The 118,342-nt window shown below is 34.9% G+C and overlaps 11 protein-coding genes, 2 long non-coding RNA genes and 1 pseudogene across 18 annotated transcripts; 6 read left to right on the top strand and 8 right to left on the bottom strand.

Moving 5' to 3' along the window:
* Window positions 1-4,986: 4,986 nt before the first annotated feature.
* Window positions 4,987-7,372, top strand: LOC130993089 (uncharacterized). The gene is made up of 5 exons (XM_057917813.1): window positions 4,987-5,131; window positions 5,229-5,500; window positions 5,611-6,153; window positions 6,221-6,478; window positions 6,656-7,372. Exons 1-5 carry the CDS (start codon window positions 4,987-4,989, stop codon window positions 7,370-7,372), a joined length of 1,935 nt encoding a protein of 644 aa, XP_057773796.1.
* A 1,924-nt stretch (window positions 7,373-9,296) lies between these two features.
* Window positions 9,297-14,092, top strand: LOC130991815 ((-)-5-epieremophilene synthase STPS1). Of its 2 annotated transcripts, XM_057916220.1 has the most exons (8): window positions 9,297-9,441; window positions 11,764-11,844; window positions 11,959-12,229; window positions 12,318-12,690; window positions 12,795-13,013; window positions 13,115-13,253; window positions 13,352-13,597; window positions 13,680-14,092. In XM_057916220.1, exons 3-8 carry the CDS (start codon window positions 12,007-12,009, stop codon window positions 13,974-13,976), a joined length of 1,497 nt encoding a protein of 498 aa, XP_057772203.1. In that variant the 5' UTR covers window positions 9,297-9,441; window positions 11,764-11,844; window positions 11,959-12,006; the 3' UTR covers window positions 13,977-14,092. The 2 variants fall into 2 exon arrangements, with proteins under 2 accessions (XP_057772203.1, XP_057772202.1); XM_057916219.1 differs by lacking the exon at window positions 9,297-9,441 and having other exon boundaries at window positions 11,665-11,844.
* A 2,805-nt stretch (window positions 14,093-16,897) lies between these two features.
* LOC130991811 ((-)-5-epieremophilene synthase STPS2-like) lies at window positions 16,898-19,275 on the bottom strand (annotated as a pseudogene).
* A 5,370-nt stretch (window positions 19,276-24,645) lies between these two features.
* LOC130991817 ((-)-5-epieremophilene synthase STPS3-like) lies at window positions 24,646-27,074 on the bottom strand. The gene is made up of 7 exons (XM_057916222.1): window positions 26,911-27,074; window positions 26,541-26,811; window positions 26,082-26,454; window positions 25,767-25,985; window positions 25,543-25,681; window positions 25,162-25,407; window positions 24,646-25,069 (listed from the first exon to the last, which is right to left on the bottom strand). Exons 1-7 carry the CDS (start codon window positions 27,004-27,006, stop codon window positions 24,776-24,778), a joined length of 1,638 nt encoding a protein of 545 aa, XP_057772205.1. The 5' UTR covers window positions 27,007-27,074; the 3' UTR covers window positions 24,646-24,775.
* A 3,834-nt stretch (window positions 27,075-30,908) lies between these two features.
* On the top strand, window positions 30,909-33,331 carry LOC130991942 (uncharacterized). The gene is made up of 3 exons (XR_009091195.1): window positions 30,909-31,177; window positions 32,508-32,565; window positions 33,044-33,331. It is a non-coding gene; the product is annotated as an uncharacterized LOC130991942 (long non-coding RNA).
* Window positions 33,332-34,464: 1,133 nt separating this feature from the next.
* LOC130991795 ((-)-5-epieremophilene synthase STPS2) lies at window positions 34,465-48,418 on the bottom strand. 3 transcript variants are annotated; one of them, XM_057916197.1, is made up of 7 exons: window positions 48,120-48,308; window positions 36,375-36,645; window positions 35,914-36,286; window positions 35,565-35,783; window positions 35,313-35,451; window positions 34,969-35,214; window positions 34,465-34,884 (listed from the first exon to the last, which is right to left on the bottom strand). In XM_057916197.1, the coding sequence occupies exons 1-7, from the start codon at window positions 48,213-48,215 to the stop codon at window positions 34,588-34,590; spliced, it is 1,641 nt and encodes a 546-aa protein (XP_057772180.1). In that variant the 5' UTR covers window positions 48,216-48,308; the 3' UTR covers window positions 34,465-34,587. The 3 variants fall into 3 exon arrangements, with proteins under 3 accessions (XP_057772180.1, XP_057772179.1, XP_057772181.1); XM_057916196.1 differs by lacking the exon at window positions 48,120-48,308 and adding an exon at window positions 36,749-36,931; XM_057916198.1 differs by lacking the exons at window positions 34,465-34,884; window positions 34,969-35,214; window positions 35,313-35,451; ... (1 more) ...; window positions 35,914-36,286; window positions 36,375-36,645 and adding exons at window positions 45,832-46,250; window positions 46,335-46,580; window positions 46,679-46,817; ... (1 more) ...; window positions 47,284-47,656; window positions 47,744-48,014 and having other exon boundaries at window positions 48,120-48,418.
* A 3,378-nt stretch (window positions 48,419-51,796) lies between these two features.
* LOC130991818 ((-)-5-epieremophilene synthase STPS3-like) lies at window positions 51,797-54,297 on the bottom strand. The gene is made up of 7 exons (XM_057916223.1): window positions 54,122-54,297; window positions 53,752-54,022; window positions 53,287-53,659; window positions 52,967-53,185; window positions 52,732-52,870; window positions 52,329-52,574; window positions 51,797-52,244 (listed from the first exon to the last, which is right to left on the bottom strand). Exons 1-7 carry the CDS (start codon window positions 54,215-54,217, stop codon window positions 51,951-51,953), a joined length of 1,638 nt encoding a protein of 545 aa, XP_057772206.1. The 5' UTR covers window positions 54,218-54,297; the 3' UTR covers window positions 51,797-51,950.
* An 8,485-nt stretch (window positions 54,298-62,782) lies between these two features.
* On the bottom strand, window positions 62,783-68,419 carry LOC130991831 (uncharacterized). Of its 2 annotated transcripts, none has more exons than XM_057916239.1 (10): window positions 68,080-68,419; window positions 66,801-66,909; window positions 65,998-66,097; window positions 65,508-65,651; window positions 65,059-65,117; window positions 64,556-64,623; window positions 64,420-64,471; window positions 64,112-64,249; window positions 63,361-63,960; window positions 62,783-63,099 (listed from the first exon to the last, which is right to left on the bottom strand). In XM_057916239.1, exons 1-10 carry the CDS (start codon window positions 68,085-68,087, stop codon window positions 62,884-62,886), a joined length of 1,494 nt encoding a protein of 497 aa, XP_057772222.1. In that variant the 5' UTR covers window positions 68,088-68,419; the 3' UTR covers window positions 62,783-62,883. The 2 variants fall into 2 exon arrangements, with proteins under 2 accessions (XP_057772222.1, XP_057772223.1); XM_057916240.1 differs by having other exon boundaries at window positions 66,801-66,906.
* A 9,511-nt stretch (window positions 68,420-77,930) lies between these two features.
* LOC130991945 (uncharacterized) lies at window positions 77,931-79,864 on the top strand. The gene is made up of 3 exons (XR_009091200.1): window positions 77,931-78,504; window positions 79,168-79,227; window positions 79,622-79,864. It is a non-coding gene; the product is annotated as an uncharacterized LOC130991945 (long non-coding RNA).
* Window positions 79,865-79,931: 67 nt separating this feature from the next.
* Window positions 79,932-85,519, bottom strand: LOC130991790 (uncharacterized). 2 transcript variants are annotated; one of them, XM_057916191.1, is made up of 3 exons: window positions 84,989-85,519; window positions 81,700-83,386; window positions 79,932-80,700 (listed from the first exon to the last, which is right to left on the bottom strand). In XM_057916191.1, exons 2-3 carry the CDS (start codon window positions 83,311-83,313, stop codon window positions 80,362-80,364), a joined length of 1,953 nt encoding a protein of 650 aa, XP_057772174.1. In that variant the 5' UTR covers window positions 83,314-83,386; window positions 84,989-85,519; the 3' UTR covers window positions 79,932-80,361. The 2 variants fall into 2 exon arrangements, with proteins under 2 accessions (XP_057772174.1, XP_057772173.1); XM_057916190.1 differs by having other exon boundaries at window positions 81,700-83,402; window positions 84,989-85,295.
* Window positions 85,520-94,638: 9,119 nt separating this feature from the next.
* LOC130991850 (pentatricopeptide repeat-containing protein At3g26630, chloroplastic) lies at window positions 94,639-96,360 on the top strand. Its single transcript, XM_057916265.1, has one exon. It carries the CDS (start codon window positions 94,756-94,758, stop codon window positions 96,016-96,018), a length of 1,263 nt encoding a protein of 420 aa, XP_057772248.1. The 5' UTR covers window positions 94,639-94,755; the 3' UTR covers window positions 96,019-96,360.
* LOC130991783 (uncharacterized) lies at window positions 96,257-102,137 on the bottom strand. Its single transcript, XM_057916177.1, has 13 exons — window positions 101,739-102,137; window positions 100,986-101,135; window positions 100,286-100,456; window positions 99,982-100,125; window positions 99,482-99,587; window positions 99,171-99,319; window positions 98,977-99,102; window positions 98,730-98,873; window positions 98,277-98,364; window positions 97,661-98,034; window positions 97,188-97,508; window positions 96,852-97,076; window positions 96,257-96,609 (listed from the first exon to the last, which is right to left on the bottom strand). Exons 1-13 carry the CDS (start codon window positions 101,979-101,981, stop codon window positions 96,475-96,477), a joined length of 2,376 nt encoding a protein of 791 aa, XP_057772160.1. The 5' UTR covers window positions 101,982-102,137; the 3' UTR covers window positions 96,257-96,474.
* A 3,108-nt stretch (window positions 102,138-105,245) lies between these two features.
* LOC130991844 (beta-D-glucosyl crocetin beta-1,6-glucosyltransferase-like) lies at window positions 105,246-107,017 on the top strand. The gene has a single exon (XM_057916257.1). It carries the CDS (start codon window positions 105,384-105,386, stop codon window positions 106,743-106,745), a length of 1,362 nt encoding a protein of 453 aa, XP_057772240.1. The 5' UTR covers window positions 105,246-105,383; the 3' UTR covers window positions 106,746-107,017.
* A 7,765-nt stretch (window positions 107,018-114,782) lies between these two features.
* On the bottom strand, window positions 114,783-118,083 carry LOC130991775 (probable disease resistance protein At1g58602). The gene is made up of 2 exons (XM_057916166.1): window positions 117,024-118,083; window positions 114,783-116,489 (listed from the first exon to the last, which is right to left on the bottom strand). The coding sequence occupies exons 1-2, from the start codon at window positions 117,979-117,981 to the stop codon at window positions 114,859-114,861; spliced, it is 2,589 nt and encodes an 862-aa protein (XP_057772149.1). The 5' UTR covers window positions 117,982-118,083; the 3' UTR covers window positions 114,783-114,858.
* Window positions 118,084-118,342: the final 259 nt, after the last annotated feature.

Here is a 118,342-nt window from a genome sequence, read left to right as displayed (position 1 = left end):
TCCTTATCATGTATAGCAAACGAATCTTAATAGACATCTTAGTCAAAAATATCACACATTATCTTATATCAGTGGGCTTCAAATATTTTAACATTCAAATATTTTAAAATTCATAATTGGCAAATCCTTAGTTATGAAACCAATATTTTTTTTCTTCTTCAAATTAAGTTTTCATATTTAATAAATTGTCCGATGAACTAGCTAGGTGTCATATCACAAGTTAATGAAGATTTATACCTTTATACTTTTCTTTTCTTTTCATTTTTTTTTTTGTTTATAACAGAAAATGAACTTCTCTATTGAAAAAAAAAAAAAAAAAAACAGAAGGAATTTCTGAAAGTAGAGAATTATACCTTTTGTAATAAGTGATTTTATCCACTTTAGCACCAAATTTATCAAAGTTTAAAACTAACAGCTTTTTGCCTGCTATACTGTTTCTCGAGAGCTCCGGTTGGCTCCAACTTAATTTTAAATCTGTTTTGAATTATTTAAAAGCCGATAATTAATTTAAAGTTAAATTCATAAAACTGTATCAAATTTATGTTTGAATCTTTTTGGATAACATTCAATATGATCTTTGCTAGGTAGGGGAGAGTATTCGAATTTCGGATTGAATTTTTGTCTAATCCGATTTGATCCGAAAATTAAAAAATTTGGATAAAAATCGATATCAACTAAAAAATTCAAAATGTGAAAAAATATCCGAAATGTAAAACAAAATTCGAAAACCAAAAAAATTCGAAATAGATATCAACCTAATCAATTAGATAATTACGATCGAATTAAGGTCCTAATTAACAAGCCATTAATTATAATAAATCAACATGAGAGTATAGGGTTATAATTAAAAATATTTAACTATTTAAAAACTAATAATTAGATATATTTATATATAATATTATAAATATAATTCAAATTTTAAAAGTGACTCGAAAAATATGTAACAGACACAAACATATAGAGAGATGTTGGTTGGGTTCGAATTTGAAATCTTTAATATGAAGAAATTTATTATATAACTGAGCCATTTTCGAGGGGACAATTAAACTATCTTTGCTAAATAAATATGATCGTTATTTATAATTGGCTAATGTAACATATTATACTTATCTATAATACTCCATTCGTCCCATAAATGTGTGCACCTTTTGTCATTTTTGTACGTTTCATAAAAGTGCATAATTTCCTTTTTTGGACATTTTTTCCATTAAAAATGGGGTCCTTCTTCTACTAATAACACACTCATCTAACATTTATATCACCAACAATCATGAACACTCTTATGAAGCGAAAGGAGTATTATTTTATTCCTCTTTTATTTTTAAATTTTTTTAAATTTTATATAGTACTCCCTCCGTTTCATTATAAGTGGTCCGCATTTCATTTTGGGACGCCCGATTATAAGTGGCTTGTTTTTACAAATGAAAAAATTTAACCCTTAAAAAAATATAGGTTCTATCATTTTTAACGAATTTACACCTTCTCTTCAATTCCTGTTTAGAAAAGTTTTGAGTTATTTATAATGGGATGAAGGGAGTAATAAATAGGGGGAAAAGTATTATTAGGTGCAATGAACCAATTGAGTAGTTTTGATCCTTGACGAGTACTCTTTTTCCTCAACTGTTTTGAGGTTTTAACGAGGCTCGGCCCTTAGTCTGCAGCTTTGTGCTTTCAAGGGTTTTTGGTTTTCCGTTGTTTCTTTTTAATAAAATCTTATTTCAGCAGAGCCAATTGAGTAGTTTTCATAATCTTTACTAAGAATGTCTTTAAAACAACAATATAACTTATTATTCGTATAAATCTTAAGTTACTTCATTAATATTTATGTACATTCTCTTACAAAGTTGTAAGTTTTAAGTTTCACTAATTTAATAGAGAATTCAATAAAATTGTGTTAACTAAGTTTATTTTGAGATTTGAAGCATAATTCTCAATGAAAATGAAAATGTTAACATCCATATCGATGTCAAATCATTTAAAAGTATGTTATTTGATTTCGTGTCTAGTGCAACCGATTGCACATGAGTATTTGTGATAATTTTATAAGTTATTGTCTCTTAATATCGATAATATATAATTGAATTCAAATCTAAACCTAGACCCAATCGCACACAAATTTATATGATTAACATATAAAAACAAACAGAAATGGGTATCCGTAACTAAAAAAACTCAAACTTTTAGTAGTCGAATCCGAATTTGATCTATTATCGGATTAAGCAATTAATTGCCATCGAGAGAATTTAAGTGCCATCGAGAGAATTTTTCAACAGTAAATTTGAGTTTTTTTTTTTTGCCTATTTAAATGCTAGAAAATTGTTCTAATATTTAAATTTGATTAAACGTGGTTAAAATGAACTATGATTGTTTAATTTGAATGTGTAGTTTTCTAACCTTATCTTAAAATGTACATGTTTAAGTTTTTTAATAAATTAAAGCTTAAAATGAAGTATATACATCCAATTAAGCGTAGTTCAAATGACAAAGTTGAGGCACCCAAAAACTCTTTTCAGTTCAATTTTCTCACTTTTGTGTGGATAGCATGTGGTTATTTTTCCATATTTATGTTGTAATTTTTTTTAAATGAAGTATAAACGAACCTAACAAATTAAAATTAACATTTTCATCATTCCATGTATCTCTCTCTGATTTTAATTTGTTTGCGGTCAAACCTAATGTTGGACTTTTTTTTTTTCAATTAATGTTATATTATCCTGATGATTTTTCTCATATTTATTTATTAGAAGATTGGAATCATGCGTGAAAGTCCTCATCGTGGAACCAAATTGTCCATAAATTAAAAATGAAAACGATCGAACTCAACATGATGGATAATATAATAAGACCATATTGGAAGCCCATCTTATGAAATTAACCATTCATCTCTAGTGGCTTCTTCTGTGTGTTTTGTGTGTGCGTGTTTTGTCACTTCGTGTGTGTTCTGCGTGTATGTGTTGTTTATTTAATAAGTTTTGTTTATATTTTTTGTGAGAATGTGTTTTGTGCGTTTTGATTATTTAAGTTTTTTGTATTTTGTTTGATTTCCATAATAATATAGTAGTATAATTTTTTTCCACATCGTTATCAATTTATTTAATTTCTATTATTCAAGATGTCGTGTTAGTTTCAATTTAATGAGAACTTAAATTGTGGTAAAATTAGCCAATTAGGCATTGCTCTAGTGGCAAAGCTGAAGCCCCCAAAAACTCTCATTTGTGAGAGGTCTTGAGTTCAATCTCGCCTGCGTGTGGTGAAGTTTTCCCACTTCTTAGGTTCAATCATGACTGCGTGCGGTGAAGTTTTCCCACTTTAGGTGGTGTTGTTATTCCCGCCTACGTGCGGTGTAGTTTTCCCACAATTGCGTGGTGTTGAGGTCCGCATGCATATTTGATTATATTTATATACCTCTTATAATTCTAAATTAAAAAAAAAATTGTGGTAAAATTACTGTAGCAATAAAGTTTGTGTACTTTTTATATCTCAAAAAGAAAGTTTGTTTACTTTCTAATAAGTTTATATTAATTGCATTCTCTTAAATAATATTGGTATTTTAAAATTAATATATTCATTGTACAATTAATGATAGCGTGCAAATAGAATTCTATGATTATTAGTTTAGCAAAAAACCAAAGAAATGCACATCCTTCCAACTTCCAAGTTCCAAGCATAGTTACGTGATTTGAATAAACAAAGAAATAATGAAAAAATATGAAAAACGTTCAAATTATGCCATTATTCAGTTTGAGGCTGTATTTTAGTTGGAATTTTGTCTTTAACACTTAAAGGGAGGATATAAAGCATATCCTCAAATTTGTGATCAAAGAGAAGAAAGGGAAATTCGTGTTCAAATCGTAAATTACAGAAAAGAAGCGTCCAAATGAATTCAATGTCTCGACGGCGACGGTGATAATTAAGTTTGGATTTTAAATAGTTTTAATATAAATACACTACAATATTTAGGTTCGAATCATATTAATTGCGATTTTAGTTTGTCACTAAAAAAATTAGAATTTTAATTTGATCATATATTATTCTAACTTTAGTTTTTCTCCAGCAAGCTCATGCTCGTGCTAGAGTGAAATCGTGAAGTCACGATACCCATTTATAACATCGTAAAAAACCAATAAATTAAATTTAGAAATTTCATTTTTTTATCCCTTAAAACAAAAAATAAAGGTAAATAATCTCTAGGCGTGGACAAAAAGGATATGGTGTCTTGACATTTTTCTTACAAAATTCCAATATCAAGAAAATGAGAAATTCATTTACTGAGTGTTAGGCTTATAAATGCTAAATTTATGAAGCCAACGTTGGAACGAAGTTCAGATATAAATGAAGCAATCAAGTAAAATATCAATTCCACTTTCAACTATTTTTCAAAAATCGAATTCGAAGTTCTAACGTCCTACCTAGAGTTTGAGGGTTTTTTAGGACAGTAACTTCGATTGATTTGGAAATTAGGACAATAACTTTTGGGCTTGTAAAAATAGAACACTAATTATTTTTTAGAGTAAAATATGACACTAATTAATAAGTGTTGCATCTGCAGGACATTTTTTGGCCAATTATCGGCCGAGAAATGTCCTATTTTTACGACGCTTATTAATTAATGTCCTATTTTACTCTAAAAAATAATTAGTGTCTTATTTTCACAAGTCCGAAAGTTATTGTCGTAATTTCCAAATCAACATAAGTTATTGTCCTAAAAATCCTCTGACTCGTCCTACCTATTTACTTGAACGTATACCAATTTCATAGGATACATAAAAAACATCATTTAATATCAAATTGATTCACTCATCAATACATTCAAATATATTTGAATTAATCATAACAAATAACACAATCTTTACAGGTCTTACAATTTCATTACATCTTTTAGAATCATGCTATCACCTTTCAATTTTTTTCAAATTATAATATCCTTATTTTTTGCTGAAACTAACACAACATCATTTAATCAGTAAAAATGATGTTGTAATTACAATGTTTAACAAACTATGTGATGATATTAGCAAGGCTTATGATAGAGTAAACTGGGCTTATCTGGATGCGGTATTGAGGCGGTGGGTTTTTGTGATAAATGGCGTGGATGGATGCGTTTGTGTGTCCAAACTGTTTCCTATGACGTGTTGGTGAACAATATTGCGGTGGGGCCTATTATGCCGGGAAGGGGTCTCCGTCAAGGAGATCCTCTTTCTCCCTATTTTTTATCTTGTGTGCTGAAGGTCTCTCTGCTATGGTTAAGCACGAAACTGCTCGAGGGTCGATGCATGGCGTGAAAATGGGGCACGATGGCCCTTTCATTTCTCATCTTATGTTTGCCGATGATTGTCTGTTCTTTTGTCGCGCCACGGCTCAAGAATGTGAGGTTCTTAAGAGGGTGTTGAGGGATTATGAAGAGGCTTCTGGTCAGGCCATTAATCTCCAGAAATCGAGCATCTTCTTTAGCTCTAATGTGGATGAGGCTTTGCGGGCTGACATCTCTTCTATTATGGGGGTTTCTCTTCCTCTAAATACTGGTCGGTATCTCGGTCTCCTTTCTCTTGTGGGGCGAAAAAGCGAGAGATCTTTAATTACCTTTGGGAGCGTATGTGGACTCGTATTCAGGGATGGCATAACAAGAAACTCTCAAAGGCCGGAAATGAGATCCTCATTAAAGGCGTTGCGCAAGCTCTTCCTTCCTTCTGCATGGGTATTTTTTCTCTTCCTATCGGTTTGACTGATGAGTTAGAAAGAATGCTTAATTCCTTCTGGTGGGGCAACAATGCCGAGGTTGGAAAAGGTATTAAGTGGCTTAAATGGGAAAGGATGTGCATTGATAAGAAATTGGGTGGGCTAGGGTTTCGGAGCCTTCAGTTATTGAATGTGGCGATGCTTGGCAAAACCTGTTGGCGGCTTATTGAAGAACCGAAAACTCTCATGTGTCAAGTTCTGCATGCCAAGTATTACCCAAATGGGGATTTTCTCTCGGCAAGTTTGGGTCATAATCCGAGTTACACCTGGAGGAGTATCATTTCGGCCCAAGATCTGGTTAGGCGTGGTACCCGTTGGCGGATTGGTGATGGCTCTGGGGTTCGCTTTTTTCATGATCCTTGGCTGTGTACGAAGGCGAACTTCTGGCCCTCTCGTGAGCTTTGCCCCCCTCATCTGGTTAATATCAGAGTTAATGAGGCGTTGCTCCCGGCTTCAAATCGGTGGAATTTTGATTTTTTTACAGGAGTTGGTTCTGGAGGCTGATATTCACAAGATTATGAGCACTGCGGTGTTCCCCAGCTCTGGTGTGGATAAACTTATCTGGCACTACACGCCTAATGGTCGGTATTCTGTTAAGTCGGCTTATCAACTTGCGAGTTCTCTTACTTTGGATGTCACGCATAATGTGGAAGGGCATTGGAGTAGTCTTTGGAAGCTTGCTGTTCCGCCTAAAGTTAAGAGTTTCCTTTGGCGTGCGGCTAGGGATAATCTTCCCTCAAAGGTGAGACTCTTGTCGAAGGGGGTGGCGGTTGATAGTAATTGTCCTATGTGTTCGTCTGGGTATGAAAATATGTGGCACCTCTTTCTGTTCTGCCCGTTTGTGGAGGACTGCTAGAGAATCAGTCGGCTCAGCAGTGATTTAATGCCCCTAAGCTCTGCTAGTGAATCCTTTGAGCAGTTTTTGTTTTATGTTGTTGAGCATACAGATTCCTCTTTCAAAATTAGAGTTTGCATGTTACTCTGGCAAATCTGGAAGGATAGAAATGGTACAGTCTGGAACAATAAGTCTCCTGTCCCGGCGGCTTCGGTTATGGCAGCAGCCTCGGCGTGGGCCGAGTGGAGTTCCGTGCGAGCTTCTGCTGCTCGTTCGAGTCCTCAGCAGATCGCTCTGGCTGTCTGCCTTGGTTGGCATTCCCTTCCTCCTGGCGTTATTCAGTGCAATGTTGATGCCGCCTTTTTTGCTGAGGAAAAGATGATGGGTTTAGGAATGGTTGTCAGGAATCATCATGGGGAGTTTGTCGTGGGACGGTCCATCATCTTATCAGGATGCCGGAGTGTGGAGGAGGGGGAGCTTATCGGCATTAAGGAAGCTTTGTCGTGGATCAAGGAGTTGGGTTTTCTTAAGGGTGTGTTGGAGTCGGATTGCAAACGGGCATGTGATGCGATTGGTTCGGCGGGGAGGAATATTTCTGAAATGGGCGTCTTGGCCTCTTTGTGTCGAGCTGAGCTCGCTTTGCTTCCGGATTTTAGTCTTCGTTTTGTTAAGCGTGAGTATAACGCGATCGCTCATTGTCTAGCGAAAGCTGCGAGAGATTTTATTTCACATCATGTTTGGACTGAACCCCCGGACTTTGTGGCGGGTCTTTTCCATATCCCATGTTCTTGTGAGCAATAAAGGATCTCTCTTTTCCCTAAAAAAAAGTTTATATTAATATTATTGTCCCCTTTCGTTTTTTCAGTTAATTTTTATTATTGAGTTTGAGCTAATCCTTCAGTTAAAAGTTATAATATTATGAGTTATTAATAATAATAATAAAAAAAGCTATTTTTATAGAAAATTGAAAAATTTAAAATAAAAAAAAAAAACTCATAAAAATAGTTCTTTTTTACTATCAATAAAGTGTATACAAGTATGAATTTTCAAAAAATGGCTAAATTTAACATGAACTTGTTTCAAATACGATTTTCTCAAGTAAATATAACACAATTACATCTTAAAATACGTAAAAAAATCTATGTTTATCTGACATTACTCGTAGAAAATCTATGTTTATTGATTAGGCGTATTTATACGCATTTATTTGGGGGATTTTAGTGTGATTTCTATGCTTAATTTGTGTTAAATATCATCTTTTGGATATGAATTATGGTCTTATATGAATTTTGATGGTATTCAATAGGTTTTGAAGAAAATACTTGGTTTTGAGAAGAATTTTGAAGCATGAAGTAATGAAGAATGGATGTTGTCACGCCTGTGCTGGACGGTATGCCCATCCCGCTTGACGTGATCTGAACTGCATGGATTGATGGATTGCCGTGAAGTTTAGGACTGAAGTCTTGATTTATTTTGAGGGCGTTGACTTTTGTTGGGCCATTTTTTATTATTTTGCCATCTTATTAGTTTAAAGCCTTTATTTTGCAATTATGGCCCATGCGCCACTTTAGTGGCCTAATTAGACTAGGTCTTGATTATTCTTTATTAGTATTCCCTCCGTCCACCAATTCAAGGCCTACTTACCTTTTTGGTCCGTCCATAAAAACAAGGCCTACCTATTTTTGGTAAGTTTTTATTCATTATTTAATCAAAAAAGTCAAAGATTCTTTACAAAAAAGTGGGACCCTTTCTCCACTCAACTAATAAAAATACACTTTTTCTTAAAAAGTGGGACCCTATCTCCACTCAACTAATAAAAATACACTTTTTCTTAAAACCCGTGTTTTTTCATATAGATCTTTAATTGGTGGACGGAGGGTGTATATATTAGGAGTTAAAAACACTTTACAAATAACACATATCAGACGCCAACTTTGGGAGTAGAAGTCTGGACGTGAATTTTTGGAGCTTTTCAATTTCAAGTTTTATTCCTTCATCTTTCCTTTGCAATTAATTATTTATTTTGTTTGATTTATTTTATTTATGTGTTCTAGCTAATTTCTTTTATTCCAGCAACGATTAGGGAAGCACTAGCAAAATTATTCTGTGAGATCTAATTTGTTCTTATACTTTATTTTATGCTTGTATATGTGATTCTCTGTGTTTATTGTCATTAATTATTTTAATCCATTAGGTAGTGCGCAATATTTAGTGGGTTAGAATTAATTATACAACCAATTGAATCGGCCATCCGTAATCGTGGTTTAGGTTTGATTAGTGGTAAATTGACACATCAGGGTCAAGGGAAAAGCAGTCTAAATTCAATAATCATGCGTCAGAATTTATTGGTTTTGAATCGGGTTTCTCTAGAAATTAATGTTGTCGACTCATTAAATCTATAGAGCGTCTCTTACGGTTGTCAGTCGATTAGGGTAGTAATTAGTGAAGCGTCTTCCTGGTTACCGAATAATTAAGGAGAAATAAGATCACGTCAGAAGCGTCTTCGGTGATTATAACTGGTTTGCTTGTATGAATTAAAGTTATATTTGCATCAATGATCAGAATAATTAAGCTAGGGTGGACTTAATTGATTGCTGGAATCTTTTATTAATTGTTGGAATTTTCTATTTATTTATTTAGGATTAGAACCTTTGCAATTCTTTTGGGTTTTATTTATTTATTTCTATTTCAGTATTTTCATTTTTTTCCCATTAAATTCGTTTCTGGAGTTTCTATGCAGGTTGGATTTTAGGAGAATTCTCACCGATCCCTTGGGAGACGATTTTGCTTACTGCTGTCTGCGCAGTGTGGGCATACCGGCTGACTGCCAGATATTTTTGGTGTAAAACGACGCACCATTTATATTATCGGTGATTAACCATTTCATTTTTACTCCATCCATTTCTATTGATCACTCGATTCTCAAATTCATTCAATTTTTTATTTAAACTCATTTGTGCATATCAACCATTAATCGATTCCAGAATCAATTATATTCTCAAACTCTAGCTCTCCATATATTGTTTCAAAATTTCTCTCTCTAAAATATAATTTTTTGAATTTTCAAATTACTAATGGAGATGTATGGATTTTGATTATAGTTAATAAGTTTGTACTTACTAATGGCTTATCAACCAAAGTTAACGTAGCAGTACATTTTAAGGAATAAAGAATTTATTGCTATAAATAATTAAAGAAAAAAATCAATAAAAATAGAATAAACTTGCAAAATTTTCAAAAAAAAAAAAAAAAAACAATTAAATGCATGCATAGCCAAAATTCAGGTAGGTGGACATGTGTTTAAGGGTTGTAGTCATTATTTTTTTTAATAACACATTACTTTGTGTCACTATGAATGGGCAAAATAGTATTTTCATTGCAAAATGGCTAGTTTTGATATGTTTTTATACTTGTGACTTTTTTGAAATGTATTTTTATATTTTAGGCTACTCATATATTAACACTAATTAATAAATATACATTCATAGTAAATGATAGATTACACGTAAGCATCACTGGTAGGGGTGAGCATCGGTCGGTTCGGCCCACCGACCGACCGTTTTTTAGCCGGCCGACCGACCGATCGGTGCACAAAAATTCAGGCCGACCGACCGAAACTCCACATTCAAACCGGCCGAAAACCGAACCGGCCAATTGTCGGTTTTCGGCCGATCGAACCGAACCGGCCGCCCCTGTGCAGAAACTCACATGTGTTCTTCGCGGCGAGGGCTGCGGGCTGGGCGCGGCGACGACGGCTGCGGGCTGGGCGCGGCGACGACGGTTGTGGGCTTCTTCGCGGCGAGGGCTGCGGGCTGGGCGCGGCGACGACGGCTGTGGGCTTCTTCGCGGCGAGGGCTGCGAGTTCCAGGCTGCTGTTCGGCGCGGCCTCGGACTGGGCTGGGCGCGGCGACGACGGTTGTGGGCTTCTTCGCGGCGAGGGCTGCGGGCTGGGCGCGGCGACGACGGCTGTGGGCTTCTTCGCGGCGAGGGCTGCGAGTTCCAGGCTGCTGTTCGGCGCGGCCTCGGACTGGGCTGGGCTTCGGGTTCGCCGGCCGGTGGTTGTCCGTAGGGGTGAGCCGGGTAGGGTTAGGAATGGGGGGAGGGCGTGCGGGGTCTGGGGCTGAGGGCGTGCGGCGCTGTGAGAGGAAAGTGGAGAAGAATTAGGTTAGGTCCGTTAGGGAGAGAAGGAGAATTAGTGGGAAAAAAAAAAACCCTAGTACTTTATATTATGGTCGGTCGGTTCGGTTTTCGACCGGCTAAAATCGAGAAAACCGAACCGGCCGACCAAACCGAAATTTCTGCATATTTTGGGCCGAACCGACCGCCCAGTACAAAAAAACTGACCGAAAACCGATCGATTCGGTCATTTTTCGGTCGGTTTTTTCGGTCGGCTCGGTTTTTGCTCACCCCTAATCACTGGTGCCCTTCACAGAAAAGTATATTTTGGTGGGTAGGTCTGGCCGTCGAGGTCCCTCTTTATATGATCATAGTACTACTAGTACTATACTTGACTTGCCTCACCTAACTCACCACGTAAGTACGAGAAGAAAACTGGAGTAGTTAATTGGGTGGGTCTAGTCGATATAATAATTAATTTAATTAAAAATATATTAAAATATATTTTAAATTTTTTAAAAATCCCTTAATTAATTTGGACTTCAGCAACAAAAAGTTGGACTATCTATTAGCTAGGTATCATCACATAGTTTTTTTTTTTTTTTGAGTAACTATGCAGTCAAAGCACGTCTGCGTGCAAATATAAAATTAATTATACCGCTATCAACACTTATGTTTACTCTTTCGATTTTATATTAGCATTTTATCTCGTAAGAATATACAAATGCACGACCCCACCAGCTAGCTCTTTCCTAGAAATGAAACAATAGAAGTAAAATGTAGAATTCTAATTGAGAAGTCTTACTCATCTGTAACTTACATTACATGCATGTATTCAATGTGTGCGGCATATATATTAAAATATAGAAATTTAGAATCAACAGAAAATATTAAATTCCAAATAAAACAATGGCCAAAGTTGGCTGCCACCTTTTAGCCACCTTTCAGAACTCTATAAATAGAATACTAAAACCCTTTATTTTGCACAGCACCATCAACTTCTGCTTTCAGCTCTTTGCAATACACACTTAGCATACAAAATTCAAATTCTCATACAAAGAATGGCTACAACACAGGCACAAATTCAGCGGCCCATCGCGAATTTCTCCCCAAGTTTGTGGGGCGACCAGTTCATCAAAAATGATCCTGGTGCTAAGGTACTTGCACAATTTTTCACTATATTCTAAATTTCTTATAATATATATTTGTTTAGGTCATTCATATTCACTATGCTAAGTATTAAAAAAACAAGTTTATTGTTTACTGTTTAGGCTGCGGAGAAACATTGCAAGGCAGTTGAAGAGTTGAAGAAGGAAGTTATGAATATGATAACTGCTGCTGGAAGCAATCTTGTTGAAGCGATGAATCTTATTGACACGCTCGAACGTCTTGGCATTTCTTATCACTTTGAAAAGGAGATTGACCAAAAACTGAAACATTTTTTCAATCTAAATACAGATTATAGTGATGAGTCCTTTGATTTGTACACTGTTTCTCTTCATTTTCGATTATTCAGGCAACATGGCCACCGTATTTCTTCTGGTATGTATATGCATCCTTTTTTTTAATGATCATTTTTTAATATTGAATTTAATCAAAATACTAATTGATATAGTATTGTTTGAAACAGATATTTTTGGTAGATGGATCGATGAGAGCGGCAAATTCAAGGAAGGCCTTAAGAATGATGGCAAGGGTTTGCTAAGTCTGTATGAAGCGTCGTATCTGAGAACACGTGGAGAAACCATATTGGACGACGCTCTTGAATTTGCAACTGCCACTCTCAACTCCATAGCGCCACACCTTGAATCTCCTCTTAGCAAACAAGTGGTGCATGCCCTAATTCAACCCATGCACTATGGAAACCCAAGAATCGAAGCCCATAACTTTATCTCCATATATGAAGAATATCAAGACAAGAATGAATTTCTGTTGAGGTTTGCCAAGTTGGATTATAACCTATTGCAAATGCTTCACAAGGAGGAGCTCCATGAAGTTTCAAGGTAACAATATACTAATACAAAACGTTCATGTTCACATGAGTACTGCTTCGCCTTAGTTACATGTATAAAGAATTAATGTGATCTTGTATATATATATGATGTAGGTGGTGGAAAGAATTGGACCTAGTCTCCAAACTGCCTTATGCAAGAGATAGAGTGGTGGAGTGTTTCTTTTGGGCAATGGGAGTATACCACGAGCCACAATATTCTCGTGCTCGTATCATGCTCACTAAAACCATCACTATGACCTCTATCATTGATGACACTTATGATGCCTATGGTGTCATTGAAGAACTTGACATTTTTACTGAGGCAATTGAGAGGTAAACCTAAATTAACTTGCACTTTCTTTAATTTGCTACAATATAAGTATTCACTTCACCATTGGATGGAGCACAACTTAATGAATTTCATTTATCTTCAGGTGGAATATGGAAGAGATGAAAAAGCTACCCGAGTATATCAAGCCATTCTACAAAGCTCTTTTGGAACTGTATGGGCAATTTGAAGAAGAATTGGCTAAGGAAGGAAGATCCTACGCAGCACACTATGCCATAGAATCTGTACGACTAATTCAAGCATTAATGATCTTCAACATCTTTCATATATATGTATGCATGAATTCTTGTAATTGACAATATTATTTATTTTTCAAATATAGCTTAAAGAACTGGTGAGGAGCTACCACGTTGAGGCAAAGTGGTTTATACAAGGATATTTACCACCATTTGAGGAGTACCTAAAGAATGCACTCATCACCTGCACTTACTGTTACCACACAACCACGTCGTTGTTGGGAGTCGAATCCGCCGTCGAGGAAGACTTTGAATGGCTAGCCAACAAACCCAAAATGCTTGTAGCAGGTCTCCTCATTTGCCGAGTCATTGATGACATTGCTACTTATGAGGTATGGAATAATATTGAGCAAATTAGATCATATACTCTTCCCAATAGAGAATTCTTGAAATAATTTTACCAACAATTTTCAGGTGGAGAAAGAAAGAGGTCAGAGTGCTACTGGCATTGAATCTTACATGAGGGATAATAACGCAACAATAGAAGAAGCGGTGGCAAAATTCTTCGAAATAGCAACAGATGCGTGGAAGGATATAAATGAGGAGTGTCTGATGCCCTCTCCATATTCGAGAGATGTATTGATGAGAATCTTGAATCTTGAACGCATCATAGATGTTACTTACAAAGGCAATGAAGATGGCTATACTCAACCAGAGAAAGTTTTGAAGCCTCACATCATTGCTTTGTTCGTGGATCCTATCAAGATGTAGACCTTTTTAGTTTCATCTAGCCTAAATAATTAAGGCTATTTTGTTTCTGGTGTTTAATTTGTTCCCACGGTGTTAACTGAATATCGAATAATACCAATATTGTTTCGTTGAAATAACCTTGAGTGTGCACTTCCAGTCCTAGTAGAACTTACCAATTATAAATGGACTATCAAATGCTTCAAATCTAGCTCCAGAGCTCTTTATATAGGTGGTATATTTAAAAAACTTATACTCTTACGAACGGGTGTAAAAAACTTCTGTCTTTGTTCGTAAAAAACTTCTGTCTTTTATTATGTGGACTCCCAAGTCATTTTTTTTTAATTTTTTATTTTTTATTACATAACTTTGATATATAAGAAAAATGCATATGTATAAAGGCAAAAATGCATAACATTGCACACAAAGTTGAGGTACCCAAAGACTCTTTTTTGAGAGGTCTTGGGTTCAATCCCGCATGGACCTAATGGTAAAAATAGGACCGTAACTTTCAGGATTTTTAGAAAAATGACTATAAGTTACGGATTTTGAAAATAAGGACTATAATTTTTTTTTAACATTTACACTCCTTTTTCGGGCCCAAAATTAATTGTTCGGGCTTTTGATGCCACGTAGAGCCCGTTGCTGACGTGGACTGCCATATTGTCAACTTTTTTGCAAAAAAAAATTTTGTTTCTTTTTTGTATTCTCGTTTTAACAATTAACATTTATATATTTTTTTAGGAAAATTAACAATTATATTTGTTTTATCTTAATTAATTTAATATCCTAAAAGAAAGCTACATACATACGTTCATTATAATGTTAAAAGACATGTATTATTTCTTTTTTACATTTAATTAGAAGAATAAATTATAAAAAAATATGCCATCAATTTTGAATAGAGATAAGAGATTTTGCAGTATGGCAGATTTGCAAGCAAGGAAGAATTGAATAAGCAGGAATATCTAAAGATATTTAAAGACATTTTTTTTGTGAAGAAAACCTGATGGCATATTTTTTTACAAATGTAAAAAAGAAATAATACATGTCTTTTGACATTATAATGAACGTATATATGTAGCTTTCTTTTAGGATATTAAATTAATTAAGATAAAACAAATATAATTGTTAATTTTCATAAAAAAATATAACTGTTAATTGTTAAAACGAGAATACAAAAAAGAAACAAAAAATTTTTTTGCAAAAAAGTTGACAATATGGCAGTCCACGTCAGCAACGGGCTCTACGTGGCATCAAAAGCCCGAACAATTAATTTTGGGCCCGAAACAAGAGTGTAAATGTTAAAAAAAAATTATAGTCCTTATTTTCAAAATCCGTAACTTATAGTCCTTTTTCTAAAAATCCTGGAAGTTACGGTCCTATTTTTACCATTAGGTCATCCCGCATGCATGTGTGGGTAATTTTTTCATCTTTATGTGGATAGTTTTTCCACTTTTGTGTGGGTAATAGTTTCGCCCGCATGCAGTTATTTTTTTCACTTTTGTGTAATGTAGAGGTCCCGCCTACGTGCGTATTGCTTATTTAATTATATACTCCCTCCGTACTTGAAATAAGTTCATCTTTTTCCTTTTTGGGATGTCCCCCAAATAAGTTCCTCTTTCTTTCTTTCTATTTTTGGACAACTACCTCACCACTAATAATACTTTATTTATTCTTACTTTTCACTTTTTCACCACTCCCAATACTAATTATAATACTTTTTCACCTTTTCACCACTCTCAATACTACTGCTGAAATAAGATTTTATTAAAAAGAAAAGAAACAACAACGGAGAACCAAAAACCCTTGAAAGCACAAAGCTGCAGACTAAGGGCCGAGCCTCGTTAAAACTCGTGTTGTCCCCACTCTCAATACTAATTATAACATATTTTCTTCACTATCAATACACTTTACCATTTTTTCTTAAAACTCGTGTTGTCCCCAAAGAGGAACTCATTTTGGGGACGGAGGGAGTATTAATTAAAAATTTTGAACATGTGTTGCTCAATAAAATAAATTTGAACATGTGGAGCTTTTGGTCACAAGGTGCAAAGGTTATTCCGATTAATTTTAAGTTATTTCTCCATCGAGTGTGTTTGCTTTGTAGAATATGTGCTGCCAAATGCATGTAATAAAAAATTTAATTGATATTTTCTTGATTACTTTTATATATATATATATATATATATATATATATATATATATATATATATATATATATATATTCAACAGAGAGTGTAAGTATTGCACACAATCAATGAACTTCACATAATAAATTGTTACTTAAGAGTTGAATAATTAAATTTCACAATATATAGTTAACTAATATCAAAAAAGTAAAAAAATTATTATTTTCATAGTTAATATAAAATCGAATATAGATTTTTAATTAATGTAGCGACGAAATATAAACTTATATAATCTTTTAATGTATATTTAATAATTAATATATTGTAATAGTATTTTTGGGGTCTAATTTTTTCTTTTTTAGTAGAAAAGTGTGGCGAAACCATAAATATATATTTTAATGTAGCTATAGTGAAACCGCATAAATTCTATCTGATCATCTTCCATCACTGTAGCGGTGATGAAATTAGATAGGATTTTTAAGTAAATCTAATAATTGATACTCATGTTGATTTTTTTTAAAAAAAATTTACAAATTAATATATTCTTTTAAATATGTAGCAGTGTAGAATCGAATAGAATTTTAATGTATATCTAATGAATTAATATATATTCTTAAAAATATATAATATTTCATTGACAAAATTGCTCTTAAAATAAAATATGCAATAAAGATATAATAGATAATCTATATATTTAGTGCTGGCCCAAAACACTTTTTATGTTAGTATATAGTATAGATATAAATTTAAAATTGTAAAACAGAAACCGAGTAGTACTAAGAATAAGTTTGACAAGCCAAACAATGCAAAACGTAACTTTAATATTGGTATCATTGGATATTCTGGAACAAACACGAAGAGAAAAAAGAAAAGAAGGCCTTATTTAATTAGTTCAAGATGAATTAAACGCCTACATCTGAATAGGATCGACGAATAAAGCAATGATGTGTGGCTTCAAAACCTTCTCAGGTTGAGTGTATCCATCTTCGTTGCCTTTGTAAGTAACATCTATGATGCGTTCAAGATTCAAGATTCTCATCAATACATCTCTCGAATATGGAGATGGCATCAGACACTCCTCATTTATATCCTTCCACGCATCTGTTGCTATTTCGAAGAATTTAGCCACCGCTTCTTCTATTGTTGCGTTATTATCTCTCATGTAAGATTCAATGCCAGTAGCACTCTGACCTCTCTCCTTTTCCACCTGAAAATTGTTGGTAAAATTATTTCAAGAATTCTCTATTGAGAAATATATGATCTAATTAATTTGATCAATATTGTTTCATACCTCATAAGTAGCAATGTCATCAATGACTCGGCAAATGAGGAGACCTGCTACAAGCATTTTGGGTTTCTTGGCTAGCCATTGAAAGTCTTCCTCGACGGCGGATTCGACTCCCAACAACGACGTCGTTGTGTGGTAACAGTAAGTGCAGGTGATGAGTGCATTCTTTAGGTACTCCTCAAATGGTGGTAAATATCCTTGTATAAACCACTTTGCCTCAACGTGGTAGCTCCTCACCAGTTCTTTAAGCTATATTTGAAAATAAATAATATTGTCAATTGTAAGAATTCATGCATACATATGTATGAAAGATGTTGAAGATCATTAATGCTTGAATTAGTCGTACAGATTCGATGGCATAGTGTGCTGCGTAGGATCTTCCTTCCTTAGCCAATTCTTCTTCAAATTGCTCATACAGTTCCAAAAGAGCTTTGTAGAATGGCTTGATATACTCGGGTAGCTTTTTCATCTCTTCCAAATTCCACCTGAAGATAAAAGAAATTCATCAAGTTTTGCTCGAACCAATGGAGAAGTGAAATACTTAATTGTAGCAAAGAAAGTGTAAGTTTAGGTTTACCTCTCAATTGCCTCAGTAAAAATGTCGAGTTCTTCAATGACACCGTAAGCATCATAAGTGTCATCAATGATAGAGGTCATAGTAATGGTTTTAGTGAGCATGATACGAGCACGAGAATATTGTGGCTCGTGGTACACTCCCATCGCCCAAAAGAAGCATTCCACCACTCTATCTCTTGCATATGGAAGTTTCGACACCAGGTCCAATTCTTTCCACCACCTACATCAAATTAATTCTTTATACATGTAACTAAGGCGAAGCAGTACTCATGTGAACATGAACGTTTTGTGTCAATATGTTACCTTGAGACTTCATGGAGCTCCTCCTTGTGAAGCATTTGCAAAAGATTATAGTCCAATTTGGCAAACTTCAAGAAAAACACATTCTTGTCTTGATACTCTTCATAGATGGAGATGAAGTTATGCGCTTCGATTCTTGGATTTCCATAGTGCAAGGGTTGAATTAGGGCATGCACCACTTGTTTGCTAAGAGGAGATTCAAGGTGTGGCGCTATGGAGTTGAGAGTGGCGGTAGCAAATTCAAGAGCGTCGTCCAATATGGTTTCTCCACGTGTTCTCAGATACGACGCTTCGTATAGACTTAGCAAACCCTTGCCATCATTCTTGAGGCCTTCCTTGAATTTGCCGCGCGCTCTCATCGATCCATCTACCAAAAATGTCTGCTCCAACAATACTATAATAATTAGTATTATGATTAAATTCAATATTTAAAAATAATAAAATACAAAGATGCATATACATACCAGAAGATATACGGTGGCCATGTTGCCTGAATAATCGGAAATGAAGAGAAACAGTGTACAAATCATAGGACTCATCACTATAATCTGTATTTAGATTGAAAAAATGGTGCAAGGTCAATCTCGCTTTCAAAGTGGTAGGAAATGCCAAGGCGTTCGAGTGTGTCAATAAGGCTCATCGTTTCAACAAGATTGCTTCCAGCAGCAATTATCAAATCCATAACTTCATTTTTCAACACTTCAACTGCCTTCGAATGTTCCTCTGCAGCCTATATACAGTATACAATGGATGCGTTTTTTAATACTTTATCACAGTGAAGGTGAATAACCTAAACGAATTTATATAAGAAATTTAGAATATAGTGAAAAACTTGTGCAAATACCTTAGCACCTGCAGAATCATTTTTGATGAACTGATCGCCCCACAAACTTGGGGAGAAATTAGCGATGGGCCGCTGAATTTCTGCTTGTGTTGTAGACATTTTGTATGAGAATTTGGTTTTTGTATGGCAAGTATATTTTGCAAAGATCCTAAAGTAGAAGTTGATTGTGCTGTGAAAAATGAAGGGTTTCAGTAATCTATTTATATAGTGCAAAGATGGCTAAGAAATGCCAGCCAACTTTGGCCATTGCTTAATTTATTTGGAATTTAATTAATACTTTTATTAATGATTCTATTTAAATATCTATATCTCAATATGCATGCCGCATACGTTGAATGCATGTAAGGATGATCAGCAAGACTTCTCAATAATTGTGTATTTTTCTTTTAGAGGGTAGTTTCTAGGAAAGAGGGTGGTGGCATTTATATATTTCTCAGATAAAATACTAAACCAAAAGAGTACATCTAAGTCATAAAATATTCAAGTGCTAAATTTGAAAGACTAAAACACCCTTTGTATGTTGTAAAATTGGAGGGGGCTGAGCGGGCAGCACGTCTTTGGTTTGTCGTTTCTACTATATAATACTCCCTCCATCCATGAAAGAACTTCCTAGGAAGGAGTGACACGCGTTTTAAGAAATATATTATTGAGTGTATTAAAAGTAGAGAAAAAATTGTTGAGTGTATTGGGAGTGGTGAAAATATAGTATAATTAATATTGTGAGTTGTGAAAAAGTGAAAGTAAGAGTAATTATAAGTGGTGGGGTATAGTCCAAAAATAGGTAGGAAGATTTTTTGTGGACGTCCAAAAAGGAAAGATAGGAAATTATTTCGTAGACGGAGGGAGTAAGATTTAAAAATATATATAGTGATGAAAAAATAGTCGCAACAGTTCTTCATTTTCAACTGGAATTTTAAGCACGCACACGTGCTTTGACTGCTTAACATTACACCAAGGGCATGTTTGTTTGTCACGGATTCTGGCCTGGGAAAGTAATCTGATTCCAAAATATTAAATTCCTGTGTTTGGTTAAATTTTTATGAGTCAAGGAAAGTAATAAGAATCCTGAAAATAAGGAAAGTAGTGCAACTTTCCAGGATTCTTATTCCCCAGCTTTTCTTAGGTATTCTTTTTCCTCATTCTCAGGATTCTTATTTATTTGTATTATTTTATAATAAAATGTAAATTATAATTTTTATTTAGTTGGAATTTACTGTTTCTATTATTATTATTATTATTATTATTATTATTATTATTATTATTATTATTATTATTATTATTATTATTATTATTATTATTATTATTATTATTATTATTATTATTATTATCATTATTATTATTATTATTATTATTATTATTATTATTATTTAATTAGTTCATAATTTATTTTAAGCAAATTATAATGTAATTATCGTAACTATGTATCAACTTTATATTATTATTATTATTATTATTATTATTATTATTATTATTATTATTATTATCATCATCATCATTTAATTGATTAATTAATTCATAATATATTTTAAGCAAATAATAATTTAATTCTCATAACTATGAATCAAATTAATAATAATAATAATAATAATAATAATAATAATAATAATAATAATAATATTTTAAGCAAATTATAATTTAATTCTTAGAACTATGATCATACTTTATTAAGAAAATCTTAATTTAATTTTTTAAAACTACAAAAATCATACTTTATGTACATTATTATTATTATTATTATTATTATTATAAACAAATCTTGATTAAATTTTAGAGCTATGAATCACACTTTATTATTATTATTATTATTATTATTATTATTATTATTATTATTATTATTATTATTATTATTATTATTATTATTATTATTATTATTATTATTATTATTATTATTATTATGTAAGAAAATTTGAATTTAGTTTTAGAATTATAAATCATATAATTAACCTTAATAATGTACTTTGTTGTCACTAAAAAAATTATAGAGAAATTTATTATAAAGATTAAATTACAATTTAATTCTTATATATATTGATTAATTATATTTATTTAATGATACAAATCCAGAATACTAATAATTATTTTTGGTATTTCCAAACACTGGAAAATGAATCTATTAGGATTCATTTTCCAAAAAGGAAAGATAGGAAATTATTTCGTAGACGGAGGGAGTAAGATTTAAAAATATATATAGTGATGAAAAAATAGTCGCAACAGTTCTTCATTTTCAACTGGAATTTTAAGCACGCACACGTGCTTTGACTGCTTAACATTACACCAAATGATTTTAAAGTTAGTTTTCCAAACTTGTCGTTGCAAAAGACAACGAAGAAACTTCTTTGTTAAGATGTTTTCCTTTCAATTAATAGATCGAGAGATGACTCAGTGAAAAATGAAAAACTATTATTGATTAAAAAATAAAAAAGTTGTTGTTGCTGAGGCTAAATTAATTACAAATTTAAATAGATTTAAATTTTAAATTAATTTTTAGTACTTTCTTTTATATGAATTAATAATAATATGACTACACCCAATTCAATTTCCCTACATTGCGACCGACGTCCTAACTATTGATCTTCAAAGGAGGAAAATATGTAAGTATACTGTGACCGGCCGGGTCCTAAATTCCTAATTATTGAATTTTAATACTTTTCATGCTAGTATCTTTCAACTTCCATTAAAGAATAGTTTCAACAATGGTTTATCGTATGTTTACTGGAATTAAGCAGAAAATGCGTACCTTTGTATGTTATACGTGTAATTAATGTTGTTGAATTTAATAAAAATAAAAAGTATAGATATAATATTTATTATATTTAATTTTTTAATTAATCTATTTGATTCTACGACTATAATAAAATCTCTTTAAAATAATAGTACTCAATAAATTAATACACTTTATTATAACTAATAAACTTCTCATGTCGCAACTTGGGAGGGTAAGCTACATAACAGATATATTGATCTTTTTCTCCAGGAACGGGCTCAATGTGGTAGCATCGCCCTTTGTAACGATCAAGACTGGTAAGTCCATCGGTCCACACAGTTGTCCATGTACCAGTAGAAGATTCGGCAGCTACCGCGGCCCCTGCTTCTTCAGGCGGAACTCCAGGTTGAGGAGTTACTCGGAATGCTGCCAAGATATCAGCTTTCTGGGTTTCGTGATCCTCGATAAAGAAGGAAAAGATCCGGTTTGGCGTAATTCCATAAATGGGTAAACTCAGATATTGGAACAAGTAGGAAAACACCCGGATTGTCTACCTCAATTGAATTTGATTTTGAGCACGGATTTTGTCGGTAAAAAAAAAAAGAAAAATGGATTCAAGTAGAGTTTTATGGAATGTATCAATAAGAATGTCAATTCAAAAAATCATCAATTTAAATAAAATAATATAGGTCTGGTTAAAAATATATAGGCCCCGTTAATATTATAAATTAATAATTATTAGAATCTTACAATTATGAATATTATGGTAAGTTGTTAAAATATAAACATATTGTTGAATCATTTCATCTTGATCATTAATATCAACCATAATGAATTGATAGATACATGCATTTATTTAATTTAAATATTATCTCTCATTTATTTTTACGCATTGTAAAATGATTTAAAATTATAATTTTTGAAATTAAGAAAATATTCTATAAATTAAAAAGTTATTAATTTTATTGATAAATTAATAAATTATTAATTTTTTGATAAATTCTTAGGTCCAAAAGTTATTAATTTATAATGGTATATATTTTTTAAAAATTCTAGTTTTAATTGTACTATATATTTTCTCATAGTCTTGGTTTGTTTGTTTTTCTGTTACCCGTGATTTCTTGCGGGTGTTTTCGCCTGATTTTGTTTTGCCTCTAGACAGATCTTTTTTTTTTTTCCTTTTTTAATAAAATTTCTATTTCAACAATTTTAAAAAAACTAGTGGTCATACTGAATTTTCACACACATACATCTCAATGTATGATTTATATAACTTAGTGAATATATGTAATATGTACCCTATTTATTTATATAATTGTGAGTTATTGTTATTCTCATTTATCTAGTTAGATTCTATAGGATATTTATCTTTTTGAGGATTCTAAAAAGAGTTCTAAATATATATCACATGGATTTTGGATAAGATAATGTAATTAATTAATATATTTTTGTAGTATTTTAATATTTAATAAATTAATATATTGTTTAAATATATACTCCCTCCGTCCACGAGATGAGTACCCATAAATTAATTTGTGGGGTACTCATTTCGTGGACGGAGGGAGTAATATATAATTTACATAACTATCCTTAAATTAAATATATATTTCGTGTCCAAAATATTTTTTGTATTTGTATAAATTAATTATACTATTATTCAAGCAGACATGCTTGAGTGATTGACAATGATGGACCAAATGAATATTTTGTTTTAGGTGTTAATTAATCATAGTTAATAGAGACTAGAGAGTCCGCTAAAATTTTGGCGGCTCAAGTCGTCAAAAGTCTTTCAAACTTTAAAATATTTATGAATAGTTTATTTTTATTTTTAAATGGTAACACTGTTGACTAAACTCACTTTTCTTGTACCGTAATATAAATATGAAAGTGGAAGTGGATATATATACACCTTTGCGTTTTGTTTATAAGCATTATTTGAGCATCCAATTCTTGACTCTTGTTATTTTACTATCACTTTGAATCACCAAATTTGAATCCGAATCTATCGCAAAACATCAAGACTGACGACACGCACATGTATATATAATTCGTCCTTTTAATATTAGCAAAATTAAGTAATGCATGTGTGTCCAATCCTGTCTATTTGAATCTACAATTATAATAAAACCTCTTTAAACTTAATAAACTTCACCAACTACTACTCCATAAATTTCCCTGGTACTAACTTTGAATTATTTAACCCAAATAATCTATTATTAATTCAAATAAATATAAAAAATAATTATAAACACTAATTGGATGAGTGAACCCTTGTTAATTATCTTTATATTATATTTAAATCATAACAAATTAAAATTATAAAAATAATTATAAATCATAACAAATTAAGAATACACTAATAATGCGACAGAGGATCCCATTCGATAAGCTAAACACCCTCTAGTAAAGGATGCATGCAGCATGGTGTAATTTGACTTGTTGCCAAAAGATAATGCATGAAATTCTTATTTTCAGTATTATATCCTTAATTATTACTCCCTTCGTCCCATGAAGAATGACCCAATTCTTTTCGGCATGGAAATTAAGAAATTGATATTTTGTGTATTAAGTGTGGTAGGTGAAAAAGTGAATAAAGGGTAATTTTTTTGCAATTTTTAGAAACAGATCAAAATTCGTGGAACAAACCAAAAAGGAAATTGGGTCATACTTCGTAGGACGGATGGAGTATTTTTATTAGATCAACAAAAATTGTAAAGATTGTGTCACGATAGATTCTTAATTAATTAATTTAGTACTCTTTATTAGCAATCCGGTATTAATTATTATATCGCTAACATTATAAATTCAATATACAGTTGTAAAATTAAAATAAAATCGAAAGGAGCGAGTTAAAAGGAAAGAATGTTGGTATTATTCCATCTTCATATCATGTCACACGATACACCTTAGACCATCGGATCAAAGGAGACGAAAAAGAAGAAACGGAGGATGGCCTTAATTATTTAATACAACATGAAATTAATTAATAGGATCAACGAATAAAGCAATGATGTGTGGCTTCAAAACTTTCTCAGGTTGAGTGTATCCATCTTCATTGCCTTTGTAAGTAACATCTATGATGCGTTCAAGATTCAAGATTCTCATCAAAACATCTCCCGAATAAGGAGATGGCATCAAACACTCCTCATTTATATCCTTCCACGCATCTGTTGCTATCTCGAAGAATTTAGCCACCGCTTCTTCTATTGTTGCATTATTATCCCTCATGTAAGATTCAATGCCAGTAGCACTCTGACCTCTTTCTTTTTCCACCTGAAAATTGTTTGTAAAATTATTTCAACAATTCTCTATTGAGAAATTAAAGTATGATCTAATTTGCTCAATATTAATTATTCCATATATACCTCATAAGTAGCAATGTCATCAATGACTCGGCAAATGAGGAGACCTGCTACAAGCATTTTGGGTTTCTTGGCTAGCCATTGAAAGTCTTCCTCGATGGCGGATTCGACTCCCAACAAAGACGTGGTTGTGTGGTAACAGTAAGTGCAGGTGATGAGTGCATTCTTTAGGTACTCCTCAAATGGTGGTAAATATCCTTGTATAAACCACTTTGCCTCAACGTGGTAGCTCCTCACCAGTTCTTTAAGCTATATTTGAAAAATAAATAATATTGTCAATTACAACAATTCATGCATACATATATATGAAAGATGTTGAAGATCATGAAATTTTTGAAAATCTTTTAAGTATTAAGTAACAGTTAAAGCTTGAATTAGTCGTACAGATTCTATGGCATAGTGTGCTGCGTAGGATCTTCCTTCCTCAGCCAATTCTTCTTCAAATTGCTCATACAGTTCCAAAAGAGCTTTGTAGAATGGCTTGATATACTCGGGTAGCTTTTTCATCTCTTCCATATTCCACCTGAAGATAAATGAAATTCATCAAGTTGTGCTCGAAGTGAATACTTAATTGTAGCAAATTAAAGAAAGTGTAAGTTTGGGTTTACCTCTCAATTGCCTCAGTAAAAATGTCGAGTTCTTGAATTACACCATAAGCATCATAAGTGTCATCAATGATAGAGGTCATAGTGATGGTTTTAGTGAGCATGATACGAGCACGAGAATATTGTGGCTCGTGGTACACTCCCATTGCCCAAAAGAAACACTCCACCACTCTATCTCTTGCGTAAGGAAGTTTGGAGACTAGGTCCAACTCTTTCCACCACCTACATATATATATATACAACATCAAATTAATTCTTTATACATGTAATTATTAAGGAAGCACGTGTACAAAGACCTCATGTATTCAAATATGTTACCTTGAAACTTCATTGAGCTCCTCCTTGTGAAGCATTTGCAAAAGATTATAATCCAATTTGGCGAACCTCAAGAGAAACTCATTCTTGTCTTGATTCTCTTCATAGATGGAGATGAAGTTATGCGCTTCGATTCTTGGATTTCCATAGTGCAAGGGTTGAATTAGGGCATGCACCACTTGTTTGCTAAGAGGAGATTCAAGGTGTGGCGCTATGGAGTTGAGAGTGGCGGTAGAAAATTCAAGAGCGTCGTCCAATATGGTCTCTCCACGTGTTCTCAGATACGAGGCTTCATACAGACTTAGCAAACCCTTGCCATCATTCTTAAGGCCTTCCTTGAATTTGCCGCTCTCATCAATCCATCTACCAAAAATATCTGCTTCAACAATACTATGTCAATTAGTATTTTCATTAAATTCAATATTAAATAATGATCATTAAAAAACAGATGTATATACATACCAGAAGAAATACGGTGGCCATGTTGCCTGAATAATCGAAAATGGAGAGACACAGTGTACAAATCATAGGACTCATCACTATAATCTGTATTTAGACTGAAAAAATGGTTCAATTTTTGGTCAATCTCCTTTTCAAAATGATAAGAAATGCCAAGGCGTTCGAGTGTGTCAATAAGGTTCATCGCTTCAACAAGATTGCTTTCAGCAGCAGTTATCATATTCATAACTTCCTTCTTCAACTCTTCAACTGCCTTGCAATGTTTCTCCGCAGCCTAATTAAACAGTAAACAACAAACTTGTTTTTTAATACTTAATTATCATAGTGAATACGAATGGCCCAAAACGAATATAGTAAAAAATTGTGTAAGTACCTTAGCACCAGAATCATTCTTGATGAACTGATCGCCCCACAAACTTGGGGAGAAATTGGCGATGGGCCTCTGAATTTCTGCTTGTGTTGCAGCCATTTTTGAATGAGAATTTAGTGTGGTAAGAAGATATTGCAGAGAGGTGAAAGCAGAAGAAGAGGAGTGTGCAGTGAGAGATGAAGTGGCTGAAGAGTTGTATTTATAATGGAATGATGGGCCAGACTTTTCAATTTGTGCGCGGCAGCCAACTTTGGCCATTGCTTGATTTGTAAGATAGATGAGTGAGAAACTCATGCAGTATACTAACTATGACTAACGATCGAATTATTTTCTATTCTTAACTTGTGTGTTTTCTAGGAAAGAGGCTTGCGGCCTCCCAAAAAAATTACGGTCGGCCGAGTTGATTAGTTTGATTAATAAAAAATGATTAAGTTTTCATTTGAATTTAATAATAATATCATATGCGTGTACAAACAATAAATTAACATCAAAGTTAAAAAATGATAGTAATTCTTTAGGAGAAATATGTAAGATAGTAGCTAGAATGACACACCCTTTTTATATTTAATTAATACAAGATCAAGTCATGTCTTCATCGAGAAAAAAACACGGTCAATTTTTTGTTTACAAGAATTTCTTATCAAAGAATTTTGTATATGTTATTTTTTTTGTCGTAAACTACATGGTCAGGTGAACTAGTTTGAAAATTGAAAAATAATTGCTAAAAAAAATCGGTTAAATCTAATCGAAAATAATTTGAAATCGATTGGTTGATCTAAAATAATAGACTAGCTAATTTCCTTTCAAAGGAGCTTCCTTTTTCTGATTGGTGTTCCAATGATTTGGTCACCACCCTCTTCTAATTCCTTTTTTGGTACCTCTGGTACCTTGTTATAAAAAATCATCTTTCTTTTTTTTATAAAAAAAAAATAGACTAGCTAATTTACATCAAACCGACGACTGACCTTAAAATAAGTTTTTTAGATATAAGATATAGTATATATATCATATCGTGGATATGCATGTATATATATATAAATTAATCAATTTACTCACAAATCAACAACTAATTAAGCTAGTTTAAACTAAACTAAATAACCAGATAAATAGTGTTATAGAACTTGAATAGATAAATTTATCCCTCATTTTGTAGAAAATTGGGAAAAAGAATGAAGGGATTTAAAGAAAAAATCTTTTTATAGTACTTTTTATAATAAATTTATTAACATAAAAAAAAACTACTCCCTCCGTCCCGCGAATCATGAGTCAAATTTTTTCGGCACGGAAATTAAAAAAAATACTCCCTCCGTTCCATTGATCTTGTCCCGTATTCCTTTTTTGTTTGTCCCACCATCTTGTCCCATTTCCATAAATAACCCTCCTACTTTATCACTTTATCACATTCTCTCTCCTACTTTATCTACACACTTAACACTACTAATACTCTCTTTAATAACCGTGCTGAAATCAAATGGGACAAGCCCAATGGGACGGAGGAAATAGTAATTAGCGTGTTAAGTGTGGTAGGTGAAAAGATGAATAAAAGAGATTTTTTTGCTATATAAGAAAATGACTCAAGATTCATGAAACGATTGAAAAAGAAAAATGGCTCAAGATTTATGGGACGGTGGAAGTACTGCATTCTTAAGAAAAAAGACTTTAATGTCTCATTTTTGTAACTTGAGCTAATTCTTCGAGTCTAGAAAGAAATTTGGAAATGAAGGGAAAGTGGGACCGGAACAGCAAATCTATTTGAATTTGTCTGCTCATGTGCCTTTGTATACAACTCTCAAGAGTCAAGAGCCACATTACAAGAAGACCTTTCTCTTTTTTTTTTCAAAGAATTTAGGTTGGGCCCAGACTCCCTTTGACCCCATTTGCCGTCGTCTCAGGTTTTCTTATCCACGAGAATGTGAGAAAATCACATGCTCCCTCCGTCCCGCGAGTCTTGACATGTTTGGGTTCGACATAAGAATTAAGGAGTTGTAGATTAGTGTTTTAACTGTGTAATTAATAAAGTATAAAATTGATAAAGTAGGAGATAGAAGGTAATAAAAGTGATAAAGTATGAGAGAGAATATAATAAAGGTGATAAAGTAGAAGAGAGAAGGTAATAATTATTGCCCAAAAAGGAAACGTGTCAAGATTCGTGGGACGACCCAAAAAGGAAAACGTGTCAAGATTCACGGGACGGAGGGAATACTTTATAATTATGATTAATAAATTATAATTAACATTAATAAATTTAATTTACATGTAGTTCTCATGACCCCATTTGCCGCCGTCTCAGGTTTTCTTATCCACGAGAATGTGAGAAAATCACATACTTTATAATTATGATTAATAAATTATAGTCCCTCCGTCCCCAAAATAAGTTCCTCTTTGGGGACGGCACGGGTTTTAAGAAAAAATGGTAAAGTGTATTGATAGTGAAGAAAAAAAATATCTTATAATTAGTATTGGGAGTGGTAAAATGGTGAAAAAATGTTATAATTAGTATTGGAAGTGGTGAAAAGTGAAAAGTAAGAATAAAAATAAAGTATTATTAGTGGTGGGGTAGTTGTCCAAAAATGGAAAGAAAAAATGAGGAACTTATTTGGGGAACTTTCCAAAAATGAAAAAGATGAACTTAATTATTTCAGGGACGGAGGGAGTAATTAAGATTAATAAATTTAATTTACATGTAGTTCTCATGATACATTTTCGCCTGGGGATGTTCTCACCAAATTAAAACTTTGTCAGCAATTTATATTGGAACGTTAATAAGAAAAAATAATTAAAAATAGTACTTCTTTCGTTCACAAATATCACATTATGGGCTATACAAGTTTTACTAAGATGTGAGTTGAATTATTAGTGGAGTAAGGGATGTACTTTAATTGTGAGTGAAGTTGTATGGGTTCTACTATTATAAATAAAAGTGGCAAATTTTTTTGTGGACGGATCAGAAAAAATTGTGGTAATTTTTGTATGGATGGACAGATTATGTTATAATTTCTTCATATATTACGTAAAAATACTTTTAATAAATCTTTATCATCATTTCCAGATGATTCAAACCCCTACTTATTAATTAGAGGAGAATCGTCTTCCTCCTTGTTTTCCACTTGTGGACAATATTAACAATATTATAGAATCTAGAGAGAGAAAAAATAAATCCTAACTTCACGTCTTTCTATCGAACTCTTCTTTTAAAGTTTTAAGTTCAACCTATGATGCACGGATTCTTCAAAAATCAGCACGTACGGTGAATCAGATTCTTTTAGGGTGCGATTCTCTCGGATTCTCGTCGGGTTCACACCCGATTCGCCACGTGGCGTATCTTTTAAAATAATTTATAAAAATAAACTGGATTCGCAAATTCCATAGGCGAAATTCACGTATCTCATGCACGAAAGGCCTACACAAGGTTATTTTGATAATTTTAGTTTCAGTTATGACTTATATATTGGACTAATAATATTTGAATCGTTATATTTGTAACACCCGGCATTTTCACTAGTATGTATCATTAATTTATTTTCTATTTTTTTTTATCTAAAAGAAGAAAGAGAAGTAGAATCACTGAGATGAGATGAGATATTATTATAATACCTTGAGCTTTTAATTCAGTGATTGCATAATTTGAATAATTAAGTATTCTTGCATTCTTTATTATTTTCATTCTTGGAAGCAAGTTTATAATTCCTAGTTAAAGGGATTATTTTATTATTTTCAGAGATGAGATTGGTGATAAATACGAAATATTAATAGTCGACTTATTGTTCGATTAATTGTAGTGACAGATGTTATTTAATTATTGAGTATTTCTTACTAATGAGTCTATTGATTTAGTAATCAAGATCAACTACTAAATTAATAGTGGGAATAGTATGTGAATATTTGTTTATTTTTAGAGTATGAGATTTATTATTATTTCATTATAGATTTTTCCACTATTAAATTTTTAATTTAGAATTCCATTATATTATATATATATATATATACTAATATCTCTCTTTTTCCCAAATGGGCCGAGTAACAGTGGCCACCAAATTGGGTTCCTAATTACATGATAACAAATGGGTTTTATAAGATTTTTAATGCACAATTCCCAAAAACAAAAGAAGGATAACTACGCATGTTATTAGAACTGAGGAAGAAATCATTTTTCCTTCTTCTAGCTGATACTGTCGAGTTTTTCCCCCAAAAGCAGAATCACCATTTTCTTCCTTCAAGTTCAATTCGGAGAGAAATTTCATATAGTAGCTGCAATACTTTGATAATAAAGGTGAATTTCTTTGATCCTCTGTTATCTCTGCGATTTTAGCTTGAAGAAAATTTGTTCTTTTAATTCTAGGGTTTTCGAAAATTTGGGAGTTTTATGCTAGAGTTGAAGTATGATCTTAATATTGAGATATATTAAGTTTTTGATGATCCTAAGCATGGTTATGGTGGCTAATTGTGTTAATTCTTACTTGATTTTAATTTTGCTGAAGTTAGTATGAACCCTAGGTTTGAGGTTGAGAGTTCTGATTATGTTCTTGAATAATTGGACTCATATATGTGTTCTTGAGTTGGAATTATGTCATATATGAGTAAATTACGAGTTTACACCATATAGGATGTGAGATTGAGTTTGTTAGTTTAATGAAAATTGGGGCTTTTGAGATAAGAAGGTTTATATGCTATTTATTGATGGATGTAGATATATTATGATGTGATTTTATCAAATATATGGAAATTAGAACAGCCCTAATGTGTGGAAAATTGTTATAAGAATTGTTATGTTGTAACTTGTTGGCTTTGTTGTGTTAAACATGAGTTAAGTTTGAAGTTAAAGCATTCTAGTATGTATTATGATCGTGTATTTGAGTCTACACATTTTATTTGGCCAAAGTATGAGTTATATGTTGAATTGAAACAAAGAATACATTGATGTCAGTTTTTAACTTGGCAGAGCAGTGTCTTGGGGGATGATTTTAATGATGTTCCCATAGTCCAAATGAGTTGAAATTTTTACAGTAATAACTTCAGCATGAGTAGTACGTTTCTGCAAAATTTCAGCTAAATCCGAGACCATTAGATGTGTCAAACTATTTTCTGAAATGTACTGCACGGAGCAGCAGAGTTCAGTGGCAAATTCTGTTTTTGGTCATATAACTTCGTATACACTTGAGAAATTGTGTTTTTGTAAATTTCTGAGAAATATAGACGTTAATAGCTTTCTAAAGAAGTGAGGTTTATATTTTTCTTTGAAGTGGTTGATTTTATATGATTTTCCAAAGTTGAGATTCATATATGATTACATATTTGAAGTTACTTACTTGGGATAGTTGAGTAAAACTATGCTTAAGTCATTGGTCAATTCTTGAATTAATGTTTTAGATATTAATTGTAAGCTAATCTATATAGAATGGGTTAGTTTACTCTTACTTTTTCAACTTGAGATATCCCAAGAGATATGATGTTATTTTTTGCTTTTAGTTAGTTAAGTCCATATAAGTAGAATACTCAGATTAGAGGATGTAACTTTCAAGTGATAGAAGTTTCATTCAGGATTTACTTTCTATTTACTTACTTATTATCCAATCTTACCTGGGAACCTTATTATAATGAAGGTTCGAGTGGCAGTGTAGAATGAACAAGCAAGGATTTCTATTTCATTAAGCGTATCAGGTGGGCTTACTAACTCAAGAAGTAAAGATGCATACTTTATTATATGAAGTTTGAGTGTATGCATTTATTTTCAAATTATTGACTTGCCAATGTTTGAGATTTGTATGATACCATCTACATAGAAGAACGAATTCGGGTCCTGAGCGAGTCAGGATTTGTGTACACAGAGTTGACAGTTAACCTTTGAGTTAGCTTGTCATCGTGTTTGAGAAGGAGGCCTACTTCTCAACACTCAGAGTTATATGATGCGTAGATATGGTACATACATGTTAATTGTCAGCAGACGTATATGATGTTATGATGATTATAGAGAAGTTTTATAGTTTTGCATGCACAGGTTATTTAAATAAAACCCATGTGTGATGCTTGAGATGGCAAGTTCAATATATAGCTCTAAGAGCAAGTTTAAAGTTATTTAGGCATGTAACCACTGAGTGCTTTTTGGTACTCAGCCCTGCGTATGTTTCTAAATATGCAGGTTAAGCTGTGATGTAGATGGAAGCAAGCAGAGCAAAGCCTTCAGAGTATATTAAATTAGGCTCAGGATTCCATGTCTTCATACATGTAATCCACATGAATTATTCCGCTGCAACACTCAGTCTATTCTACTTTGTTGATGTGTTGTACATATTTTAAATCAATAGCTTTGAGAATTATATCACTTGAAAGTTAGACAACTTGTCGTTGTGTATTGTAAGTTGTCTACTCATGAGTTTTAAAAGTGATTGCTTATGGTTATCCAATATTAAAGTAATTCATCGTTAAAGAGGGTTCATTATTATTATTTAAAGCTCTTTTCTTTTGCATTTTCTTACTTCCTTTCCCAGTCACACCTTTCCCCGGCTTAATTCTACACTAGCTTAGGCCGGGCTGTGACAATATTGTTGCTCAATTAACTTATATAATTGAAAATGCTTAACTTTTGGGTAAAATAAAATGTAAATTTCATATAATAAATTTAAGAAAATTTAAATTGTATATATTTTATAAGCATTATATATCATAAAATTTTAATAATTAGATGTATATATCCTTGCCGAATCGCACCCTATAATTTTTAAAAATTCGTATCCCCGTATTCATATCGTATCGCCCCCGCATCCGTACCTCCGTACCTATGCAACATAGAGTTCAACTAATCATACTAATTGAAAGGACCTAGAAATAATGATAGTAGAAAAGAAACATCCAAGTTCTATATGCGTATAATTAATATTCCTAACATTGAATTAAACCCAAATGTTAAAACATTTTTTTTGAATTACATGAGTTATATTATTATTATTATTATTATTATTATTATTATTATTATTATTATTATTATTATTATTATTATTATTATTATTATTATTATTATTATTATATATATATATATATATTACTATTAATTAATCCACTACAGTACCGCACACATGCGGCACCTCTACACTGCATGCAAGCGGAATTAAACGTAAGACCTTTACACTACACGAAATACTACATCGCACGCGTAGCCGATATTAAACTCAAGATTCCTCGCAAATGAGAGTCTTGAGCAATATTAATTTTTTTTTTATTACACCCGAATTCTAGCTACATATGCTTGACCGATGTGATGTTGTATATAAGGTTGAATACTTTACTTGAACATTAATTTCCAATGAGCTAGATCATCTATCTCACAATTTTGGTATCATATATGCCATTGATTTCACTATTTTATATAAAAAAAAATTATGAAAATACACAATTATATATTCTCAAAAAAGAAAAAGAAAATACACAATTATTATATAATGAATCCAAAAAGTATTTATTATTAAAAATTGAAATCTTAAAAAATTATATACCCTAATTATGGATTATATAACTCAAAGTCATGCCTCTAGTCAAGAGCGAAAGAAGACCAGCCAAAGTAAATAAAATGAAACGATATAGGTGTTATTAAATTTTCTGATAAACCCCATCGGAACAAACAAGAATAGGAATTAAGAGGGAAAAAAAATGGGCTTATTAACTTTTAATACAAGATGAATTAAACGCCTACATCTTGATAGGATCCACGAACAAAGCAATGATGTGTGGCTTCAAAACCTTCTCAGGTTGAGTGTATCCATCTTCGTTGCCTTTGTAAGTAACATCTATGATGCGTTCAAGATTCAAGATTCTCATCAAAACATCCCTCGAATAAGGAGATGGCATCAGACACTCCTCATTTATATCCTTCCACGCATCTGTTGCTATTTCGAAGAATTTTGCCACCGCTTCTTCTATTGTTGCATTATTATCCCTCATGTAAGATTCAATGCCAGTAGCACTCTGACCTCTCTCCTTTTCCACCTGAAAATTGTTGGTAAAATTATTTCAACAATTCTCTATTGAGAAATATATGATCTAATTAATTTGCTCAATATTATTCCATACCTCATAAGTAGCTATGTCATCAATGACTCGGCAAATGAGGAGACCTGCTACAAGCATTTTGGGTTTCTTGGCTAGCCATTGAAAGTCTTCCTCGACGGCGGATTCGACTCCCAACAACGACGTCGTTGTGTGGTAGCAGTAAGTGCAGGTGATGAGTGCATTCTTTAGGTACTCCTCAAATGGTGGTAAATATCCTTGTATAAACCACTTTGCCTCAACGTGGTAGCTTCTCACCAATTCTTTAAGCTATATTTGAAAGATAAATAATACTAGTATCAATATAATTGAATGTCGAGATATTTTATAAATATAATAGAAGAATTAGTATATGCTTGAACTCATACCGATTCTATGGCATAGTGTGCTGCATAGGATCTTCCTTCCTCAGCCAATTCTTCTTCGAATTGCTCATAGAGTTCTAAAAGAGCTTTGTAGAATGGCTTAACATACTCAGGGAGTCTATCCATCTCTTCAATATTCCACCTGAAGCAAAAATTAGTTGATCAAATTGTGCTTGCATATCCAAGACATGGTGAAGTGAAATATCATACGTAACACGAAAATATGTTGCAAAGAAAGTCTAATTTTAAGTTTACCTCTCAATTGCCTCTGTGAAAATGTCGAGTTCTTCAATGACACCATAAGCATCATAAGTGTCATCAATGATAGAGGTCATAGTGATGGTTTTAGTGAGCATGATACGAGCACGAGAATATTGTGGCTCGTGGTACACTCCCATTGCCCAAAAGAAACACTCCACCACTCTATCCCTTGCATAAGGAAGTTTCGACACTAGGTCCAACTCTTTCCACCACCTACACATATACAGCATCAAATATTAATTAATCAATGAATAAAATTCTCTATATTTATATGTAATATATAAGCGATGCACTCATGTCAACAGGAACCTTAATTGTATAAATATATATCATAATATGTTACCTCGAGACTTCATGGAGTTCCTCCTTGTGAAGCATTTGCAAAAGATTGTAGTCCAATTTGGCAAACTTCAAGAGAAACTCATTCTTGTCTTGATTCTCTTCATAGATGGAGATGAAGTTATGCGCTTCGATTCTTGGATTTCCATAGTGCAAGGGTTGAATTAGGGCATGCACCACTTGTTTGCTAAGAGGAGATTCAAGGTGTGGCGCTATGGAGTTGAGAGTGGCAGTAGCAAATTCAAGAGCGTCGTCCAATATGGTTTCTCCACGTGTTCTCAGATACGAGGCTTCATACAGACTTAGCAAACCCTTGCCATCAGTCTTAAGGCCTTCCTTGAATTTGCCGCTCTCATCGATCCATCTACCAAAAATATCTGTTTCAAAACAATACTATATCAATTAGTATTTTCATTAAATTCAATATTAAATAATGATCATTAAAAAACAGATGTATATACATACCAGAAGAAATACGGTGGCCATGTTGCCTGAATAATCGGAAATGAAGAGAAACAGTGTACAAATCATAGGACTCATCACTATAATCTGTATTTAGATTGAAAAAATGGTTCAATTTTTGGTCAATCTCCTTTTCAAAGTGATAAGAAATGCCAAGGCGTTCGAGTGTGTCAATAAGGTTCATCGCTTCAACAAGATTGCTTCCACCAGCAGTTATCATATTCATAACTTCCTTCTTCAACTCTTCAACTGCCTTGCAATGTTTCTCCGCAGCCTAATTAAACAGTAAACAACAAACTTGTTTTTTAATACTTAATTATCATAGTGAATATATACGAATGGCCCAAAACAAATATAGTAAAAAATTGTGCAAGTACCTTAGCACCAGAATCATTCTTGATGAACTGATCGCCCCACAAACTTGGGGAGAAATTGGCGATGGGCCGCTGAATTTCTGCTTGTGTTGTAGCCATTGTTGAATGAGAATTTAGTGTGGTAAGAAGATATTGCAGAGAGGTGAAAGCAGAAGAAGATGAGTGTGCAGTGAGAAATGAAGTGGCTGAAGAGTTGTATTTATAATGGAATGATGGGCCAGACTTTTCAATTTGTGCGCGGCAGCCAACTTTGGCCATTGCTTGATTTGTAAGATAGATGAGTGAGAAACTCATGCAGTATACTAACTATGACTAACGATCGAATTATTTTCTATTCTATGTTCTTTTCTTAACTTGTGTGTTTTCTAGGAAAGAGGCTTGCGGCCTCCAAAAAAAATTACGGTAGGCCGAGTTGATTAGTTTGATTAATAAAAAATGATTAAGTTTTCATTTGAATTTAATAATAATATCATATGCGTGTACAAACAATAAATTAACATAAAGGTTAAAAAATGATAGTAGTAATTCTTTAGGAGAAATATGTAAGATAGTAGCTAGAATGACACACCCTTTTTATATTTAATTAATACAAGATCAAGTCATGTCTTCATCGAGAAAAAAACACGGTCAATTTTTTGTTTACAAGAATTTCTTATCAAAGAATTTTGTATATGTTATTTTTTTTTTGTCGTAAACTACATGGTCAGGTGAACTAGTTTGAAAATTGAAAAATAATTGCTAAAAAAAATCGGTTAAATCTAATCGAAAATAATTTGAAATCGATTGGTTGATCTAAAATAATAGCTAGCTAATTTCCTTTCAAAGGAGCTTCATTTTTCTGATTGGTGTTCCAATGATTTGGTCACCACCCTCTTCTAATTCCTTTTTTGGTACCTCTGGTACCTTGTTATAAAAAATCATCTTCTTTTTTTTTTATCAAAAAATAATAGACTAGCTAATTTACATCAAACTGACGACTGACCTTAAAATAAGTTTTTTAGATATAAGATATACTATATATATCATATCGTGGATATGCATGTAGGGGTGGGCTACCATGAGAGCACATCTTAAAATAAGAAATAAGAGCAATTTTTAATGTATGAATTTTATGTAGAACACGTATGAATTCGCTGTATAAAGGTATGAATTGTGAAAAATAAATTTTTGCTACCTTTGGGATTCGAACTCAGGACCATAAACAGGATTACGAATCAACCGTAGATCTTGATGATCTAAGGGCTGGAAATGATTCTTATTTTAGCCCTTCCCTATGTATGTATATATATAAATTAATCAATTTACTCACAAATCAACAACTAATTAAGGTCTCAAAAAAAAAAAACTAATTAAGCTAGTTTAAACTAAACTAAATAACCAGATAAATAGTGTTATAGAACTTGAATAGATAAATTTATCCCTCATTTTGTAGAAAATTGGAAAAATCTTTTTATCTCTTACTTTTTATAATAAATTTATTAACATAAAAAAAATACTACTCTCTCAGTCCCGCCAATCATGAGTCAAATTTTTTCGGCACGAAAATTAAAAAAAATACTTCCTCCGTCCCATTGATCTTGTCCCGTATTCCTTTTTTGTTTGTCCCACCATCTTATCTCATTTCTATAAATAACCCTCCTACTTTATCACTTTATCACATTCTTTCTCCTTCTCTCTCCTACTTTATCTACACACTTAACACTACTAATATTCTCCTTAATAACCGTGCCGAAACCAAATGGGACAAGCCCAATGGGACGGAGGAAGTAGTAATTAGCGTGTTAAGTGTGGTAGGCGAAAAGATGAATAAAAGAGACTTTTTTTGCTATATAAGAAAATGACTTAAGATTCATGAAACGATCGAAAAAGAAAAATGACTCAAGATTTGTGGGACGGTGGGAGACAGTGGGAGTACTGCATTCTTAAGAAAAAAAGACTTTAATGTCTCATTTTTGTTACTTGAGCTAATTCTTCGAGTCTAGAAAGAAATTTGGAAATGAAGGGAAAGTGGGACCGGAACAGCAAATCTATTTGAATTTGTCTGCTCATGTGCCTTTGTATACAACTCTCAAGAGTCAAGAGCCACATTACAAGAAGACCTTTCTCTTTTTTTTTTTCAAAGAATTTAGGTTGGGCCCAGACTCCCTTTGACCCCATTTGCCGTCGTCTCAGGTTTTCTTATCCACGAGAATGTGAGAAAATCACATGCTCCCTCCGTCCCGCGAGTCTTGACATGTTTGGGTTCGACACAAGAATTAAAGAGTTGTAGATTAGTGTTTTAACTGTGTAATTAATAAAGTATAAAATTGATAAAGTAGGAGATAGAAGGTAATAAAAGTGATAAAGTATGAGAGAGAATATAATAAAGGTGATAAAGTAGAAGAGAGAAGGTAATAATTATTGCCCAAAAAGGAAACGTGTCAAGATTCGTGGGACGACCCAAAAAGGAAAACGTGTCAAGATTCACGGGACGGAGGGAATACTTTATAATTATGATTAATAAATTATAATTAACATTAATAAATTTAATTTACATGTAGTTCTCATGATACATTTTCGCCTGGGGATGTTCTCACCAAATTAAAACTTTGTCAGCAATTTATATTGGAACGTTAGTAAGAAAAAATAATTAAAAATAGTACTTCTTTTGTTCACAAATATAACATTATGGACTATATATACAAGTTTTACTAAAATGTGAGTTGAATTATTAGAGCATCCGCAATGGTTACACGATAGCCCTTACACGATAGCCCTATCGTGTAAATGTGCTATCGTGTAACCATTGCGGGAGCACCTTACACGAGGGCTACACGTTCTATCGTGTAGCCCATTTTCTCAATAGTGTAAGGCGCGTGCAATGCACGCGCCTTTTTAAAAAAAAATAAATATTCGATTTTGACTGTTTCAAATTTTTTTATTTATTTATTTATTTTTTCTTCTTTTTCTTCTATTTATTCTTCTTCTTCCTCATTTTAATTATTAGTCAAATGTGTTATTTAAATTTGAGCAATTAAATTTAAGTAAAAAGCATAAAAATCAAAACTAATTCTATCATGTAAGCTATCATGTAACCCCACTGCAGCATCTTTACACCATGTGGTCCCCCATAATAAAGTAGGCTATCATGTAAGCTATCATGTAACCCCATTAGTGGAGTAAGGACTGTACTTTAATTGTGAGTGAAGTTGTATAGATTCTACTATTATAAATAAAAGTGACAATTTTTTTTGTGAATGGATCGAAAAAAATTGTGGTAATTTTTTTATGGATGGACAGATTATGTTATAATTTCTTCATATATTACGTAAAAATACTTTTAATGAATCTTTATCATCATTTTCTACAAGAATCGAAAGGAATGAGCCGCCGATTTTCAGCTACGAGGAAGGAAGTTGTTCAAACAAAAGTAAAAGGTGTGGGGATCGAAATTCAAAAGGAAAAAAAGGGAGAGAAAAGAAAAAGAATAGAAACAGGGAGAAAGAGAAATGGGAACACTTCATTTCAGATTTAGAGCCAATTGATGGAAGGGGGGAGGAAGTGGCAGAGCAGGAAAGAGAGGGGGAGAACGAAGAAGGGCAGGAGACGACAATTGGGGAGCAAAGTTCAGGTCAACAGATCTGGGATTTTGGAAAGAAGATCGGGCTGTCAAGTCGAATTCCAGACGAAGATGTTGCTCGACAGATTGAGGTGCAAGGTAATTTTCTTTCTTGCGAAAATGCTGGGAGTATTTTGAGGAATGTTTAATGAATTTGTTATCTTATAACATTTGGGGCTTGGGGAGTGTTGCGAAGCAGAGAGATGTTACTGATTTGGTGAAAGGGCAGAAGATCGATTTTTGTTGCTTACAGGAGACAAAGATGGAGGTGTTTAGGGACTTGTTCTGTAAATCTTGGTGGGGGTCTAATTATACAGACATAGCGATTAGGAATTCGGAGGGAAGGGCTGGAGGAATTGTTTGCTTGTGGAATAGGGAGGTGTTTGAAGCCTCTAGTACGTGGGATTTACCGGGGGCGGTGGTGGTGAATGGTAGGTAAAAGGAGGGTGATATCTTATGTTGCATCATCAATGTGTACGCACCAGTCGGCTCAGGGGAAAAGCGGATCTTGTGGGATGCCTTAAGCTCAATTGTGGAACAAAATACGGATAGGAGTGTCTGTATCTTGGGAGACTTTAACTCAGTTAGGAGGAGGGATGAACGTGTGGGCAGTGGGGAGGCGTTTGGAGTGGCTGATGCAAGAAGTTTTGAAGAATTTATCCGGGGGAACGATCTGGAGGAAATTAAAACTCAAGGTCGGAAATTTACCTGGTACAAACCAAATGGAAAGTGCAAGAGTAAGATTGATCATTTCCTCGTTAATGAGAATTGGCTGGCTGTTTGGGAAGGGACGTCGGCACGAGGACTTCAACGTTCAATTTCGGATCATTGTCCGATTATTCTCACTACAAGATCGGAAGATTGGGGACCAAGACCTTTTCGATTCCTCAATGCATGGGTGAATCATTCGGAGTTCGAGGAGATGGTCAAGCAGGTGTGGACGGTGACTAATGTGGGGGGATGGAGTTTTTTTGTGGTTAAGGAGAAATTGAAGAAAGTTAAAGAGGCCTTGAAGGTGTGGAATCGGACTTCTTTCGGTGACATTGACTACAAAATTCAAGAACTTCAGAAGGAACTTCAAGAGAAGGATAAGGTGGACGAGCAGAGAGGTCTTGAAGAATCAGAGGTGATTAGGAGAAATGAGATTCAAGCCCTGCTCTCCCTTCAACTCAAGAATAAGCAGATGATGCTGCAACAGAAAACAAAACTCAAATGGCTCAAAGAAGGAGACACAAATTCGGGTTTTTTCCATAGGGCAATTCGTGGGAGACGGATTAAAAACGAGATTGGCGGAATGCTCTTTGAAAACTCGTGGATATCTAAACTGGAAGAGGTTAAAGCAAGAGTGAGAAATCATTTTGAAGCTTTTTTCAAAAGGAAAGAACGACAGATGCCTGATTTCCCCTTGGACTTCATGAGGAGGAGAATTTCAAATGAAGAGAGGCATTGGCTGATCAGGGATTTTCATCTGGACGAGATTAAAGAAGCAGTGTGGAGCTGTTGTGGAGACAAGAGTCCGGGACCCGATGGATTTAACTTCACATTCTGGAGAGCGGCGTGGCACGTGGTTAAAGAGGACTTACTCCAGGTTTTGAAGGAATTTCACGAAAATGGGAACATACCGAAAGGTGGTAACGCCTCTTTTATTGTTTTGATTCCGAAGAAAGAAGGGGCTGGGTCGATCGATGATTTTCGCCCAATTTCTCTTATCACCAGCTTGTATAAAATTGTGGCTAAAATCCTGGCTGACAGATTGAAGAGGGTTATGGGGTCGATCATTTCTGATAATCAAAGTGCGTTTGTCAAGGGTCGCTTCATCCTGGATGGGGTGGTTATCCTGAATGAAGCTATTTTTTAGGCAAAAAAGAAGAGAGTGGGCCGTATTTTCTTCAAGATTGACTTCGCAAAAGCATACGACTCTGTGCAATGAGATTTCTTGGATATGCTTCTCAATCGACTTAACTTTGACGGACTTTGGAGGAAGTGGATTAAAGGGAGTCTGGAATCTGGAACGGCAAGTGTATTGGTGAACGGGTCATCGACGGAAGACTTCAAAATGGAGAGAGGTTTGAGACAGGGTGACCCGTTGTCACATTTCCTTTTCCTTATCGTGGCAGAAGGCCTCAACGAGTTCATTGAAAGAGCAGCGGAGAGGCAGCTCCTGGTTCCGGCGAAGATTGGCAAGGATAAAGTGCCCATTTCACATCTGCAGTACGCGGACGATACTATCTTCTTGTTGGAGGCAGATGACAGAAATATGGAGAGCGTGAAGAAACTCCTGATTCTCTTCCAGTTTGTCTCGGGTTTAGCGGTAAATTTTGACAAAAGTTGTCTTCTGACAGTGGGAGTGGATGACGCAGTTGAGAGGAGATGGGCATCGCTCCTCATGTGCAAGATCGGATCCTTTCCGTGCAACTACTTGGGTACTAAAGTGGGGGGGCGCAGCAATGGTGTTGGAGATTGGAAGTTTTTGGTTGAAAAAGTTTCAAACAAAGTGGCAAGCTGGAAGAAGAGACATCTTTCGCTGGCAGGACGAATTACTCTAGTCAAGTCGGTGTTGCAATCCATCCCGGTCTATCAATTATCCCTCGCTTTCATACCTAAAGCGGTGATTAAGGTACTTAATTCACTGTTCTCAAAATTTTTGTGGGGAGGAGGTACACAGACGTGCGGTATCACCTGGTTTAAGTGGAATGCCTTGTGCCTCAACAAGGATTCAGGTGGTCTGGGGTTTCGGAATATTGATTGGTTTAATCAGGTGCTGTTAAGTAAGTGGCTCTGGAGGTTTTTGGGGGAGGGGAAAGCTCTGTGGGTAAGGGTGATCAAATCGCTTTATGGGGAGCTAGTGTGGGGGGAAGGGGGAGAATGTTCGGTGGCGGGAAGAGGTGGACAGAAAGGGTGGTGGCAAAAAATTGTAGATAAGGGAGGAGGAAGGAGAGATCGGTGGTTCATCAATAATTTGAGGCGAAGAATTGGGGATGGGCTTGAGATCAGCTTCTGGGAGGATGTGTGGGTGGTAGACAAACCCCTTAAGTTTGTGTTTCCGAGATTGTATAATTTGAGCCTAAACAAGAAAAGGCTGGTTGGTGAAAGCGGGTTTTGGGAGGGAGGGTCGTGGGTATGGAGGTTGGAGTGGAGGATGGAGTTAAGGGAGAGGGAGAAAGGGCTTGAGGAGGATCTCCGGTTGGTGATTGCTGATTTTGTTCCTTGTGTAGGTGTAACAGACGGATGGAACTGGAAGGCGACAACAGATGGATGCTTCACAATCAAGTCGGCATATGAAATTGTGGCAAAAACAAGAATGGAGCAACAAGTTTTACCTTTGGAGATGGCAAAGGTTTGGAAGGCCCCAACACCAAATAAAGCCAAGGTGACGGCATGGAGATGTCTTAGAAACAGATTGGCAACATGTGATAATTTGAGTAGAAGAAATGTCCAGATCAGCGTGGAGGAGAGATGGTGCAATGCATGTGTTTCTAGTGAGGAAACGACGGAACACCTGTTCCTCCATTGTCCGAAAGCAGCGGCGGTGTGGGACCAGATCTTTCAATGGCTCGACATCAAAACGGCAAATCCGAGAGGTATCTTTCAACACTTCATTTCTTTCATTGCGGCTGGAAAAAAGAAGAGAGAAAGAAGACTGCTTAAAGCTTTGTGGGTTGGAACAGTGTGGTTGCTCTGAAAAAGCAGGAATGGTAATCGTTTTCAGGACAAGGCTTGGGATATTGATAGACTTGTATTACAAATTAAGGGGAGACTTTGGAGTTGGAACGAGGCCTACAAAATAGTGGAGTTAGGAATTCCTTTTACTTCTTGGTGTTCCAAAGACTTCAAACTTGTTTTATTGTTTTGATTGGCATTCCTGATGCCTTGATCCCTTTTCTTTCAATAAAAGTTTAACTTTACTGATCAAAAAAAAAAATTCTACAAGAATTATATGCCTGCACGTGGTTTGACTGGTGCATAGACCAAAAGATTTATTTTTAGATGATGCACGATCCTGATAGCGATAGATAGTCCAATTTTTTGCTGCTGAAGTTGGAATAGACATATTAAATTCTAAATAATAATGACTAGATTCAGTTGTTTTCTACCTAGATGTAAAATACTAATACAATATTGAGTAGATCCAGCATTAGGTATTGACTGTTGTTTTGAATCCTATCTATTGCAAAACATGAAGACAGATTAATATAGATATAATAAACTAGATTTTGGGGTTGCTTTGATGGAATAATTTATATGTATGCCAATTTTTTTCCCTTTACATTCTTAATTAGGTTTCTATCTAGACGGCTAGACTTACATGGCCACCAAAATATACTTCCATGTATATATAGACAATATATGTTTAAATTTATTTATATCAAATCATTTTTTAATTCTTCTCACCAACTGTCCTATGTTTTCCGAGTCGAGTCAACAAATGCAGCAACAGTAGCTACTTGCTCCACAAGAGGTCAAAAAGATAATAAAATAGATCTTTATTTTAAATCTTTATATTTCAGTAATTAATATAGTCATAAGATTTATAAAATTCATCACTCATTTTTTATAATATTTTATTAAAAAAATAAAAAATCATACGTGCACACACACACTGATCTTTCCAGATGATTCAAACCCCTACTTATTAATTAGAGGAGAATCGTCTTCATCCTTGTTTTCCACCTGTGGATAATATTAACAATATTATAGAATCTAGAGAGAGAAAAAATAAATCCTAACTTCACGTCTTTCTATCGAACTCTTCTTTTAAAGTTTTAAGTTCAACTAATCATACTAATTGAAAGGACCTAGAAATAATGATAGTAGAAAAGAAACATCCAAGTTCTATATGCGTATAATTAATATTCCTAACATTGAATTAAACCCAAATGTTAAAACACTTTTTTGAATTACATGAGTTATATTATTATTATTATATATATATATATATATATATATATATATATTACTATTAATTAATCCACTACAGTACCGCACACATGCGGCACCTCTACACTGCACGCAAGCGGAATTAAACGTAAGACCTTTACACTACACGAAATACTACATCGCACGCGTAGCCGATATTAAATTCAAGATTCCTTTCAAATGAGAGTCTTGAGCTAGACCTCATTGGCAATTTTTTTTTTATTACACCCGAATTCTAGCTACATATGCTTGACCGATGTGATGTTGTATATAAGGTTGAATACTTTACTTGAACATTAATTTCCAATGAGCTAGATCATCTATCTCATAATTTTGGTATCATATATGCCATTGATTTCACTATTTTATATAAAAAAAATTATGAAAATACACAATTATATATTCTCAAAAAAGAAAAAGAAAATACACAATTATTATATAATGAATCCAAAAAGTATTTATTATTAAAAATTGAAATCATAGAAAATTATATACCCTAATTATGGATTATATTACTCAAAATCATGCCTCTAGTCAAGAGCGAAAGATCAGCTAGCCTAGCCAAAGTAAATAAAATGAAACGATATCGGTGTTATTAAATTTTCTGATAACCCCATCGGAACAAACAAGAATAGTAATTAAGAGGGAAAAAAAATGGGCTTATTAACTTTTAATACAAGATGAATTAAACGCCTACATCTTGATAGGATCCACGAACAAAGCAATGATGTGTGGCTTCAAAACCTTCTCAGGTTGAGTGTATCCATCTTCGTTGCCTTTGTAAGTAACATCTATGATGCGTTCAAGATTCAAGATTCTCATCAAAACATCCCTCGAATAAGGAGATGGCATCAGACACTCCTCATTTATATCCTTCCACGCATCTGTTGCTATTTCGAAGAATTTTGCCACCGCTTCTTCTATTGTTGCGTTATTGTCTCTCATGTAAGATTCAATGCCAGTAGCACTCTGACCTCTCTCCTTTTCCACCTGAAAATTGTTGGTAAAATTATTTCAAGAATTCTCTATTGAGAAATATATGATCTAATTAATTTGCTCAATACTATTTCATACCTCATAAGTAGCAATGTCATCAATGACTCGGCAAATGAGGAGACCTGCTACAAGCATTTTGGGTTTCTTGGCTAGCCATTGAAAGTCTTCCTCGACGGCGGATTCGACTCCCAACAACGACGTCGTTGTGTGGTAGCAGTAAGTGCAGGTGATGAGTGCATTCTTTAGGTACTCTTCAAATGGTGGTAAATATCCTTGTATAAACCACTTTGCCTCAACGTGGTAGCTTCTCACCAATTCTTTAAGCTTTATTTGAAAGATAAATAATACTAGTATCAATATAATTTAACGTCGAGATATTTTATAATTATAATAGAAGAATTAGTATATGCTTGAACTCATACCGATTCTATGGCATAGTGTGCTGCATAGGATCTTCCTTCCTCAGCCAATTCTTCTTCGAATTGCTCATAGAGTTCTAAAAGAGCTTTGTAGAATGGCTTAACATACTCAGGGAGTCTATCCATCTCTTCAATATTCCACCTGAAGCAAAAATTAGTTGATCAAATTGTGCTTGCATATCCAAGACATGGTGAAGTGAAATATCATACGTAACATGCATGAAAATATGTTGCAAAGAAAGTCTAATTTTAAGTTTACCTCTCAATTGCCTCAGTAAAAATGTCAAGTTCTTCAATGACACCATAAGCATCATAAGTGTCATCAATGATAGAGGTCATAGTGATGGTTTTGGTGAGCATGATACGAGCACGAGAATATTGTGGCTCGTGGTATACTCCCATTGCCCAAAAGAAACACTCCACCACTCTATCTCTTGCATAAGGAAGTTTGGAGACTAGGTCCAATTCTTTCCACCACCTACACATATACAGCATCAAATATTAATTAATCAATGAATAAAATTCTCTATATTTATATGTAATATATAAGTGATGCACTCATGTCAACAGGAAACTTAATTTTATAAATATATATCATAATATGTTACCTCGAGACTTCATGGAGTTCCTCCTTGTGAAGCATTTGCAAAAGATTGTAGTCCAATTTGGCAAACTTCAAGAGAAACTCATTCTTGTCTTGATTCTCTTCATAGATGGAGATGAAGTTATGCGCTTCGATTCTTGGATTTCCATAGTGCATGGGTTGAATTAGGGCATGCACCACTTGTTTGCTAAGAGGAGATTCGAGGTGTGGCGCTATGGAGTTGAGAGTGGCAGTAGCAAATTCAAGCGCGTCGTCCAATATGGTTTCTCCACGTGTTCTCAGATACGACGCTTCATACAGACTTAGCAAACCCTTGCCATCATTCTTGAGGCCTTCCTTGAATTTTCCGTTCTCATCAATCCATCTACCAAAAATATCTGCTTCAACAATACTATGTCAATTAGTATTTAGATTAAATTCAATAATAAAAAATGATTTTTGAAAAAATGCATATATATACATACCAGAAGAAATACGGTGGCCATGTTGCCTGAATAATCGGAAATGAAGAGAAACAGTGTACAAATCATAGGACTCATCACTATAATCTGTATTTAGACTGAAAAAATGGTGCAATTTTTGGTCAATCTCCTTTTCAAAGTGATAAGAAATGCCAAGGCGTTCAAGTGTGTCAATAAGGTTCATGGATTCAACAAGATTGCTTTCAGCAGCAGTTATCATATTCATAACTTCCTTCTTCAACTCTTCAACTGCCTTGAAATGTTTCTCCGCAGCCTAAACAGTAAACAATGAACGTGTTTTGAAAAATTAATCCGAGTTTATATGAACATATATACGTTAAATAAATTTTGAGAATACAGTGAAGAAAGATGAATGTACCTTAGCATCAGAATCATTCTTGATGAACTGATCGCCCCACAAACTTGGGGAGAAATTGGCGATCGGCCTCTGAATTTCTGCTTGTGCGGCAGCCATTTTTGTATGAGAATTTGGGAAACTTTTTTTTTGGGGGGCTAAGTATTGCAAAGAGCTCAAAGCAGAAGCTGATTAATTTTGCAGTGAAGAATGAAGGGCTGCAGAGCCCTATTTATATTAGTTAAAACAGCAGTGGGTGGGTCAGAAATTTCAGCTTCTTGCGGGAGCCGACTTTGGCTATTGCTTTAGCTACGACTATTAGGAATATAGTAATATTTTTCAATCATACTTTTATTTATATTATTATTAAAATTTAAATACATGCCCCATTCACTGAATGAGCAGGACAGATCAGTGAGACTTATGTTGAATGTATACTAAATATGACTAATGATTAGAAGAATTATGTGCGAAAGTTTTTCTACTGTTTTCTAGGAAAGAGCTAGGTGGTGTGCCTCCTTAATTAAATAATACTATAGTTTTATCAGATAAGATATTAGTACAATAAAAACATTAAACTTATATTGAATTCTTCAAAAATCTAACAAATAACTATATGGTACTTTTATAATTTTTAAATAGTGAGTCCATAAATTTACTACGGGTCAAAGTTGGACTACAAAATATAGTACTCATGTTAAATGTCCCTCCGTCTCACTATAAGTGAGACTTTTTTTTATTTTGGGTGTTCCACTATAAATGAGACTTTTTTTTTGTAAAAGTTTTTTACCCTTTAAACATCTTTTCATTTTTTCACCTACACATAAAATACACTTTTCTTAATTTCGTGTCCAAAAAAAGGGTCTCACTCATGGTGAAACGGAGGGAGTATAATTTATTAATCCAATATATTACTAGGAAGAGTAATTTGTCACGAAAAATGCAATAATTCTTAATATAATCACGTTCAATGAATATTTGTATATTACTATGAAGAGTAATTTGTCACGAAAAATGCAATCCTTATTATAATCACATTCCAATGAATATTTGTATATTACTATGAATATTTGCGTTTGTGCTGTGCACGGGAAATTTTATTTTTTAAAAAATAAATACTTATTTTAAAGTAATATATTATTATATTTGATATTTAATTATTTATTAATGGTGTATATGCTTCGAAATTATTTGATATTTAATTATTTATTTCAACTTATATGTATGTAAATATAATAATATCAACGTGAATATCATCAACTTATTTGCACCATTTTTATGTGGTAAACATGAGGCAGATGTATCAATATATTAGATCACCATATAAAATTGAAGATAAAGTTTGATAAGAATTCAAACAAGCCTGCATGAAAATTCAGAATATATTTTACTTTTGTCAAGCCGTCAAGTTTCGAACTAGCTAGACCAAACTTTCAACATAGTTTTTAATATATAATATATGCCTTATAATATATACCATAGTTTTTGGGCTCATATGAGCTCAGGATGCAGACAAAAATATCTCAAAATTAAATAAGACTTCACCAGTCTATAATCACAACCTCAATTTATAATATCATATATTATGAATTTGGACCTAGCCTTAACGTTTATCTAGTACAGAATTTGAAGTAAACCACTTAAAAATCATGTTTTAGCCCATGTTTAGTTGAGTATTTTTAGAGGTTAGAAAGAGAATCAAGTAATTGAATCAATTACTTGTTGTTTGGTTTGGGTAATGAGATAATCATTACCCTTACTTGAGGGTAACCCAATCACCCAATTTATTACCCCTTAAAATAGAGGGGAATCAAAAGAAAGGGAATCCCTTATAGATTATTTCTTTCCATTGTTAAACCAAACACTCAATAAAAGTAATGGTTATTGAAATCAAATACATTTATTTGATTTCATTCCATTTCCATTCGTTTACTTGAATCAAACGAGCACTTATTGTCTAAAACACGGATAATTCTCCAATGAACCACCACAATTATTTGGGTTTATTTATGTCGCTCTTTAGTCTTTAGTATCTCTAGTGTTTCACTTAAATTTGCACTTTTATTTTTATAGATGTTAGTTAGAGTTTATTAAATCATAAAACTTTTATTTTTTATATAATAGATACAACTAAAAATGTAAATATGATAATGATCAAGGCGTAATTAAATTTGTCCCGATATATTCTTCTCTCTCGCTCACTTTAATTTATTGTTAACTTTTACATTTTACATTTGTTTTTTTGTTTTTAATTTATTATTAATAATATAATTATTTTTATAATAACTAATTATAAATACATTGTTATAAACAATAACTATATATATTTTCATATGTCATAAAAATAACTACACCTTATATACTTCAGATGTCACTAAATTTTATGGCATGCTTTATTTTTATGACGTGCATAATAGCTACCCACTCATAAATATTGTCACAATGTTATTTAATGACATTTATAAGTTTCACAATATTTCAATAATTATATTACTACTCGAATATTTTGTTGATCAATTGTATATAAAATGAGTAATGTTAAACAGCCAAATTGTTGCCACCCACAATTTACCTAAATAAAAAATAATTTAATTTATTTTATAAAATAAAATTAAGATTTGGTTATTTTTATCATATTCTCTACTTTGTAATTATTTTTTTGTAATTTTTTAGTAACTTTTTTTTATTAAAAAATAAATTAAAAAAAAAATGCAAAAAAAAATAAGTACAATGTAGAGAATATAGTAAAATAACTAAATCCTATTTTTATTTTAAAAAATAAATTAAATAAATCAAGATTTTTCTTATTATACTAGTGTGTGGGTGGCCACAACGTGGCTGCATAGATTTATACATATAAAATATTATTGTATATTGAAAATTAGTTGAGTGTCCTCTGTATATTTACTTTTCTTAAATAAGTGTTTAAAATATTAATTTTAAAGGTACAAAATTACAATGCTCAATTATGATAAATACGAATATAACTTAATTTTAATGATTATTATATATCTTACAAATGTAATATAATATAATACTCTCTTCATCTACGACGATGTCGTTTTCACTTTTGTCATTGTAGTCTGTCTACAGTATTATTTCAACTTTCATTTATAGCAATAGAGTCCACATAACACTTTATTTTTCTTTACATATTTATAGTGAGATCCAAACTCCACTCACACCAATACCAGTATTATCAACTACTATTCATCATTTTCTTAAAATTCGTGTTGTCCATAATGTGAAAACGATATTGCAAACGGAGGGAGTATAATATAATATAATGTTATTGTTCTTAAATTAAATAGTATATAATAGATATATATGTATTAGGTATACCACTAATTAATGATGAAATATGAATTAATTTTTAATGTATTATATTTATTATGAATAAAATATACAATATTACACTATTATCATTAGATTCATATGAAATAGGAATAATAGACATGCAGTGTAAATAGATAAAATATACAATATTACATTATTATCATTAGATCATATATATGAAATAGGAATAATAGACATACAGTGTTATCAATTAATTTACGATATGCGTATACGTATATTTGAATATTATATCACTAATATCATAGATATTATCCATATAATTAATTAACATACAATGGAAAATTTTGAAATAAAAATATAAAAAATATAAGAGAATCGGGAAGAAGAAAAAGGGAGCAAAGCAATTAATTAGGAAAGAATGTTGGCATTATCTGATCTTCTCATATGCACACAAAACACGTAAAGACCATATGGTACTAAACAAAAAAGGAAAAGAAAAAGGATGGCCTTATTTAACTAGTACAACATGAAACTGATTAAAAACTTAGATCTATGATCTTAATTAATAGGATCCACGAACAAAGCAATGATGTGTGGCTTCAAAACTTTCTCAGGTTGGGTATAGCCATCTTCGTTGCCTTTGTAAGTAACATCTATGATGCGTTCAAGATTCAAGATTCTCATCAATACATCTCTTGAATAAGGAGATGGCATCAGACACTCCTCATTTATATCCTTCCACGCATCTGTTGCTATCTCGAAGAATTTAGCCACCGCTTCTTCTATTGTTGCGTTATTATCCCTCATGTAAGATTCAATGCCAGTAGCACTCTGACCTCTCTCCTTTTCCACCTGAAAATTGTTGGTAAAATTATTTCAACAATTCTCTATTGAGAAATATATGATCTAATTAATTTGCTCAATATTATTCCATACCTCATAAGTAGCTATGTCATCAATGACTCGGCAAATGAGGAGCCCTGCTACGAGCATTTTGGGCTTCTTGGCTAGCCATTGAAAGTCTTCCTCGACGGCGGATTCGACTCCCAACAACGACGTGGTTGTGTGGTAACAGTAAGTGCAGGTGATGAGTGCATTCTTTAGGTACTCCTCAAATGGTGGTAAATATCCTTGTATAAACCACTTTGCCTCAACATGGTAGCTCCTCACCAGTTCTTTAAGCTATATTTGAAAAATAAATAATATTGTCAATTAATTTTTGAAAAATAAACAACAATTAATTCATGCATACATATATATGAAAGATGTTGAAGATCATGAAATTTTTGAAAAATCTTTTTAAGTAGTAAGTAACAGTTAATGCTTGAATTAGTCGTACAGATTCTATGGCATAGTGTGCTGCGTAGGATCTTCCTTCCTCAGCCAATTCTTCTTCAAATTGCTCATACAGTTCCAAAAGAGCTTTGTAGAATGGCTTGATATACTCGGGTAGCTTTTTCATCTCTTCCATATTCCACCTGAAGATAAATGAAATTCATCAAGTTGTGCTCGATCCAATGGTGAAGTGAATACTTAATTGTAGCAAATTAAAGAAAGTGCAAGTTTAGGTTTACCTCTCAATTGCCTCAGTAAAAATGTCAAGTTCTTCAATGACACCATAGGCATCATAAGTGTCATCAATGATAGAGGTCATAGTGATGGTTTTGGTGAGCATGATACGAGCACGAGAATATTGTGGTTCGTGGTATACTCCCATTGCCCAAAAGAAGCACTCCACCACTCTGTCTCTTGCATATGGAAGTTTCGACACCAAGTCCAATTCTTTCCACCACCTACATCATATATATATACAAGATCACATTAATTCTTTATACATGTAACTAAGGCGAAGCAGTACTCATGTGAACATGAACGTTTTGTATTAGTATGTTACCTTGAGACTTCATGGAGCTCCTCCTTGTGAAGCATTTGCAATAGGTTATAATCCAACTTGGCAAACCTCAACAGAAATTCATTCTTTTCTTGATATTCTTCATATATGGAGATAAAGTTATGGGCTTCGATTCTTGGGTTTCCATAGTGCATGGGTTGAATTAGGGCATGCACCACTTGTTTGCTAAGAGGAGATTCAAGGTGTGGCGCTATGGAGTTTAGAGTGGCAGTAGCAAATTCAAGCGCGTCGTCCAGTATGGTTTCTCCACGTGTTCTCAGATACGACGCTTCGTACAGACTTAGCAAACCCTTGCCATCATTCTTAAGGCCTTCCTTGAATTTTCCGTTCTCATCAATCCATCTACCAAAAATATCTGCTTCAACAATACTAAATCAATTAGTATTTTGATTAAATTCAATACTAAAAAATGATCATTAAAAAAAATATGCATATATTTATACATACCAGAAGATATACGGTGGCCATGTTGCCTGAATACTCGGAAATGAAGAGAAACAGTGTACAAATCATAGGACTCGTCACTGTAATCTGTATTCAGATTGAAAAAATGGTGCAATTTTTGGTCAATCTCCTTTTCAAAATGATAAGAAATGCCAAGGCGTTCGAGTGTGTCAATAAGGTTCATCGCTTCAACAAGATTGCTTCCAGCAGCAGTTATCATATTCATAACTTCCTTCTTCAACTCTTCAACTGCCTTGCAATGTTTCTCCGCAGCCTAATTAAATAGTAAACAACAAACTTGTTTTTTAATACTTAATTATCATAGTGAATACGAATGCCCCAAAACGAATATAGTAAAAAATTGTGTAAGTACCTTAGCACCAGAATCATTCTTGATGAACTGATCGCCCCACAAACTTGGGGAGAAATTGGCGATGGGCCTCTGAATTTCTACTTGTGTTGCAGCCATTTTTGAATGAGAATTTAGTGTGGTAAGAAGATATTGCAGAGAGGTGAAAGCAGAAGAAGATGAGTGTGTAGTGAGAAATGAAGTGGCTGAAGAGTTGTATTTATAATGGAATGATGGGCCAGACTTTTCAATTGTGCATGGCAGCCAACTTTGGCGCGCAAGGCTTTGTGTGGAATTTTATATTTTTTTTCTTTTTTTGGAATAGTATATAATATTTCGCCGTTCAAAAATATACTACCAAATTGGTAAAGGCAGATGATGTGATATGACATACTATTCTCTGTTTTAATCACCTGTGTGCTTTCTAGGAAAGAGACTAGGGAGTGACGTTGATGAATTCATCTATAGTCACGATTATTGTGAATTAATGATTCTTAATTTACCACTGATTATGATCTCTCTTATTCTTTAGTTATATTTAAAGTATTAATTTGGAGTGGACGAGGTGGGACCGCAACAACTCCATTTTTTATTTGTCTGCTGGTTGTGATTTATGCCTTGGTTGTAGACCGAATCTTTTTTTTTTTAACTTTTGTCTATAAATAACAAAGTCCAGATTTCAAACTCCACTACTCTCTTATTCTTAAATTAAAAAGAATAAAAATATACTCCCTTCATTTCACTAAAAATTATTTGTATTTTATTTTTATTTCAGTTTTTTTTCAAACACCGAATCATTTTTTTAAAAAAATTTATTTCAAAATTATATACTGTATATAAGAATATTATATGCATAATCTAGACAACAACGAAATCTTAATAGAAGTGAAATTAAATTATTAAATAATTATATACCCTAATTAGATAGAATAAATCTTAATTAATAATCCCACCATAAAACTAAATCATACAAACTTTAAATAAGAGAAAAAATCTATAAGAAATAAATAAAATTGAACGTGAGATAAAAATAGAACATAAAGTGTAGTACACTGAATCTCAGTCCCTATAATTTTATGTTTCCACAATAAGATTGACTTTGTTATTTTTTCTAATTCTTTTTCAATTCACGTTTTAGTAATTGTAGAACACGAATGGGGATTATATACCTCTCATAATATATTCTTTTCAAAAAAATACATATTTATATATATATATTGAAATGCAAAATTATTGCTTGGCGCGCGTGCTATATGATCATTATCCAAAGTTCCAAAACAATAGAATATCTATAATTGAATATTCAAATTCATGCATCTTTATAATTGGAATTTTAATGACAATAAATATTTAAAAAATATAGTGACGTTCGTCTGGACAAAAGGTCTCAGACTTTCGTTTCTATTCGATTCAGATCCCCCTTCCCTCTACTATTTTCTAAAACCAATCTCACTGTACAAAATTCGACATCAATTTTTTTTTTTTTTTTTGAGAGAACAGACGAGCATAAATTCGACATCAAAATTATAAGCTACCTTATCAGATTATTAAATTAAACTACGTTGTTTACATGATGAGGTGAAAAAAATATTTTTTTAAAATTTAATAAAATGACTCATTATTATGTCGCTGAATTTTGTATAACGAAACAATTTTTTAAAGAATATATGCCGGAAGTTAGAAGGTTTTTTTAACATCAAACATAAATTTAAGATATTTTTTAAAAGTGTTAAAAACTGTAGAATTTTTTAATAAAAAATAAAAGTTCAAGACATTTTTTGAAAAAATGTTAAAAGTTGTGAACGGAAAACATAATTAGCCCCGTGAACGGAAAACATAATTAGCCCTTTGATTCTATCATTTTTCATGTTCTAAGTTTAAATCCTAATAAATTTGCAAAACATGACATACTATTGATATACTCCATTCGTTTCATTAGGCTTGCACGATTATTAAAGAAGATTATATAATAAAAGTGTGTAAAAGATGTGGAACCATATTATTACAGTGTAAAATCATTACCAAATATAAAAATGAGATAAGATCAATGGAACAGTCCAAAAAGAAAAACAGGACAAGATCAATGGGACGAGGGAAGTAATTTACCTTTTCGTTTGGCATGGCCGAATGTCATAAATTTGATTCGTAAGATGAAAAATTGCGGAGTTTTCTTTTTTCCCTTTTTCTTTTGCATAACGAATTCCTCTTCGTATGACTAGGAAACTATCTTGAACTTAGAAGGAGACTGTAAATTTAAAGAGTGTTTATAACCTACCATTTCCTTATATAAAATTCATACATTTTAGGTAGTTCGTATTTTATATTTTAAAAAGTGTTTATATTTTAGCCCTCTCCTATATATGGGAATGCTAAAATAAAAATACATCTTAAAATATAACATAAGAATCATTTTCAGCTCTTATATAATCAAGATCTACGGTTGATTAATCAGCTTGTTAGATGAAATTCATGGTTCTGAATTCGAATCTCATAGTTAACAAAAAAATTATTTTTCGCAATTCAGACATTCACATAGAGAATTCATGCGTGTTATACATAAAATTCATACATTTTAGCACTGATTAATTGTAACAGCCCGGCTCCAAACTTGACGACTGTCCCCACAGACCAACATATGTCTTTTCTAGCGTGTTTTGTCATCACTCGCACGCTCCACGAAAATTTTTTCAGGGGGTCACCCATCCTGAAATTGCTCAAAGCCAAGCATTTCTTTCACATGGACACCAGAAAAGAAGATGCATCTTGTTGATATGAGTGGCCCAATTAAATCATTTAAACTCTATTTGAATATGTCATCCCATTCCAACATATTCTCGAAATCCTCTCGTTCAGGTGTGTTCCGGTTCATCTCTGCGCCCCTTCGCTTGGAAGTCTTAATCGAAGTCGCTCCTTATTCGTGCTTCTTTTGCACCGACGATCACTCCGCACTTTGTCCCCGAACGTCACATTAATACTCCTAGTATATTATTACGAACCTAGGACAAAGAAAAAGAAACACTTTAATTAACAAATAGTAACACATATAGTGGGAAAAAACACTAGCTCCCAACTGCACGTTTATTTATCCACCGATCAAAGTCTTCTTCTAAAGTTTAATGTTCAACTATCATATTAATTAATTTAAAGGTACAAGAAAGACAAAAAACCCAAATTCTAGACACATTGTCTTGACATATGAGACGCTGTCTTTGAACTGAATTTTTTTCTTTCTTTTTTTATCCAGTCTTTGAATAGAATTTGAATGGTATATAGTCAGTCAGTGACAGCCACTGGTGGAAATTTGAGTAAATTTAAATTGCCACGTTATGTATGGTGAAAAATCAATTTTAAAGTATTAGCTCTTCTATTAGGGCTTATAAACACACATGGTTTCCGTCGCTGCTCAAATTATAATTAAAAAAAAAAACATATGACATTACATAGGAACACCAATTAAAGTTTTTTTGAACGGATTAAAATAGCTAAACTTAATTACATAATTAAGAAAAAAATTAATAATTAATTAAAATTCAAGTAAGTGTGATATTCATTAATTAGTCATGGACCTCATGGTTTCATTCCCTACTTATATTCAGGTTCATGTTAAATCTATATGGTTAGGATGAGTTCACTTTGATGGATGGGAAGAGGAGGAATAACAAAAATTTATGCCTTTAAATGTCTCATTTCTTATCCCACATTTTACACAAAAGAGAAATTCAGCATTTTTTCTTCCTTATTTTCACTTCAAGGAAGGATAATATTATCCCTCCATTTTGGTGTGATAATATTATCCCTCCTTGAAATGAAAATAAAGAAGGAAAAATTGTGAACTTCTAAAATGTGGGATAAGAAATGAGACATTTAAAGGCATAATTTTTTATTTTCCCTCCATTTAGAGGGATAAAAAGCAAACACACCCTTAGTTTTAATTCATTCAATTCAAACAACTGATGACGTTTAGAACTTTTTTGACTTTCTAAAATGCCTTTCTTTGACTAATTTCTGCAGACTTTTAAAAGTTTTGAACGAATACACCACTACAAGAAACTGCGCCTTTAACGACCGAAATTAACGACCGAAATTTTCGGTCGTTAATTTTGCGGCCTTAACGACCGATTTACAACCGTTTAACGACCGATTTTATTTTTAAATTTTTTTATTTTTTAACGACCGAAAATTCGATCGTTAATTATTATTTTAATATTTTAATATTTAATTTTTCTTAACGACCGAATTTTCGGTCGTAAAAATTATTTTTTTTTATTTTAATTATTTTTTTAATTTTAACGACCGAAAATTCGGTCGTTAATATATATTTTTTTATTTTTTTTATTAAAAAATATTTTTTTAAAAAAAATAATTTTTTTTTCGAAAAAAAAATTAATTTTTTAACGACCGAATTATTCGGTCGTTAATATTATTTTTTTATTTTTTTTAATTTTTTTATTATTTTTTTATTTTTTAAATATTTTTAAAATAAAAAAAATATATTTTTTTAATTATTTTTTTTAAAGACCGAATTTTTCGGTCGTTAAAATTATTTTTATTTATTTTTTATTTTTTATTTATTTTTTTTATTTTAATTTATTTATTTATTTATTTTATTTATTAACGACCGAATAATCGGTCGTTAATATTATTTTTCAAATTTTAAAAATTTTTAAAGTTCATTTATATTTTTATTAATTTTTATTTTTCGATTATATATAAATATTTAATTATTTTTTATTAATTTTCTATTTAATTATTATTTTCAAATTATAGAGATTATTTTTAATTATTTAATTATTATTTTTCGATTATTATTTAATTATTATTTTCTATAGAAATAATTAATTATTTAATTATTATTTTTCGATTATTATTTTATTTTTATTTTTCTATTTCTATTTATTTATTTTTTATTAATTTTCTATTTAATATTATTTTTAATTATTTTACAAATTTAATTATTTTATTAATTTTCAAATAATAATAAATTATTAGATTTATTATAATAAATTATTAGACTTATTAGATTTTCTGAATTATTGTTGTATACGATTATTATTTTTCATACTCATATTTTCTTTTCTTTATTTAATTACGATAATATTAATTTTTTATTATTTTTAATTCGATCGTATATTTATCGTAAATGTTTAATGATATTTTATATTATCTCGACATATTATAAGGTTATGAATGATTAATGATATTTTATATTGAATTAGAGTTTAAATGAATTAATAGGTACTATATATATCAATAATACGAGTGTTCTGTACTGGTGACTACTCGAAAGGAACTCCAAGGTTAAGCGTGCTTGACTTAGAGCACAAGTAAGATGGGTGACCTACTGGGAAGTTCGTCAAATGGTATGCAATTAAGGTCAAAATACATTAGAAATACACTAAAAATACTTGTGGGATACAAAGAGATTAAAAAAATATATATATTTTTTTCGAAAAAAAAAAATTTATTTATTTTTAACGACCGAAAATTCGGTCGTTAAAAATAAAATTTCGGTCGTTAATTAAAAAAAATAAAAAAAAATAATTTTTTTTTATTTATATTATTTATTTTTTTTCTCTTTTTAACGACCGAAATGTCGGTCGTTAAAAATAAAAATTCGGTCGTTAAATTTAACGACCGAAAAAACGGTCGTTAAAACTCGGGCGACGATGCAAACAACGACCGAAAAAAACGGTCGTTAAATCGGTCGTTAATAATATTAACGACCGATTTTTGGGTTTTAACGACCGAAATTTCGGTCGTTAGAGCCGCATTTTCTTGTAGTGCACCCAGACTTTTAAAATCCATAGAAATCCATCAAATTCCACAACGAATACACCCCACTAAGAGAGTATATTAATGTGACTGTCGAGACAAATATTCTCTCAATTTATCTTTAAAAAGTTGATATTTCGTCGAAATTTTGCTTTGAAAATTCAAATTTCACTCAAACTTTCTCAGTTGCCTGAGTGGCTTTCGTTTGATATAGATCAAATTTAAATTTATTTATTTTTATATTAAATAAATGTCCTTTGTCTTAATGGGAGGCAAAGATGAGAATTTTCAGACGGTCAATAATATATTAATGGCGAGCCTATATAAGAAAAAGTATGTACACCAAAAATCTAGCAAAGAAAAAATATTTCGAATATTATGGGCATAAAGATGATACAGTATATGAGTTTCGTCAGGAAAATCAGGACACTATGCTTACAATTTTAAATGTATTTATAATTACATAAACAAGATTAAAGGTATAACGTGTTTAATAATTCCTATATTCTATTTGTACAATGCGTTTCATATATTTTGTGCACAATATGATGTATAGTGATATATATAATATATATGCTGAATAGACTTTGAGATAGACTTCCTGATAAACACAAGTACCCCGCCAATTGCACTCATCAATGAAATCCGTAGGGATTGTGACACTTTACATTTTTCGAAAAAACGAACAAGTACTCGTGAACAGACACATCTAATAAATATTATAAAAATCTTGCTCATTTCAGGATTTAAATTTAGATCAAAATTTTTGTTCATACGATACATTAATTTGTTCATAGAAATTATTGACCAGGTTACTGTTTTCTCACGCATTTACAATTATCTAAATATTTAGCTTTCTCTATGGAATTTTTTTTTCTCTCTCTATATATAATATTGTTTAGAAATCGTAAATTTATATTTAAATTCTTTTATTTTTACCTTAATTATTGCTCTATTGCAGATATCATTTTCACCAACATTTGATAAAACATTTTAGTAAAAGAATGTTTTAATACAATTTTAATTAAGATATTAATTAGACTAAGTTTTGGGCCATCCCAAAAATGAATAAAGGACAAATTTTGTGGGAGATAATTTTATTTAGCCAAATATATTATTAACACATTATTCAAGCCCAATTAATTTAATTAATTTTATCTCAAAATAATTTCCAACGCCAGAAAACACAATTGATAATCGAAGATGACACGCGCTACTAATAAAAATAAAATAATGTTGTTTGCATTTGAGATGAATACACATGCAAGTTGAGTCTAACAAAATGGCTTTGTGATCATACAATTCAAGAACACAATCTTATCAAGATACTAATCAGTACTTTAAGAATAATAATAGAACTAATTTGAATACTACAATTAAGAATCGTGTCCAACTAAAAGGTATGAACTTTGAAGCATGACCAAGAAAAGTTACAGCTTCTGCAGTCTTTTAATTAAGATAAAGATAAATAATCTCTTCCTTCAAATAAAGACAATTAGAATTTTATTTTGAATTAATTAAATTAATTAAATAATAATTAGTAGTATTAATTAATTATAATTAAATTTGACTTAATTGCGCACTTGTGCACACTGAGATCAGCTCTTTAATTAATAGAACAACCCTTTTAATTTTGTACATAACTGAGAGTTATCTTTCTTAAAAAGGGTAATTGTCGCATAAATACACTAACTTTGGATGTAATACAGTTTTACACATTAATTTTGGAAGGGGTCAAAAAATGCATGGACTTTAATGATGTAATAATTTTACCACAAATTTTAATTTTGTCCAAATTAAAGTAGACGTGGCAAATCGAAATGTCAATGTGTATTCATCAAACATTTTAAAAAATGACTTCATCTATTATGATGTCGTTTTTTTAAAATATTCTAACTTGATAATTTGGAGAGAAAAATTAATTAGTGGTAAATTCGCTACAACATTAGAAAATAATGGAACAAAATGCGGCTTGTAGTGTTAATAATAAGACAAAGCTATTTCTCTCAAAAAAAAAAAAAATAAGACAAAGCTATTAAAAGCTAGTTACACTATGCGCGTAGGTAGGTCGAATCAACTCAAATTCGACCTAAATCCAATTCAAATCTCGACTATGGCCTTGAATAAGTGGAAGAGAGGTTTGATCATTGTGGCAATTTTTAGGAATGGATTGCCGCGGCGGTTTATTCCTATTTTTTAAGAACATGATCTCAATCAACATTTTGCAAGCTGACTAGAGGTTTTCGAAAGCGGATTGCAACAATTATACGAAGAATATAAACATGAGAAAATAGGTTATTTTGATCGTTTAACCTTAATTTATTTTTTCGACTGAGTTTTTTGTATTGAACCCTCATTCTAGGTGCAATCCTTAGATATGCGTTTTAATCTTAGGCTGCCATTCTATAATAGTTAATCATCAAGAGATCTTAATATTTTACCTTGTAATGTTGTTAAACAATGATTTAGCCATGATGCATTCCAGGGTTGCATTTATATAACCCCTGAAAAAGTATTTTGTGAAAGGGTTGTCTAGAGTTCAAATTTTATAAGTGACAAAAATTTCAAAAAAAAATATTTTTGAGACCATAAAAATTTCAATTTTTTTAAATTCATCTTTATTTACAATGAATCTATAACATGTCACAGCAAATTCATATTATTTCATCAAAATTTATTTTATATGATAAATTTGACTTATATAATAACCACACCCTAGATATTATAACATACAGTGTGAACCACTCACATATTTTAATAGGACACTCGTAAGCGTCCTACTATGCACCACACGGATGGGCGTTCACATAAGAGAATTTGTGGAAAAAAAAGATTGGTGTATTGAGAGAATAAAAAGTGGGCTTGGGCCGGTAAAGCGGTTCGACAACTATAGTCGATATAAGCCCAAGAAAGTGAAGGTAGAAATGTTCTTTATTAAAACTTTCACATTACAGAGTTCGTTATTCACTACACAGAAGCAAAAAACGATCTGAGATTTATTTTAACACTTGAAGTCATGAAAAAAGTGGAAATCTATGCTCACCTGAGGCGTAAGATATGATGTTTCTCTTCAGCGGCGAAAGATGCTGTGCTCCTTGGAATGCAGCGGCACGCAATACGTTGAATGGTCCGAAATCAACGGAATACGCCTTCTGGAAGCCGTCTAGGATCGCCATCATTGTTAAGTTCGCAGGCTTCCTATCCAACTCGTATCTTCTCAGCAACGACACCTGAATGAACATACACGGCATTAGAAGCCAAGCAGAAATATTGTGTGCGTGGCCTAGTGGTAGAGTGTTAATGCCTGAGGTCAAAGAAGTTTTTGAGTCCACCAAAAAAAGAAAACCAAACAGAAGAACAAAATAGATCATGAATGCAACGAGAAATGAGAGGCATCCCCACCGAACAAAATATGGTCTCGAACGGGCACAGTATAGACACAGTGAAGCAAGATTGGTATCCATAAACAACACGTAAACATACGGGCTTACCTCGCCGATATCAGATCCAACTGCAATGCCTTCAGCAAGAACGTTTGAAAGAGAGAACGCGTCTCCAAATCCCATATTAACTCCTTGACCAGCCAAAGGATGAACGGTATGTGCAGCATCACCAATGAGAACAACACGTTTCGTTGCATAAGAGTTTGCATGATTAAGAGACAAGGGGAACACCATCCTTTCAGAGGCTAGCTTGGTGATTTTTGGTGGGATTTCAAAGCAATCATAGGCCGATACTAATGTTTTGGCAGTTAGCCAAGAGAACACAGAAGCACCCCCAAAGGATTGAGATTTTGGACGAGGACCATAGCCATTGTCCAGAGCTCGGTTCACTTCTCTCACAAAATCAACCTCAGACATTGATTTGCGATTCAATGACTCTTCAGGATCCATTGTCCAAACAATATTGCTGAACTTGTCGCCTACTGGGAGAAGGGCAATTGGACCGTTAGGGAGAAATCTTTGCCAAGCACATCGGTTTTCCTCCATATGTTCCACGGTACATATAATTGCATTCTGAGAATACTTCCATCCAGTCGAACTTATTCCAGCTAACTCCTTGACACGTGATTTGGACCCATCTGCTCCGACCTGAAGTAAGTATGCACCACGGAGAAAAGCTATGAGAAGCAGAATAACACAAACCTTATTTAACAGCTCTTGTGCATAACAAGATTAGAAATGTAATTTCTTTTATGCAAGACAACCAGCTTTTTTTATGTAGACTATAGAGCAAATTTACCACTAGTTTTGCATACAAGCTATTCCCATCACTCAGTTCCAGTTTTGCTAAAGATCCACGAGAGCTTGATGCAGAAGCTGGATCCAAGTGCATTGAGCTTAATCTGAGAGGATATAGTTTATGCTGGGAACCTGAATCCTGCCACAAGCATATAACGTCAACCGAAAATGATGACACCATCCAATACAATCTCCATGTTAACTTTATAAAGATAATTACACCAGCGGGAGAAAAACAATTAGAAGAAGATTTGCTCGAGTAAGCTTCCTTCTAGAAACAAAAATGCAAATATTCTATCATCTAAGTACCTGGAGACATGATAATAGAGATTTATGAAGCACTTTATTCTCCACCACGCACCTACACTAAATCCCAATAAGTACTATCTGCAAGACAGAAATTGTAGGATTATGATAGGAATCGAAGTGCAGGATTCACTCTTACCCTAGTACTTCTTTGTTCACGTCTCTTGCATGGTACCTTGTATAGCCCAGACCAGTATAATCCCAAACCTGTAAGACACAAAACATTAAGATTTTGCAAAGTCAAGCTGGTACATGCTTTAATGCACTACCAACAGGAGAGGTACTTTAAAAGAAAAGCTCTCACTACCAAGTCCATTGGCTAGACTTGAGGGGGAGAAAAGTGATATTCAAAGAATATAAAATGCTTTATGTCCAATAAGAACATGGTTATGGTGTTAGTCTTTACTGAAAACTGAAGTAAATAGCATTCAAAATTTTATCTTGAGTCAAATGCCAACTAAACAAATTTAATCACTCAGCATTTAGTTAGTATTTTTCTTTCCTGGTGAAGTTGAAATGGGTTTGCAGTAGCTAAAATAATCAAGAAAAGAAGCTGCAACAAGTTATAAAGCAGAAGACATGCATACTGATAGGTACAAACAAATTATACCCCAAAAATCACAACCTGTCAAGTACTGTTACCTGCATCTTATCAAAGTAAGCATGCCTATTCTCTTCGACATATTTCCACGCACCGACATCTAAAAGGAACAGATGAACAGTTATCATGTTTGCATAATCCCTGAAAAATAAGCTTATCTACTCATATCAACCAGTAATGCTCCCAATTTGGTTAATGGCTTTTAACAGAAGTTGTATAAATATTTCAACTATAAGCACGGACATAGTCAGCAAAGAAAATGTTCAGTGACCTCAGTCTTAGAAGTAGTCAAGTAAAAAAAAATAGAAATACATTAACAAATTAAATTTTTAACCCAAAATATGCCTTCAGATAGTCTAACACTTTCGAAGTACCAATATAAAGCTCGAACAAGTGTTTGAACAAATGCTTTAGACAGCAGTTCAGGTTTAAAACTTCTTCAAATAAAAGAGAAAATATGTTCAAAAAATCAAAATGTAAGAAGTAATACCTTTAAAGAGAGCTTTAGTTGCTGGGGTGACAGTGCTAACTCTCGGATCTGGGGGATCCTCTTTCTTGATAGATTGACCACTTTGTAGTGCTGGATTGCTATCAATGATAGCAACATTTAGATGGTTTGTCAATGGCATTTTTGCTGCAAGCATATTACGAAAATCTTAGTGTTACTCAATCCCGATAAGTATAAAGGTTAGTTTTTTTGCCTGTTAAAACTAAGCAAAAAAGAATTTTCAGTAATTTATGTTTATATACATTGCGTCATAATGCAGAGAGATAAAGAGATTTAAGGCAAAATATCTTTAAGCGTCATCCTACATGTATAGAGGTTTATATAATTCTATTTCTCTTCATGCAAGTGTAGGTCAGTCTTTGGCAAAAGGTGAGAACTAACGAAACCCATACATGATTTTTGCATGCACTGAGAAAAGTTCACAGTATCCAAGTCACTGATTTAGCAGAAGATATTCAACTATTAAACTTACCTAAAGAGCAAGCCAGAGCCATGCCGACCATGCCACCTCCAACAATAGCAACATCGTGCACCGGAAGATTATTTTCAGATCTTTGTTTGTCTGCTGTTCCCTAGGTATAATAATAAATTTAGGAGCCAAACTATCATGCAGAACATCAGGAAAAATAAAGTTTGGTTCCTGAATATTCAAAACCTAATAGATGCCAGAAGAACATCAGAATTATCCTGCATTGCTCGCTCTGCTATAGGGATACACTTTTCTGATTCTGTTTCTCTGGTTATAACATAGATTTCACTACTGGTTCAAGAGATAAACGATGCAAATCCTTTCACCCACCCAAGTTAAGTCTCTTACTAGTCATAATTCTTCCATTTTCAGTCAAGACAAACTCATTTGCATTCTATTCCATAAATAAGAACCATTTCTCTTATATTTTTGCCTAAAATCAGGAAATAGAGTATCTAATATCCCTAGGACTGTATTTTTTTTCTTTATGTGGAGCAAATTAACAGAAACTTTCTACTTCACGACCAATATATCAGTTTCAAGGGGTACAAAAAGAAAGTCTGAGAGTAAAAATTATGAACATATCCCAAAGCTCCTGAAAAGAAAAGACAGATATATGATAGATAGACAAGGTTCTATTATCACAAAATGAAGCGAACAGCCAAACACTAAATAGCAATAAAATACCAAAGTAACGAATGTGAAGTACCAAAAACCGTACCTAATAAAACATAGCTCCGTAACTGTCCAACAAATCAAAAAGACAGAACATACGACTTATATATGAAATTCACTATACTACTAACTTGTTCAATGGATGCACCAGGAGACTTGGCTTCTGCACCACTACATAACGTTCTCTTTGCAGATTTCCAGGCATGCCTGTGGAAAGCCACTTCTCTTGTACTTGTCCTGCTTCAAATTAACAAATATATACTTCATATTTATACTCATATATTACGGAGTAATGAAAGTCCAGCAGACCAACAACAATAACCTCAATCTTAGTATACACTTTACCATGTAAAGTAAAGTCATAAGCACAAGCAAACAGAGAAAGAAAAAAAAGACTCTTTAGATACTTTTATCGGGGCAGTACTCCATCAATCCATCACTGTCCACATTTATGATCTAAAATTGTTTCACCTCTCGATCTATTAATTTTATGAATGGAGAAGGCAAAGGGAAGAGAAATATATCACAATAAGCAAGAAAGGAATGCAAATAATGCTTTTAAGGAGAAGGCTGAGAAGCAACTCCTTAATATATGAGTATAAATATGAAGTATATATTTGTTAATTTTGAAGCATTATTTTAGTAACTTAGCAGCAATTAGGTGCAAATGGTACTCGAGTTAGCCAGTTATTTGGTTATTTAAGCAATAAATAACTATTGCAACTCTAATCCTTCTCTGGTTTCTTATTCTCATTTATATTCTCTCTCTCTCTCTCTCTCTCTCTCTCAATTCCTTTCTTCTCTCTATAAATTCTTAAATCCCATCAGATAATTATATCTTTTCTACATATTCTCACAAAATGGGTTATCCGATCACAGATTAAATTTGGCAAAGAGCCACAACTATTACCATTTGAATGGGTTCGTAACAAAATCAAAGAACCCCCCCCCCCTCCCAACTACAAAAACAAAGTAGAAATTCTAAAGGAAGCAATTCGTTCTACTTTGTATTGCAGCAAAATCATTTCGTTCGATCCATCCTATTCAAAGCATTTAAATGTGTATACTAAATAGATATATCCACAAGTATCAAAGAACAATCGATGAAGCTCCATCTTGAAAAGTGCAAATCTACTAATTTGTAAAACATTCCTTCACCAAAAATGCAAATCCGCACTAAATTTTAATCTTCCGTTTACATATATATAAACCCTGAACTTTAGCCAACTCCAGTTCACGCATAAAGTAATAACGCAAAAATCTGCAAATATATCTACTAATTTTCATTCAATTACAGCTCAATTCACACAACACGAAACAACAAAATTCAAAAGCATGATTCAAAAACTGAGTAATTGTAAGGACTTCCTTTTTTTAATGTTTACTAATAACGAAATATAAACTCTATACCTTATCATTTTTGTCGAAAGTTTTCTTTGGTTGAATCAGGATTCAGGGAGGAAGGTGTGTGTGTGTATGTAAGGAGCGAAATTCAAAAAGAAAAGTTGTAGGGCGATTAAGAGGGTTTTTGAGAGCTTGTGGCCGCTTAAAATCAGATTCTGAATAAGCAGAATCGGGTTTTAAAGTGTTTGCTTCCTATAAATTTGTGAAGAGTGAAGGAGAGGGGGGTGGCGCGTCGTCGGCGGAGCGGAGGAGAGCAGCGCGTTGGACGGAGGTCACGAAGCAGAGCACTGTTCTATTCTAATTTTTCCCGTAAGTTGCTGTTTGGTCGGTTTTAATTTTTTTCTTCTTCTAAACTTCTAATTTGTAAATTAAATAATTGAATCGATAAATAACCTAAATTATATTAATAGAATTATAAAATAAGCTAATTTAATCCATTATCGTGTAATTATAATACCCTATAAATTATAATAAAAAAAATCAATTGCCTTAATGTGTTAACTGAACAGACGAGCAAATTGTCAAAATATCGGTTACCCGATAATTGATTTGATTTTAGTTCGATTCGGGTATAATCAATACCCCATACTGATAAACAATTTGGATTAATATGTTATTATATCTCAAATTATGCAGGTCTTCGCCAATGAGCCCGAGACTCAAGGGGTATAATAATAATAATAATAATAATAATAATAATAATATTATTATTAAACACGCTAGTTTTTTGTTTCTTGAAGCAATAAACACTCTAGTTAGTAGTCACTCAAAACTATTAAAATGGATATGTAGTAATGACAATATTGGCTAATTACTGAACCGAGCTCCGACCTAATATATCAGACACATTTGAGACTCATGAGTCATGAATATAAGCAAGCTTTTCAAAATAGATTTAACAAAAGAAACACTAATTTTATTTTAAAATATGCTCCTATTAAAATTGTTTTTTTTTACTAAATAAGGTTAAAAAGATAGTTGATAATATACTTCTTACAAATTATGTTACATTGTATATCAAGTTAATACTTTTCTATATTGAAGCTGGCTAAGTTCACGAGTTAACTAGCAAAGTAGCGTCCTAAATCAAACTTGACTCACTTTAGGCATAGCTCAAATGATAAAATTAAGGCATTCAAAAACTCTCATTTGTCTTAATTCTGTATAGGATGTAGTACATTTATCATATTTGTGTGGTATAGAGGTATCGTCTGCGTGCGATATAGTATATTTCTCACATTTGTATGATATTTATATTTTTCACATTTGTATGGTGCAGAGGTATCGTCTGTGTGCGGTATAGTAATTTATTTGATGATACATCTCATATAATTCGGGAAAAACAAATAAAAAAAAAATCGACTCGTTCATATTATTAACTAGCTTCATTAAATGACTTTGTGTGAACTTTTATTGAACCAATATATTTATATGCGATAAGGATTGAGGATTTCCAAAAAATATAAGTGAGTGGGCAGTCATCTTATTATGAACACTACTAGAAAAACGCTCATAGATAACGGATTTTATCCGTTATCTATGAGCAAAAAAACCGTTGTGTATAGTGGTGTTATCTATTCTATACGTCATACACAACGGTTTCAAAACCGTTATGTATAGTAGCATAGATAACGGTACGATGCGTCATACATAACAGTACGCATCCGTTATCTATAAAGGTTATACATAACGGTTTTTCACCGTTATGTATTAAGATTTTTCCGTTATGTATTAATTTTTTTTAATTATTTTTTAATTTTTTTTATCATAGTTAACAGTTTTTTGCACTTTTTATAACGGTTTTAACCGTTATCTTTGATAGAATACATAACGGTTTTTCACCGTTATGTATTAAGATTTTTCCGTTATGTATTAAAATTTTTTTTTTTATCATAGTTAACAGTTTTTTGCACTTTTTATAACGGTTTTAACCGTTATCTTTGATAGAATACATAACGATTTTTCACCGTTATGTATTAAGATTTTTCCGTTATGTATTAAGTAATTTTTTTTTTTTTTATCATAGTTAACAGTTTTTTGCACTTTTTATAACGGTTTTAACCGTTATCTTTGATAGAATACATAACGGTTTTTTGCACTTTTTATAACAATTTTTTGCACTTTTTATAACGATTTTTGCAGTTTTTATAACGATTTTAACCGTTATCTTTAATTAGAATACATAACGATTTTTTGCACCTTTTATAACAGTTTTTTGCACTTTATATAATTGTAGTATATTTTTAAATTTTGCAATTTTTATAAAACGACAAAATGATAAAATCAACGATAACAATATTATATATCATCCAAAAAATTCATACATTATTATACAAATGAACCAAATATCAAGTATACATCATCATTGCATATTATATGAACCAAATTTCCATAAGCCCAATAACCTCCTACAGCCATTGGAAACAAGCAGCATGCGATTACCATATATGAAAACTTCACTCCTTTCCACATTGGCACACTAGATGGATTCTTAGCAGTCGAAGGCATGGTTCCCTGAAAACACAAACACAAACACAAAATCAGTCAGACAATCTTGTTTGATTCCATACACACACACACAAAAACACCACATAAATTTCCATACCTGAATCTTTAACACAAGGTTGTGCCCCCTAAAAACAAATGCTATGATGCCAATTAGAGCATTCAAAATGCTCGAAATGTTCCCAACTTTTGATTCTGTCCACACGGGCTCATATGATACACCAGGCGGCCTGGGAGACAAACAGAATCCATGTTAGAGTACAGTATGTCACAGCGGTGATTGCGCCGACAAGAGAAATTCCGGCTATGGTGTTGAGGTTCGGGAGCTGAGCCAAGATCACTGCTGAGAACACAAACACAATGATACACGAAGCCCTAGCTTTAGTTTAGCCCACTTATGCATAGCCCATAGCCCATTAGGTTATCATCATCAATGCTATAAATATTGTAATCTCTAAAGTTATTACTTATGGAATGAATATTTGGGTTGATGTTTATCAAATCTATCTCTCTTCTCCCTTGATTTCTGGAGTTGAGCTACTCGAATTGCTCTACCCTTGATCGTGATCGTATCAATTGGTGCTTTCATTGAGAGAATTTCTCTTTGAATATCAAAAAAAAAAAATGTCCAGATCAGAAATTCTCGCCGCCCTTGAAAAGCTTCGAATCTCCATCTACAGCCTGCAATCCTCCTTCGAGGCAAATTTTCCGGCCACCAACAAGTTCCCTCCGGCTACTGCTCCAGATGTGTGTTGGTCTCCATCCTCTTCGCCACCACCCTCAAACGTGCCGCCTTCACTTCCAATACTGCCAACACCACCGCCGCTGTACCAGCCACCGCCACCTCCGGTCGGGCACACCCTTGCCACATGGTCGTTCTCACCGCTGCCGCTGTCAACACCACCGCCGCTGCCACCGCTAGCTCTCCAACCTCCGCTGCAGACACCCCCTGATGTACCGCCTTCACTCACAATACCACCAACACCACCATCGATAACTACTTCGGTGAGTCCTCCGCCAATTCTTGGCAGCCGATTTTGGTTACTCGTCGGTTCTAAGGACGAGATTGTGGTCGATGTTTTTGGACCCATATTTGATGCTATTGCGAAAGTTTTAACTGCCGGCGTCTCTAGTTTTTACCGGTCCATGGCTGTTTTCGCCGGTCAAGAGGTTCGGCTAGATGGTGAACCGCCGCCGGATCCGTTAGGCATATCCAGCCGATCAGTTCTTGAGTTAGTTTGCTGGAACTTTTGTCGAGCACGTGGTGGGCATAAATGTATCAAGCTTTCCAATCAATTCACCTTGCGGACAAGGTGATTGTGAAGGAGTGGGGAATGATACACGAAGCCCTAGCTTTAGTTTATCCCACTTATGCATAGCCCATAGCCCATTAGGTTATCATCATCAATGCTATAAATATTGTAATCTCTAAAGTTATTACTTATGGAATGAATATTTGGGTTGATGTTTATCAAATCTATCTCTCTTCTCCCTTGATTTCTGGAGTTGAGCTACTCGAATTGCTCTACCATTGATCGTGATCGTATCACACAAGGTACCACTCTACTAATGAGAGAAATTGTACCACATTGGGTGTGAAGTATCCACAAACAAACATATCCAGCTATGCTTTTTCGATCAAATGGAAATCAATACTTGGAAGTGTTGATCAAACAAAACTTTCCAGAGAAGTAAAACTTCTGAAAACGTGACATAGCCTAAGCCCTTGGAATCGAGCAGCGCCTACAAATATTAAATTTGATAGTTCTAGCTTAGGAAGTAAACGACAAACCCGAGGTGACTTCTCTGCTGCTGATCTTAGGTCAGCCACAGCTCCTTCCCAATCTTCAACTAAAAGCTTCGCCTCACCTCTCTAGAAAAATTGGTCAAAAATCCAAACAGAAAAGGTGAAAAAATTAGACTGACTATCAAGTGCAATAGTGCTGCTTCAGACAGCAGTCGCTGGAAAGCTTTCTAACAAGACTTCAAAATTTAATTAGAAGATAACAGAAGATACATACCTGGACTAGTGCTTCAACTAAATCTCCATCAATTTCAAGTGCTTCTGTGCAACTTGCCACAGCATCGTCTCCCCTACCAAGTTTCACCTGAACCTTACATTATCCAAGATAAAGATGCACATTAAGAGCAGAATGGCTCGGGTCCAAGGCAAGAGCAGCTTTATATTCCTCTATGGCCAATCGTATCTTACCATTGCTTACATTATCATCTGTCTGCATGAGATATACCATTATCTAGTTTCAAGATGGAATTAACATAACACCATCTTAATGTGGAATAATCAAAATGAATAAATAACCACTTACACTTTTAGTTTTTTTAAGGAGTTTTTTCAATCCAAAATATGATCTCTTCAGTTCCCCATGCTCAGAGTCCTAAAGTGACAATGATATATATATATATATATATTTATATATATATATATATATATATATGTATGGAGAGAGAGAGAGAGAGAATAGATCAATATGAGATGGAACTGTAAGACTCACGATTTTCCAGCACCACTCGTTTCCATAACCACTGTAGCTTTGCCTGTCCAATGTTGGTAGCATCATATAATTACTAACATTATAGTTAAATTCATATTCCTAGTTACAAAGACTAATCTGTTAGCAGAATCTAGTTAACACAAACTTCACAAATTGAAACACGCACAAGCTTCACAAACTTCACAAAGACTAATCTGTGAAGAAAAACATGGATGATTAGGTAATGCAAACCTTAACAAGCTCATCAAGGACCGAAAAGGCCAGTGATGTAGCTCTCTTCGGAATGAATCTGTAGAAAGATAGCAAATAGTATCAGAGGCCAATGTCTGTAGAAAGATAGCAAATAGCAAGTAGAATAAAATCGTATTCTGATAAACTTCCCACTAAGATTTCAATTTGACACCTAACGAAGGTACAGATAGACTTTGAAGTTGCATCTTTCAGAGCTCTGGTCAGAAAATTCAAGCACTCGGGGGGGGTTACTAGGGTCAGCTGAAGCACCCTCCAGCCAGCACTAATTCAATCTATTGCATACTCTAATGTAATTACTCTAACTCGCCAGAAACTAGCAATTTCATCTTCAACTTGCTCTCACTTCGCACAGCAACACAAACACAATATCCCCCAAACTGTGGAATACAGAAGTGCTTACAAAACGCTACAATTTGAAACTCCACCTCAGCCAATAATACAACCAACTCAAGAACGGTACACTTCAAACACAACCACAATCATCCAACAAACGCAACGAACTGCATAACACAGTAATTATCTTTTAATAGAAAAAAGGAAAAATAACGTACGGGTTGAGATAATCGGAACGGGAAACGAGACAATCCCATCCTAGAGAAGAGTAGAGAGCAACTAAATCCTTCAATTGAACATCGCCAACCGAAACCCACGCAAAAAGCACAACTACCCCCTTTGCTTTGCATTCTTCTCCGCGATTCCGCGCCCAATACAACTTCCCGCGCCCATCACACAAAACTCCATTAGCACCATTCTACAACACCACACATTTTAAAACACGCACAAAATAAAACAAAGAGGAATTGAGAGTAGACCTTAAAACAAAACTCCTTCAGTTCAGCGACGGACATCCTCTTTCTCAGCGACAAATCAATTGGAAGCAGAAGAAGATTTTAGCCCTCCAGCTTCATTTGAACCCTAGCTTTGGCATTTCCACACAATTGAGAGTCGAATCGTGTGATTGGGCAAGAGGGATTGAGGAATTGAAAGGGGTTTGGGCGTGTACAGGCTGCGTGAGGAGAGGTCGGCGGAAAAGGGCGGCACGGAGAGGTCGAAGTCCTAGGGTTCTAGATTTGGGGTTCTGTGGAAGACAAAGAAGGGAGAGAGAGCACAGAGCCGTTGAAAGTGGCGGCTCGCCGGATTTCATCAGAGGCCATAGAGAGAGGCGATGAGGGTGAAATGGCAGCGAGATCGCGAAGAGAGAGAGAGAGATTTGGGGAGGAGATGAGACGCAGCGAGGGTGGGAGGCAGCGGCGCGACGCAGCACGACAAGGGTGGGCGGCGACGGGCTGGCTCGGGGCAGCGGCGCCAGCGGCGGAGTCGAGAGGGGAGAGAGAGAGTCGAGAGAGACAGGGAGGAAGAACAAAACTAGGGCTTCTAGTTTTGGGGGTTAATTTCTAAATTTCCTATAAAAAAATTTTCTTTTTTTTTCACTTTTAATATTCAATTTTTGGTATTTAGATATCTAATTTAGATATTTAATTTAGATTTTATATAAGTGTTAATAAAATAAAAAAAATGTTATGAATTTTTTATTTTTCAAAGTCCATATCTAGGAATAAATTCAAATTTTAGGATAAATAATTTATTTGTTATTTTTTAATATAATATAAGATAATATAATATTATTTTAAAAAAATTAATAAAAAAAATTATACATAACAGTTTTTAGAGACGCTCATACATAACGGTTCAAAAACCGTTGTAAATGACTCTTATACATAACGGTTCTTTAACGTTATAAATAAACCGTTATAAAAGATGGTCATAGATAACGGTGGCACAACGGTTTTGTAATACCGTTATGTATGCAACTAATAGATAACGCAAAAACATAACGCATTTGTTCAAACCGTTATCTATGCATATAGACAACACCATAGATAACGGATTTTTCGAAAACCGTTATCTATTTCTAAAAGTGCGCTCATACATAACGGTTTTTGAAAAAAACCGTTATCTATGCACTGTTATGTATGTAAACTTTTGTAGTAGTGGAAAAATCATTTATTTGTAAATTTATCTCAGCTTTCACTTATCATCATTATTGTTAAATTGACTTCTTATAATTAATACAACGGTATACAATCTCTTATATTATTTCAAGTAGATATACCGAATTAGCATCTCCCTTCGAAATTCATCGTTTCAATTTATTTATTTTTTGTATGTGTGTCTCATTTTGCATCTCAATTATATAATTTTCCCTATATTACATTATTTAATACTCCCTTCGGAGTAGTATGTATTTACAAAATAGAATTCAAATTAAAATACAAGATATTAATTTATAGTAAAAGAAGCCGAATACAAAATATATAGCTTGATTTCAATTATGACAATAGACTTGGTAGCATGTGAAAGAATAAAATTTGATAAGTGGCACATATAACTTGTCAATGTTATCCTACTCATCATGCAAATATTAGTGTGTATATTATATAGAGACAACATTATTATGCCACAAATACAAATATAACACTTTATATCAATATTGCACACGCGCATGGTACTTTTTTTTAACCTTTAGATTTCACTTTATAAAAGCAAAATCATTCACAAAGGCAAAAGAAATATGAAAATCAGAAAAGAAAAAATTAAATATATTCCCTCGAACGCAACCAAAAGAAGAAGAATCCCCAATTTAATTTAATAAGTATAACAAAGAAATCGGGGCCCTTGCCAAATTTGCCCACAAAAGAAATTAATAATAAAAATTAAGGTATTTGTAATTAGTGTGGAATTCAGTTAGTAAGATGTTTTTATGTCAACTACTGACTCAGAGGTTCAAATCATCATAAAGGAGAAATAAGAATTAATTAGTAGTATTAATTATCTTTAAAAATATTCCATTTTTCCCATATATATATATAGGCTTGTTTTCCTTTTTTCGGATGTCCCATTTATATAGGCTTATTTTCATAAAAAGTACTCCCTCCGTTTTTTTATAAGTGTCCCATTTAGCTCATTTTTTTGTTTTTCAATAAGTGTTCCATTTCAAAATTTGAGAGTATATTTATGACATTTTTCCTATTTTATCCTTATTTAATACTTGTATGAATGTAATAATTAGTTGTATATATGCATTTATTATGACAATTACTAAGGTTACAAATATAAAATATCTTATTTTATTGGTATATGTATTTTGACGGCTGGGGACACTTAATAAAAAATGGAGGGAGTAATATTTTTTACTCATTTACTATTATATCCCTATTTAATTCTTTAATTTATTCCAACTTTGATACATCATTAAATACTAATAAATATAGGCACACTAGGAGGTTTATTTATATATTTTCATTTCCAAATATTTTTTTTTAATCATTGTGAAAATGTCAATCAGCCTATATATATGGGATGGAGGGAAATTATTACTAATATTTTTTCTTTGTGAAATTTTATTTTGTAGGGCTAAAAATTTTCGACTACAACATGCTTTGGTCGATGTATTGGTCGGGCTACATGTGCCCATGACTAGTGATTGCCAATAGTTCTTCAAAAAATATAAACAACTAATTAATTAAGCTCTTGAAACTCCAACTTTAATACTATAAACATTTTGAAGCCTATAATTTAGTTTGAGGTGTGCATTTATTTGCATTTAATTGTTTGAGTATTAGATACTTGTCGGCAGCTCTCCAAAATATACTTATTCTATTGTATGTGAATAAAATAAAAAAAAGGGGCCGGGTAAAAGAAAAGCCTAATATGTTGGAAAAATAATAATATGACCTTTATTGCACGCTCTATTTTTTCCTTATTATTTAAATTTTTGCTATCTGTAATTTCATATATTGCTTTTACCAAATTCACATTGCTAATGAGTGCATAGCTAAAAAGGAAGAGAAAACAAGTCCTAGTGGAAGCAAGATGAGTACTTAGGTGCATGAGTGTGTGTTATAACTGAATCTAAATTCATCTGTCCTTTCACTTTAATTAAAAGTCCCATCTAATAGATTTTTTTTCTTTTTCATTTTCATGATTTTCTTTGCGGTTCATATTTTATTGTATATTTGTATAGATATATTTCTAAAAATATTACACCATGCATATACTTAAGATAATCATGAGCTGCTATTGTAGTATTAATAAGATGCCTATTTATTAGAGAAATATAACTAAACAACGTCTACAAATTAAGCTAGTGATCTTAGGTTGCATGCATATATTATAAACTGAAAAGAAGTAATATTTCCTAAAATCTAGTTTTATCATGTTATATAAAAAACATTAATATAAAATTAGAAACATTGTTGTTCATATAGAAAAACTTCAACACATATAAAAAATTATGGTTTACAAGGTTCGTAGTTTCTATAAGGAGAAAAGTGAGAACGTGAGAGCACTGAATTACACATATACAGTCGTTGCATTCATGGTGAAATTTACTGTATTTGAAAAAAAAAAATCACCTCTTATGAAATTCGAATCCAAGTAATTTTCACAATCGAATGACCGAAAATAATTCTTCGCTCTCACAATAATTAAATATTCTTATTTCAACCCTTTTCTATATATATATATATATAATCAATCACTTTATTGGTATATTTTACTCCAATGGATGGCCACCAAGTCTAGGTAATTAGAATCTCCCCATTAAAAAAATAAAGAGATCGAGAACTAAACAACTATCTTAATTGTGAAGCAAAACTCCAAACCATGCATGGTCAAGATATTTATATAAAAAGATGCATCAAAAGCCCTTCTCACTTCCCATATCCCACTTCATCAAAACCATGATCGAGGCCAAGAAAAGATTAAGCAAATTAAAGGGATTTTCATAATTTCTGTATCATCAAGAATCTTGGATCCTGGCGGCGCCGGCGCATAATAGGTGCACCTCTCTAGTGTGCTCATGTTATGTGGCGTCAAGAAACTCCGATAGCAGAGAAGAGGAGAACGGTGGGGTTGGAACCAGTATCGACATTGATAGTCGAAAACGGGCTTATATTAATGTCGTCGGAGAAGAAAGAAGAAGAAGAAGTAGCAGTAGAGACAGAGGTTTCATGGATTCATCAAAAGGGGTTGAATTTGAAGCTTATCCTCTCAAGAGTAATCTCAAGAAATCTGCATCAATGGTGGAGAGTTTGAGGAAAGTTAGTTGGTCTGATGCACATGGCAAAGACATTGCTCATGTTCAAGAATTTGAACCAAGGTATCGTCTTTTAATTTTGTAACTTCATTTGTATTATTTGAGGATTCAATAACTTCATTCTCGAATTCTTTTAGATGTTTGATTTTTCATTAGTTTCATATACAATTTCTCTACAATAGCTACCATTCATATATATCATTAGTTTCATTACATACTTATATTTGCCTAAAAAAATCATACATATTTATGAATATTAACATGCATTATAATGACTTCTACGAATTAAACAGTAAATATATATATATATATATATATATATATATATATATATATATATATATTGTCATTATTATCAGTTAACCAACACGTATCAGCTAAAGTTAGAACTCTCCAAATAACATTTGTCAATTGTCACTAATGTCAACATTAATGATTGACAACTTAATTAAAAACACCAATCTCGTAATTGATAAATTATTTTTCTGCGAAAATATTGTGTTTTTGGGGGGGCGTGATGAATATGTATACATCGGCACATGCAAATAAAAATTTAATTACTATATTACTCCTTATTAGCACTACTCATCATTAATGAGATAAGCTTATCAGTAATTGATTTTTCTCTAACTATATATTGCTCCTATTTCTCTTCTGCTCTTGATTCATGATTAACATATTAAAATAGTGATGATCACTAACATTTTTATAATGCATATTATTCAGCGAAGAAGGAGAGCTAGCAGGAGTAGGGAAATCATGTAAATGTTCCATTCAGTGATGAAGGTATAAAATTCTTATATTCCAACAACCTGTAATGTAAATCAATATTATTTATTTGTGAAAATAAAAATTATTATAATGAGCTCTAGTCGATGCTTATTTATTACTAAAACTTGAAGGACAAAAAATATGTTACCAACCTTAATGATCAATTCTTAACTAAAATTCAAAATTAAATAGCAATAAGTAACTATAATCCATAATTAACTATTTAAAAATCAAACTAAAATACAAAAATTGAAATTGAGGAAGAAAAATGATAAGAGAAAACTAAAGATAACTAAAATGGTACACTAGTGAAATATTAAAATAAGTGGGATAGAGAACCCATGTGATAAAATTGTATATATCTTTCGATAATTCAAATTCTAACATGACAACATTTTTGTTTGTTTAGTTTGGTTCACAAATCACAAGTGCAAAGATGAGGTGTTGAAGACACTCATTAAGAGGTTTTTGGTTCGATTATCACTTAAGCTTAGGTTGTAGATCCATTTTATGTCTAATTTGTACTAATTTGTAATTTATTATTGAACGAATTATTTAAAATTCTTTGTAGTGTGTATTATGCATAAATTAGACTAGTTTGCTCCAAATATTACATTGATCAAATGAAGAACTTTCAGACATTTCACCATTATGCCAAATTCGAGAAAACAAACCAACCGTAACAACACAATCTCCATGGCCGCAAGCAGAGAGAAAAATGAAGCAAACTGAAATTCCATTCAACAAATAACAACTGGCTGTTCACTTTCTTTAAATAGAAATTACAGTACTGATTGCTCACACTGCATGGAAACAATTAAAGAAATTATGGTGATAGAATCAACGAATATACAGTATCCTTCAATCTGTTAGTAAAGATGCTCAACTGAAGTTCATGGATCGAGAAGAAAGTCGTGCCAGACGAGAATGGTAGACTGTCCGCCCAAACATGAAACATCGGTCTTTTTATGGTTACAAGAATCACAGATTCATACTTCTATAAACCCCCCACAATGATATACCAGAGTCGAACTATTCAAACAACCCACAATGATATTCTTACCACGTCTTACCCCGATGCAACCTGTTGTTCGTCTAAGTAACTGAACTGGAGATTCAGCAAGATCTATCCCACATTGTGAAGAAAAACTACTTTTGACCTTTTGATTTCTTAGATTTGCTCCTTTCCTGCATCTTTTTCTTCTTTGCTTCAGCGGTGATCCATGAATACTCGGAAGGGATTGCAAATGGATCTTGAATATTATCAATCCTGCTGCTAGAGCCACCCGTAGAGGAACTGGGTCGTTGATAAGGAGATTTTATCCACTGGAACCAAGACGAACTTGAAGATTGAACCATAGCAGGGCTCTCCTTGCCAACACCAGTTGGGCTCGAAGGTGGAGTTGAAAACTCATCTAGCGGCTGCAACTCCTCGAACTTTGTAAATGTAACTATCACTCTTATAGTGGGAACCACTGGAATAGCAACCTGAAAATAAGCAGACTTTATTTAGAAAAGGGAAAAAAGTGAAGAGGGACATGACAGAGAATTAATGTTACCAAATGCCTCATCACGCTGGCATGTAGATCTGAACAGAGGAAGACTATATGAATTTATACCCTATTTTGTGTGTAGACATAGCAATACGAATGAAGGGTCTTCAATGCAAGGCTAGTTTAGAAAAAGATTTCATGCTAGTACATTATTCCATAAATTGTACTCCCTCCGTCCCACTCCAAATGTTCCATTTTCTATTTTGGGTTGTCCCACTCCAAATGTCCCATTTCCTTTTTTGGCAATACACTCTCTCTCTATACTTAATATTTAAACAATTTCCATCAATCCACTTTATCTACTTTATACACATTTCTTAATCTCCGTGCCCAAAAGAAAGGAGACATTTGGAGCAGGACGGAGTACTAGAAAGCTTCACTGACACGCCTAACTCATCCCCATCTTTCTAAGCAAATAATCGAAGGGTAGAATTTCATGTTCTCAAAACATGTGTGCCACAGCCAAAAAAAAATAATAAGAGCTTCACAGAATTCCTCAAAAGAAAAGTTCTCAAAGTATAAGTCAGATTTCTTAAGTGAGTTCTAATTTTTCAATTAAAAATGGGACAGAAAGTGTCAGCATTTTGATGGGGGATTTTAATTCCAATTATATCAGAAATCAACACTGTCTTGCTGTTATCATATCTTCAACTGATGCTTTTGGTAACTCTTAAGGCTGAAATCCCAAGCCAAGAATAATAGCAAAGTCAAAAGCGAAGCTGTTTGGTAATATTAAAATAATATTGATGGTGCAACGAACACATAACTAGACAGAAGGCTAATTATGCAAACAACACTCTTCTAAACCAGCCATCTTCACTTATTCATTCACATAAGCAGAAATGGGTATATACTAAAATATAAGTTAAAAATGAGTGACAATGCTATAAAGCATATCTATCATTTCAGGAAAGAGCTTGTGGAAGGACCATACCTTTACAGGAAAGGTCCCCTTTGGCAGTTTCGTAGTGAATAACTCCCTTAATCTCCGTATAGCTTTGACTTTGTTAGCCAAAATGTCAAGCAGTGGCAGGAGTTCTTCAGTTCGTAATGGAAAATCAGGAGAAAGCCAAAGAACAGGCCTTAAACCTTTTTTATACTCATTCTCCCGACTTGCATCCTTTCTTCGATTTCCACTGTCAATACTTGTTGATGAAGAAGCTTTAGTGTCTTTTCCTCTCCGATGCTCATCCCGTTTCACAACCACTTCGACTGAGTGCCGACCTGGCCTATTCTGACTTCTAGGAGAGTCCTCTAGAAAATCACTGCCTTTTTCTTCCACACACAAAGAGCTTCTAGGCGGAGCAACTTTTTTCTCATCGTCTTGCTTATTTTCCCTTCTCCTCCATCCATTGAACCATCCTTTTTTTTCTTGCTTAACTTCTCCATTCCTACAACCGTCTATGTCCTCAATGGAAATATCCCTGTGGTCATAACAACTATGACGGTGTGGAATGATGCCATCACCATTTTCATTGCTCAAATCTGATGAGTCCATCTTAAGAGCAACCTCAAGTTGCCTTCTTTCTTCCTCTGTCAAGACATCATCAAGCTCATTCTCTGTTTCGTTCTCATTGCAAGAAGAACTAAATAATTCATCATCTGTCATGGCCCCTGGCACCTTCCTTGATTTGATACTAACAACCACATTGTGCATATCATAAACTTTAGCTTTCCAGGGACCCACCATTTCTGTTTTCTCCACTCTCCTCCATGTTGTTTGAGGTAAAAGAACTGCTTGGGTCACGTCAATTCCAGGCCTGAATATATTGGTCTGAGACATTGCAGTAACTTCTTGCTGCACTTCTGCATCAGTTGCTGGAGCACCAGCACCATCCAAAGCATTCATAACCTCTTTGTCTTTGTGTGAAATCATGCATAGTGAACCTGGAGGAACTTGACCATCCTCCGAGCCATCACCAAGGAAAAGAATACTCTGGTCAGAACGTTGTATTCTGAAACCATCAAAACCAGCCAAAGTCATATCGGCCCTCAAATTTGCACCCCTCTTCCAAATCTTGTAAGTATCAGAAGGGGCAATTCTGGATATGAAAGGGATAACTGAGCTCTCAAAATGAAATGTGATTTCCATATAAAAATCTCTCATCCTTCGCATTGTCCCGATTAACCGAGGCAGCCTTCTGCACCATTTTGCCCAGGCCAGTGGCTGGTAATGCCTAACTATGATTTTTGCAATCCCTTCTTCTCTATTACAGATTGCTTCCTGTAATGCACTCCAACCCTGCTCATTTTGCAAGCTCCAATCTGCTCCGGCAAGCATAAGCATCTCTGTGGCAGTCTCATCACGATATTTAACAGCCAAATGAAGTGGAGTTTCTCGGCTAGGGACATCACGTCGATCAATTACAGCAGCTATTGCCTCAGCTTTAGCTTCTTCTGCAATTGAAACTGATTCTGTATGGATCTCAGATGGGTCAGCAAGTTGGGGAAGACCTGCAATAATTCTTCTGAGACCAGCATAATCCTTCAAAATGATGGCCTTATGGACAGGACTATGTTCATATTTGGATATATCAACAGCCGACATGCCTCAGGGTGTATTGGAGCAAAGTATGCTATGCTATAGTGATGCCAATTCAATCATCCAAATGCACCTCTGCCTGTTGAGGAATAAAACTGCTGTGAAGAAACCAAATAACTCTTGAACCACTACTTAAAAACAAACAAAAACAGTGCATATTTAATTAGTCAAAATTTATAGATTTCCGCAAGAATTTCCAAAAAAACAAGACCTTAAATACAACTAGATGATAGACGAGCAGCTGGAACTATGCTACCATCATTTGATCACACAATCTAGATGCAGATGTTTAAGGTACTTCCAACTTGAAGACTTCAAAAGGGTCTACCATCACTTTTGTCTTTTGTCTTTTGGCTAGCCAAAAAATTGACCCACTCAAAAGTCTCTGAGCTATTATGACCCACTATGAAGTCAGGTGGTTTACTGATTTTTACTGATTTTTAACTTTTATCATATAAAGAGACATACATATAGACATGAGCAAAAAATCACACATCCGCTGCATAACACAAAAAATAAGAGGAAGAAGAAGAAATGAAAATCTAGGGCATCCATGAAAGAAAGGAAGGAATAGGCAGTGAAACCTTAATGCACAATTCAGAATCTGAAGAAAGTTGGGGTTTTAGTCACCGGATCACCAAGAAAGGAATAATTTCTAGCAAGGTGAAAGAAAGGTCCAAAACCTAATCCACTGAACCAAGCAATGTCTTTTTAGACTATTATTGGCAGAAGGTGCTGAAAACCTTCCTCCAGACTCTAGTCTTCACACACATCATTACTCTCCAAATTCATCAGAATCATCACTCATTTGTTTCATAGCAAATGTCAGGAAAGATAAAGAATGATTGATAAAGAAAGGTGGTGGCAGCTACTTGAGCCAAGAAACTCCAGAGATGCCTTTTTATTTTTCAATTGTCCATTTAGGAAGAATACAAGTTTGTTTCTGTTAAATTGTATGTCTTCTATAAACTTGCCACTTCAAATCATGAAAGTTATCCCCTTCTAAAAAGTACTACCCTCATTTCAAAGTGTCTGAAGAAAATACATGATAAACACTGAAACTCTAAATTGTTACATGATATTGAGTTCAAAAGGTGTGCATAAACTCATCACTGCACAAAAGAAATTTAAGCCCACATAAGGGGATAATCACCCATGTTGCTTCCCTTAAGATCCTATAAACAATATAATATATAGTTCATTCATTGATGCAAGACTTCAATGCAGCATTAACTATGAGCGATTCGACTTAAAAAGGCACACAACTTCATCGTTTCGCATCCTCAAAGCTTTTAACAATTCTCTAAATCTCCCTACTATTAACTGCATCTGCTATTTCTTTTAAAGTGGCCCAAATCCACCCATATCAAATTGGCACCATGAAACAGAAATCGAATACATGTACAAGCATAATCCAAGTTCAACGCTGCAATACAATACGGTATTCCGGGAAAGCCCCAATTTTTAACATATTGTCAAAATTCCAATATTCCACAGTAACTCAAAAACTTAATCAACAAAATTCGGAACCATTCACAACCCGCATAAAAATCGTGTATAATCATTAAAGTAGCAGGAATTAATAGAAATACCATCATTATTATGAAAGCGAGCACGGATCAGAACAATTTTCAGTACCAAACTTGAAAATCCACAGTAAACTATAGAAAAATCGCATTACCTTAATTCAAGTGGTTGTGGAAAGCTCACGAAATCAGGTTCCGTGCAGGCGTATTGTAATTGTATGGAAGCACCAAATTATGGTCAGATCGGACCACTACAGTAGTTGAGAAATGAGGGTTTAACAAAGAAATTGGGAGAGAAAATTAGATTTTGTTAAATGAGATGGGGCAATTGCTCTTCTGAAGGAAAATTCTTGCTAAAAACTGAAATAGCTGACAATCCGGTGTGATTTTGTTTGATTTGGTTTCATTTATTGTGCAGAAAGGATGGAATTATAGGAAGAGTGCGTGTATGAATGTTGTGGTGTGTACATGCATATATATGTCTATGTATGTATGTGGATGCCATAGCCATCTGCCAAGTAGTTTTTTTAACTATAAAAATAATATTTCACTCGTGCCTCACGCACGAATTTGATTTTTATAAAATTTTTAATGTCAAATTCATGACATTATTTTTAAAAAAAATCACGACATTGTTTGTTAGAAAAAGAATTAATTAAAAAGCGTTAAACAGGAAATGAAGAAAACAAAATACGGCTATAATATCTGCAATAAGGAAAGTATGGTTAGCATATTAAAAATAATTATTTATAACCAATTGAAAAAAAAAATATAGTATATACATTTTTTGGTGGCTAACGTGGATTTATATGATTTTAGGATTCAAATCTCACCTCTCCCTCCCCTTCTCCCCTCAAGTAAAAAAGAAAAATTATGCTAAAATTATCACAAAGTATTATTATAAGACTAAAATGTGAATCCACCTAAAACGTGAAACAACGTTTTTTTATACTGATTATTAATTAAAATTGTTATAAAATCGTTGACACTAGCTACCTTATATGCATGGGATGATGGGATTGAATCAAGCGGCAAACTCCTACCTATTACTTTTACATAAATTCTAACATTAGTATATCCAAAAAAAAAGCATAGAGATTGAATCAAGCGCTAGATTTCCTACCACTTAACTTTACATAAATTTTAATAGAATCAAATACAAGTCGAGCTCGAATATATGGTTTCGATACGTACACACTTGCTTGTTCCATTTTTAACCTGTCAAGTTTGAGCTTAATTACAATATACTACACGCATAAAATTATATTCAAACTTATTTGTCGTATTGAATTGAGCTCAATAATGCTTTCGACGAACAAAATTATTTTTTAGGGAACTATTAAAAATCGATTGTATAATTAAGTGGATTTTTATTTTCAAATCCTGCATTTAATGGGTGGTCATCAATGCATTACCTAGCCTAAAGGGCTACAAATGTATAAAGTAATAACGTGAGAAGTTGGTCATTGTAATCTAACTTAAAAGTGGCAAACATAGCCTTTAAACGTTTTGAATCTACTTCTTCTAACATATGCTAGAACAAGACAGATAAATACAAAATTACGAGACATAGGTAAAGAATTGTGAGACTTGAGATTCAAGAGTTCCCTTTTCGTATAAAAATAGTTCTTTTTTTTTTGTGTAAATACTAGTATAAAGTAGTAACAATTTTGAATTTAAGAAATAATATGTACCTTACAAAAATATAGCTTATATATTCAAAAAGTGCACGTATTAAAATAGATAGATATAATTATTTCAAAAAATGCATGTTAAAAATTATAGCATTAAGGATTCTTTGTTTTTCTTTTTTGTTTTTTCTTAAGATGAATAATAGTTTCTCATTTTTCACTTTAATGACTCAAGCCCCTAATTTAATGGTCGGAAGGAAATCATCTTACCAAAATTGCAGAGCATTAAAGATTTATTTGTACCTAAACATATTTAAAGGAAACATTATTGCATTTGACACTTTTTCCTTTTTCTTGCCCCAACAATAATTCTACACCATTTTCATCGTGTATATTTCCCATTAATTCAAATACCCAGTTGACTATGATAATACGGTCATCGTTCATGAAAATTAAAGTTGAACGGGTCAAATTGATGATCTTCATCAATTTTGGTGGAGTTGCAACTCTAATAGAATTTTCTAGGTTTTATTTAGGGGAAATTTTTCGAAGTATTTGACCAAACAAATATACCTTACCGTTGATTTATAGTTGAACCAAAGATGGAAAGTTGCTTTCCAATACTACGACTTTTCATGGGTGAGCTTCACGCCATGATTCTTGCTATTGCTTTCTGCCTTGAGAACAACTTGGGGCCATTATTGTATTTACACTCTCTCCTCGCTATTCATGTCTTGTATGACACTTTCGAAGGGTCGGATTCGCTCACTGACGAGCTGTGGGAAACTTTCAAACACGCTAGACGTCTTATCGTTCTAGACTTTTATCATGTCCGCCGTGAGGTCAATCTTGCGGCTCACGAGCTCTCTCGCTTTGCTTTTTCCTCTGATGATGTACTCTCCTGGAAGTCGGCTTTTCCGACCTGGCTCCTGGATATTGTTTCCTCATATTCTAATATACAATCTCGGTTCTTTCCTAAAAAAAAATACTACGACTTTTCCATATGGTCTTATGAATAAAACTTAATTCTTGATTTTTTTTTTTACTTAATACGTTGTAATGAGTATCTGAATTTTGAAAAATAAAAGTTTACTTATAAATCTTCTGGAGTGAAATCACAATAGTATTATTTGTTAATCGCATTCTCATTCTTCATATAATTTCTGACATAGTCAACTATTCTTAAAAGTTAAAATTGTATGCATCATTTCACTTGTTTGATCATTTTACTCCAACACCACATCGTGAATATGTGCGTTAAATCATTATTTCTCATGAAGTTACCTTTTACTTAGGAGTACTAAGTTAAAATTAAAAGGACAGTTTTTGTACCTAATACGAGGTCAAATGTTTGACAGAAAACTCTATATTTTATTTGTTAGTAAAACTTTGAAGAACATGGCCGGTCATCAAATAAATTTATACTATATGTTACTTCCTCCGTCCTATAAAAATGTGAACACGTCACCTATTTTACAAAAATGTGCACATTTTCTATTCTTCACTCACAATACTATAAATAATAATGTGAGCTTATTTATCCATTCATAATATATTACCTTTGTCAAAAAAAAAAAAAAAATCACAATATGTTACCAATGAGGTCTAGTTCAAGTGGCAAAATTGAGCCATCCAAAGATTCTCCTTTGTGAGAGGTTAGAGGATGGTCTTAGATTCAATTGATCAAATGAGGGTCTGGGATATAATTCCTTTACATGCAATATAATTTTTCCACTTTTATACGCAACACAAAGAATATTCTTTTTATACTTTATGGCTGAGGAGCTAACCCTAAAATCAAAAGTTTTGAGTCAAAAACGAAAATTTCGCATAAAAAACCGTTTAGATCTGTAAAGACAATTCTTTCCGTTTGGTTGATTCTTTCTTTTCTTTTTTTGAAAAGAAGCCTTTTTCGGTTTTAAGAAGAAAAAAAAAAGAACTTCGATTCAATAAGGAATTGTTTTTTAAAATGATATAATTGATTAATAAGAAGGGTGTTTATTTTGATTGATACAATTAATAAATAAAATATAAAATTAAGTGTTTGAAGTATGAGATAGTTAAATAAGTTCAAAATTGATTAATTTATTAAAATAAATAAATTATTTTTATCTATTTATCCTAACAATGAAGTAAACGTGTCCTAAATGTATTCAGGTCAAACAAGTTCGAGCAAATGCTTAATTTTTTGAATTAATTACATTAAAACTCATGAACTTTGCATCCATTTTCATTTTTTTATTTTTTTTTCATGAACTTAATAGGTAGTTCAAGTTTACCATAATTTTCATAAATCCCCAAATGAGAAGCTCACATAGCAAATTTTAAATTATTGAAAATATAACGTGGAATTGTCGAACGATTAATAAAATGACGCAATTTAATTAGTGTAATACGACATCATTTAGATATGATCCTTTTTTATAACATAAAAATAGGTTTTACCCCCAAATTCTGTTGAAATATAAACTTGATTTGTAAGTAAAATATTTTGTAAAGAAATATCTAGAATATAGGAAATAAGTAGAAAAATCTAGAACCTAAGATATTTAATTAATTATCTAGACTATTCTAGCAAATGAATAGTCCTAGACTATTCTAGTAGCTAAAATTAATTAACTAGTCTAAAATGGTGAGCTATATCACCGACCTATGCCACTATATATATGTGTGCATTTGTATTGTTAGTGATGTGAAGAAAAAACAAAGTGGTTACTATTGCTAAAACTTTCTTTTACAAAACATACGTCCACACACATTCACAAATCCTCCCACTTTAATTTGTTTTATTCACACTCATATCACTTACACACACACACACGTCCTCTCACACACTACACACTTATTCTCTATCCTCCAAATTTAGCCAAATTTTCCTTTATATTCCAACAAAGTGGTATCAGAGCCACAAGATTCTACTTGTGGTATGGCGAATTTACAATCGTTTCAAGTCCCCATGCTCAACAAGAGCAACTTCGATAATTGGAGCATCAAGATGAAGGCACTATTGGGAGCCCACGACGTTTGGGAAATCGTGGAGAACGGCTACGAGGAGCCGCAGGACGAGGCCGCACTATCCCAACAACAAAAGGATAGATTGCGAGACGCGAGAAAGAGAGACAAGAAGGCTCTCTGTCTCATTTATCAAGCGCTAGGGGACGATGATTTCGAGAAAATCTTGAATGCAAGTACCGCCAAAGAAGCGTGGGAGAAGCTCCAGAACGCGTGCAAAGGAGCGGAGCAAGTAAAAAAGGTACGACTTCAATCTTTAAGAGGAGAGTTTGAGTCATTACATATGAAAGAGTCCGAATCAATTTCGGATTATTTTTCAAGAGTCTTGGCGGTGTCTAATCAAATGAAAAGAAATGGTGAAAAATTGGAGGATGTTAGAATTATGGAGAAAATATTGCGGTCACTAACCCCAAAGTTTGAGCACATTGTGGTGACGATCGAAGAAACTAAAAATTTGGAGGAGATGACAATCGATCTCTTGTTGGGGTCGTTGCAAGCATACGAGGAGAAGCAAAAGAAGAAGCAAGAAATTTCAGAGCAACTTTTAAAGTTGCAAGTAAGCCCGAAAGAGAAAGAAGAAGGTCCGAGCAATGGCCATGGACAGTTCGGGAGAGGACGTGGCCAAGGACAAGATCGAGCCAGAGGCCGAGGCCGTGGACGTGGACGTGGACGAGGACGAGGAGGCTTCGTCAATAGTGGTGAAAGAAATGAGTTTACAAGTGGTCGGGGGAGGAGCAACCCGCAGTCGAGGTACGATAAATCCTCAATAAAGTGTTATAATTGCCATAAATTTGGGCACTATGCTTCCGAGTGCAGAAGTGAAAAAGTAAGGATTGAAGAGAAGGCCAATTACGCCGAAAGTACAAATCAAGATATTGGTAGTGTGCTTCTGGCATATAAAGGAGAAGCTGGAAGACAAGATGACACGTGGTACCTCGACACCGGTGCAAGCAACCACATGTGCGGGAAAATAAATATGTTTGTGGAGCTCGATGAGTCGGTAAGTGGCAACGTCTCCTTTGGTGATGAATCTAAAATTCCAGTTAAAGGAAAAGGAAAAATTTTAATCCGCTTGAAGAATGGAAGTCATGAATTTATTTCCAATGTTTATTACGTGCCCAATATGAAAAATAATATCTTGAGTTTGGGACAACTCTTGGAGAAAGGTTATGATATTCACATGAGAGATTATAACCTTTCAATAAGAGATGGCAAAAATAATCTTATTGCCAAGGTGCCAATGTCTGAAAATAGAATGTTCTTATTGAATATTCGAAATGACATGGCAAAATGCCTAAAAGCGTGTTACCAAGATAAGTCTTGGTTGTGGCATCTTCGGTTTGGGCACTTAAATTTTGGCGGTTTGGAGTTGCTGTCAAAGAAGGAGATGGTGAGAGGTTTACCATCCATCAAGCATCCCGATCAACTCTGCGAAGGTTGTCTACTCGGGAAGCAGTTCAGAAAGCCATTCCCAAAGGAGTCAAGCTCAATAGCTCAAAAGCCACTGGAGTTGATTCATGCTGACGTGTGTGGGCCGATAAATCCAAGCTCCCTCGGTAAAAATAATTATTTTCTGCTCTTCATTGATGATTTTTCTAGAAAAACGTGGGTATATTTCTTGAAGCAGAAATTAGAAGTATTTGATGCATTCAAGAAATTCAAAGCTGCCGTCGAGAAGGAGAGCGGACGACAAATCAAGGCCATGAGGTCCGATCGAGGCGAAGAATTCACGTCAAGGGAGTTTCTAGAATTTTGCGAAGCAAATGGAATTCGGCGGCCCCTGACAGTTCCGAGATCCCCCCAACAAAATGGAGTGGCAGAAAGAAAGAACAGAACAATCATGGAGATGGCGAGGAGCATGCTAAAGACGAAGAATTTGCCTAAGGAGTTCTGGGCAGAAGCAGTGGCATGCGCGGTGTATCTATCCAACCGATCGCCGACAAGGAGCGTGTGGGGAATGACTCCACAAGAAGCCTGGAGCGGGAGAAAGCCAGGAATTTCTCACCTAAATGTATTTGGGAGCAAAGCCTACGTGCATGTACCAGATGAGAGAAGGAAGAAGCTCGATGACAAAAGTGAAGCATTCATCTTTATCGGGTACGACTCTAGCTCCAAAGGCTATAAGTTATATAACTCAGAGACCAAGAAAACAGTGATAAGTCGAGACGTCGAGTTCGACGAAGAAGGAGTATGGGATTTCAGCTCCAACGGTGACTTCACCTACATCCCACAGTTAGAAGAACAAAGTGCAGAAGAGCAAATTGGAGAAGTCCAACAAGAGCCAGTGACTCCACCAGCTTCACCAGTGCCAGTCACTGAATACTCGCCACCATCTTTCTTAAATGAAAGAGCCACACCACGAGCAAGGAGTTTGGGCGAGATATATGAGGATACTGAAAGGTTAGAAGATCTTACCTTATTTTGCCTATTTGCTGATTGTGAGCCTGTTAGCTTTGAAGAAGCAGCAGATAGTGAAAATTGGCGAGTCGCGATGGATGAAGAGATCAAGGCCATAAAGAAGAATGATACGTGGGAGCTCGTAACACTACCGAAAGGGCACAAGACTATTGGAGTCAAGTGGGTGTATAAAGTTAAGAAGAATTCCAAGGGTGAAGTGGAAAGATATAAAGCGAGGCTCGTCGCAAAAGGATATAGCCAAAGAGCTGGAATTGATTATGATGAGGTATTTGCTCCCGTCGCTCGATTAGAAACTATCAGACTAATACTCTCTCTTGCAGCCCAAAATAGATGGAAGATTTATCAAATGGATGTCAAATCAGCCTTCTTGAATGGGTATATAGACAAAGAAGTCTATATCAAGCAGCCAATGGGCTACGAGGTGAAAGGGCAAGAAGATAAAGTCTTGAAGTTAAAGAAGGCCCTATACGGACTAAAGCAAGCACCAAGGGCATGGAATAGCAGGATCGATAAGTATTTGGAGGAGAATGGTTTCACCAAATGCCCTCACGAGCATGCTCTCTACGTGAAAGCCAATGGAGGAGATGTCTTAATTGTGTGCTTGTATGTCGATGATTTGATTTTCACAGGAAATAATCCAAAGATGATCGAAGAGTTCAAGAAGGCCATGTCAAAGGAGTTCGAGATGACAGACATTGGGCTGATGGCGTACTACCTCGGCGTGGAAGTCAAGCAACTCGAAGATGGGATCTTCATCACACAAGAAGGATACGCCAAGGAAATCCTCAAGAAGTTCAAGATGGAGGGCTGCAAAGCAATCAACACGCCAGTGGAATGCGGGATCAAATTATCCAAGAATGATGGAGGAGAAAAAGTGGACCCGACATTGTTCAAGAGCTTGGTTGGAAGTTTACGGTACTTAACTTGCACAAGGCCGGATATTCTTTATGCGACAGGACTCGTAAGTCGCTATATGGAAAATCCAACCACTACGCATTTTAAGGCGGCAAAGAGAATTCTTCGCTACCTCAAAGGTACGCTCAACTATGGCCTGTTCTATTCATGTACTGATGATTATAAGCTTGTTGGGTATAGTGATAGCGATTGGGCTGGAGATAATGATGATCGGAAGAGTACAAGCGGATTCGTGTTCTTCATGGGAGACACTGCTTTCACCTGGATGTCGAAGAAGCAACCCATAGTCACGCTGTCAACATGTGAAGCTGAATATGTGGCTGCCACATCCAATGTTTGTCATGCAGTTTGGCTACGAAGTTTACTGGAAGAGCTTGGATGGCCACAAAAGGAGCCAACAACGATTTGCGTGGATAATAAGTCAGCAATCGCGCTCTCAAAGAATCCGGTGTTTCATAATCGAAGCAAGCATATTGACACCCGCTTCCACTACATCAGAGAATGCATCTCAAAGAAGGAGGTCCAAGTGGAGTATGTGAAATCACAAGATCAAGTTGCCGATATTTTTACCAAGCCGCTCAAGTTCGAGGATTTTGTGAAGTTCAGAATTTTGCTCGGGATGACAAATCAAGTTTAAGGGGGAGTGTTGAAATATAAACTTGATTTGTAAGTAAAATATTTTGTAAAGAAATATCTAGAATATAGGAAATAAGTAGAAAAATCTAGAACCTAAGATATTTAATTAATTATCTAGACTATTCTAGCAAATGAATAGTCCTAGACTATTCTAGTAGCTAAAATTAATTAACTAGTCTAAAATGGTGAGCTATATCACCGACCTATGCCACTATATATATGTGTGCATTTGTATTGTTAGTGATGTGAAGAAAAAACAAAGTGGTTACTATTGCTAAAACTTTCTTTTACAAAACATACGTCCACACACATTCACAAATCCTCCCACTTTAATTTGTTTTATTCACACTCATATCACTTACACACACACACACACACGTCCTCTCACACACTACACACTTATTCTCTATCCTCCAAATTTAGCCAAATTTTCCTTTATATTCCAACAAATTCAACACAACATTACGTTTTTTCCCTCTCTGTGAATTAGGGCGAAGATGGATGCAGTATCTGGTTCATCTGAAGCTTTTGAGAATGTTGACGCACCATGGAGGTTCTGCCAATGTAGCTTTCGAGTTCAGGTGAAGACTTATTGGACGGTGCAAAATTCAGGTTGGAGCTTCTTAATGCCCCAAAAAGCAGGGCCTATTTACCTTAATTCAAGTCTATAAAAACAAGAGTTGTAGGTATCTTATATGCAATACATTTTCAAGATATATAACCTAGTTTATTAATCGCCTCTTCTAAGTCCAAACAAATGAATCTATCGGGATCAAAACCAAATTTGTATTATACTTCACCATCAGAGTAAAGTCTAATATCTCCTAGTCTAACAATTTTGCCTCCATGATAATTGTAAAGAGCATTGCTCAGTTAGGTTTTAGGGTAAATAATTTTGTGTTCTTTCACTAAAAGTTAAATTTTAATATAATAGAAACAACGTCGTTTCCTGTTATACGGGAATAATACGACACAGTTTCTGTTACATAAATAAAACAACGTCATTTAATTAAATGCCATGTAGGTGTCATGTTAGTTTGGAGTTTGCCGATAACGAAAATTATTATAAAATTGAACTACTTATTAAATTCATGAAAATTCCGATAAATTTTAAAATCATGAAAAAATAGAAATAAGTGCAAAATTCATAAGTTTTAATGTAACTAACCCTTATTCTTTATGGATGCTATTATTTTGAGCACTATTATTTGCATTTTTTTTAACGTGAATTTCTTTTTTCCCACCCATTTCTCACAGCTCATCCCAACTTCTTCACTCTCTCTCTCTCTCTCTAACATCACATTGATTCAATGACCGCATGCAATTCACTGAGCACTCTCGATGTTTTACCGGCAAGAACCTTCCACCCAACGCCGAGGTCAAGTTTCTCTCCTCAAGAAGCCCTCATATTCCTCCAAAAATGCGTCAATTTCAAACAGATTAAGCAAATCCACGCCAAAATCATCCACAACACCCTCCACCACGATCAAGTAATCGTCGCCAGATTGATTCGCCTCTGCTCTTCCTACCGGGAGCTCGATTACGCCGCCCTAGTGTTCCAACACGCCGACAATCCTTCCACCTTCGTTTGGAATCTGCTCATCAGAACGCACACCGTAAACGATTGCCCCCATCGAGCTATCCAATTCTACAATCTTATGATTTTCCGAGGTGTCAGTGCGGATAAATTCACGTTCCCGTTCGTTATGAAAGCTTGCCTCGCGATTTCTAGCGTTGAGAAGGCGAGGGAGGTTTATGGGGCTGCTGTTAAATCTGGATTTCACGGAGATGTGTATTTGGATAACGTTTTGATAGATTTGTATATGAAATGTGGGGCTATAGATGACGCGCTGAAGGTGTTCCACAAAATGCGGCACAAAAGCGTCGTTTCTTGGACAACTGTGCTCGCGGGGCTTGTTTTGAACGGAAGAATGGATATCGCGCAGAAAGTGTTCGACAGAATGCCGACGAGAAACGTGGTTTCTTGGACGGCGATGATCAACGGCTACGTTAAGAGCGGCAAGCCGGAGACGGCGTTCGAGCTCTGCACGGCGATGCGGCGCGCCAACGTGAGCCCGAACGAGTACACCTTGGTCGCGCTCCTGACGGCCTCGGCCGAGCTGGAGAGCCTCGAGCTCGGCCGCTGGGTGCACCAGTTCGCGATCAAGAACGGGTTCGAGATCGGGGCGTTCCTCGGGACGTCCCTCATCGACATGTACAGCAAATGCGGCAGCTTGGAGTGCGCCAAGCGCGTGTTCGCGGAGATGGAGAGCAAGAGCGTGGCCACGTGGAACGCGATGATCACGAGCCTAGGCGTGCACGGGCGGGGCGAGGAGGCGATCGCCGTGTTCGAGGAAATGGAGAGAAGGGATGTACAGCCGGACGCCATAACGTTTGCTGGGGTTCTAAGCGCCTGTATGCAGATAGGCGAAATCGACAAGGGCCGTAGGTACTTATACTACATGGTCCAACGCTACGGTATCGAGCCGAGCTTCGAGCATTATGTTTGCCTCTTTGAGATGTATTTGGCAAAGCTGCTTGATCTAGAGTCATCAGATCGCCCTAGTTCATGACTCGGACCAACATACCAAAATGCGCGAGTACATACGACTATTAATCCGAGGAATCGCTATGAACAACGAGGCCAAGGTTGAGGAAAATACCTTGGCGTCGTGTCTTTGTTCGCTGCAGTTCATCGCAGACTGACAAAAACGAGCAGCAGCAGCAGCAGCTTCGGGTAACTACGCCCCATTGCTGAACAAGATCATTGCTTCAAGAAAGCGTCGAGAAAGACTTCAACAAGAGAAGAAGTGAGGAAATAATCTCAGCTTTTGTATTATATTCTGGTGAGTAAATATACACTTTTTTTGAAGTTGACAGTTGACTATACATACAAAATCTACATTCTTTATGAATATCTGAGTAATCTATGAGCCGTTGGAAAGGAATACTACTGTGTATAGATCTGTCTGCAAATGAATGTGAATACATACATGGCTTAATTTAGAGAATGGGCCACTAATTTTCGATTACAAGAGTGTGTCGCGGACTACACGAGCTAGTATCCGTGATGACAGCCTACTGAGCACCTCCGGCAGCACTTTCACGGAGAGTCCGGGCAACACGGGAAGTAGCTCTTGGACCACTAGAGGAACATTTATACCCTGCAGAAGCACAGAATAATCCTGTGTGAGTAGCTAGTTTTATCTGTCACCGCGTTAGGTTTAAGAGGTAAATTTGCCTTAGATCACAGACGGTCGATCTCAACTAAAAGATCACCGTTAAAGGGTGTGTTTACTTTGGGTGATAGCTTACCACGTACTTTGATGGATTGAACAATTTTGAGCTCGTTTGGTCATGGAATTCTTTATGCATTAGTATCACTAGCTTTAGAAAGCAACATTACCTGACTCGATGAGGCTGCAGTTCCGGCAGCTAAGAATTCGACAACTTTCTGAACGTTGTTGAGTATGACTTTGTCTTCCTCGGTTATTGTGGGAAGAAGCGCAGCTGTCCTGAAAGGCCCCAGAGAAGGAACCAAGCTAAAAACTGGGGTTACATTTCTAACACCAAGAAAAGCCATTATCTGCACCAGCTGTTCCCTTGAGATTGCATCGATACCCTTCACAATCTGTTAATAGAAATTAACATTACTGAAATTAATCGATGAATCTTTGAGATTGAAGAACTAAATCATAAGAACCAAATTACTAATGTCTTGTGCCTTAAAAATAGATATTACCTCGTCTAGCAGGAACTCTCGGAAGAAATTCCCTTTATCAGATAGTAAAAATCCCAAGGCTGCTCTTGTTTGGATCGGCTGTGTTTGAGAAGCACTGCCCGTGAAAGCCGGAAACAAACTACTTGTTTGAGGTTGCAGAAATCCAAGTTCTGCCATTCCTCCGTTCATATCTTCGCCACCCCCGCTCTTTGCAGCATCTATGAAGTTCTCAAAAGCTTGCATCACATCTATAAATCTTTCAGCATCAAAGACTCCAGATTTTCCATATATAGTGTAGCGTAGAGCAGACCTCAATCTTGGGGATTCGTCAGTGAGCAGCCTCTAAAAATTCACAAAAAGAAGTAAAATATATCACTGCAATGTCTACTATGTACATGTAAGAGGTGTGTGAGGCATAAATATTAAGTTAATAAATGGTGATTTAAGATATTAGGTATTAGTAATAGCATGTTCAGGTCGTTGTAAATCTGTACCTGCGCAATATACGGATATGCTTCATCCACGATGGCAAACTCGGGATTGCCCACCAAAGCTATTCCCTCCAGCACCCCGATTGCTCTAATTATAAGTGCAAAGTAAGGTGGTATTCTAAACGGGTAATCAAATGTTATCTGTGCTAAATCTGATGCCAGTTCTTGAAAGTTGATATTTTTGGCTCCCCCACCCTCGAGTGCCTGATCGAAAACTTTGGCCAGTACGGGCAGAATGGGCTCTAAATTAACACCATCTGGAATAAAGCCAAGTTTGACAAAATCTTTTACAATAGCACCATAATCTCGATGGATAAGATGGGCAATAGCTTCAATCATCCCGAATTTCTGATCATCTGTCAATTTAGTGACCAAGCCTGCAATTTTTGGTGCCAGTCAATAAAGCGAACGGAAAAATAAACCTACACATAAGATATGGGAGAAAATCTTGGTGGATAGACTATGCAGTGTTGGAAGGAGGTAAAATATATCAATTTCAGGAAGATACGATATCCATGAGGCATAATTAAGGTATATGCATGTTGTTGCAAGCTATCCTATATTAAATGTATATTTTCCTACATGAAGCATGCACTTCTAGTAGATAGTAACTGTTTACCAAAATCCAGTATCGCCAGCTTCCCATCAGGAGTTCGGATTAGATTTCCCGGATGTGGATCAGCATGGAAGAAACCGGTGTCAAGCAGCTGTAGATCCAAATTGAAACGAGAAAGGTTAAGTAGCTAAAATAACTATTTGATGCATCTTTATTAGATCCTCATAACTCATAAGAGGGTCTTGTCACCTTTAATTTAATTGACCATGTCTTCATCAGTAGATATTAACATGAGGACCTAGTAATATATTTCTGGATGAGTTTATAGTTTTGCCTCAATGGAATTATCGCTAATTTGAATATAAAATAACCAAATCTGAAATAAATGTTTCTGGTGACATTTGAAGGTAGACAACATGGTCGAAAACTATATTTCGGTCAAATATTTACAACTAACTCAAGAAGCATCTAGAATTCGCATATGATAAATTTATGAATAGTTACAACAATGGTTACCTGTTTGAGGTAGCATATAACTCCAACATTTACCAGCTCTCCGACATCACTTTCAGTACTTTGTGACAGCTTCTCCCCGTCTATCCACTGTGTCGTAAGAACCTTCCTCGCGGTGTATTTAGAGTAGGTTTTTGGCACAACTACCTATAAAGCAGGACACCGTCAGAGAAATGGAAATCCCTATTGTTGGATACTGGATAGTCATGTGATTCGCTAGACGAAAGATTTAACTTAGCAGAAAAATCACCTGAGGAAGGTCCTTCCTCATCATTTCAGCAAATATTGTTCCATTCTCCCCCTCATTAATGTAATCCAACTCTTCAAAGAAACGAGCAGCCCACTCGTCAACTAATCCCACAACATCTATGGAGACCTGAAAGAAATTGTGGCATGATTCAATTATCCATTTCAAGTAAGAACAGGAAAAAGTATAATCAGTACCTGAGGGAACTTTCTAAGAACAAGACCCAAGTTTCTTATGATGAAGAGATCAATTGTCACAGTCTCAAGAACAAAAGGCCTCTGCACCTTAACTGCAACGAGATCCCCATTTTCTTTTAGCCGGCCCTTGTAGACCTGGCCAAGGGAGGCTGCAAATGATTTCCAAAAGAAGAAGAAATCATATAACTATCAGCTATTTAGACATAGCAAGACAATAATTTTTACTTTCTGCAGTAAAAGATTCTTAGCACATCCAAGCTGATTTCATAAGAACCAAAGTCAGTAAAAAGGCTCAAATCCTTTGAGATTACCAGCAGCAATAGGAGAAGGAGAAAGCTCGGAGTAGATATTATACCACGGCTCGCCGAGCTCTTCTTCAATAAGAGCCATTGCCATGTCATCTGGAAACGATGGGACCTATAAACATAATGGATTAGTTGGTTGATTATTGAAGAGTGGAAAAAAGAAACACTTCAATATAGTTGAAATATTTCCTCTTGAATATCAGTCACTTTCGAGGAAGCTAAGGTAAAGTTTTTAGCATCTGAAATACACTTTATATCCTCGCAGACTAAGTTGAGGAACATGCTTCACTAAAATAATTGATACATCGGTGAAGTTAAACTTGACGATACAGCAATATAAATTGAATAATGAACACAGCAATATAAATTGATTAATGGTATAAGAACACAGGATGAAATTGTACAAATTTCCAAATAAACTAGTTGTATCACGACGAGAACAGAAGGGGCTATAATCCTCACATGATAAATAGGAACGTAACTGAAACTCAAGTATAACTTGTCACCTTATCACAAAGCTTCTGTAGTTCAGTCATTGCAGAAGGCGACAATATATCAGGTCGGATGCTCAATGCTTGCCCAAGTTTTATGTATGCTGGACCCAAAGATGTTACAATCTCCCTCAGTTCAATAGCTCGGGCGACTTCATTCTGCATGGAAAGAGAAAAGCAAATCAGAATAGTTTAATGAGTTTCTAGAGTAGCACATCTGAATAACCCAGTTTAGAATATATTTCCTTGTACTCTTGAAGAAGAAGAAAATGCAGTTCTACGTAATTTGAAAAAGAGAAACGGGACTGAGTCTTGTTACCTCCTTTATTTTATTATTGATTAGATCCCAGAGGAGACGGGAGAGAAAGCCTCCAGCAACAGACGTTAACTGAACAATACGAGTCGCAACAGCACGTGGTCTTTTGCCCCAATAAGCAGCAATTGTATCAGGATTATACACCAACGGTAAAAATTCACTGCTCTCATCAACCTGAAGAAGTTAAAAGGCTCAATCACATGATTAAAACAGTGGCCCTCCACAATCTAAATGCTAAATCAAGTCTCCGAACTCAGTAGTTTCAACCTAGTAGTTTCAGCAATATGGTCAATTTTTTTTTTTTTTTTTTACCATATTTTGAATAGTTTCTATGAAAATTTAGAACTTTCCATGTAGTATCACTAACAAGTGATATGAAAATTAATGTCTCTCATATTATGATCGGTTTATTTGACCATTCAGTTTAACAACTTAGAATTATGACTATTAATGTAAGACATCAGACATGTAGCTTTATCATCTTGTATAAATATGCATAAAATTCACCATGCAAACTAATAATTTATCTAGACAAAATATTAATAGCGGTCAGATGAAAATTCCAACAGTCATCTATCAAATAGAGCTATCTGCTATGAGCAGCAAAACTCAACCTCAAAACTAAAACTTTAAGAGGAGAGAAACAGAGAGAGAGGGAAAGTAGTGTGGCAATGAAAATAAACTTCAAATTCATCCAACAAACCTCAACTAGACGGAGATTGACATTATCCTCAGCAAACAAAGAGTCCTTCAAATTCTGGCCCCGAAGCCCTCTCATGAGACTGGCCAACTGCTCGTTTTCCTCCATCTGCGCCCTCACCCTTTTGATCTCCTGCGAAACATCTTGCATTCTCTGCCATTTCCAAATCAAACAATGGCAAAAATCACCACCTCAACTCATCAAAATTGCATATAACTACTCTAAATGTTGCAGGAGTTGCATCTATTACGTTCATTTGACCCTTTTTGGTTTTTAAGTGACTAATGTGTATGAAAAACAGAGGCAAGAACTTATAGACGAGTTTAATCTCTATCAGTTTATCCCACTAATTATTTATTGAATATTGAGATTAAAAGTAAAAATCTTTACTTGTAAGTTACCTAAAATTTTTAGTCTCACAAATAACTAATCCTTACAGGTCTGCTGCTGCCCTTTCCATTAACAAAATTTAAAGTTAGTCTAGCACAATTAGTCAATAACTTTTTCACAAAACAGCTTAAAACCAAGAAAATAGTAATAATAACAATAACAATAATAAATAAAAAACACTGCAAAATTCTCAACCACTCAGCATGATCAAATTTCACCAAAACAAAAAGGAACACCAATTTTTGTGGAAAGATAAAAATTAACAACCTCAATTAAAGAACTAATTTTTGTTTAAAAAAAAAAACTAGAAAACAAAAGAACTAAGAAAGTAGTCAAATACAAAAGAAAAACAAGTGAAAAACCTACAGTTGATGTGCCGTTGACCATCTTGTACGGCGGCGGCTTAGCGGTCCCATTGACGGCAATCGGCGGCTTGGTATCCGACGGCTTAGGCTCGGTGGCGATGGCCCTGACGACGGCATTCCGCCTAATTCTAGGAAAAAACCGGTGGTTTCTGGACCTGCAGTTCCAGCCGGCGGCGGAGGAATACGGCGAGGCTCGGTGGAGATGATCAATTCCGCAGTGGGCGAGCTGTGCAGCCGCGTCCATGGCGGAAACCTTCACAACTGAAAATCAAATTCAAATGACGGAGCGAGATGAGTGAGGATTGAGATGTGGTGGAGCAGAGCAGGAGCAATTTTGACTGTGTGTTGTGCGTATTTTTGGGTGAATTGCTGAAAGTGTGAGTAAAGTGTGAGTAGTTAAATGAGCAGCACAATTGAGTCGGACAATACGTGGAGGAATCAGAAGCCGCGGAATTTTTTATTTTTATTTTATTTAGATTTCAGTTGTGTTATTATTGGCGCGATCCTGAGCGAAATTGGTTGCCGTTCGTTTTTTTGTTTTTTATATTTTTCTTTTATGTATTGTTTAATTTTTATGTGGTAAAATGCCTGATTCCGCGGCGCTCTTTTCCGTTTTCATACTTCCAATTTTTTCATTTTTTGAATTTTGGAATATAAAAAGGGTTGAGTGTTTATTTTTTTCCGAAGGATAAAGATATTTGAGAATATTGGGAATTAATAAGTGTTTTCATTGGCCTTGTTTGCAACTACGCAAGTCAAGCTGTGAGGGTTATTTATATGAAAATTTATTTCGCTTCTCTCTAATTGATCATAACATTATATACTATATTATAGGAGTGTTCAGTTGCTCGAGATTGAATTGTACTGAGATTAGCCGAGATTGAATTGATTCGAGATTATTTTTATCATAAGGGATAGGCTTAGACTCATAAGCCATGATTAATCCTAGATGGTATAATCTCGAGATTAAGTCTCGGATCCTATTACTCAACCAAACATAATATTACATAACTAATCCTATCTTATCCTATAAACCGAACACCCCCTATATACACTCTTGTGTACTTTAATAACATACAAAAGGTCACGTGCTTTAGATGTATTTGATTAAAAAAATTCACAAATATTTAGTATTTCATCGATCCCACTAAACATTACTCACTTTTTATTTTGAGTCGTCCCAATAAAAATGACTCATTAATTTTTATAAAAGATACTTTCTCGGTCCAGGAAATAAACTCTCACTCCATATTGAACACTAAGACTAAAAAAGTTGATAAATATGTTGAGAGTGAGATAAAAGAGTAGTAGACAAAAGTGATAAATGTATTGTGGGTGGGTCCATTAATGATAAATGATAAATATAAGAAATAAGAAATGATATAATTGTATAAAAAGAGTTTATTTCATGAACAAATTTTTAAAGGTAAGTAGGTGTTTATTTGGTGGAAAGATGGAGTAATATTTAACTCTTGAAAAGTTGTGCGTCCTATTATTTTTATTCAATTTGCACATTCTCCTTAATCTTTGCTCTAAATTCTTAAACTATAGTCATTTTCATTTTTTCCCTCAATCTTTGAACTTCCTACAAAAAACCCCCAAGTATTGATTTTTCCTAATTTTCCCATGACGGGTTTTTCGGCCAAATCTGAAGTCGGAATTTTCCTATATTGGCGTTATTCACTTAATACATGGCAATATGTGGCGCCAACGTGTTCTATTAATGTCAAATCACCCTATACGACGTCGTTTTGCCTTGGGAAGTTTTAAAAGGAGGTAAGAATATGAACGGTCACCTCTCATTGCAAAGACAATACGCATAAGAGAAGTGAGGAAGTTAAATCGAAGCTGCGTGTTTCTGGGTGATCGGAGGCGACGTTCGAAGGGTTTAGAGACGGTCGAAATACAGTAATGGCATAAACGTGTGTCCTCGACGTCAAAATCACGACAGTCGACGACAGTCGGTCGAAACACAGTAATGGCAGAAAGATGTGTCCTCAATACTTCAATTTCTTCCTCTGCCATATCTCTTTCACGTCAGAACGGATTGGCCGGCATCCTCGACGTCAAAATCACGGCAGTCAACGAGCATTTACACATCTTCTCTTGATTTCTCCCCAAATCGTATTTTGTGGTTGAGCTGGCGAAAGAGCGATTCAACCCCATCAATAGCTGCGAATTCTTCAGTTAAAGTAAAAACATAAGAAATTTTCTTCACTCCTTGCAAGATTTCGCCGAATTTGTGAGATTTATTGAATGAGGGTTGACGTCGTTTTTGCCCTAATTTTAATTGAAGAAGAACAACCAAAAAACGACGTCGTTTATGTACAATAGATACTATGTTGTTTTATTAAGTTTTCGGCGTGTCCACGTCAGTTAATTCGATTCCACGTGTGATCGAATTTGGCCGAAAAACCCGTCATGGGAAAATTAAGAAAAATCAATAGTTGGGGTTTTTTTGTGGAAAGTTCAAAAATTGAGGGAAAAAACTAAAAACGACTATAGTTTAAGGATTTAGAGCGAATTAACCCAATAATAAATATAGGCATATTAGGAAATTACTTGTAAAATTTTTTTTCCAATGATTTTTTAAATCCTTGTGCATAATTCAATCAACCTATATAATTGGGACAAATGAAGTATATTGAAAAAATTATGAATTGTATAATATACATCAAAAAATAAAAGTTCTAAAAACTTTTATTTGCATTATGCCTAAAAAAATTTAGAAAATCTTTCTTACATAGTAGAAACCTAAAATAAAAAATAAATGGATATTTTGATGGAAATTTTAAATAGCTAATAATGATCGTTGATATAAATATGTTGTTGAGTAAGATATCGATCATTGATTTGACTCACATACAATTATAAAAAGTCACCTATATTTCAACAATTATAGTATTAGTGAAATCTATCTTATATAAGTTTAAATTATCTTAAATATTAGTACTAATTTTATTATAGTTGTATAAATGAAAGCAAAGAATACCTTAGATAACACTAACATTTTAATCTGTGTTTAAATATGCAAATTCATTGACCATATCCACAGCAAGATCTCTATGGATAAAACCAAGATCTCTATGGATAAAACAAAGATTTTATAGGATATATACATTTGTTAATAACCCAAGAATATTCCATCAGTTGTTCGGAATATACAAAATGCTGCCAATCCTTATCCAATATTTAGAACAAAAAAATAAAACTATATAGATTTATTTATCCAAGAAGGATCATAAATTCGTATGAGAGAAACCAATTTATTATTTATCCATAAACCAAATGAGTTCCCATTTCCCCTTGCAAACCATTTTCATTTCGAGCTGCAGAAATAAAAACGGGTCACATATACACATAAACCCTAAAATAAAGAAGAATAAAAAGAAACCTAAGCTCTAAAATATCGTGTTATCTTAATTCTAAACCTTCCATACACAAACGGATAACGAAAGCAAACGAATTCTCCCGCATAAGGAAAAAATATTCTACCAAAAACGGAAACGCATTACAACCATGCCTTAAAAACTCCAAACCCTAAACATGGAAACATTGTCTGAATCTACTTATAAAATGTGATAGATCCATCCATCCCCTCCCTACCTCAACACCAACAACCATCTCAGTTCTTCCAAGAATTTCGATGGATTCCTCAGACAGTGAAACCCGACACATCCTGATGTTCCCGTGGCTGGCGCACGGTCACATCTCCCCATATCTGGAGCTAGCGAAGCGCCTCAGCAAGCGCAACTTCGTGGTCCACCTCTGCTCCACATCCGCCAACTTCAAATCCATCGCCAACACTATGAGTGAGAAGCACGCCGCTTCCATCCACCTCGTCGAGCTCCGCCTCCCCACCTTATTCCTCAACCGCTCCCTCCACACCACCAACGGCCTCCCGCCGGAGCTCATGCCCAGGCTCAAGAAGACGCTCGACCAGGCCGCCCCCGAGCTCTGCCGTGTACTCGCCGCCCTCAGCCCCGACCTCCTCGTCTACGACTTCCTCCAGCCATGGGCGCCCCTCGCAGCCGCCGCGCACGGCGTCCCCGCGGTGGAGTTCATCACCAGCAGCGCCACCATGATGGCCTACTTGTTCCACTTCTTCGCCAAGCCCCACGCAGCCTTCCCCTTCGACGAGATTTACTACCGCAAATACGAGGAGCCCCACCGCGACAAGCTGCTCCAAGGGAATGCTATGGTGAGGAGGAACGCCTTCGACGGTGTCGACCGCTCGTCCGACATCGTTTTGATCAAGGGTTTTAGGGAAATTGAGTCCAAGTATAGTGACTATTTGTTTGATTTGTTGGGGAAGAAAGTTGTGGCTGTTGGTGCTCTAGTTCAAGAACCTAGTAGTGTTAGCCATGAATTAGAAGAGGACTCGACTTTGATTGAATGGCTAGACAAAAAGGGGAAAAGGTCTACTATTTTTGTCTCGTTTGGGAGTGAGTACTTTCTTACAAGGGAGGACATGTTGGAGCTTGCCCATGGTTTGGAGCTTTCCAACTTCAACTTCATATGGGTGGTTAGGTTTCCAAAAGGGAAGGATGTGGTTCTAGAAGATTCATTGCCGCTAGGGTTTCTTGCGAGGGTTGGGGGCAGGGGTTTGGTGGTGGAGGGGTGGGCCCCACAGGCTAAGATCTTGGGGCATGAGAGCATTGGTGGTTTTGTGAGCCATTGTGGTTGTAGTTCAATGATGGAGAGCATGAAATTTGGTGTGCCTATTATAGCCATGCCTATGCACCTTGACCAACCACTCAATGCTAGGTTGGTTGAGCAAATTGGTGTGGGTGTGGAGGTGGTGAGGAACGACCTTGGGATGCTGGAGAGGAAGACGGTCGCGGCGGTGATACGCCGTGTTGTGGCGGAGGAGGGCGGGGAGGGGGTGAGGAGGAGTGCTAGGTGCATGAGCGAGAAGCTCGAAGCTAAAGGGGATCAAGAGATCGAGGAGGTTGTGCAGGAGTTTGTGAAGCTTTGCAAGAAGAAGAGTACCAATGGCTTTCATTGAACTATTTATTTGTTTTGGATATAGGGTTTGATGATTTCTTGTTGGTCTCCCTTTATATATTGTTGGGTAAGATTATTTGTGAGCAGATGCCGCTGCGCATATTTCGTTTTGTGTTTTAGAATAGTTTTGTTATTCATGCCGCTGCATGCGTTTTGAATTGCAGTTGGTATTGTTTTTAGCCATCCATAATTAATGAATTGCAGATGGTGAATGAAACTTGTGTTTAGTATAAGACTTGTCTTTTATTTTGTGACAATGATAATGCCTTATTAATATTTTACGGAAATTAAAAAAAATATACTATATTTTTTGCGCTTTTCTTTTTTACTTGAATCAAAACATCAATTAATATTTTTATAGGAGAATAGAATCATATGTTTATATATATATATGCATATATACAGTCAAGGATTGATTCTCTTATATACTTTTGTACACTTTAATCGATATAAATCTCAAAATTGTGCATTGTAATGGCAGTACATATGTAATAATCAATCTAATTAAGTTTATTATTTTTCTGTTTCCGAAAAAATATTGTAAGCTTATAATTATTTTTTAAATGTAACTTACGATAAGTGTCATTAGTAGATACAAAAATTAAGTTTAATATATATGAATACAGATAATCTTTGCCACTTAAAAAGATTTAATATAATTATGTAAATACATATATTCGATCAATCGATCTATAAGTTCTTCTTAAATTTACATACAGATTTTGCATTCGGAATAGGTTGTCGAAGTACGCGATGAAAATTGGTGTAACTTGATCAAATAAGATCTTAATTATTTAGAATATATTAAATTAAAATCTTTTTAACCTTTTAATTAATTTCCTTTAAAATAATCATTTATATTAAATCGTACCATCTTATTGTAAATTTACAAACTATATTACTTGAAATTTTTACATAGATTCGTTGAGAAGGCCAATTTCACAACCTAATTAATTATATTTACAAGACTCGTTGCTACGTATACGTACCTACCAAACATATATAGATATTACATATATACGAATTGTTTAGAATATTTTAAAAAAACCATAGCAAATGGAAAGAATAAGTTCCATATGGAGTACCATTTATTAACAAACGAACGGCTTGCAGATAATGCATATGTTTTATGAGTCGATATCCTGTGGGACTAGGTTCATCATCGAGATCGATTCTCACCAGAGCATATAAATAAAATATATTCGTTATTTTACAAATCTTGAACATTTGTCAAATATCGATTATTATTTTTTATTACAGACCCATCCGACCTGCGCCCCAGCTCTAATTTGACCCATCTCTGAATGAGGTTGGTCTCACCTATATATGTTTTTGTGATGTTTTATATAGAGAATGGTTATTATATAAATTATATTTTATGGTATAAAGTAAATATATATATTATGAATATATAATATATTAAAAAAAGATAATTTTTAAGTTGAAATTAATTCTAATCAATTTCAAAATTGAGTGACAGTTTTGTGATTATTATAAAACTGAAGGTTAATTTATTTGTAAACTTTATTTCTTTTTTCTTTGTTTTTTTATGTCTTTTCTAATATTATACTGAAGAAATTAAATGAAAATTATTTTTTTATTTTTAAATTAATTCTCTCTCGTTTGAGATCCGATTTTCGATCCGCTTATGCCCACGAACTCAAATTGAAATGAACTTCAACTTTTATTTAGATCATTTTTCTAAATTAAGCTTCAGTATTCCTGAAAATTCATTCAAACAATAAGAATGTAACAAATTCTCGACAATAAACCAATATACACTCAAATTAACCATCAAATACACAATTTTCTATAAATTTCACATCATATTGACCTTAAAAAACATAGAATTATGTGCACTCATGAGACGCACTAAAAACTAGACAAGTGGCAGAGGCCTTCCAAGGTAAAATGGGTAGAATTGGAATATAAAAAAATCAAATTAAAAATAATTTAGATATAAAAATTAATCTGAAATTTGTTTTCTTATTTTACCTCTTTGTGTATTTTGACTTGGAAGGCATCTGCCACATATCGCGTTCTTAATGCGCCAATGAATAAAATGTATGGTTCAAATTTAGATTTATATATATACTACCTAAAAAGGGGTTGTACAAAATCTCGTCCTTATATGCGCTCCAATGAGATCCCCTATATGTGGTGCGATCTTAGATTAATTTGTGGGTGTTGATTTCATATATCCTATGACTGATATTTACCTAGAGAGAGAAAATTTTACCAATTTTTTAAATATTGTTATTCATCATTATATACTAGCTTATTCAATACTATATACTGTCTTATTCATTGTACTCATGGTCTCACGAAAAATAACAATCTCACTGGAGTGCACCCTCTATGAAATTGGATCAAATAAAACTCCACGTCCAAACTACAAATTCGCGTTCACTTAACCTATAAAATAATTATGCATGACCGTGACGCCCATCAGACATGAGCAAGTATTCGTCATATTGTTGCTTGGATTCGTTTGCTTACTCAGCTTCGGCGAGTTCGTTTCTCTCACATCCCAGAAAAGGAAACCGACCTGCTGATTTTATGGCAAGGAGAGGGCATCAGGTTCAGACGTTGTGTTGAAATATAAACTTGATTTTAGAAAATATTAATAAAGAAGTATCTAGAATTTAAAAGAACAAACTAGAAAAATAAAAGCTGCATGCATGTGTGAAATTAGGAAAATTGTGGAGAAATCTAGAACCTAGTAGATTAATTTAGAAAATTGTATTACATGTTTAGCTAGATTGTTCTAGCAACACTAATTAAGTCGGTTAGTAACCGACATTGCAAGCTTATATATATGCATATGATTTGTAAATTGTGGTAGTGAATGAGAAAAAACAAGTTAAAGCTTAAAAAAAAATAAAGGTGTTCCCTTTTTCTTTCATTTCCACGTCCACTCGCACAAGTGCACTTATTAATTAAACTTTCTCCAATCACACTTTCTCCAAATTAATTAATTATCTTATTGATAAATATTACTAATTTTACGATAAGTGGCTGCGTTCCGAAGGGGCGGAAGCAAACCCTAGCACAGAGGCGGCGGGTGCTAGAGTTTCACAGGAGCCGAATCCTTTAGACCCGAAACGGAAGTCGCGAGAAATAAGGGATTTGAATTTACCTAGCATTCAAATCAACAACTCACGTGATATCATCCTCCATAATGATCAGCGAGCTGTTTTCCATGATATCAACAATCAGTTCAATGCTCCGGATACTATGGTAACTGATGAATCTTCTCGATCACACATTGATGAGAGGAAGCGCAGACGCGGATCTGCGACAACTGGCACCGAATCTTCTTCTGCATCTGAGATTTTCTCTATCGGATTTACCGGGGATGTCTCTGATGCCCAAAACCTTCCATCGGCGGGCTCCGGACTCGGGGCCGGCCGGGCCCAATGAATATCATCAGTTGGAATTGCAGAGGGTTGGGCCATCCTCTTGCAATTCCTACTTTACGTGAACTAGTGAGGGTTCACAAGCCCGAAGTGATATTTTTATGTGAAACTATTGCTCATCGTACTCGCATTGAGGACATTAAAAATCAATTGAAGTTTGAGGGTTGTTTTAACGTTGATTGTTTGGGCAGGAGTGGAGGCCTCTGCATGTACTGGAACTCTTCTGCTCGTTGTACCATCCTCGGTTTTTCCCAGAACCACATTGACATGATTGTTACAGGTGTAAATGGTGATTGGCGCATCACCGGTTTCTATGGGTTTCCGGATAGAAGGCGTAGGCGGGATTCCTGGAACCTTCTCCGACGTCTTGCTACTACCTACTCTCTTCCGTGGGTTATTTTGGGTGATTTCAACGACCTCCTGGATCCTGGAGAAAAGAGAGGCCGTGTCGATCACCCAAACCATCTTATCACAGGGTTTCGTTCGGCGGTACTTGACTGTGGACTCACTGATATTCCTCTCCTTGGATATCAATTTACTTGGTCACGTGGCTTGGGGACATCCCACTTTGTTGAAGAAAGGCTGGACCGTTGCATGGCCACCAATGGTTGGAGGACTCTCTTCTCGGCGGCGACTCTTTCCCCGCTTACTGTAGCCATGTCTGATCACGTCCCGCTTCTTCTAAAATGCGCTGGAAACCCCTCTCCGACTCATGCTCGTCGTTTCAGGTTTGAAAACAAGTGGTGCCTTGAACCGGAGCTCCCCAACGTTGTTCGAGATTGCTGGCATAACCTACAAGGGATCCATATCACAGATCGTCTAATGGCCGTTTCAGAATCTATCTCTACTTGGGTTGCCCATCTCAATAGGAATGAGAAGCGTACTAAATCAAGACTCCAAAACCAGATCTCCTCTCTTCTTGGACGACGTAACTCTTATTCCATCAACAGATTGAAGAAAGCCCGTTCGGACCTTGCTGCTCTCCTCCTTAGGGAGGAAACTCACTGGCGTCAACGAGCCAAGCAACACTGGCTTCAGAAAGGAGACTGCAACACGAGATTTTTTCATGCGATGGCCTCAGCGAGACGGAAAAAGAACACCATCGGTCGACTACAACGGGATGATGGGAGCTGGGCCGAGTCTGCCGAGGATATCAATCATGTGGCTCGCCTCTATTTTGAGGGGCTTTTCGATGATTCTAACGGCGCCATGGATTTCAACCGGGTTCTTGATCGTCTGCAGCCTAATATAGATGATGCCATGAACGAGGAGTTGACCAGACCTTTCCAGATTGAAGAGTTCAAAGCTGCCGTTGCTCAGATGCACCCGGATAAGGCGACGGGGCCGGACGGTTTTAACCCAAAGTTCTACCAAAACTTCTGGAACGTGATTGGGGAAGATGTCTTCACTAGCTGCTGCACTTGGCTTGATCGAGAATCCTTCCCTCCGGGGATCAACCATACTCTTATCTCGCTTATTCCGAAAGTTGACGCTCCCTCAAACATGAAAGATCTGCGGCCGATCGCCCTTTGCAATGTTATATATAAAATCCTCTCCAAGGTTTTATGCAATCGCATCAAGAAGGTGCTCCCAAACCTCATTGATAGAGCCCAGTCGGCTTTTGTTGAAGGCAGATTGATCCAAGACAATATTTTGATCGCTTTCGAGGCTATACACTCTATGAAAAAGAAGACCCGAGGTAAACATGGCTTTTTTGCCCTCAAAATTGACATAAGCAAAGCCTATGATCGTGTTGATTGGAATTACCTTAAAGCTATTCTTACTCGTTTGGGGTTCTGTGAAAAGTGGTGTTCGTGGATGATGATGTGTATACGCTCGGTTTCTTATGATGTCTTGGTGAACGGAAACGCTATCGGTCCTATCATACCGGGAAAGAGGGCTTCGCCAGGGCGACCCTCTCTCCCCTTACCTTTTTATTTTGTGTGCAGAGGGCCTCTCAGCTATGGTTCGTCACGAGACAGCCCCGGGGTTCCCTTCATGGTATTCAGATGGGACGTGGAGGGCCGGCCATCTCTCACTTGTTATTTGCCGACGACTGCATGTTTTTTTGCCGAGCTACTGTTGAGGAGTGTAATGTTCTCCGAAGAGTACTGGGAATCTACGAAACGGCTTCGGGCCAAGCAATAAACTTCTAGAAATCCGGGATATTCTTTAGTTCGAACACGTCGGAGGGAGTTAGAAGGGAGATATCGGACATCCTTGGAGTTTCTTCGCAGCTGAACACCGGGCGCTATCTCGGGCTCCCTTCTCTCATCGGGCGAAAAAAGAAGGAGATATTCAAGTACCTCAGGGACAGGCTTTGGGACCGGATCAAGGGGTGGAATGGGAAGAAGCTTTCAAAAGCAGAGAAAGAGATTTTAATCAAGGGAGTCGCACAAGCTATACCTTCGTTTTGCATGGCTATCTTCTCTCTTCCAACGGGCTTAACTGACGAGTTAGAGCGAATGATGAACTCTTTTTGGTGGGGTAATAAGGGCGGCACGGGGAAAGGCATAAGCTGGATGAAATGGGAGAAGCTCTGTGTGGACAAGAAGCTCGGTGGGCTGGGGTTTCGAAGTCTCCAACTCCTTAATATGGCGCTGCTCGGGAAGACGGGCTGGAGGCTCATTGATGAACCGAAAGCCTTAGTTTGCAAAGTTTTGAAAGCAAAATATTTTCCACGAGGGGACTTCCTCTCGGCCAAAGTTGGACATAGCCCAAGTTATTGTTGGCGGAGCATCTGTGAGGCACAGGATCTGGTGCGACGAGGGGTTAGGTGGCGCATAGGGGATGGCACACAGGTGCGTGTTTTCGACGACCCGTGGCTACGCAAAGATGAAGATTTTAGAGTCTCCTCCAACTGCCCTCCAGAGTTCATGGGAATTAGAGTATGCGATCTTATTTCGCAAGAGACCAGATGTTGGGATCTTGATCTTATTCATCTTATTGTCAATGAGGATGATGCTCGACTCATTTCCAGCATACCTATTGTTCCATCTCCCTGCCCTGATCGGGTCATCTGGCATTTCTCAGAAAATGGCCGTTTCTCGGTGAAATCTGCTTATAAGCTAGCCAGCTCTCTTACGCTCGACGTCACTCATAAGGCGGATGGTAACTGGGCGAGTCTGTGGAAAATAAACGTACCTCCAAAGGTCAAGAACTTTCTTTGGCGCGCTGCTCGCAACAACCTTCCAACAAAAGAAAAACTCATGTCCCGGGGTGTGGAGGTGGGTGGCGAATGCTCTACATGCAGCAGAGGGCTCGAGAACTTGTGGCATACCTTCCTTAGCTGCCCTTTTGCGGAGGAATGCTGGAGAGTCAGCGGTCTTAAAGATTATATTGAGCAAGTCGCAGGCAGCAGTGAGACCTTTGAGCAAGCGTTCTTTATCATCATTGGCAGCTCGGATAAGGATCTAAAAGCTAGAGTGAGCATGATCCTTTGGCAAATTTGGAGGGACCGAAACTCTGTTGTTTGGAAGAATACCTCTCCAGTTCCGTCGCACTCGATCTCCATGGCTGCCAACTCGCGACAGGAATGGCTCGCTGCCTGGGCACAGCGCGCACGGCAGGCCCCTTCCTCCACGCCGACGATTTTATGTAAAGGGTGGCACCCCATACCGGTGGGAACTGTCCAGTGCGCCGTTGACGCTGCTTTCTTTGGTGAAAGAAATGATATGGGCATCGGTATGGCTATCCGAAACCATGAGGGAGATTTCATAATGGGTAAGGCTAAAAAGATGCCCGGATCACGTAGTGTGGACGAAGGGGAGTTGTTAGGGATAAAGGAAGCTCTCTCTTGGCTAAAAAGTTTGGGGTACTCGCGAGGTGTGGTGGTTTCCGACAGTAAGCGTGCGTGTGATGCGATCAAGTCGGGGGAGAGGAATCTATTGGAGTTGGGCGTCATTGCCTCTCTTTGCCGTGAGGAGTTGATGCTTGCACCGGATATCACCATTAAGCATGTCCGTCGGGAACAAAATGGCATTGCTCATAGTTTAGCTAAAGCCGCGAAGGATATTTCTACACACCATGTTTGGAATGAGCCCCCTCCTTTTTGTGGTGGGTCATCTCCATATACCATGTTCTTGTGCTCAATAATATATCCTTCTTTCCTCAAAAAAAAAAAAAAGAAATGGAAAAAATAAACCCATATTCTATAATGGCGTCCATTTCAAGCTTTCAACTTTGCTAGATGGTTTGCACAACCAAAATCCACAGAGGAGAATTATTCTAAACCTAAATTTAGAATTAGTTGTCTAAGCTATGCAATTGCTACATAATCTAGATACATAATTTAGAAATAAGCTTAATGCTAACAAAGAAATCAGTACGGAGCATAGTAGTAACCAGTAGGTGGCACTCCAACTCCGTTCACCGGCGGCATTCCATACTGCATCGGAGGTTGTACACCGGGAGCATAATATCCGCCCGCCCTGATCTTGGCCAAGCTAGTTATAAGTAAAAGAAGTAAAAAAATATCTACTTCCTTATATGCGTGTTTTAACGGCAATTGAAATTCGGTATAATAGAGATTTAATTTGAGTTTGAGTTTTTGTCTTTGGTGTAATTTGAGTTTCATTTCATTTCGTTGGGCTTTAAATTGGTCCAAGCCAACCTCAATTATAATGTAACAAATTAATTCGCCAGAAGCCTGCTTTTCTCTAACATTTATTTTTTGAGAGCTTACTAAAAAAATCCTCACAAACCATAGATATACAAGAATGGTATGTGAGAGACAGTGCCATAATCCTCTCCTCCTATCCTTATTCTGTCATTGAATTCTTTTGGCATCTTGAAAATATTCAGTCGTCGAAGCGTGACAATGAATCTCAAACCATTCGGAACCTTCTCCAGATTCCAGCAACTTCGGATCACCAACTTAGCAAGTCTTGGCATTGCTCCTTCTTCCACTTCCCATTTCCTTAAACCGTGCAGCTTGTGGAGATCAAGGCACTCGAGCTGCGCGAACGAGTTTGAACTGAAAATCAATGTTTCTGTCTTTCCCCCAACTTCCATTCCTTGCAACCACAGAGATTGCAACATCGGATACTTCCCCAACTCCTCCATCACCATCACGTCTTCTCCCCCAACACTGCAATACTGGATGTTCAAGTCCACTAGATTCTCGCCCATCCCTTCCTCGTAGCATGGGAAAACACCGTTGCTGTTGCAGTCCGAGACCCTCAAGCTCACCAACGAAGGACACATCAACACATTCTTGAAAAAATCCCAACTGAAATCGCATAGGGCGACCACAAGACGCGATGATGATCTGCTTCTTCTGCCGTTGCTGCTCATCATGTGCTGCGCTACAGCTGAGAGGCTATCCGCGTCGAAAACTGTGGCAGAGAGTTCCTGTAGGCTGATCAATTTAGGGATATCCTCAATGCTGCCACTGCTGCTGTAGATATCTTGTAATGCCTCGAGCTCATCCAGCCCATCTAGTCTTAGTTTCTCTCCTCCAATCACTTCCATCATGCTTGGGAGAAACAGATGCTTTAGTCTCTTCATCTTCCAAATCACATTAGGCAATTTCATACACGATGCTCGCAGATCTAAAGTCTGCAGGTATGGCATGCTGCATACAAACTTTGGCAGCTCTCTCACGCTGCTCAAACTCAAGTGTCTTAGATGGATTAGTTTACGCACCTTTCTTGGTAACTTCTCGCCCTCAAAGTCAAGTATCCTCGAACACGACGACCTCTCAACGCTATCTTCGATGCCAATTCTTTCGAAAGAAACTCCACCTTTGCACAAGGATCTAACGCTAATGGCCAATCTGCTCATGGAATTGCAGATTGATGAGTGTATATCAATGCGCTCTAGTTCTTCTTCTTGAGCTTTTGATGAGCAGAGATGATGCATTGAATCGTGAAGTCGGCACGATTCAAATTTGTGAAGTGGAGAATGAGTCTTGCCTTTCTGGACTTGAACCATAAACCTCGTAGCAAGTTGGGTTAGGTATCTCTCGGCCACGTCTCTAAGGGTCTCACTAGGCCCTTTATCTTGGATAGAAATGAAGCCTTTCGCCATCCACAGTCTATACAATCTCTCTGTTTTTATCTCCTCATCCTTAGGGAAACATGCTAAATAGAGGAAGCATGGCTTCAAGTAATATGGTAAGGCATCATAGCTCAACTCCAGCACCTGTTTTACTCTTTTGTATTCTTCAACACCTTCTCCATGCCTCAAACTCATATTTACCTTCTTCCATTCTGCTAGAAGGTTTCCTTCTTTATGGCGCAAGATCCCTCCGATGACAGAAATTGCTAGTGGTAAGCAGCCACATTTTACTACAATTTCTCTTCCAATACCTTCCAATGTTTCACCTGTCACAATACAAAATAACAAGTGATTTAAATGAGTCATAAGGCGATTGCTGGTAAGTGGGAAAAGAATATGAATTAGATCAGTTTTTTCAGATACAAGATACATATCATATCATAAAACTGAATATATATTAGTACAATAAATTAACCAATCTGGTACAAATTAAAGCATACTTAAATCAGCAACCAAGCTCATATAAAATAGACCAAATATCCAAACAACTCATACGACGTCGTTGAGACTTGAAGCAATGACCTCTTGCAAGAGAGAGACTTTAATATAACTCATACATGATTCATAAAAATTCAAAAAATAATTCAAATAACTATAACTAAGACATATGAAAAAAGGACTTTAATTGTCAACTGAGAGAAAATTAAACTAGTCTAACTAATTATGTCTAGAGTTGCCATCAACTACACAGTTCAATTATAGCTTCAAATGCATATTTCTCAAACATATTCAGCATTGCAATAGATAGAAGACATTTCAAAAGAAAAATACTTAAAATGGACAAAATTGCAGAAACTGACCTGCACCAAAATCTTGGGGAAGTGCTATTTTCCGAAGTAATTCCCACCCTTCATCTTCTCTCAAAAATCCCAACTTGTAAGGATGAATATCAGATTCTTGATCAGATACACTCTCAGAATCACGAGTGGTGAGCAACACACTACATGAATCCATCGGCAAAGCCTTCTTGATGATATCCCAATGATAATTTTCCCAGATATCATCTATCACAATCAGACCTTTCCTCTCCTTCAAAAATCTATAAATTCCTCTCACCAACTCATCACCGCTCTTGCTATTATCGATAAATTCCCAGCCCTCAAGTTGCCTCAATATCTCGCCAAACACGGCCTTAGCTCGAAACCGTCGAGTTATGCACACCCACGCTCGAGCATAACCTCGGAGGTCTCGGTGCTCGTAAATCTTTCTGGCAAGAGTAGTCTTCCCGAGGCCGCCCATCCCGTATATCTTCACGACACGTGTTTCGTCCTTCACCATCGAGGCCAACATCTCGATGTCTCTCTGCATCCCCACGAAATGATCACGCTCCACCTCGCGATGAGCAAGCATTTGTCTCGATGAGATCTCTTCTCCCAACTCTGACTCTAAGCTTCTGGTGAGGAAAGATAGTCGGGATATTATGTCCCGACTATCGTTCCTGACCTCGTGGGCGCTGTAGCACTCGCGCAATATGCAAATGTACCTCTCCAACTTCTCCTCGTTGTTGAATGCGACTCTCACGGCATATGTTTCTAGAACATTCTCGGCTTTGAAAGCTAGATCTTTGAGCTGGGCGACGTGATCCTTTAGTGTTGGAGAATTTCTCTCTTCGTCGGCTTTCATCAACAACCCATGAATTGTTTTCAGATCTCTCTTTGCTTGCTCCACTTCATCCCTCGCACCAACCAAATGCTCGATTTCTTCAACCATCAAATCGCTAAGGGTTTCGAGAAACACATTTGCAAAAGAGTCTACCATTTTTTTCTTTCTTTTTTTTGCAAATTAATCAGTGCGGGTTTTGTAAGAATTGCATTTTCTAGATAACTGTTTCGCAAAAATGCAGAGATATGAGAAGTCTTGGTCTTCTTAACCTTCCAACCTCATACAAGTCTTGGTCTTCAACGACTTTTCTTTTTTTTTTTTTTTTTTTTTTTTGGAAAATGTCTTCAATGACTTTTCAATCTTTATCTATCGCGAAACATTCTCTAATGAATAATCCCTTTACAAATAATAGGATTTAAAAAATATATATATTATATCCAATTAAGTGATTAACTATATATTTTAGGGCTCGGCAATTGGTTAATGGAACAATTGATATAAGGTTGAGAGGCGCATT

Source organism: Salvia miltiorrhiza, chromosome 7 (genome assembly GCF_028751815.1).
Source record: "Salvia miltiorrhiza cultivar Shanhuang (shh) chromosome 7, IMPLAD_Smil_shh, whole genome shotgun sequence".
Taxonomy (NCBI): domain Eukaryota; kingdom Viridiplantae; phylum Streptophyta; class Magnoliopsida; order Lamiales; family Lamiaceae; genus Salvia; species Salvia miltiorrhiza.
Note: the sequence above shows the minus strand (reverse complement) of the source record. Positions and strands in the feature narration are given on the sequence as shown.

Excerpts from the sequence above, each read along its gene's own strand:
- LOC130993089 (XM_057917813.1), top strand. The coding sequence starts at position 4,987 with ATGTTTAACAAACTATGTGATGATATTAGCAAGGCTTATGATAGAGTA. Across the intron at positions 5,501-5,610 it reads ACATCTCTTCTATTATGGGG|GGATGGCATAACAAGAAACT; the intron begins GTTTCTCTTCCT and ends ACTCGTATTCAG. Across the intron at positions 6,479-6,655 it reads GGGATAATCTTCCCTCAAAG|TTTTTGTTTTATGTTGTTGA; the intron begins GTGAGACTCTTG and ends TCCTTTGAGCAG.
- LOC130991815 (XM_057916219.1), top strand. The coding sequence starts at position 11,749 with ATGGCTACAACACAGGCACAAATTCAGCGGCCCATCGCGAATTTCTCC. Across the intron at positions 13,254-13,351 it reads CACACTATGCCATAGAATCT|CTTAAAGAACTGGTGAGGAG; the intron begins GTACGACTAATT and ends TTTCAAATATAG. Across the intron at positions 13,598-13,679 it reads ATGACATTGCTACTTATGAG|GTGGAGAAAGAAAGAGGTCA; the intron begins GTATGGAATAAT and ends AACAATTTTCAG.
- LOC130991817 (XM_057916222.1), bottom strand. The coding sequence starts at position 27,006 with ATGGCTGCAACACAAGCAGAAATTCAGAGGCCCATCGCCAATTTCTCC. Across the intron at positions 26,455-26,540 it reads TGGCCACCGTATTTCTTCTG|ATATTTTTGGTAGATGGATT; the intron begins GTATGTATATAC and ends TTGTTGAAGCAG. Across the intron at positions 25,070-25,161 it reads ATGACATTGCTACTTATGAG|GTGGAAAAAGAAAGAGGTCA; the intron begins GTATATATGGAA and ends AACAATTTTCAG.
- LOC130991795 (XM_057916198.1), bottom strand. The coding sequence starts at position 48,215 with ATGGCTGCCGCACAAGCAGAAATTCAGAGGCCGATCGCCAATTTCTCC. Across the intron at positions 48,015-48,119 it reads AGAATGATTCTGATGCTAAG|GCTGCGGAGAAACATTTCAA; the intron begins GTACATTCATCT and ends TTTACTGTTTAG. Across the intron at positions 47,657-47,743 it reads TGGCCACCGTATTTCTTCTG|ATATTTTTGGTAGATGGATT; the intron begins GTATGTATATAT and ends TTGTTGAAGCAG.
- LOC130991818 (XM_057916223.1), bottom strand. The coding sequence starts at position 54,217 with ATGGCTGCAACACAAGTAGAAATTCAGAGGCCCATCGCCAATTTCTCC. Across the intron at positions 53,660-53,751 it reads TGGCCACCGTATATCTTCTG|ATATTTTTGGTAGATGGATT; the intron begins GTATGTATAAAT and ends TTGTTGAAGCAG. Across the intron at positions 52,245-52,328 it reads ATGACATAGCTACTTATGAG|GTGGAAAAGGAGAGAGGTCA; the intron begins GTATGGAATAAT and ends AACAATTTTCAG.
- LOC130991831 (XM_057916239.1), bottom strand. Across the intron at positions 65,118-65,507 it reads AACTAAAGCTCTCTTTAAAG|ATGTCGGTGCGTGGAAATAT; the intron begins GTATTACTTCTT and ends TGTTCCTTTTAG. Across the intron at positions 64,472-64,555 it reads GTGAACAAAGAAGTACTAGG|GTGCGTGGTGGAGAATAAAG; the intron begins GTAAGAGTGAAT and ends GATTTAGTGTAG.
- LOC130991790 (XM_057916191.1), bottom strand. The coding sequence starts at position 83,313 with ATGTCGGCTGTTGATATATCCAAATATGAACATAGTCCTGTCCATAAG. Across the intron at positions 80,701-81,699 it reads AGGGGACCTTTCCTGTAAAG|GTTGCTATTCCAGTGGTTCC; the intron begins GTATGGTCCTTC and ends GCTTATTTTCAG.
- LOC130991850 (XM_057916265.1), top strand. The coding sequence starts at position 94,756 with ATGACCGCATGCAATTCACTGAGCACTCTCGATGTTTTACCGGCAAGA.
- LOC130991783 (XM_057916177.1), bottom strand. The coding sequence starts at position 101,981 with ATGGACGCGGCTGCACAGCTCGCCCACTGCGGAATTGATCATCTCCAC. Across the intron at positions 98,365-98,729 it reads TTATATGCTACCTCAAACAG|CTGCTTGACACCGGTTTCTT; the intron begins GTAACCATTGTT and ends TTGGATCTACAG. Across the intron at positions 98,035-98,276 it reads GCTGGCGATACTGGATTTTG|GCTTGGTCACTAAATTGACA; the intron begins GTAAACAGTTAC and ends CAAAAATTGCAG.
- LOC130991844 (XM_057916257.1), top strand. The coding sequence starts at position 105,384 with ATGGATTCCTCAGACAGTGAAACCCGACACATCCTGATGTTCCCGTGG.
- LOC130991775 (XM_057916166.1), bottom strand. The coding sequence starts at position 117,981 with ATGGTAGACTCTTTTGCAAATGTGTTTCTCGAAACCCTTAGCGATTTG. Across the intron at positions 116,490-117,023 it reads TCCCCAAGATTTTGGTGCAG|GTGAAACATTGGAAGGTATT; the intron begins GTCAGTTTCTGC and ends GTATTGTGACAG.